General features: G+C 59.5%; 11 protein-coding genes across 14 annotated transcripts in view; 6 read left to right on the plus strand and 5 right to left on the minus strand.

Moving 5' to 3' along the window:
• Positions 1-3527: 3527 nt before the first annotated feature.
• Positions 3528-31419, minus strand: GATAD2A (GATA zinc finger domain containing 2A). Its single transcript, XM_050320879.1, is given in 13 exon segments — positions 3528-3797; positions 4461-4638; positions 5489-5778; positions 6431-6707; positions 7552-7719; positions 8335-8350; positions 8352-8464; positions 9865-9951; positions 11187-11318; positions 11745-11874; positions 15422-15693; positions 22540-22614; positions 31284-31419. Coding segments are annotated over 11 exon segments (1785 nt in total). The 5' UTR covers positions 15685-15693; positions 22540-22614; positions 31284-31419; the 3' UTR covers positions 3528-3666.
• Positions 31420-45449: 14030 nt separating this feature from the next.
• Positions 45450-60267, minus strand: MAU2 (MAU2 sister chromatid cohesion factor). The gene is made up of 19 exons (XM_050320871.1): positions 59851-60267; positions 59754-59771; positions 59236-59301; positions 58564-58659; positions 57490-57584; positions 56856-56883; positions 56020-56175; positions 55415-55561; positions 54673-54763; positions 54141-54244; positions 53661-53738; positions 52936-53001; positions 52736-52819; positions 52007-52056; positions 51727-51804; positions 51194-51305; positions 50560-50650; positions 49582-49709; positions 45450-48341 (listed from the first exon to the last, which is right to left on the minus strand). Exons 1-19 carry the CDS (start codon positions 60265-60267, stop codon positions 48267-48269), a joined length of 1980 nt encoding a protein of 659 aa, XP_050176828.1. The 3' UTR covers positions 45450-48266.
• A 573-nt stretch (positions 60268-60840) lies between these two features.
• SUGP1 (SURP and G-patch domain containing 1) lies at positions 60841-75675 on the plus strand. Of its 4 annotated transcripts, XM_050320875.1 has the most exons (14): positions 60841-60890; positions 61291-61462; positions 62201-62308; positions 63036-63256; positions 65280-65403; positions 66218-66321; positions 67093-67216; positions 67632-68134; positions 71217-71323; positions 71824-72001; positions 72168-72274; positions 73165-73310; positions 74327-74456; positions 75284-75675. In XM_050320875.1, the coding sequence occupies exons 1-14, from the start codon at positions 60866-60868 to the stop codon at positions 75308-75310; spliced, it is 2076 nt and encodes a 691-aa protein (XP_050176832.1). In that variant the 5' UTR covers positions 60841-60865; the 3' UTR covers positions 75311-75675. The 4 variants fall into 4 exon arrangements, with proteins under 4 accessions (XP_050176832.1, XP_050176829.1, XP_050176830.1 ...); XM_050320872.1 differs by lacking the exon at positions 60841-60890 and having other exon boundaries at positions 61321-61462; positions 62201-62304; positions 63034-63256; XM_050320873.1 differs by lacking the exon at positions 60841-60890 and having other exon boundaries at positions 61321-61462; positions 62201-62304; positions 63034-63256; positions 67105-67216.
• Positions 75676-77460: 1785 nt separating this feature from the next.
• Positions 77461-81770, plus strand: TM6SF2 (transmembrane 6 superfamily member 2). The gene is made up of 10 exons (XM_050320890.1): positions 77461-77587; positions 79101-79207; positions 79326-79423; positions 79615-79718; positions 79891-79973; positions 80110-80234; positions 80325-80426; positions 80513-80605; positions 80697-80816; positions 81167-81770. Exons 1-10 carry the CDS (start codon positions 77496-77498, stop codon positions 81371-81373), a joined length of 1131 nt encoding a protein of 376 aa, XP_050176847.1. The 5' UTR covers positions 77461-77495; the 3' UTR covers positions 81374-81770.
• A 433-nt stretch (positions 81771-82203) lies between these two features.
• Positions 82204-88012, plus strand: HAPLN4 (hyaluronan and proteoglycan link protein 4). The gene is made up of 5 exons (XM_050320886.1): positions 82204-82321; positions 83655-83772; positions 84316-84678; positions 85486-85788; positions 87034-88012. Exons 2-5 carry the CDS (start codon positions 83655-83657, stop codon positions 87384-87386), a joined length of 1137 nt encoding a protein of 378 aa, XP_050176843.1. The 5' UTR covers positions 82204-82321; the 3' UTR covers positions 87387-88012.
• Positions 88013-88678: 666 nt separating this feature from the next.
• NCAN (neurocan) lies at positions 88679-103066 on the minus strand. The gene is given in 17 exon segments (XM_050320913.1): positions 88679-89498; positions 89611-89793; positions 90312-90456; positions 90535-90617; positions 90712-90870; positions 91059-91172; positions 91848-91964; positions 92203-92415; positions 92418-93380; positions 93462-94042; positions 94084-94357; positions 94630-94923; positions 95292-95419; positions 95559-95733; positions 95995-96396; positions 97277-97356; positions 102990-103066. Coding segments are annotated over 16 exon segments (4149 nt in total). The 5' UTR covers positions 97350-97356; positions 102990-103066; the 3' UTR covers positions 88679-89253.
• Positions 103067-108706: 5640 nt separating this feature from the next.
• Positions 108707-110475, plus strand: NR2C2AP (nuclear receptor 2C2 associated protein). The gene is made up of 6 exons (XM_050320910.1): positions 108707-108725; positions 109161-109207; positions 109310-109400; positions 109499-109604; positions 109843-109910; positions 110166-110475. Exons 2-6 carry the CDS (start codon positions 109167-109169, stop codon positions 110280-110282), a joined length of 423 nt encoding a protein of 140 aa, XP_050176867.1. The 5' UTR covers positions 108707-108725; positions 109161-109166; the 3' UTR covers positions 110283-110475.
• Positions 110476-110536: 61 nt separating this feature from the next.
• RFXANK (regulatory factor X associated ankyrin containing protein) lies at positions 110537-114435 on the minus strand. The gene is made up of 9 exons (XM_050320912.1): positions 114349-114435; positions 113979-114047; positions 113225-113305; positions 112979-113044; positions 112640-112740; positions 112209-112334; positions 111710-111776; positions 111500-111580; positions 110537-111171 (listed from the first exon to the last, which is right to left on the minus strand). Exons 2-9 carry the CDS (start codon positions 114016-114018, stop codon positions 111113-111115), a joined length of 621 nt encoding a protein of 206 aa, XP_050176869.1. The 5' UTR covers positions 114019-114047; positions 114349-114435; the 3' UTR covers positions 110537-111112.
• An 825-nt stretch (positions 114436-115260) lies between these two features.
• Positions 115261-118882, plus strand: BORCS8 (BLOC-1 related complex subunit 8). Its single transcript, XM_050320911.1, has 5 exons — positions 115261-115326; positions 116468-116580; positions 117647-117711; positions 118015-118122; positions 118536-118882. Exons 1-5 carry the CDS (start codon positions 115290-115292, stop codon positions 118576-118578), a joined length of 366 nt encoding a protein of 121 aa, XP_050176868.1. The 5' UTR covers positions 115261-115289; the 3' UTR covers positions 118579-118882.
• A 36-nt stretch (positions 118883-118918) lies between these two features.
• TMEM221 (transmembrane protein 221) lies at positions 118919-122708 on the minus strand. Its single transcript, XM_050320897.1, is given in 3 exon segments — positions 118919-120027; positions 120639-120724; positions 122416-122708. Coding segments are annotated over 3 exon segments (780 nt in total). The 3' UTR covers positions 118919-119626.
• An 8028-nt stretch (positions 122709-130736) lies between these two features.
• Positions 130737-133923, plus strand: part of MEF2B (myocyte enhancer factor 2B) — a 3566-nt gene continuing 379 nt past the window's right edge. Inside the window, exons 1-7 of the mRNA XM_050321522.1 lie at positions 130737-130813; positions 130978-131181; positions 131272-131400; positions 131773-131938; positions 132929-133074; positions 133251-133362; positions 133507-133552. Coding sequence (XP_050177479.1) covers positions 130760-130813; positions 130978-131181; positions 131272-131400; positions 131773-131938; positions 132929-133074; positions 133251-133362; positions 133507-133552 — 857 coding nt within the window. The 5' untranslated portion in view covers positions 130737-130759. The remainder of the gene's footprint in view (positions 130814-130977; positions 131182-131271; positions 131401-131772; positions 131939-132928; positions 133075-133250; positions 133363-133506; positions 133553-133923) is intronic.

The raw sequence follows: 133923 nt of genomic DNA on the forward strand, positions 1-133923 counted from the left end.
AACTTGGATTTATGATTATCCAAGAGTTTTCCTCGCCATCACCTGCTGGAATGGCAGGTACAGGAATCCCTGGAACACAGAAATGAGTGAAGTCCCATTTTCCACGAGCTGGAAAGGCCGAGGATGGAAAGGAAAAGGTTCAACCCTTTGTGCCGAAATCGGAGAATAAATTAATATATATATATATATATATAAAAAGAATGAAATCCAAGAAAAACCACACGGCTCCCAAAATTCCAACACGGGTTTCCAATGAAAATCCGGGGCTTTATTTCACAAGTTGCTAAAATCTAAAGTACAACAGTCGTTTCCCATTATTCAGTCACTGGCTTTAGAAAATTCCCGTCGTCGCGACGTCGCCGAGAGAGGCTTTGTTTTTGTTTTTGTTTTTTTTTTTATGGCTTTGCGGGAATTCCTCGATCCCTCTCCCCAGGAGAGGTGGGAGCTGGAGCCCCCCCGGAACAGCTCATGCAGCGAAGCAGTGGAGGGGCGGGAAAACGGGATACGAGGCCGGATATTCCCCCTGGGGGGTGTTCCAGGCGCTCCAACAGGAGGTGATTCCCGGCACATCCAGGAGCCCTCAGGGATTCAGGAACCCCAAAGCCCTCAGGGAATTCAGGAACCCCAAAGCCCTCAGGGAATTCAGGAACCCCAAAGCCCTCAGGGAATTCAGGAATCCCAAAGCCCTCAGGGAATTCAGGAATCCCAAAGCCCTCAGGGATTCAGGAATCCCAAAGCCCTCAGGGAATTCAGGAACCCCAAAGCCCTCAGGGAATTCAGGAATCCCAAAGCCCTCAGGGATTCAGGAATCCAAGAGCCCTCAGGGAATCCAGGGATCCCAAAGGCAACAACAGCAGTAGGAATAAACCCAAGGTTTGTTCCTAAGTTTGTGTCTAAACCACCCCCCTTCCTCCACAATTCCCAGGGATTTCCCCTCCAGGGTGGACCCCTGATGGGAATATCCCATTTCACTGGGATTTTTTTTTGGCGTTTTTCCCCCATGTTTTGTGGGGTTTCTTCCGGCAGAAAAGGAGAACAGGAGGATGAGGAGGAGGTTTGGAAAAAAAAAAACTGTATTGAAGTGTTTGAACAACAATTCCAACCTGGCCGAGCCCAGGCCCACGACACCTGACTCCACACGGAGCTCTGGACACCAGGAAGGGGATTCACACATGGATGGATCCACTCCAGCCCTTCCCAGACTGATCCAGGAGCTGGGCACAAACTGGGATGCCATGGAATGAACCCCCCCTGTCACCAGGACCACCCGGAATCCCGACGGCCTCGTTCCACACTGGACTCCGGGGCTTCTCAGCCTCGTCCCACAGAGGATTTTTCCCCCTTCCCTTCAAAATCAAACCTCCCCCAACCCCTCCAAGAGCATTTTGGGGGTTTTATATTAATTTATACACAAAGAGATTCGGGATCTAACGCTCTCGAGCCCGGACATACAAACCTGGTTTTGCTTTTCGGTTCCAAACCTTAAAAACTGAAATATTCCTGATTCTTTTAAGGCTTCTTTTAATCCTCCAGATTGGGCTGAAATTCCCATTTCCGAGCACCCGAGCTGGTGGGATCCAAACCGGTTTTGACGCCGCTTTTGCAACATTTAATTTGATATTTTTATATTTTCATCCTTCTGCCCCTCTTTCACTCCCTGTTTGTTTTGGGTTTTTTTTACCCCAGAAGTTGTTCCCCATCACTGGAAATTAATTGGGAAGTTGCCCAGGTTTCCCCCTTCCAAAAAAGGCTTTGGGATTTTGAGGAGTTTTCCTTGTTTTTTTTTTTTTAACCAAACAAACTTTTCCAGGGGATTTAACAGTGATCAAAACATGAGGAGAAAACGCAGGAATTCTGTCAGAGGAGAAGGGGGGAAAAAGAAAATCCCCAAAAACCAACCAAAAAAACTCCACGCAGGGAAGGAACTGAGACTTTCCCGGAATATCAAGTGGAAAAGGCAAATGCACTCCAGTTCTCCCTCCACATTCCCAACCCAAACCAGCCTGGAACAACCAGAAACCTTCCGATTTCACCCCAATTCCCCCTCCATCACCTTTTAGTTCTTCAGATCCCCTCTGGAAAATTGGAATTCCGGGGTTTTATCCAGTGACAAATCCCAGTTTGGAAAACGAGGGGGGGTTTTCAAGGCTGCTCAAAGAGGTTGGGGGAAAAAAAATCCCTAAATCTTGATCTTCACCCGGCAGGGAAAAAGGGGCGGGGGGGAAAAAGGCTGGAATTCTGTCACTACGCCACGGGCAGATCCGAGGGGGACGACCCTAAGGAATTCTTGGCTTCAAGTTTTCGATCTCCCGGCGACTGCTACGAAAATAAACTCGGCTCCGACGGAACCCCCTCCCCCTATTTTTTTTTTTTTTTTTTAATATATAGATATATAGATTATATATATATAGAATTTCCCAAATAATTCTTATCAGCACTTCCTTCCAGCACTGATATGCAACAACAAGTCGTAAGGCATGGAATTCTGCCACTTCAATTCAACTGGAAAACCCGGGAGAAGCACAGAGGAGGAGGGTGAGGAACGAAAACCAACCGAAACCGGACCCGATGGGTTTTTGGGATCGACCAAAAAAACGGCCCTAAAGCTCCCCCCAAAGCGGGATGGGGATGGGTAGAGGAGCATGCTTGGGATGCCTGGAAGAACTCGGAAGGGGGATCGCAGAGCACCCCCCCAAAACGCGCTGGGAACGGCTGGAATTCCCGGTGGGAATCACCAGAGGGAGGATCTGCCGGCGCCTCCCACTCTCCCTGATTGCATGCAGCTCCTGGAATTCCTATTCCTTTGAGTAATATTCCTCCAAACAACAACAAGAGAAACAAAACAACCAAAAAAAAAAAAAAAAATTAAACCAAAACCCCTCCAAAAGGAAAATTATCCCAAACAGTTTCACTTCGGAGTCTCCGGGGATGTAGGAAAGGCCCAACTGCTCTTCGCTGAATTAGAAAGACCCAACAAAGGTTTTGTCTAGTCAGTAAATTAGGTTTTTAAACTACCAACGGTTCCAAAGTCTATTCCAAACAGAATCCAACAAAAGTGAGAGACTCCTGCGTGGTTCCCACCTACCAGACAAGTTTTGGTGGCAGCCAATCCCTCGGGAAAAGGACCGTACTCAACTGGAATCTCGGAGTCTGCGCTTATTTATCGTTAGCTCGTCGTCACCAGGGGGAGATTTTGGGAATATCAGGATGTGTAGACTCCCTTCCTGGCTGGAGGAGGGGCAGGGAGGAGAGGAGCAGCCACGAACTCGGCTCACTAAATGCAGGATGGGGCTGGGATTCCTCTCTCCTGGCCCCCAATTCCACGCTGGAGCGCGACCTGGCGCCGGCTTTGTCGCCGGGAACGAACCCAAAGGCAGAGAAGTCACTGAGTCCTTTGTGCTGGTGACGGAAAAAATCCAAACTAAATACAGAAAGCCGAAAAAAAAAAAAAAAATGAAGGAATCCTTCCCCTCCCTGCCAGCCTCCATCGGAACCCGGGACCCGCGGGGGTCGCTTCTCTCGGCAGGGACGGCGGCACTCGGTGGGATGAGGAGTGGTCTTCTTGCATCCTAGAAAGCCTGGGGCGTATCCAGCTGGGATTAAAGCAGATTCCACGGAACTGTGGTATAAAAAGGATGGCAGAAACAGGACAAGTCTTGCCGGGCATTATTTCCACGTGGCCGACTGTGGGATGGAGCGGGGCGGGATCATATCCAGCAGATACTCGCGCTGCCGGTCCACGGCCGAGGCCGATTTGTGCACGGCTAAGCTGGGACTGACGAAGGGCAAAGCCCCACCTGGGGATTAGGGGAGGAGAAGAGAGAACAGGAGTCATGGAATGACATGGACACAAGGCACAACCCCCACGCCGAATCCCCCTGGGAATGGGGCATCCCCAAGCATGGAGCATCCCCAGGCACGGAGCGTGAGGGTCCGACACCTACAGCCAGGTTGGAATTTATGATTCCCACCTGTTCCAAGAACAGCTTTAGAGAGCAATTCCAGATCCTGAATGGATACTGGAAATATTCCTAGGGGAATCTGAAATATTCCAATGGGGATGTGCTGGAGCCTGAGCTGGAACAAACCCATTTATTTACCGTGTGTTACCTCCAGCAAAGAGGAAACACCAGTGAAAATTAAAGCATTTAATTAAACCCCCAGAAACGGAGGACAGAACCCCTGGAGTGCTGGACGTGGACAGCGACTCAGGGATCAACAGCTGGACTTTCACATCTCTTCAGCTGAGCCTTAAACGTGGAAAATGGGAGGATTTGTTTGATTTCAATCCCTGGTGGCACCGTTTGAAGAGGACACAGCCCCCCTAAGGAGCAAGACCTCCCCCAAAGGAGCGAATGCTCAGCGTCTGCAGGAATCCCCCAGGGAAAACACCCTCTCCCTGATCCCTGGGAAGGCTGGGCAGGGATCAGGAGCAGGGGAGGCAGCAGGGGAGCCCTTACCCGTGCTCAGGGGGGTTTTCTTCCAGGCGGCCGCGCTGCCCTTGCCGCCCGAGCGCTCCACGTGTTTGCCGGGCCGGCCGCCCAGGGAGGCCGAGGGGCTCTGCAGTTTGGGGGACGGGCTGAAGCTGTGCAGGACCCCCCGTGAGGCTCCTGCCCCTCGGGACATCTGGCTGGAACTCTGCAACACAGGGGACAGGGAGGGTCAGGCCTGGCAGCCTTTTGGCCCCGGCTCTGGAATTCAGCTCCCGAGTTCTGGGTTATCCGGATTATCTCCAAGGCCCTTCCGACCCAAACCATCCCGGGACTCTGGGATTTGTTGCAGGATTTATGTTTTGTTAAGGGTCATTTTTCATGTAACTATTATATAATAAACACATTATTATCATGTTAATTATTAATAAAATATTACTAACAATATAACATATATTATCAATATAATAGATATAAATAGAATAGATTAATAATGTAGTATATATTACCAACATAATAATATTATCTATTAATAGTATATGATGTAATAATTATATAATAAACCTAATAAACACATATTATATATTATATTAATGATATAATAAGTATTAATTATATAATACCATATATAACATACATATAGAACATATAAGGGTATAATGCACCATATATACAAGAATAAAATACATTATATAAAATATCAGGTAATATAAAATAATAGTATAAACTCATAAGTATTTTATGTACATGCACATATTTTTATACTTTCATATGCTTCACATACCTATTATAAACTACATTTTTATATCCCACAGGAATATGTAATATATGAAGAGCAGTAAATACATACAGGTTGTGTTAGTGTTATTTGCATCCCCCCTGGATGATCCCAATGCTCCCATTCCCCTCCTGACCACCCCCAGGATGAGAGCCCTTCCCACCCAATCCACTGTGGGGGTCCCTATGATGAGTTCCCTCTAAACCCAGCCCGGGATGGATTTTGCAGGACACCTTTTCCCCCCTAAAGACTCCCGCGCCCCCCAGGGCGGGCTCCGAACCTGCTTGAGCGAGTGGTGCTGCACGAGGGGCTCGGCCTTGGGCTGCCCCGGGGGCGCCGTTTGCTGCAGGATGCGCTGCTCGATCTCCTGCTCCTGCTGCAGGGCCTTGACGAAGGCGGCCTTGAGGCGGTTCGTGTGCTCGGCCTTCAGGGCCTTCTTCTGGTTGGAGGTCATGCAGGTCTCGCACATGATGGTGCCGTTCTTCTCCTCCCGCCAGCGGCACGTGAAGTCCGTCTGGCACTGCGCGCACACGAAGGGCTCGCGCGACGCCGCGGCCACCAGCACCTTGCCTGGGGGACACAGCGGGGATGGCAGTCAACCCTGCACCCCCTGGGGACACAGCGGGGTGGCACGGGGATGGGAGGCAACCCTACACCCCTTGGGAACACTGAGACACGGGGATTGACACCCTACACCTCTTGGGGACACGGCAGCGTGGCACCAAGACATGGGGGTGACACTCCAACACAGCAGAGTGGCACTGAAAACTGGGAATCAACCCTGCATTCCTTGGGGACGCAGCAGGGTGGCACTGAAAACTGGGAATCAACCCTATATCCCCTGGAAACACTGAGACACAGGACTGACACCCCAACATGGCAGGGCTGGCACTGAAAAAAACGAGATATGGACTCTCCAGACCACAGGGAATAACCAGCAGTCACCAAAATCTGGCAAACCAACCCTCCAACACAAGCACAGCTCACTGAAAACCAGGAAATCAACCCTCCAAGCCCTCGGGGATGTAATCCTGAGCCCCAGCTGGAGATCTGGAGGGACAGTCACCACGGGAGGAGCCCCCCACATTCACCCAGAACATGACAACTCAATCCTGCATCCCCTGGAGCTCATCCCTGCCCGACCCCGAGCCCAAATCTGGGTGGGAACGCTCCTCTCCCGACTCCCCCCACCCCACAAGGAACACTTTGGCTGCTCCCTCACCTTGGGTTTCCAGCAAGTTCTGCACCACCTCCTCCAAGCCCACCAGGTAGATGAACTCGTTGTTGGCGGCGCTGGGCAGGAAGTTCATCTCCGGGGCGGGGGGTTTGGGAGGAGGGATCTCCAGCAGCGTCTTCTCCAGCTGCTTCCTCAGGGCCAGCTTGGCGGCCGCCTGCCTGCTGGCCGGGGACTCGCCGGAGCCGCCCAGGGCCGCGCCGGGGGCCGCGGGGTTGGCCTGCGCCGAGCTCACCGCAGAGCCCTTGATGGACGTGGGGGACGCCTGGGGGAGGAAAGGGGCACAGCTCAGTCCCCAGGCAGGGGTTTCCACGCTGGGAAGAGGGGCTGGGGGGTGATGGGAGCGGGACCGGGGCAAAACCCGGCCTTGGAAGGGTTTTTTTGGAGGTGGCTCCCAGTAATGGGGTCACTGGAACGGTGGAGCTGCGACCACTGTCCGTGGGGGTTCTAAAGGACAACCTCACACCAAAGCACCAAATGCAAACAAGGGCCCAAAAGTCACTTTTTTGGCTTTGTGTTTCTCTTTCCCACCCCCTGGAACAGGTGTTTTCATTGCCACGGTGAGGGAGATGCTCCAAGGGCTGCAGCACCTCGAAGCTTCCCAGGTAACACTCTGTGTTCCTCAGGAGAATGGTTTTTTGGTGTTTTTTTTCCTCTATTTTAGGTCAATTTAATCCTGTGTTTTGGTGCTGGAGCAGCTCTTCCCATTTGGAATGAGTCAGTGGGGTGATCCCAGGGTTGGAGACAGGGAGAGTTGGAGAAGAGAAGGCTCCAGGGAGACCTGAGAGCCCTTTCCAGGGCCAAAAGGGGCTCCAGGAGAGCTGGAGAGGGACTGGGGACAAGGGATGGAGGGACAGGACACAGGGAATGGTTTCCCGCTGCCAGAGGGCAGGGATAAATGGGATACTGGGAGGGAATTCCTCCCTGGGAGGGATGGGATGGGTTTCCCAGAGAACCTGTGGAGAAGTGTCCAAGGGCAGGCTGGAGCAGCCCGGGGCAGCGGGAGGTGCCCCTGCCCAGGGCAGGGAGCGGCACTGGACGGGATTTAAGGTCCTTCCAACCCCAACCATCCCAGGAATTCACCCCCGGAGCAGGAGGGGGACACTCACCTGCGGGATGTTGACGAGCAGGCTGGTGTTGGGGACGTTGGCCACGCGGATCAGGCCCTGCTGGATGATCCGCTGGCCCTGGATCTGCACGCTGGGCACCGACGCCCGCGGCGCCAGGAGCAGCGGGGGCGGCCCCGTGCTGGAGTGCTGCCGGATCGTGTGGATCTGCTGTGGGGCACGGGAAAGCGGGAATGAGGCCAGGCAAGGAGGGTGGAGGGAGCCTGGGAGGGCCATCCCTGTCACCACGGGGGGTTTTGCCCTTTCCCTCCCGAAATAAAACACGGGACGTGAGGAGGAGGAGGAGGAGCAGCTCGGACACGAGGCCAAAAAAAATCCCAAGTTTCCAAGTGAAACTCCTTCTACAACCTGGAGTTTTACACCTGTTTCACTTTAAGGGTGTTAGTTAGGGAAGTTGTTCTTCAGAATGTGGGTATTTTCCCTCCTTAATCCCAGAAAACATGGTAGGAGATGCTTGGACATGAGGCCACCACATTATGGCCAAAAAACCCCTGCATTTCCCAGCAAAACTCCTTCCACAACCTCATCATAGCCCAGAATTCCCAAGTTTCCCAGTCAAACTCCTTCCCCATGGTGGAGTTTCATTTCAAAGCCATTAATTAGGGAAGTTATTTCTCACAATGAGGGTTTTATTTCCCTTCCCTAATCCCGTCACTGCAGAGCAGCTGAACGAGAGGAGGAAAAGATGGGATGGGAAGCTGCTGGAAACAGGGGGAAAAAGAGTTCCCATGGATTGGGGAGCGAAGGATCGAGGCCAACACTCACCTGGGCCCCTCGGACCAGGGGGCATCACAATCTGCGTGTTCTGCTGAGTTCCCAGCTTGGAAGACGCCTGTTGCCCTCCCCTGACCAAGGGAGGAGGGATCACAGTGCCCGGTATCCGTGTGGAAGAGGTCTGGAAAACAGGGAACAGTCACTCCTGGGCCGGAGGGACGGGTGGAGCGTGGAGGCAATGGAAAAGCTGGAGGGCAGGAGGAGGTGGCCAGGCTGGATTTGGTGCACTGAGTGTCCAAAAAAAAACCCCAAAAAAACCAAAACAACCCCCCCCCAGCAATGGGAAAAAGAGCGTCGGGAAGGGAGGGGAAATGGGGAATACAGACCGCTGGATTCAGGGAGAAGGTGGAGGAAGTGAGTGGATTGGGAAGGAAAAAAAAGGCAGGAAAATGGGAAAGCTTTAGGAAAAAAAAAATCACAGAAAAAAGAAGGAATCAGCCTAAAGGAGTTTCTGGGAATGTGCTGCCCAAGGTTTGCAATGTTCAGAATTCCCTCCTGTTCCCCTCCTTCCCAACCTGAGCATCCTCTGGGAACAAAGAGCAGGGAATCTCCCACTTCCCTGAGCAGGTGGGAAGTTTTATCCATTTCCAACTGACTCCCAAATGTTCCCTCAGCCCCCTCCCACAGGAATTAGTCCTTTTTCCACTCAAGCAAAAGCATGGGGGGGCGGGGTGTTAATGCACCCAAACACCACAAATTAGGCAGGACAAGCTCAATTTGGGGATTTTTAGCTCCCAGGTCCCTGCTCTGTCCAAGTCTCCCTGGCTGAAGGTTTAACTCCTGGTCCAGTTCCTCTGGAAGTGCTGCCTGAATCCAAGGAAACAGCCTCAAGGAAGAGATTCCTCCAGCTGGCACACTGCTCTGGTTCGGGAATGTCTCCTCCCTGGAGAGCAAAGCCCCCCCCTTCCCTGGGGTCTGGAATTCCAGGGGATCTCCAGGTGAAGAGCTGCCTTTTCCCAGGGGAAAACACTCTGAGCTGAAGAAATTTGGGAATTTGGTTCCAACCAAACACCCAGGAACGTTTGAAATCCAGAAGCAAAACGAGTCACTGGCTTCCAGAGGACGATGAGGTCGACAGATGCCAAGTGACTCTGCCTTTTTCTCCCCTTCTCCAAGGGATTCCCAACATTTAACTGAGCCTGAACCAGGACCTTTCCAGCCCCTGGGTGCCATCCAGCCACAAAGCCAAGAGAGAATCCTGGGATTCCCTCAGCTCCTCCAGCTCATCCCCCATATTCAGCCTCTGGAGGCTGCCCCAAAAACATCTGGCTGCTGGAATTCCATGACACCCCTTCTCCCAGGAAAACGATCAGCAGAGTGGACTGGGATGATCAGCTGGAAAAACGAAGCTCACGGGAACTGTTTCCACCTCCCATCCCATCACAAAGCTCCGAGTGGGGCCGTGGGAGTTCCAAGAGGGAACTCCCCCTGGCTCCAGGGAATGAAGGGGCTGGGAATGTTTTCCCTGCCCCCTGTGCTCCGGGGGGCCCTCGTTCCTGGGAGCCTTCCCGCCCCACTGACCTGGAGGGAGGGTTTCCCAGCAGGAACACTCTGTGGTCCCCGCACCAAGGGCGGAGGGGTGACAGCACTCCCAGAGGAACCAGCGGGCTGGAAGAGGAAAAACCAGAGAGAAAGCAGAGGAATAAGGGTGGAAGCAGGAATTACAGCAGGGAATTGGGGGGGGAAAAGAGTTCCACCTCCTGGAGCCTCGGCAAGAGAATCCTCCAAGGCTCCCCCTCCCCCAGCCCTCCGAGCGTCTCCACATGCAGGCTGGGAGGGAAGCAGGGAAGGAGGGAGGAGGTCGGAGCAGGAAGAACCACAGGTTTATCATCCAGCCAGGGCAGCTCTGGCTCAGCTGTGCCAGCCCAGAGCCCACCTCAGCCTCCCCCCACCTGCTCCCACCGCGCTCCAGCACCGGGCAAAGCGGGGAAGAGCTCGGGAAGAAGCCTCTGGAAGTGAAGAAGTTTGGGATCTGCTCCCCCCTGCTCAGTTGGAACACCCAGAGCTCCTCGCTCTGATGCAGCTCCTCGGCTTTAGCTTTGATCCCACCTCCTGGAGCACTTGGAATTCCGGGAGAAGACGCCAACACCCCCCCTCAAAGCAGCGCCAGGAGCTGCCTCCCCACCCCCCTCCCACTCCCAAAATCCCCCCAAAATCCCAGCAGCCCTCGCTGCCACACGAAATGGGGTCGTTGCCATTGTTACAGGTATTTGGAATTTAGGCTCCAGAGCAGCGTGGGGGGTTCCCACCCCCTCACATCCCAAATCCCTCTGCTCTTCTCCTGCCACCTCCACCTCCAGCGGGGAGCAGCCCAGGGAAAAAAGCTCTGCCCCCAGAAAAACCCAGCCTTTCTTTCTGGGATGGTTTGTGCTGCAAACAGCTCCCCCTCCCCAAAACCCCCCGGGATGTGTGGGATGAGGAGTGGGAAGAGGAGGATGGGAAAAGGGAATCAGGGTGGGAAGGCTGAGCAAATCCTGCCTGGATTGCTCTGGGGGATGTGCAGCTCAGTGCAGATTCACCTGTGGAAGAGCTGGAACCCAGACCTGGAACCCAGACCCGGGATCTGCCACCGGCTCCCACAGCTCGGGGCTCAAACTCTGGAATTCCCTGTCACTTCCAGGGATCTCCTCTGAGCTATCCCAGCAATCTCTACAAGCCCCATCCCTCGGAGTGTCCAAGGCCAGGTTGGACAGGGCTTGGGAAGAGCTTTAAGGTCCCTTCCTCCCCAAACCATTCCCTGATGAAGGATCGGAGTGTTTATTTCATGTTCCACAGGGAATGCCCCCGTTATTTAAACCCCCTCCCCTCCATTTCCAGAGACGGGAGAAGCAGGAAAATCCCACCTTTTGAGCCGTGGTCTCCTTCTGGATTTGACTTTGCCGCAACTTTTTCAACAGGACAAGTTTTGCCTCTTCCAACCGAAGCTCCTCCTTGAGCTGCTTGATCATCCTCTCCCGCTCCTCGGGGCTGCTCTTCTGCAGGGAGGGGATGGAAAACAGGGAGGGGGGGAGAGGGAAAAGCTGGATAAGCACCCAAGTTACACCAGGAAATCCCAGCACTGTCGCTGCCAGCCATGTCTCAATGCGGGGAGAACTTGGAGGGGAAAAAAACAAAACCCAATATTTTAAATATTTGAGTATTTTAAAAAACGTTTTCAGCGGCAAAAGAAGCGAAAAAGGTTCGATGAGGTGCTGGATGGAAACCCGAGCGAGGCACATTAAAAAAGTCCATTTTGAGCTTTTAAAACAGGTAAAAAAAAATCGAGAGGCTGAGCCCGAACCAGAAGTCACCCAGACTTCAACCAACAGCTCCAAGACTTCCCTGCTCGCAATTCCACCCGGGAAACCCCACGTGCCACGGTCCCCTGGAGGAGCCTGGGGGCGTTCCCAGCCCGCACTCACCATCAGGGCCTCGGTGTTGGTCTCCTTGAGGGCGATTTTGGTCAGCCCGTTCATGCGGGGGCTGGAGGGCTCGTTGTCGGACAGCACGATGACGTCCGGGGAGGGGACCCTCTTCTCCCGCTTCACCTCGCTGTGGATGGGGGCACAAACACAGGGAAGGGCTGCAGGAAACCCTAACCCAAGCGTCGGTGATTCACGGCCATTCCCACCCGAGCCCCTGAATCCGAACGGGAAATCCCACACCAACCACCCCCACTTACCAACCCCTTTACCCAAATTTGAGCGCTTTTTGGCGTCATTTTCCCTCTGCTCCGACGCTGCTGAGTTATTTCCCTGCTTGGAAGGCAGGAATCCTGTGACAGCCTCAACACAGATGGACACATCCATCAAGGATCCATCAAATCCTGGCCGTGTCCCAGGGATTTAACTCCTTTATTTGGCTTTAACACTCCGGGTCTGAGGGACGGCTCCACCTTCCACCTGAATTCCTGACAACAAACCACCTGCTGGCCCCATTCCCTGCAATTATTGTGGGAGAACTGGTTGGATCACCTCTGGCACCAGGATTTGGGATTTCAAGCTAGGAATAGCATTCCAGAGCGAGGTCTGGAGCACAGGGATGGGGGGGGTGCTGGCAGGAGGGGTGTGGGAAGGGGACATCCAGGTTTCCTGTGCCACCCAGGGAATGACAGTGCTGGGCCCACAGCAGGAATTTTTAGGGGTGGGAAAGTGGGAAAAAAGAACTAAGGAATAAGTAGGGGAATGTCCTCTAGAGGGCACAGCGAGCCTGGGAACTCCAGGCATCCAAACTCCGAGGGGTTTTCAAATTTCAGTGGCTCAGGTGAAGCATTCCCAGCTTTTTCCCGGATCTGAACCGGCTCAGGCCGTTCTTAGCTGGGATGTAACTGGGCTGGGACAAGGCCTGACTGGCTGGAGAGCTGGGAGTGCGCTGGGAATGTGCTGGGAATGCACCAGGAAGAAGCAAAGCTGAGCCCTTTCCAATGACAGATGGAGCAGCTCTGGGACAAGGACTGAGCCCTCCCTGGGGGAGGAAGGACTGATTCCCACCTGGAAAGAGACTGAGCCCCCCCTGGAGCAGGAAGGACCGAATCCCCCCTGGAGCAGGACCCAGCCCCACCTGGAGCCAGGCACTGGCTGCTCCCCCTGCAACTTCCCCCTCAAATCCCCCACGGAAAGCAGGGACGCGTTAAGTCCCTTAAAAACTTGAGGAAGTGCCCGTGCAGGGGGATCCGAGCGGCGCTGGGGACGAAGCGGCCCTTTCCTGAAAACACTTCCCTTTCCTTCCCCGGCCCCACCCTCGAGCCTGGGACGGGATCCAGGCGGGAGGGTTTGGCCTGGCTGGAGGTGCCAGCTCGGGGACACCGCGGGGGGACCCGGGGAGGGCGGCGGGAGCGGCAGCCACGGCGGGGTCACGTGGGGACTGTGACGTGCCCTGGCCAAAACCATGGCAACCGCCCGGCCCGGCCCTGCCCGGCCTTCATTTTGTCATCTCCGGGATCAGGTGCCTGATCCGGAGAAAATGGAGCGGCCGCGGTCGGGGTCACCCGGGCGCCGGAGGAAAAGGAGCCTCCCGGCGGGAAGGAGCCGTCCCAGCCTTTCCAGGGATACCACGAGGGGGAGAAACTCAGCCCTGGAGGGACTAAAGGAGCTGTGAGGGGACAGAGGGGCAGTGGCTGCTCTGCTCCACCAGCAGCTGGAATATCTTGGGAAAACATCACGGAAACGAGGAGGAAGAGGAGAAGGGGATGCCTGGGATGCCATAAGGAGGAAAAACCTAGTCCTGAAAGAGCTGAACAAGCTGAGGGGACAGAGGGACACAATGTCTGTGACAGACACAGGTCTGGTCCATCAGCAACTGGAATATCTTGGGAAAGCATCATGGAAAGGAGGAGGAGGAGGAGAAGGAAGTGCCCTGGTGCTCAGTTCTGCCAGAGGTTGGTCCTCCCAGCCTCTCCATCCGTGTTTCCCCACCGGAGCCATCCCCAGGATCCCAGGCCAGAGGCCAACAATTTTTGTCTTGGATTAAATTTTTGTCTTGGATTAAACTTTTGTGTTGAAGGCGAATCAAGTTTTTTCCCTTCAAGACAGAGACTCATCCAATCTCTCCATCCGAAATCCACCTGGAGCTGGGCTCAGCTCTCCCAGCGGATTCACCTCCCGCCAGAAGTTGTTTCAAGGAACTTCCAAGGAAGGTGAAGTTTAAACTTCCCACTTGGAAAAAAGGAAGGGGGGGGGGGAAAGGGGACACTGAGGAATTCCTGGCTCCGGTGGAGGGTTCAGGGGATTCTCCCTGACGGGCTCCCAGCAGGAAGGAACATCCCAACATTCCCAGCCCGAAGCTGAATCTGCATCTACAAATATGCAACAGTTTTGCCTCAGTCCATCCAATCCCTTGTGTTGCCTCATCCAAAAATACTTGGCAGGGGAGGAAGACAAACACAAGGAAAGCAAAACCAAGGCACTGGGGAATTTTTTCCTCCCCCCCCCCACCCTGTCCTGGAGATGTTTTATCTCCAGGAATCAAAGGATTGCGACAGGGGGTGGGAAAAGGAGGAAAATGAACCAGAAAAGGAGCTTAAATCAACCTGGGTTTAAATAAAACATTAAATTCCCCCCCAGGAATCAGTTTTGCCACGATATCCTTCGGGACAGCACGAGGTTGGAGGCACAGACACGCTGGAAGGGGAGTGAAATCCCTAATTCCAGGGTTTCTAATGGAAAAGAGGAGCCCACTGGTCCCAGTGAATTCCAGTAACAGGAAGAGCTTGCCCAGCAAACACCAGCCCATCCCATGGGATTTACATGTTCCAGTTCCAGTCAAGTCCATTCACTTTTTAACTTTTAAATGTGATTTGACCAGATGAAACAAAACAAAACAAAAAAACCCCAAACCGACCTCAAATCCTTCAAAACACCCAAATTCCCCATCCAAACCTGGGAGGGGGAAAATCCAGGGCATAAACTGGGCCCAAACTGGGGATTTATTTATATATATATATATTTTTTTCCCCAATAAACCCCAAACCGACCCCGAAATCCATGGGAATAATTTAATTGGCCAAGCCTCAACTGGTTTGGATCAAGGCACTGCTGACAAACATCAGACAATTCCAGTATTCACTGGACCAATCCTGGGAAACAGGGATCCAGGAATCCACAGGCAGAGGATACAGTTACATCCTCTTGTGCTCCCAGATCAATTCCCAACACCCAAACCCCTCTTCCACACCGAATCTCCACCAGGAGCTCAAAGCAAACCCTCTCCAAGGCCAGGCTGGACAGGGTTTGGAGCGACCTGGGATAGTGGAAGGTGTCCCTGCCCATGGCAGGGGGTGGGATGGGATGAGTTTGAAGGTCCTTTCTACTCAAACCATTCCAGGATTCTCTTTAGGACCTGTGAGCTTATTTAAGCCCACATTCCTTTCCTCAGCTGCCAGAGGAAAGCCAGGAAGGAGCTGCTGGATCTCAGCAGAAGATCCAGAGCTGCACATCCACATCCTGGCTTAATTCTCTTCAGCTCCTTCCCGGGGCCACCGACCCCACTCCAGTGCCCGTGGCAGGGCGGGAGGGATGGGATGAGCTCCCAGCTCCCTGCCAACTGCAGCATCCCACGGCCTTCCCGGGCGTCCCAGGGCAGCGGGGAGGTGGGCACTCACCTTTTGGAGGTGCTCATGTCCACGGGCTCGTCCCCAGTCTGAACCTCCACCTTGATGGTCGCCTTCACCTCCCCGCCCTTCAACAGTCCCTGCACTTTGGCAGCCCCGGGCTCTGCCTTGATCTTCATGTCCCCCTCGGAGTTCAGGTCCGTCGCCAAGAGTCCCTTCTCCATTTTGAGTTTCTTACTGTCCACATCGTTGGGGGTCACGTCCCGCTCCAAGGCTCGTTTCTGACTCCGAGTCCTGCATGTTTCCTCTGTCATTGTGAGCTCCTGCCGGGATGGGGTGGAGGGGAAAGGGAGGCACAAAGGAGTTAACAACAAAAAAACCACAAAAAAACCACACAACCCCCAACCTGGACAAAACACCTCCATTTCAAAACAGGGGCAAAGTGCAGCAGTGGCTACGAAAGGAGCTGGGAGGGAGCAATAAAAAAGGGCTGCCAGGCCGTCGTATCTCCCGAGCCCACCGGGGTCGGCAGCGGCTCAGCCCCGGCATCGCCTCACGCTCCTCACCTCGGGCAGAGACAAACAGGGAAGCAAAAACAGGAACACACACACACACACACAGAGAGAGCAAACCCCCCTGAGCATTAATTGAAGCACCCAGGAGAAAACCTCCCTGGAATTAAGGCACGGGAGAACATCCAAACCCCTTCCCCCACTCCCAACGCCCCCCCAACGCCACGCCACGAGAGTTTGGCTCTGCCCCAAAAAAAAAAAAAAAAGGCAGGAGGAATGTATGTATTTGCCTGCCATGCAAATCAGTGCAATTACAAAATTCCCGATTAGGATCTTCCCTGGGATGGCTGCCCTGCCTTCCCCAGGACCTGAGCCCCGCTGGGAGTTTCGGGAATCAGAGCCCACGGATGGGGTGGGGGGGGGGATAAGGGACCACCACGGGGTTAGAGGAGCCCGGAGTTCTCACAACACTCAACTTGGGACTCTCTGCCCTGCTGGAGGGGGCCAGGCCGGGCTGGCAGGGGCAGGCTGGGCTCAGGGGAGCCGGGTTTAACCCCTAGGCTGCCGGGGCAGGGCAGCTTCGGCTCCCGGGGGGGGGGCACTTGGGTACCTGCGGCCACCCCGCCCCGGGCGCGGAGCTGAGTCAGGCTTTGATCCCATGACATCACCGGGCTCCACATGACCCTTCCCAGGATGCAGCCTGAGAGACAAAGCACTTTCCAGAAACCAGTCTGAGCCGGCAGCACGCTCAGCTCACCCCGGGCACCCTTCCTCCTCCTCCTCCTCCTCCTCCTCCTTCTCCTCCTCCTCTTCTTCTTCCTCCTGCAGCACCCACGAGGCTCGGGGACAGCGCTCACTGGGACGAGACAACCCCCCCTTCTGATCCTAATCTAATTAATGCCATTAATTTATTCATCTTCACTGTCCCTCCCCTCATTTAAAGACATCTTACCCCTCTCTTTTTTTAAAGAGATTTTGCCCCTCTCTTTTTTTAAAGATGTTTTGCCCTTCTTTTTTAAAAAAGGTTTTTTCCCCCTCTCTTTTAAAGAGATTTCCCCCCCCCCTTAAGAGATTCCCCCACCCCAATCTTTTTAAAAAGGTTTGTTGCCTCTCTTCTTTTAAAGAGATTTTTAACCTCTCTCCTCATTTTGGAGAGATTGGGATGAGACAACCCCCCCTTCCTTAATTTCTAACTAATTAATGCCATTAATTTATTTATTTTCACTGTCCTTCCCCTCTTTCAAAAAGATTTTCCCTCCTCTTTCAAACACGTTTTTTCTCTCTCTCTCTTAAAGAGATTTTCCCCTCTCTTTTAAAGAGATTTTTTCCCCCCTCTCTCCTCCTTTTAAAAGGGATTTCCAGGCTCTGCCCGGCACACAATAGTTCCCCAAAGTGTTGGAAATGTTTGGAGCAGCCCGAGATTAACATAATTAACATAATTACACAACATAATTAACCCCAGAGCCCCCCCACACTTTAACTGTGTGCCATGTCAGGGTGTGGAATTGCTGCTGGGAGGGGGTGAAGCCCCAGGAAGTGATCCCAGAAAGTTCCTCTGCACTGTCTGGGGTTAAATACATAAATATATCAATATATTTAATATTGTTTGCCAGGGGAGCTCCCCCAGGCTCGTCTGCAGCGACCACACTCGAGATTGTAAAGACAGAGAATGTCAAAGAATGTCCGAAAAAGGGGGGTTTTACAGCCAGGGGAGGTTAATTGGGGGTTTGGGATGTGATGGAACAGCCCCCAGCCCAGGCAGCAGGACAGGGATCCCAGGAGCATCCCCCTCCCACTGATTCCAACCCCCCTCCCACTGATTCCAGACCCCCTCTCACCCATTCCAAATTTTCCAAGACCCTTCCACCTCCTCCATACCCCGACTTTTCCAAACTCCCTCCCCTTTTCCCAGTCCCTCAGCCACCTCTTCCAAAACCCCTTCTCTTCCAACCTCCATCTACCTCTTCCAAAAAACCCCCTTCCACCTCTTCCACCAAGAGAAGGGAATGGGGGAAAAAATGAGATAAAATCACAAGGATTTCTTTAAAAAGGTTGTTCCTGGCAGGAAAAGAGATGGGAATCAGTGATGCCAGAGACTTTTTCTGGGAATCACCTGGATGGAAGAGCACAGAGCAGGTACAGCCCAGGCAGCCCCTACTTCCAGCTGGGAATAAATCATTTCTGTGATATAAATAACTAAATAAACAAGGATGTTCCCAAATATCCGGGCTGTTCCAAGGGTAAGCCATTCCCGAAATTCCCGCTTCTCCTTCTCCAGCAAAGGAATTGACAGGGGAACAGGGAGCGGCATCAGCTCGGCTCAGCTCCACCTTGTGTTTGAGGAGCACAAGGAAAGGAGGATCACACGGGAATGGTGGAGCTTTGGGGCTGGTTCTGCCTTTCATCCCAAGGAAGGGCACGGCTCGGGGTGGGGATCCCGGGATTTGAGCAGCAGTCGAAAGCAGTGCCATCAATCCACGGGACAGGCGAGGGGATCGCACCGAGATCCCACAAAACCCAGTGAAATCCCGGGATTTCAGGGCATGGCATCGGTCACCCTGTCCAGAATTCCCTCGGCAGCTCCACTGCCCTCTGAGCACAGGAAAAATCCCCCAAATCCCGAAATTCTCCACCTATTCACGCTCAGAACCAGCCCCGTGTCTGCCCAGGATGCTGCTTCCCGCTGGGAAGAGGATCCCAAAAATCTCATTTTCCACCTTCCAAACCTTCCCTCCCTCCAAAGCTGGGATGGGCCAGGCCAGGAACACGAACCTGGTGCAACTCAGGCAGCATTTTTCCAGCAGGGATGTGCAGGACATGGATTTATCCAGCGCATCCCACTGCCAAGGGATGCTGCAGGAACCACCTGCTCCTGCCTCCGCTGCTGCTGCAGGGAAAAGGCACAAAAGAGGGGGAAAACCCTCCCAGAATTCCAGGTAAACCCTGGAAACTAATGATTTTATGCTGCTTTTTCCAGGTGTGAGGTCCAGCTCATCTGGCTGCTCCAGGAACAGGATCCAGGTGGGATTTAAGCAGGATTTTGAGCCATTTTTTTGCCATGGTGGAGGCAAAATCCTGACTCAAATCATAATTAAAAACCCCAAAAGCCCACTTTGCTGGCTGGCTGTGACATCCACTCCCACCTTTTCCCACATCTCCCCTCATTCGCTTCCCAGTAATTCCCTCACAAACCCATCCAGCCACAGGAAAGCTGCTCTTTTTGGGAGTCAAAAACCCAAATACCAACAACCCCCTCCCTCAGCACCACCTGGAAAATCACAGAAGGGAAAGAAAAGAGGGGAAACCCCCCTAAAATTCCCAGTTCCAGAGGAGGGTCAGACACATTCCAGGCCTCCCAGTGAGTGTTTTCTACGGATCTGATCCCAACTCTGCTGCCACAAGTGGCTTTTTTTTTTTTTCCCTCCCCCCTAGAAACTCCAGGAGCACGAAGGCAGAAGGGAAACAACCTGGAAAAAGTCCTTAAAATTGATGTAGAAATGAATAAATTGCATCTCTGGGGGTGCCTGTGGATGGTCATGTGCATCCCTGTGTCCGTGGGGAACGACAATCCACGGAAAACACGACCCGGGGACAAACCTGCACGCAAAGTTCGCGACCTCGTCACGCAGATATTTGAAAAAAATAAACTTTAAGGCGCAGAACTAAGGACCAGTTCAGGTTCCTGGACGCTGGAGCGACGCGAGGGCAGCGGGACAACGCCACAGGTGGGAAAAGCGGGCTATCCCACACCGGGATCCACCTGGAGAACCACAAATCCCCGCTTTCCCGGGCGAGGGGAGCGGGGGCAGCGGGGCAGGAAGGGGCAGGGGGGGTCCCTGGGGCGGCTCAGGCGCTGGCTGGGGCTCAGGATCCCTGGAAAACAGGAGCCCTGGGAGCGCCGGGGCTCGGGCAGGCAGGGGATCCCCGCTCCCGGCGGGAATGCCGGCCCGGCCCGGCCCTCCAAGGGTTAAGTGCTGCCATTTCGGTGCCATTCCCGATATGTCCATTAAGGGTGTTACATAACAAAATGGCAGCGCTTAACCCTTCCCTGGCCGCGCTCCCTCTGCTTCCCAACTGTGTCCCGGGATCCCCCGCCCCCACCCCCACCTCGATCCCGCGGGAATTATCCCCTCCCCCTTCTCCCAAACCACCCCAGGGGAGCACTGAGGAGCTGCCAGAGGGCTGGGAAACCCTGGCCATGCCCAGGGCTCGGAGCCCACACAATCCCCTCCCGTGCCAGGGAAGTTGTCCGGAGTGATGCACCGGGATGGGCAGCGCTGGGAGAGGAGGAAGGAAAACCAGGGGGGGGAAATGTGGGATAGGACCAGCCTGGAGCAGCCATGGGGCCCCCCACGTGGTGCCCGACTCCGAGGGGAGCCCGGGAAGCACTTCCAGCCCCGGGGAGAGGGATCTGCTGCTCCCTTCCATCCTGCTCGGGAATTCCGGAGCGCTGGGAACTGACCCACGGGAAGCACTTCCAGCCCCCGGGGAGAGGGATCTGCTGCTCCCTTCCATCCTGCTCGGGAATTCCGGAGCGCTGGGAACTGACCCACGGGAAGCACTTCCCCCAGAATGAACACCTGGAGAAGGGGCTGAGCTCCAGCACCAGGGACACGGAGCTCCAGGTCGGGCCGGATTCCGGGAGCTGGAATCCCACTGCGCTTCCAGCTTCCCGTGGGATTCGTGCGGACTCACCTTGGAACTCCCTGCTCAGGGCTGGGTCTGGCTCCAGGCTGAGCTCTGTCTAAGGGCTCTGCACAAGGACAGGAGCATCCCAGGGTGCTACTAAAGACGGAGCTGGAAAAGCGGGAAGAGCCGCTGCCTGGAAAAACCATCACTTTGCTGGACTTTTGTAAAAACTCAAGGCCACTGAGGTGAAATCAGAGAAATCACGGGAGCAACTCACTGGTTTTGTAAGAATTCAGAGGAGTTTTCACCATCAAGGGGAAAATCCTGATAAAGCAACTAAAAGTGCATTAAAACACGAGGGTTTTTTTTTCCCCTCTGAAACACTTTTCCTGGCGTTGTTATTCCTCACTTTTGGAGTGCCCAGCCTCAAAACAATCCCTGCCAGAGCGACACCCACTCCAACCCAAGGATTCCGGAATGAGCCGCCGGGTTTGGGATGGAGCTGGTTCCTTGTCCCCCCCTGGGAATCCCTGGGAATCAGCAGAGGATAAAAATCCAAGTGGGTTTTGCTGAAGGACAAAGGGAGGAGCAGAATTTTCCCTCACCTTTCTGCCAGGTATGGATTCTCCAGGCGCATCGATCCCTGATTAATTAATCATTAATCACTAAAAAACTATTTATCCACTGTTTATCTGGGCCCCAAAAATAAAACCTTCCACTTAAAGGGCCCCCCAGCTCGACTGCAGCTTTTATTTACTGGGAGATTTCGATATTAAAACATTCAATTGAAATATTAAACAAGGGCCCCATGGGTTGCAATCAAATCCCCCCCCCCTCAATTAATGTCTGATGTTTATTAAAGGAGGGATCCGAGCTGGTTCATTGATTTTAATGCAGCAGAATTTGCATATTTAAATAGTCCCTCACAACCCCAAGCAGTTTTGCCAGCACCACACGCTGGGCACAGGCAATTCCTTGGGAATTCCTGGATTTTTTTTTTTTCCCCAAACTGGTTGCAGCACCCTCTCCCAAAACAAAGATTCCCATTCAATCCCATGTAAATTATTGGATTCACCCCCAAGAGCCGTCACAGAGGGAATTGGGATAAGCGGATGCAAAGGCAGCAAACGGAAAATCCAAATTACTGAGGAATTTTCTTATCCCCCCCCCATCAATATTCCGATTTTTCCAAGAAGAACTTGAAAATGGAGATTAACTGGAAGGTCTGTTGCTTTGGGGTTAAAGAGATGCTTGTGAGGGCTCTGCTTGCAGTCGCTCCAAGAGGGGTTGGACCTGAACTCTCCCTGAAGTTTCACGGATCTACTTTTAGTCTGAGGAGTCTCCCCTCGGTCCCTGCTCCAGATGAACAATCCAAGTGCCCTCAGCTGCTCCTCAGACCCTTCCCCACCCCATTTCCTTCCCCATCCCCATTTTTTTGAGGAAAAACCTCCCCGCCCAATGGATAAATCCCTAAATTCCTACTTAGAAAACGCTTCACTTGACACCACCAGGGACGGGGGAGCACCAGGATGGGACAGAGCTGGGCAGTTCCCTCCCTGAACCCCCTGAGCGCTGCCAGAGCTCCAAAATCCCTGCCCAAACTTCCCTCCCATTCCCAGTTTCTTTTCTGTGTGTGGGGGGGCTGCACAAAGGACCCACAGCAAGTCCCCAGGGAGGGATTTCCCCGCTTGTTTCTGCTTCTCCTCGTGCCCCAGACCGACGGCACCGAGCAGTGCTGCGACCGCCCAGCTCCAGGGGAGCGAAACTTCCCTGTCCCTCAGGAAAACCGGGACATTTCCCTCCTCTGGGGTGTGAGAAGAGAGTTTTGGTGAAGGCACAGAACCGACTTCGATCCTGGAGCTCCTCCCCAGCCCTCCCTTGGCCCGGGAGCTGCAGCTGCAGGACACAATTCCCCCCCATCCCAGCCCAGCTCCGCGCTGCCAGGACCGGAATTTCCGCCCGTGCCGGGTCCGACGCTCCCCATCCCGCGGCATTCCCTCCCCATCCCGCGGCATTCCCGGCTCCTACCTGGCAGGGAAGGTCATGGGTTCCCGCTGGGATCCTGCCGGGGCCGAGCGGCTGAAAGGGACGTGGCTGAGGATCCTGAGGGGGGAGAGAGAGAGGAGGGTCAGGACACCCCCTGGGACAGGCACCCCCTTCCCCCCAAAACACTCATCCCAAGCTCTGGAATCCCATGGGAAAGAGGAAAGAACCACATCCCAGGATTTAAGGGAAGGAACTGCGAGTCAGGCTCGGGTTTCTCGCTGTGTGTTCCTTCGGGCTTTGCTCCTTCCATCGACGCTCCCAGAGAAAAACCACCCACCTGATCCCTCTGGGCTGGCCCAAAGGCCTCCTGGAACCAACATTCCCATCCTTAAGGAGGAAAATGACTTCCAAAGACTGAATTTGTCCTGAGTTTACCTGGAGCTCACCCCTAAGTCTTCCAGCAGTTGCTGAGCCCCCTCCCCATTTCATTTCTGGGATAACAGCAGCACACACCCACGTGTCCGTGCAGGAAAACCCCTTGGAGATGCAATTCCAGGAGGAACCTCCATGCTTTTAACTTGTCCAAGGAGCCAACAGGCCCCAGACGAGCCCGAATCATTAACTGTACTAATTAATTACCACCAGGCAGCCAACGGGGCGGCGACTGCCCAGTGTCACCCACGTGCAGGGAACGGCACTGGAGGCGTGGGAATGTTGGGATGGGAGGTTTAGAGACACGCTGGATGTGCTGCCTAAGCTAAGCCAGAGGTTTGGCTTGGGTTTAGTCCAGAGAGGGGATCCCAGCAATCCATAAACATCTCCAAGGGGTGTCCAGAGGACGGTCCCGGACTCTTCCCAGTGGTAGGACAGGGAGTGATGGCCACGAACCAAAAACACACAAAGCCCCAGCTCAGCACGGGGAGGAACTTCTGCCCATGGAGGGTGTGGAGTCTCCCCCCCTGGAGACATCCCAGCCCCTCCTGGACGTGTCCCTGCCTGGCCAGGGGGGATCTCCAGAGGTGCCTCCCAACCCCATCCATCCCGGAATTCCGTGCCACCTCCCCCAGAATGTGGGTGAACTCAGCTGTCCCCTACTCCCGACCCTATCTGAGGCCTCGTCCCCATTCCCTGCAGCAGCTCCCAGGAAGCAGAAAAAAAAAAAAAAAGAAGGGGGTGGAAACAACTCCCTGGAGAAGTTCTTGTCCTGCACAGCCCAAAAATCATCCCAGGGCAACATTCCCTGTGTTTGTGTGGCCGTTCCAGCCCTGCTGGCCGGCACTTCCCCTGCCCAACAACAGTCCTTTCATGAGCCCGTCCCTGCCGAGTGTCCCATCCAGCCCTTCCCTCTTCCCTCGAGGAAAACACCCAGGGCCAGAATTCCCACTGGATGTGCCCCCTCTCCCAAAGTTCCAGAGGATATTTTCCTGCACCCCAGAGGCAGCTCCCAGTGCTCCTCTCCCTGGAGAGGGCTGGGAAGGGTCACCAGCACATCTTCCCTGTTTTCCTGGTTTAAGCAATCCCAGAGAGGATCCCAAAGGTTCCCCCCAAACTGTTACCAAAGTGTGGAGACGGAAAGGGAGCGAATGGATCCGGGTCAGCATTCCAGAGGGCAGGTCTGGCTAATTATAGCTCATCCTATTATCCAATGCTTTTCTAATTAGGAGCCCATTGAAAACCCTCGGTGGGAGCGACTCCAGCGGGGCTGGAAAAGCCAATGGACAGGGAGCAATTCCATGGGCTCCTCCTGCATCCTGGACAGGAATAGATGCTCCTCCTGGGACACAAAGGCACACCCCCTCCATCCATGGACTGGGTGGTGCCAAGAACCCTGGGAATTAATTGGGAATCCTGGAACTACAGCACTGACAGGGGAACTGGGAATCCTGCACTACAGCCACAGGAACTGGAAATCAGGAGCAGGGAGCTGCTGGGGGAAGGGGGGGAGGAGGGGGATAAAAATCCAAATTAAAATTAAAAAAGGGGGATTCTTCTGCCTGGCAGGGATTGTTTCATGGAGGGGACTGGGAAAGGCCCTGGTGGGAAGGGAGGATCCTGCAGGGATCCCAGCAGGCACCTCCAGCTCAGAGCCTGAGCTTCCCAAGGAGTTTTCCTGGGACGAGTCGGGGGGTCAGCAGGGATCGCTCCTCCCAGGCCATATTCCCGTATTCCCGAGGCTCCATCCGTGCAGGGCAGCACTCCCAGAGCGGAGCCATGGGACTAAAATAGTTTTCCTCCTCCAGGGATCCCGAGGAGGAGCCGTTTAACCCCTTGGGAGCCGCCGCTCCCGCTGACCCACATTCCAGGCCTGGAAGTTTCCACACGGAGCTCCTGGCTCCACGTCCCCTTCCAGCCCTGCCCAGGCCCCCCTCCCGCCTCTCCAAGGTGGGAATTGGGAATTTCACGGGCTCAGCTTGCAGCTAAAGCAACCAAGGGAAACACATCGGGATCCTGAGAGAAAGCAGCGCGAGGGATTCCTTTGGAAGCAGCCGCTCAGGGAAGCTGGGGATTGAACAGTTAATCCTTGGAAGCCACAGCAGCAGCTCTTCCACCAGAAAAGTGCCTGGGAAGCGGCGGGATGCAGGGAATTGGAGCTGCAGGAGCCCCTGAGTGCAGGTCCTGGGTGTCCAAGGACACCCCACATCCCCTCCCTGCGGGTCCTGTCCCGGCTCCTCCGACACCCGGGAATCCAAGCCCTCAGAATCCTCTCCCTGCCACTCATTCCAGAGCCTGGATGTCTCATTTACAAGGATTTGGGGGCTCTCGTTCTCATCAAGCAGCTTTTAAACCCACCAGAAATGAAATGTTCCAGGGATCCAACACCCCCCGGAGCAGGATCAGCTCAGACCCTACTCTGGCACTCCCAAGTTTCCCTTCTTTTCCTCTTTCCTTGAAATAATGCTGGAATTTCTACATCAGAACACCAGGGCCCTCGCTGTCACCAACATTCCTGACTCTCATCATCCAGAAAAATGATGATCCAGTGAAACTCAGCAGATTTATCCCCAAAAACAGGGGTTTAAAGCATCATATTTTCAGACTAAGCCAGGCTTGGGATCCTCCAAATTCTGCACAAACCTCCTCAGACAGCCCAGGAAAAGAGAATTTCTGCCCTTTTTGGGCATCTGAGTGACCTGGTGAGCAGAAAATTCCCACTTCCACTCCAGTATTATTCCTTGGCTTCGCTGCCACGAACAGCTCTGGACACAGAGTTAAAAACTTCCAGGGGCTGGGTTGGTCCAGGAGGAGAATTCCAAGCATCAAACTGAGGGTTTTTAAGCACTGAAATGCTCCAGAAGTCCCAGATTCCTCCCTGCACACCTCCAGGAAGAGCCACTGGCTGGAAGGAAGCCCTGCAGCAGCTACACCAGGGTGCAAACTCCGAGTGGGAAAGGACTTCCCTAGGGATTTACGGGTCCTGATCCATCCTGTGCCGCCCACTGGAGCTTCCCCCGATATCCCAAGTGCTGCTCTGGAATCTCCGTGTGCCCAAAGATGCCAAGGAATCTGCCCAGCCACCCCTCAGCCCGAGCCTCTCCCGGTGCCACCCTGGAGGGAGGAGGAAAAAAAAAAAGCTCCTTTCAGGAGCTCCTTAATCCCAGAGCTCCCCCTGATCGGAGCCGGTGGCAAATCCAACCGGTGACAAATTAAGAGTCTCTCCCACTGCCTCCCGAATTCCTGTGCCAGGGATAACACCCAGGGCAGGCCATCGACAGCAGTTATAATTAACACCCTCCAGATCAATGGGAATCCAGGGCTGGAGCGACCCTGTAGTTAAGCCAAGGCCTGGCTCCAGAGCAGAGGTTGATCCAGAAGATCAGGCAGCCCCCAAATCCCTGGATCACGACGTGTTTTGGCGACTCCTGAATGGAAACCCAACTTGCTTTTCGCTCCAAATACAACCCAGGCCTTCAAACGGGGCGCAGGTTCCCCGGAAGATCCGTGAGGAACGCGGTTGTTCCTCAAAAACTCCCCGGGACACAGCCCTGAGCAGCTCAGGGTCGGAAAACTGGGAATGTTGTGAATAAATGAGCCACAGGGGTTGGGATTCCGGGCAAAGCCAGGCTTGGAGCAGCCCCTGGGGCAGGGCAGTCGGGTTCGGGGCTGAGTTGGATTCCCAGACAGGATTCCAGCAAGGTGGGTGTTTTCCATTCCCAAAGGGAGAGAAGCACCAAGAGAGCCAAAAGCAGACCCAGAGGGTTGGGATGGGTTTGCAGCTACTCTGGATTTATGGCTATTGGTGCTGGGCCTCATCCAGGGCCAAGATCCGCTGGATTCCCGGGTGGGGAGGATGAGAAGCTCCCATCACCGAGATGTTCGTCATCCATGGAATCCTGGGATGGTTTGGGTGGGAAGGGACATCAAAGCCCACCCCCTGCCATGGGCAGGGACACCTCTCACCATCCCAGGTTGCTCCAGCCTGGCCTGGGACACTTCCAGGGATGGGGTAGCCACAGTTTCTCCGGGAATCCTGTGGAAGGGAGGTCACTGCTCATGGAGCACCCTCAGCTTTCCAAGAGCACAATCCACAGGTGGAATGAGCTTCTCTGGATGCTCTCCCCAGGATCCTCCCACCCCAGCACCATCCTATGGAACGTGAGGCCACTGGAGAGGTGTCATTTCAATATTTTCCAAGGAAATTCAGGGAATTTCGGGCCCCTGTTGTGGTTGGATCTCCATGGGCTGCTCAGAGTGTCCGGGGGGAGGCCAGGAGCGCCTGATTCCCTGGGGATTTCCTGAGATCCTATTAAATATGAATGGTTCCAGTTCACACCTCCCCTAATTCTCCCAAGCATTCCCAAGGCCGGGATCACGTGGCTGGAGCAGGGAAGGAGCCCACTGGGCACAGCTGAGGGATGGGCTGCTCCTCACACAGCACCAGGTAAATCAGCACGAGAGGGAAATCCCGTAATTCAACTTCTGCCTCATTGTAGCACCTGGAAAATCTTTGGAGGATAATCCAGCTGAGGGAGAAGCCACTGCTGACCATCCTCAGGGATATTTCCCCCCCAGAAACAGCCCCAAAAGGACTTGGCTGGACCCCAAAGCGACCCAGATGGGTTGGGACAGCACCAGGTTCAAGACTCACTGAGAACTCAATCGAGGCTCTGTTTTTCCTTTTTCCCCATTGAAAAAGGTGCAAAATCAGATTTTTATCCCCTCAACTCCAGCACAAAGATCCCACCATGAACTCCTGTTTACCTGGGGTATTTAACAGAGAAGGGGAAGAAGGGATCAGCTCCCTGTAAGGGCACTGTGGCCATCCCCATCTTCCAGCAAACGTGATGGAAAAACATCCTGGCTTTTTGAGGCGCCACCAAACCTTTGGAGAGTTTTGTTCCCCACTCTGTCTGAGCTCCGAGTTCCAACACCCACTGTTCAAGAATTAGGAACACAGAGACTGAAGGGAACGCGGGAAAGCCCAAAAAAAGGCTCCCAGGGAAGGCTCTGCACCGCTCCATCATCCCAGAACGCAGGAATGGGCACAACATCTGTAAATAAATAAAGTGCCAAACTCTCCCTTGGAGGCTTTAAGGGTAAAAAACCTAAACCAAGCAGCATAGTGGGACAGCTGGATGGAAGCACCTAAAAACCAGAATTCCAATTAAAAATGCAACCCAGAGGTTGTCCTGGAGCTTCAGAGGCACCTTCTCCATTTTGGCAGAACTGGAAAGAATTCCCGTGTGCCATTTCACACCCCCCCAAAAAAAAACCATCACCACATCACACTTCCCATCCCAGCCCTCTGTGATCCCTCCAACAGGAGCAGCTTTGCACAAACCCAACGTTTCAACCCCCTCCCCAGGCTAAAAATAGATCTCCCACATTTTCAGCCACCACAGTCCCCGGGAACACTTGGAGGGGGAAAAATAAACCCCTACAAGACACCAGACAGTTCATGGTTACTCAGATTATTAGTGGGAAAAGGCCCAAATTGGAAGCCCAGAAGGAGCAGGGCTTGTGAGTTTTTCACTGTCAGAGGGATAGAAAACCCCCACGCCACAATTCAGCTTCCCTTTGAATTTTGCAACAGGAGCTCTCAGCACAGGGATAACTCCAGCTCCCACCTGAGGTCCCTGAGAGGACCAAGGGCTGGATCTACGGACAGGTGTGGGAATAAGGGATCCAAACCCTTCCCCTGCCTTGCACAAACCTCACCAGCATCCCACACCACACCAGCCCTGTCTGAACTGGAACCAACTGGAGCCAGGGCGGGTCGGGCTCTGCTCCCAGGGAACAGGACAAGAGGGAACAGCCTCAAAGGGAGCTCCAGGTTGGACATCAGGAGGGATTTCCTCATGGAAAGGGTGGTCAGGCATTGGAAGGGGCTGCCCAGGGAGGTTTGGAGTCCCCACCCCTGGAGGTGTCCCGGGAAGGCCTGGATGTGGCACTCAGTGCTCTGGGCTGGGGGACAAGGTGGGGATGGGGCACAGGGGGGACTCCTCGATCCTGGAGGCCTTTCCCAACTCCAGCGATGCCAGGATGGCTGGAAGCTGCTCCACACATGACTGTCAGGGGGTAATTACTGCAGAGAGTGGCCTGGCAGCTGGATTGATTCCAGCACTAACACACTGACACTGCATCACCCACCAGCACTGTTGCATCATCGCCCACCGGTGCAACCCCACGGCTCCCCAGGGCTGCCAGGGCTGGGAGCAGATGCTCCTCTGAGCTCCCACCTGGGAGCAAAGGGAGTTACAGTCACCTGCCTGAGTCCTGCCGGGCCCTGAGCCACCACAGAGGTGCAGCTCCCCCTTCCTGGGACACCCAGAGAGGGGGTTGTTCCCTCCCAGCACAGAACTCGGGGCCTCCCTCACCCAGAGCATCCCACTGGGGATGGATCCGCTCCTTTTCCTGGGAGAGGCGAGGGGAGCACCAGCCTGTTGCTCCCCCCACAGACCACACATGAACTGGTGTGAACTGGTGTGAGAGCTGGGAGCTTCTACACCCCACCAGGCTGCCAAAAACCTGGGGGGGTCTGTGGCAGGAACACCTCGACAGAGCAGCTCCCAGCCCTGGCCGGGCGTGCTCTGGGGTGCCAGCTGAGATCCCAGCCCCAGCATCCCTCCAGGATCCCATTCCCATCCGGAGCCTGGCAATCCAGACCCACCCAAGGCGATGCCAGCGGGAGCACTGGAGCGAGTGGGACAGGAACCCTGCGGGTCACAACCTGTGAGGTGGCACTGAGGGAGGATGGGGACACCCTCAGCTGCCCCCACCCCACCCGTGGGCTTGGGGGGCCATTGGGGCACCAGGGCAGGATCACCCCACACCCCAGGGGAGCTGCTGGGACTCATCATCACCAGCCGGGCCACGCTCGCTCCCCACAAAAAAACCTCTTCCTCGCGCCACACACCCCTTTATCCCTTACTTCCCTCTCTGCCTGGGTCCCTCACCACCTCCACCAGCTCCTGCTCCTCCTCCCTGCCCTCCTCTCCTTCCGCTGGAGCCGCCGGGTCAATAGTTTGTCTGGGAGAGAGAGAAGGGAGAGAGCAGGGCTCCCTCCCGCTGATCCATGGCAGCTTCCAGCCTCCTGGCATGCCTTATTCCCAAAGGGCCCTCTGCTTTCACTTCCTGTGTGACTGCCTCTTCCACCAGCAGCTCCTCTACCTCTGCTTCCAGCTGCTCTCACAGGCAGGAGCGTGAAAACACCTGGAGAGGGGAGCCGGGATAGCCGGGAAGAGAGGGGGCTTGGAATTCGACAGTTAATCCATCACCTCTCGGGAACTCTGAGATTACTGGGAAAGCACAGAAACGAACAGGGGGAAAAAAAAAAAAAAAAGCGAAAAAAACAACACCACCCCCAAAAAAAAAAAAAGAGAAAGTAAAAACCGAAATAAAAATTAAAAAAAAAAAAAAAAAGCAGGTCGAGGGATGCGCACATCCCGGGCGCCGCGTGCGGGAAGGGGAGGTGGGAGGGGGGTGGTCCCGCGTCCTGCCCTATCCCGCAAATCCCATCCGGGGGTGCGGGACAGCGACTGTTGTCCCCGCGGTGCCCCCGGTCCGGAGGCACCGCGAGGCAGCGGGGACGAATCGCTGCCCCGCACCCCCGGGATTTGCGGGGGTCGCACCTTGAGCCGCAGGAAGGGGCGGGCGAGGACTCTTATTGTGACACGGGCCGCCAGCACAGCCCGGCCAGGGACACGGCGGGGGCTGCAGGACACGGGGGGCGTGGGGTGCGGGACACATGGAGGAAGATGGGGGGGGAGGTATGCGGGGGCAGCGGGATAAGGGGTTGGATTGCCCGCAGAGGATGGGGGGAATTTATTTTTCTTTTTTTTGGGAGAGGGGGTTAAGCCCCAGTTGCCCCCCCCCTCGATGCGGGCCCAGGGGGTTGCGGGTCACGCCTCGAGCCGGCGCCGGGCGGCGACGGAGGAGGAGGAGGAGGAAGAGGAAGCAGCACGGCGGAAAAGCCCGTAACAACTTTCCGAAACAAACGCCTCGCAGGCGCCGAACAAAAGCCGGTTGGGGACCCCCCGGCGAAGTTCGGGATTCCCACGGGGCAAGGGAGGAGGGTGCGGGGTGAGCACGGGGAGCCTCGGAACCACCCTTTTTTCCCCCCCTCAACGCACACACAAACCCTTCCACGCCGCCCCGGGAACGGCTCAGCCCCGGCGAGCGGCACTTCGCACTTTTCCCGGCTCCCCGCACCGCCGGAACTTCCCCGGGAGCGCTCCCGCATCCCGGAGCCCGCTGCCTTTCCCTCTATACCCCCCGCCCCGCACCCTCCTCCTCCTCCTCCTCCACCCTGTGCCGCCGCCGCTCCCTCCCGGAGACAATAAACCCACCGAGAAGTTTTAACGTGCCAACTCGCCCTCCGCCGCACCTCCCCCGCCGCTCCGGCCGCATCCGCCGCTCCCGCCGCCGCTGCTGCTGCTGCAGCTCCGCTCCGCGCCGTGCCCGCCTCGCCGGTGCGGGGATATCCCCCCGGTGATCCTTCCGCCCGTCCTTCCTTGCTTCCCCCCTCTCCCCGGCTCCGCCGCCGCTCCCCCCGCCCGGTGCCCAATAATGCGCTCCTCACACATGGAGTCGCGGCGTCACGGGCGGAGCATGCGCGGGGCAGGGCGGCGGGGGCGGCCCGTGCCGCGGCGGGGGCGGGGGCGGGCGGAGGACACCGGGAGAGCCCCGGGAGCGGGTGGCAGTGCCGGTGTGGCTGCCCAAGGGTGGCGGTGCCGGTGCCGGTCCCGCACGCCCTCCCTGTATCTCCCACCCCCCACACACACCACACACCCCCCCCGGGCGCGCGCGGGGGGCGCAGGTTTGTGCCGCGGGGCGCCATTGGCCGCGGGGGTCGCGCACGGATGTCACGAGGGCGCCGATTGGCTGCGGGGCGGCCGGCGGCGCGCGCCGTGGGGGCGCGCGGGCCCCGCCGGGGGCCACGTGGAGCGGCGGCGGAGCCGGGACCGGGAGCGGGGTCGGACCGGGAGGGGTTGGAGCCGTCCGAGGGGAGGGGGACACACCGGGGGAGGGTCGGACCGGGAGGGGTTGGATCTGTCCGAGGGGAGCGGGACACACCGGGGGAGTCGGGCGGGGAGGGGTTGGATCCGTCCGAGAGGAGCGGGACACACCGGGGGGATCGGGCGGGGAGGGGTTGGATCCATCCGAGAGGCAGGACACACCGGGGTCGGTCGGACCGGGAGGGGTTGGCACCGTCCGGCCCGCGGGCAGCGACCGACGGAGCGGGTTAACGGCGCCCGGGCCGCGGCCCTGCCGGTACCGGTATCGGGGAAGACCCCGCGGAGCCGCTCCAAGCGCGGCGGGCTCGGCACAGACTCGACCCAACCTTCCGGGGGAAGACGCTCCCCCCGCCCCAGCCAAGAGCGAACCAGCGGTTTCCCGGCGCGGCGGAGCGGCCTCAAAACCCCTTAAAACCCCTCTTAAAATCCCATTTAGAATCCTTCCCCCCCCAAAAGCAGGTGCCGACCCCCGGGACGGGAGGGATTCCCGGCCGCATTCCCGGCTCCCAACCGTGGGGAGGGAAGGGCGTTCTGGGAGCGGCGCTGCCTCTCCCCTCGTGCCCCTTCACAGGGAAGCTTTAGGAGGGTTTGCCCGATCTTAAGTCCAGAATATAAATTATTTTAGGCCGAGTCAACGGCAGAAGGAATTCTGAGCTGTATTACTACTACTACTGCTACTACTGTTATTATTATTGTTGCTGATCCCTTTATCACGTGCAGATCTCTGGAGTGGTTTTCCAAACTAACTCCCATTTTCCTCCTCACCCTCCCATTCCTTTGGTCTCTTGCTGTCACCAGCTGTAAACTGCCCAAGGGGGGGGATATAGAAATAACCTTTACAAGGTTCCAAAAGACCCCCAAGTTCGAGGATTTCTTTGCCAGAGCCCCTGTTTTCCCCAGTCTTGGAACGGGTTTAGGTTTGGGATGGGAGCTCTTGGCTCCCAAATCACCACCCTGATGACAAGAACTTCACTAAGCCTAGTGACACCCCCTCTCCCTCCCAGGGCACCTTTAATCTGAATATCCTCCTTTTTGGGGCTCTGCACCTTCCAAGTCACCCCCACTGTGCTACCCCTCTATAAAACAGGCAGGGTTCTGTTATTCACACCAGTGGATCTCAGTCTAAATTAAAGATATTTGAATTAAAACCCAGTTGTTGTGAATTTGAGGGGCTGCTTCTGTCAGCAGGCAGCAACCTTGTTGTGACTCGGGGGGGTGATGCAGAAAGTCACAAAATCCCAGGATCGCTGAGGCTGGAAAGGCCCTCTGAGGTCACAGAGTCCACCCCGTGCCCAGAGCACTGAGTGCCACCCCCAGGGGTTCCTTGGGCACCTCCAGGGATGGAAAAGCAACACCTGGGCCTGGATTAAAGCTGCTCAATTAAGCCCAGGGAAGAGGGAAGGCTGGAATTCTCCAGGGGAAGGTGGCATCCCTGGGGTGTGTCACCACGGTGACAGTTCCAGGAGGGCATTCCCTCGAGCCCTGTGGGTGGTTCCCTCCTCCCCACTGCCTTTGTTTGGATCAATCTTTGTATGGATCCAGCCCACAGAGTGCCCTCGGTGCTCACTTGGGCCTGGTTTTCCCCTCAGGAATGTGGCACAAGGCCAGGAAACCCCAAAAACGTTCATTCTGTGACCAGGGTTGATGTTCTGGAGCCCCCACTCTCCGGTAAAGCCAAACATCTCATCACCAGTTTTCCCGGAGCCACAAAGTCCAGCTATGAAGATGTTCTTCCAAACGCCAAGTCCATAAATAATATGGATCAAATCCATCTTTCCTGCACGTTTTAATCCCCTAAACACCCCCAACACAACGCCCAGCACGACATGGGTTCGGCGACAGCGGCGGCGGGAGCAGGATTTGGGATTGGGATGTGAGGAAAAAAAAAGGCCCTGAAAATTCAGGAAAAAATTGAAGGAGGAAGGAGAGAGGAGATGAAGCCTCCCCTTGATGCACATCCCAGCCTGGGTCAGGCAGGAGAGCAAGAAGCGAAGCTGGAGCCAGGTCTGGTGGCCTTGGTCACCCTCCTGCGGCCACAGGAGCCGGGGAAGCTGCCAGGGCTGGGGTGATGAACAGGACAAACGAGTTCCTGAGCCCCAGGGAGGGTTTGGCAGAGGCAGGGACGCAGCTCCCGGCTGGTTTGATGGTCCAGAGTGCCGAGGAAGGGGGAGCTGGGACACCTCCAGAAGCTGCTCCAGGGGCACTCCCAGAGCTCCCCTCGCTGCAGAGAACAGCAAAGCTCCTTCCCCAGGAGGGATTTCCCCATGGAAAGGGTGCTCAGGCACTGGCAGGGGCTGCCCAGGCAGGTTTGGAGTCCCCAGCCCTGGAGGTGGCCAAGGAAGGATGGAGGTGGCACTCAGTGCTCCAGGCTGGGGGACAAGGTGGGGATGGGGCACAGGGGGGATGGTCCTGGAGGGCTTTTCCAACCTCAGCAATCCTGGGATTCTGAGATCTTTCACACTGCTGGGGAGAAGCTTGGGATGAACCGACCACATCCTTCAACAGTTCAAGGAGAGAAGGGGAAACCCCTCGGAATAGCATTTTAAGATGGCTTGTGCCAGGGATGACAGGAATTCCACAGGCTCCACACCAAGGGATGCGGGACTGGGTTAAGTGCCAGAACCCCATGAGCTGAAAGTGAGGGGAAATGGCCCAAAAGAGAAATGAATCCTCCCGGGGGAGGGATGGAAGAGGAGGAGGTTCCAGGTGGAGCAGGGAGGCAGCAGGAGCTGCCCTGGGGGTGCCATCCCCTGGCCCTGCCTGCCCTCCTGGTGGCCGGGAGAGGATTTATTGGGAGCTTTGCCGCGGTTCCAGGAGCGCCTCATGGCCTATCGATCGTGCTGGAGGTGGGAGGGAGCAAAGTCCCCCCAGCAGGGCTGGTCCTGAGGGATCTGCCAGAGCCCATCTCAGCACCAGGGCTCAGATCCCTCCAGGCTCGTGATCCCGGCCCGGGACACACTTGTTGTGCTGGCAAACAGTGAGTCAGAGCCAGGGAGCCATTCCTGGAGGGAATGGCTGTAAACAAGCACCTCTGTCACGTGGTTCATCAGGACCTGACCCTGATTAAAGAGAGAATTAACCAGTTGGACAAACCCCCTCCCCCTCTGCCCCAGAGTTCGTGCACGGTTTGGTTCTGTGAGGTTGGACTGGCCCTGGGAGGGCTGAGCTCACAGCTCTGATCACACACACACAGCCCCTGCTCTCCCTGCTGACTGCCCAGATTCAGGGATGTTCCCAAGAATCCTTCCCCATCTGAAAAATACTTAAATTATCCTTAAATTATACTTCCTCCATCACGGGGCGTTTTGGTCTTTCCTGCCTCCAAATTATCAGGGACAAGGTGGGGAAAATATAAACATGAGCTCACCAACTGAGAGCTTTTTGCCACTTGTGGAAGAGAAGTGACCCAAAGCTCTGTTTGGGTTCACCCCGTTTTCTAGAAAAAGAGGAGCAGTTTGGGCTGAAAGGCTTCGTTTCTCAGCATTAAAGCAGACCCAGAAGTCTTACAGTGTTGGTGATGTCACAATTAAAACTCTGCTCTGTCCCCCTGGCACAGGGAGGGTGTCCCTGCTCAGGGATTCCAGGAATTGCACCAAAGATTTGGATTTGAGAGGCCAGATTGTGCTGCTGGGCCGAGCCCAAATTCTGGAATTTTTTTTTTTTTTTCCAGGTTTCCCAACTGAAAGGCTTTTCCTGCAGGATTTGTGTTTATCTCCAGAGGGCCCTGGGAGTGGCAGGAGGTCCTCACTGACTCGGGGTTGTCACTGCTAATTAGCCACCGTTATTAATCAGCTCTGACCAACCCCCAGTGGCCAGACTGGGCCCAGGAAGGCTCAGCTCAGGCCGGGTTTGCTCCCACAGATCCAAACCCCGGGGTCCAGGGGGAGCTGGGAATGCCTTCCACAGGGAAGGGGGTTCAGAGCTGCAGCCTGGGGGGCTCCACCCGGATGGCACAGCTGGGTGTGAGCCATTCCAGGGGTTCATCCCCCAGGGAGAGGAGTGTGGCACAGGCAGGGCTCTGCCCCCTGGTTTGACAGGCAAATCCTGGCTAAAGATCCTTAAGGACGAGGGAACCGAGGGATAAAGAGCCCAGGGAGCAGAACCTGCACTAATTACACGTCCTGCCTGTGGGAAACCTTCTTGCTCCAGCTGAGATGAGAACGGTGCAAGATCCTCCAAAACCCCTGCCAGGTCTTACTCTGGATTTCTGTAGATATTGAGGTGATTGTTCCCGCTGCTCCAACCCCCCCTGTGCCCAAACACCGAGGATGGTTGTCAGGTTGTCATTTGGAACTGAATTAGCTTTTTTTTCTTAACCAGAAAGCAAAGCCCTTCTTACCCCAGAGAGTGGGGCTGAGGTGGGGGATGGACAAAGGCACCAAGCAGGGGGTTAAATTTCAGCCTGTGCTTAATCTCAGCAGACTGATAATCTCCAGGACCAACATCAAGGTCCTGGAGGGAGGGAGGGAGCCTTGGGAGGGAGGGTTTCCAAAGGAATCAAATGCAGGAATCTCCAGGGGAGAAGAAACGAACTCGGCACAGTTCTGGTTTAAAAGGGACTCCAGCAAAAAGGCAGATATAAAGAGCAAAAAGCAGGAACTCGGAGCAAAACCCACAGGGAATGAAATAAGAACTCTCAGGATCCCTTCAAAACTGAGGGTTTTCCTCAGGGCTGTGGAAGGAATGAACACCCAGCTGTCCCTGGCTTTTCCAGGGATGGGGATCAGAAGTTGTGTTGCATCCCAGGCTGACCCCGTTCACCACATCACCTCCCCCAGGATAACTCAGGGGATTGGGATCTGTGCCCTGTCCAGGCCCAGCCAGGACCTGGACTGGGATCTGTGTCCTGTCCTGCCCCTCTCCAGCAGCTCCTTCAAACTTTTACAGGAGGGGAGAAGTTGGGCAGCTCCCCACGAGCCCACCAGGCAAGGCTGAATCCCTGAAGGCCACGGATTCCTCAGGGATGAATTCTCCAGGCCCTGGAATTCCCAAGGGCCTGGCTGGGCACTCGGAAGGTGCCAGCAGAGCTCTGAGGTTCCACTGAGGCACCGAAGGTTTGGGAAGGCACAGCCGGCTTTTCCTGATCCCAATGACCCCAGTTGTTGGTGGTGTTTTGGAAACCTGTTTTCCTGAGGATTATGAGACTCTCTGCCCTGTTTGCCAGAGGCCTTTATGAACACTGTTCCTTCTGGTAATCAGATGTTTACTACCAGCACATAAAAATTAAGGTCTTTTCCCTTAATCCCCTGCTAATTCCAACTCCGGGCCCCTGAAGTTGCCTCTCTTCCCCCAACACTCCATACTAGGTCATTCCATAACCTGCTTTCCTGCTCAAAAGCCAGGCTCAGAAATCAGATTCATTTCTAAATTTAGGATGGATGGGATCACTCATTGCTGGGGGTGAATTTTTTTTTTTTCTTCCCCCTCCCCAGCAGATTTCAAGGGACAAAAAGAATTCCTAAAGCAGCTGCTGCTCCTTGCTTGGAGCTCAGGGGAGTCCTGAGCTGTGCCAACGGGGAAACTTTGGGAAGCTCTTTTCCAACCTGAAATCCACCCTAGACAATGAATCCAAATATTCCTTCTGGGAAAAAAGTGGGGGGGAAGACCCTCCCAAGGGATGGAAGAATCCCAGGGATGCCACTCAAAGCTGAAGCACCTGTTGTGTTCCTGGGAAGAGGAGGAGGAGGCTGGTCCTTCATCCCTGCCCATGGAACTGAGGATCCCATGGATTTGTGAGGGATCACTGGAGTTGTTTAATAAGTGCAGGGAAAGGACAGCCCAGCCCTTATCATCCCTGGGGGTTTGACATCCTTGGCATTGTATCCCAAGAGGAAGGAAGTTCCTCACTTCCCCAGCTATTCCAGTCGTATAAACCCACTGCGGAGGGGAGGCCGCACTGGGATCCAAAGGGATCCCGCTCTGGGGACACTTTCCTAGAGATCCAAAGTATAAACCCTGGTCACTTATCAGTTATTAGGTGGGAAAAATGCTGAAATTCGACAGCTGGGATAAAATCTCCGTGCCTTTGGCCCTGATGCCAAGAGTGTTCCCTGAGGTGAAGCCTTCGGACCCGAGGGACCCGCTGACAGCACGTCCCTGTCCTCAGGGATTTGTGCTTCCCATGGATTCTCCCTCCCAACCAGCACTAACTCACTGTGCCAGTCCAGAGCCCCAGCTCGTTAAAAGCAGTAAAGAAGCTGATGAAGGAGATTCTGCACCAATTGCAAGTCCTGCCTGTGGAAGATGCTCTTTTTCCAGGGGTGTGATTTACGTGGAGATGGGGACAAGACGCTCCAAAACACTGCCAGGGCTTTGGGTTCCTCTAAATATTCAGGGATTCCCTCCCTGACTTCAGGTGAGAAGTCAAGGAGGGGCAGCCACGCAGGGCACCCTGTCCTGCCCTCCACGCTGAATTTTAAGCTTTCTTTTCTCCTCTCCTCTGGCTGAGGCAGCGGGACGGGTTTGGCCAAGATGGTTTTCTCTTCTTGGGTGAAAATGTTTGTTCCCCTGCTCTGGAGGGAACCTGTGCAGGAAACCAACCGAACAGGTAGGACTGCTGGGCTCTGCAGGCACCCCCAGCCCACCTGCACCTGAGCTGGGGCAGCTCCAACGCCCTCAGCTTTCCCACCAGGAGCACCAACCACCCTGGAAAGGCTCCTTCCACTCCAGTCCCTGCCCACCCTCACAGGGAGGAATTCCCAGAGCAGCTGTGGCTGCCCCTGGATCCCTGGAAGGGTCTGAGGCCAGGTTGGAGCTGCCTGGTCTATGGGAGGTGTCCCTGCTCATGGAATAGGATGAGCCTTGAGGTCCCTTCCAGCCCAAACCACCCTGGGGTTCTGGGAATAAACCTCCAGGCTCCCTGCTGAATTCCCAACGTGCCTCTGGCGAGCTGGGACAGCACACTTTGTTCTCCAGAGCCTGCTGGGGCTCCCCGGATCGAGGCTGGAAGGGTTGGGGTGGAAAGGGACGGATCCCCCTCGGCCCTTCCCGAGGTCACACCCAAAACTGCCAAACCCCCTGGATTTGGGGGATTTTGGGGAGCTTTAAGGAAGTTTAACCCTCCAGTTCTGCCTCTCCCAGTGGAACCAGGACCATTAACTCTGGATAGAACTAATCCACAGGCAGCTCCCAGAGGCAAAGCCAGGGTGCTTCTGGGTACCTTTTGAACCCTAATTTTGTTATCTGCAGTCCCCGGCTCGTTGCTTACAGACAAGTTCCGTCCTGCAGGACCCTCTGGAATCGCTCCTGGCAGCAGGAATGAAGGTGTTTCAAGGGAAGCCAAGTGGGAAAGAGGGAACAGCCTGGAGCACTTTGCCTGCTCTGGGTACTGCCCCTCAGTGCTCAGACAGTGGCATTTAGGCACCAGTGGCACAAAAAAAAAGGAAAAAAAGGGGGAATTTCAGCTCCATCTGTGTGAGAACATCAGCTGATTTTCCCTCTGGAAGATTCAGGCACTGTTTGGACAGGGCTGGACTCAGGCTCAGGGAAGATGTGCCATTAAACTCTTGGGAAAGCCTGGAGAAAGGAGTTTTCTGTACCACTGAGACGAGAAAAAAGCGCCAAATCTACAGCTTGAAAGACAACTGTCCACTAAAAATACAAGTTTTCTCTGGAAAAACTTTGTGCTTGGAAGAGCAACGAAAAATACTGAAGCATTTCACACATTTTCTTGGCATTTGCTGGTGCTTTGTACTCTGCGAGTTCAAATAAATACTTCTACCACTGATTTCTAAGGGTTTTTTTCAGAGTTTAAGTTCTTCCTCAAGTTGAAGCAAGAAGAAAAACTTTTTCTGAAGTCAGAGCAAAAAAAAAGAAAGAAGAGAAGCTTTTCTCTTCCCTCACACTTATTTTCCCGTCTGGAACTTGCTCCTAAGCGAAAATTTGTGCAGTCAAGTTTCTTCTCAGCACTCAAATTACCAATATTTTACCTCCAGCAACAGCCAGAGTTCACGCACAGCCTCCCTCAAACCTGACTTTCCACCGACCCCCAGCACGAAAACGGGGAGAAAAGCGGGAAAGACAGAGAGAAAGAGGCAGAAAATTAATAATTAATTGGATTTCTCTGAAGCCCTCTAGACACGGTGAGTGAAACCCAGCGGAGCTGGGGGTGAGCAGAAGGTGGCAGACCACAGACAGGATATAACTTTATTTTCAATAGAGCTTGTCTTACGTACAAACTAAACCCACCCCCCCCCTCCCACCCCAGAGAGAAAACTGCCAGGAAATGAGAAATAAGAACCCCCCCTAAAAAAAAGAACCTTGCTCGGGGGGCGAAGGGAAAATAGGGTTAAAATTGAGGGGGGGGAGAACGAGTCCCCCCCGCACCCGGAGCTGCCAGGGCTGGCACCACCCCACCCCCAGCTCAGGCCCGGCTTAGTCCAGCCCACTTCGACCCGGGTTTGTCCCTGCCCACGTGTCCGTCCTGCCTTCCCAGGACCACCCCGGCCAAGCCAGACCCCCCGGGATCTGGGACTGGGCAGCCCCTCCGTTTTCCCAGCTTTTCCAGCGGATCCCTGGTTTCTGGGGCAGCATCCCCCCCAATTCCCCCTCGGGTTATCCCACGGACCGCTGGGTTTTGGGGGTGGGACCCCCGAGTTTCTCTGCAGACCCTCCGGTTAACTGCGGCCCCTCAGGTTTTTTTCCAGCAGGTTGTCCCACAGAGCCCCGGATTTTGGGGCAGATCCCCCCGGTTTTGCTCGAGACACTCAGGTTTCCACTCAGTTTTTGGCGCAGCCCCCCCGGGTTTCCCCGCAGACAGTTTTGGGACAGACAGAACCCACACACCACCCCCCCCCGGTTTTCCTGCAGACCCTCAGGTTTCATTCAGACCCTCGAGTTTTGGGACAGACCCCTGGGCTTTGAGGAAGACCTCTGGATTTTGGCACAGCTCCTCGGGGTTTCCCTGCAGACCCTCGGGTCTTGGGACCCTCAGTTTTTGGGACAGAGCCCTGGATTTCGGGGAAGACCCCCAAGTTTTCCTACAGACCCTCAGGTTTTGGGGAAGACCCTCGGGTTTCCCTGTGGACCCTCAGATTTTCCAGTGGACCCTCAGGTCTTCCTGCAGACCCTCGGCTTTTTGGGACAGAGCCCTGGATTTCGGGGCAGACCCCCAAGTTTCCCAGCAGACCCTCAGGTTTCGGGGCAGACCCTCGGGTTTATCGCAAACCCTCGGGTTTCCCTGTGGACCCTCAGGTTTTCCAGCGGACCCTCGGGTCTCCCCGCGGACCCTCAGGATTTCCAGCATCTTTCCCTCATCTTTCGAGACAAGAGCCCTGGATGTTGGGGCAGACCCCCCCAAGTTTCCCTGCAGAGCCCGGGGTTTATCGCGAACCCCCAGGTCCTCCCTGCGGACCCTCACCCTTCGGGGCAGCCCCTTGGGGGTTCGCCGCAAAAAACCCTCAGGTTTTCCCGCGGACCCCCCCCGCCCCCAAGCCCCCTCAAGCTCCAGTTGCGGGACGAACCCCTGGGATTCACCGCAAAGCCAAACCCAAGCCCTTCCCATCCCTCCACAGCCGGCTGCCAAAAGTTTTCCTCCCGCTCCGCCGGCGCTGCCCGCTCCGGGCAGGGGACCCCGGCCGTGCCCCCAGGCGCGGTGGCCCCGGGCCGTGTCCCAGGTGGCCCCGGTGGTGGCCCGGCCCGTCCCCTCCCCGCTCCCCTCCCCCGCCCTCCCGAGGCTGTGGCACCAATAATCCGCCTTTGCTGACATGCTCTGGTAGCTGTGCCTATCAGGCAACTCCCAGGATGCACTCCCGCTCCTCCCTGGCACCCCCTCACCCCTGCCCACCCTCCCCTCCTACTTCCTAGCCCTTTTCTCTTTCATTTTTTTTAAATTTTTTTTTATGGGATTTTTTTTTTTTTTTTTACGCTCCCCCTCCCCTCCTCCGGTCCGTTCCACCCACCTTCCACCGAGCCCCCTCCCTGCCCCGCTCTGTCCCTGTCCCTCACCCCAATATCCCCCACACCCTTTACTCGTCCCTCAGGGTTTCCCCCTCGCCATGTCCCCCACTCCCCTCACAGCGGTGCCGCCCCCTCCTTGTGCCCCCCCGCTCTGCCCCTTCCCCTCAGCCGCTCGCCCCCGGGCTGAGAGGGTGTGTGCAGGTGTCCCCCTGTCCCCGCTCCCCAGGGGTGTCCGGGGAGTGGGGGCGCAGGTGTCACTCACTGTCCGGAGCCCCCTCGGAGCCGCCTCCTCCTCCTCCTCAGCGGGGCCCGGCCCGGACTGGGGCCGTGGGGAGGAGGCGGCTCCCTCAGGTGGCCACTGACAGGAGGGGGGCGGAGAGCTGCGCGCAGGGGACCCGCCCCCCCTCACCTCCGCCCCCCCGTTCCCCCCTTCTCTCACCCCCTCACCCTCCGACCCCCTCCCTTCCTCCCCCTCCCCTCCCTCATAACCCCCACACCGTGAACCCCGAACCCCCGTTGCCAGGCAGATTTGGGACACCCTCGCGCCCGGCCACGCCCCCCTGCCATTGGCCACGCCCCCCCGCCGGGCCTGGGGCGCTGCGCTGGGTTTTTTTTTTAATCTTTAAACTCGTGAGTGACCGGTAAACCGCCCAATCAGAACGGGGCTTGCCCGCGCCGCGGCCAATCAGCGCGCGGAGTCCGCACTCGCCCCGCCCCCGTAGTAAGAGAAAAAAAAGAGGCGTGGCCTCTTTTGATTGACGCGCTGTGAGCTCCGCCCCTCGCGGAGGGGAAAGAGGCGCGGCCTCTTTGATTGACGGGCGGTTTGCCCAATGAGCGCCGCGCCGCGGGCAGCTGCGGCCAATCGGAGCGCGGCCCGAGGGGAGGGGGCGTGCCCGGAGAGGCCGGGCCGGGAGCGGCTCCGCCCGCCGGGTCCCCCCGGGTTCGGGAGCGGCTCCTCCCGGGGCCGGGCCGGGAACGGCTCCTCCCGGGGCCGGCTGAGGTGATGGCGCTGCCCGCGGGGAGGGGCCGCGGCCGCCCTTATCCGCCCGCGCAGGCCGCGCTGGGGCCGCAGATAGGGGTGGGGGGGGGAAGGGGAGCGGCGGCGGCGGCGGGAGGAAGCGGCGCGGGGGTGGGATGGGATGGGACGGGATGGGACGGGATGGAGGCGGGGGGGATGCGGCGGGCTCGGGACTCGCAGCAGCTCCAGGGAGGGTCCGGGGGTGAGGAGGGGGCAGCTCCGGGTCCCGCCGGTGCCGGCGTCGCAGCTCCAGCCGGTGCCGGTGCCGGTCCCGCAGCAGCTCCGGGTGCCGGTGCCGGGGCAGGTCGCGGCTCGTCCCCCCGGTACCGGTTCGGTGACTCAGCCCCGATGTGGGTCAGGGTTCCCCGGCCCTTCCCCCGCCCCGGCCGCGCCTCCCCCGGGATGTTCCCGCAGGGATCTTTAACCCTTGGGCTGCGGGGACGGACCCGGCGGGAGCCGAACCCACCCGGCCGAGCCCGCGCGGAGCCGGGAACAAAGGAATTAATAAATGAATTTTCATCGGGAGACTCCCTGAACAGTTGGATTAATAAAAAAAAAAAAAAAAAAAGAGTGTGCTGAGCCGCTCCCCCCCCGCCCGGCTGTGCCACAGCCGTCGGGATTTGGTATCCAGCGTTTCCAGACACCTGGAAGGGAGGTTGTGCTTAGGAGGGAAAGAAATAAATCCTATAATCGTCAGCGAGCACAAGGAGAGAACGTTTCCCGTTTTGCCAAGGCAGGGGAGGCACCAAATCGAGACTTTTGGCAGAACGATCCTCAGTCCCTTGTGCAGCAGGTCTGGAGCTCCCCACACAGTAAAATCCAGGGAAAAATGGACTCTGGATGTGGCTCTGGATCTGTCGGGATCAAACTTTGCAGCCACTGGAGTTGAGGTGTTTCCCGCAGGCCCAGGAGCTGCCGAGATTCCAGAGGGAAGGATAAAGAGGGGAAGGTGCCAACAGCTCATCTTTGTTCCCCTGAGGAAGGGGGTGCAGATTCCCAGGGGGAGGAGGCAGAGTCAGTGCAGCCCAGTCTGATTCCCAGCAAAAAAGCAAGCTGCCCTTTGGGCTGGAATTTTCCTTTTTTGGAGCAAAACCTACTCGGCTTCTCGGATGGAGTTCCAGGGAGGAGCTCAGCAGCTCAGGTGATGCTTTGGGAAGGGACAGGCTGCAGTCGAGTCTTGTATCTTCAGTTCCTCCCACATTTTACTTTCAAAAAGAATTCAGCAGTTTTCTTCTGGTTTGGTTTTTTTTTAAAAAAAAAAACAACTTAAAAACCGACTTTAGAAAGCTGAAAACGTGAAAACACCTGCTTGAAAATTCAGGGATGAAAGTGAGGAAACCTCTCCCACGAAACCAGATCCATTGGTGAAGACCAAACACAGCCCCATCCACAGGTGCAGGGGGAAAAACAGTCGTGTCCTGGACCAAAACACTCACAATTCCTGGTGTCTGATGGATCCTCCAAGTCCTGTGTTATCCCAGGCACCTGCTGGCGTTCCAGCAATTCCAGAGCCGTTCCAGCCACGTCTTCCCAGCCCAGGGGAGCATCTCCAAGCAGGAAATCCGGGCTGTGGGCCCAGCAGCCGCCTCCCCCGGGCTGCACTGAAGGAACTGATTCTACAAAGCGGTAGCAAGAAGTAAAATTTCACTTTATTTAAAAACTCTTCTAATATAGAAAACGAGAGGGGGGGGCCAGGGAGCAGCAGGACGAGGCCTGGGCCCCTCTCCTGGTGGGAGCTGAGCTTTATTTACAGGCAGGAGCAGGGCTGGGAATCCTGTCCTGCTCCTCGGGGCCTACGAGCACCCAACGTGCACAGGGACAGGGCCTGGGGACACTCGGGGGACACTTAAATACACTGGGACACACGGGGGGGGCAGGGACAGGTGCCATTTCAGCCTCTTTTCTCCCCATTTTTCTGCACAGGCCAAAAATAAAAACCAACCAACAAAGCCCACCAGGATTCCCTTCAGCCCCCACCCCACCCCGTGGCAGGGACGGGGTTGGAGGGCTGGGGAGGTCCTGACATCCCTCAGGTCCTTTAGTTTGCCAGGGAATTTGGGAAAACTGGATAGAATTAGAGCAGGGGAGCTCAGGCAAGTCAGGCCCTCGTTTATCAGCCAATCTTTGCTCCTGATGGATTTTTTTCTTATTTTATTCTTCTTTTTACTGAATTTCTTCTGAGCTCCCCAGCCCCCAGACTGGTGCAGGTGCCCTGGGTGGCTGGGCCTTTGCTATTCCTGCTGTAGGGAACGGGATCCAAGAGGCAAACACATCTCCAGACTGCAGTCTCTATACACATATCAGGGTTTTTTTTTTTTACACTATCTACAACCAGGGATTAGCTGGGTTAAAGTTCTTGCTACTCCTTTAAAAATACCAGAGGGAAAACAAATTAAAAAACCCAAAACACCCCAAAACCTGTACATTTCTCTAAATTACATCTCTAGAAGAATAATTTTTGTGTGTGTGTGTGTTTTTTAGAAGCTCATAAAAGACTTCAGGGGTTGTTTGGAGAGAGAGAAAATTAAATGATTGGACAAGGAAGGTTAGAAATTTGTTCAAATCAAGTCAAACAGACCAAAGCACTTTGACAGAGTTATTTTTGTAAACTTCCTAGTTTGCTGTTCAACTTTACACACTGAAAACGAGCAGAACTTCAGCTGAGGGCTTTGCTCTCAGCCCTGGTACATACAAAAGGTACTGGAAAAGCAAAAAAAAAAAACAAACTATTAAATAATTTAATATACAAGTGTAGTTAAAAAGCTTCTGTACATGGTCACTGATGTACATTGGACTGGAGAGATAGAAAATCACCGGGTTATGTTCAAATTTACACAGGGTTGGGAATGCTGGGGTGGGAAGAGGGCTCTGGAGCTGAGTCCTGGCATGAAGGGGGGGTCTGTTGGGCTCAAAGCCGAGCCCAGAGCGATCCCAGGTGGATCCTCCTGGTGTTGCAGCACATGGATCCTGCTCCGAGCCCTGAGATCAGGATCAGCCTTCCCTCAAGTCCTTCCTTCCCTCTCCCCTTCTTCCCTCCTTCCTTCTGGATCACCCCCAAGGACCAGGAGAAGCCACAGTGGGAATTGCCCCTGGGAATTTCTGTCCCTCCTCCCCCATCTCCAGCTCTGGGGGGGTCCCTGAGCAGCACGAGGAGGTTGGGAAATGCACCTTCCCCAACAGGCACTGCTGGACGTGTCCCTGCCAGAGGCCTTCCCACAGCCCAGCCCAAACCACAGCTCTCTGCAGTCAGGGTTTTGTTGTTTTTTTAATCCTGCCTGACAGGAGCAGCTCTTTTCTCCTGGCCAGAATTCCAGGCCCTGGCTGCCCCATCCCTGGGAAGTGTTTGAGCCCAGCTTGGAGCAGCCTGGTCTAGTGGAAGGTGTCCCTGCCCATGGCAGGGGGTGGGAATGGGATGATCCTTCAGGTCCCTTCAGCCCAACCCCTTCCTGGGAATCTGCTTCTAAAACTAAAAGCCACTTACTGGGAGCTGAGACTGAAGTCAATCACAGAATATTCCGAGCTGGAAGGGACCCAGGTCCTGACAGGCAAGAGAGTGCCTGGAGGCCCTGCCTGGCACTGGATTTGCAAGCCCCTCTTTTCCAGTGGCTCCTCCTTCAGGAGCTCAGGGCACTGCCAGGGAAAAGAAGCATTTAGGGGCTTAAAAACTGAGTTGTTGCAACTCAGTGACTTCCAGAGAAATAAAAGGGAGATGCTGCTCTCCAGGCAAGGGAAAGCAGAGCAGTCCATGGGGCATTCCCAAGGTGGGATCGTTCCTGATCAGCCTCCAAGACCCTGGGTCACACATTTCTATCCTAATTTTTGAGTTTAAACAGCACTGAGGGGTTTCCTTGCAATGCCAGAGACAAGATTCCCTGCCTGCAGTGGCGTCAAGGCCGTGTTTTCCGCCTCTGGAGATTTAACAAGGCCCAAAAACACACCAGAGCCAAGGTCTGGGAACAGGATCTCCACGGGAGAGGATCCACAGAATCCTGTTCTGGTAGCTGGACAAAACCCTGTCCCCTGAATGTCCTTCAGAGGGAAAAGCTGAAGGGTTTGGATTGCAAAGAAACCACCTCTGTGAGCTGCTGAGAGGGAGGGGGTGGGAATGGAAAGGGAAAATGACCTCTGGGGGCTGAAATGATTTTAAGGCCCCTTCCAAACCCATCTGTGACCGAAGACAAGGCCTGAGGGGGTCAGTTCTCTCTCTGACACAATCACTGAAGGCCCTAAATGCTCCTCTGCCCTCGCCTTTTTGAGCTGGGAGATGAATATCCAGAGCTACCAACAGAGAAAAACACCTTTATTCAACCCCAGGAACCTCCCCAGGCACTGCTGGGTCCTGGCAAAACCTGGAATCAACTCCTGCCAGCTCTCTGCAGGCCCAGCCTGTGCCCTGCTCTGCAGAGGCACAGCAAGGGAGAACTCCCAGCTGGAGGGTCCAGAAAACTGAGCTAGAACGGGAAAACTAACCTGGAAACTGGGCAGTTTTGCCCAGGGCAAGGCTGTAGCTCTATCCTAAGCCTCTGGCTTATGTTGGGTCTGGGTTTAACCAGCTGGGTTAACCCTGTGTAAGTCCTTAAGGCACAGGTGCCTTCACTGCCAGGCTGCAGCAAAGATGCAAAAAAGGCTGGGCTTTTTGGCCCCCCCTGAAGGGATCAAACAGCAGGAGAGGAACGTTCCTGCTTCCATAAAACCCACCAAGCCACGGAGAGAGCTGTGGTTCTGGGTCAGGGAGAGGGAAGGGAGGCCCTCACAGGGACACAGTGGTGGCTCTTTTGTCCCACTCCGGGCCAATCCAGGACGTGGGACCTGCCCTGGGACATCCAAACCCTGTCCCCCCAAAGCCCCTCCTTCTCCAAACAGCACAGAAAACCAGGAGGATCCCCCTCAGGAACTGGGCTGGGCCCCACAATCCACCATGATTCCACCCCAGCATCCCCACGGAGGGCGCAGCGGGATCCACTCCAGGGAAGGGGGGGCGGATCCAACGGGAATCCCACCGAGTCCTCTTCGCTTCCTGGGAGCTCTTTAACCAGGAGGAGTTGGGACAAAGGTAAGGAACAAAAGTCCTCGGGGCTGAACCCTCAATCCTCAGCCAGAGGGGAGCAGATCAAAACCAGCAGCTCTGTGCACACACCTGGGTATTCCCAGCGGGAAGAGCAGCTCCAGCTGCCCTTCCCACCAAGGCTCCTCGTCCTTCTGCCACCTCTCTCCTAACAAGGCCTCGCTGCCAGAGGGAATCTGCTGCCTTTTTCGTGGGAGAAAAGGAGTTTGCATGGATTATTTTTTGTTTGTTTGTTTGTTTCCTCCTTTTTTTTTTGTTTTGTTTGTTTGTTTCTTGTTTTTTGTTTTGTTTTTGGCTTGGTTTGGTTAAGTTTTGTCCTGATAGTTACTGTGTTTCACAGGAGACTGGCCAGGCTGGTGGTGGGGCCGTTCTGGGCCTGGAACTGGACGGGGGGGGGTCCATCTGTCCACTGCAAGAGAACAGACACCATTCCAGGACACATTCCCAGGAAACCCTCCCCCCCTGGAGAAAAAGCAGGACTGGCCTCACAGACCCTCCCTGCCTCCAGGGGATCCCACAGTTCACCCCCACATCCCTTCAACTGGTGTTTTTTTTGGGATCCCCTCCGCACACCCCCAGCATTCCAGACCCAGGGGGAGCAATTCCTGCTCTTCCAGGGGCAAATCCGACCCCTAAACACGGGAAAGAACGAGCAGGGACCCACCTGGACGTGCCAGAGGCCTCCAGGGCAAGGCAAGGGGTGCTCATTCCGTGACTTATTTCCCTCTCACCTCAGCCAAAATCTTCCAAAATTATTTATTTCTTTATTACTCCTTTTCCCCCCTCCAGGTTTTTAATGCAGCAAGAGCCAGCAAGGGCATCTCTGTGCCTGGCTCAGGGTGGATGGATGGGGGCACCTGGCTCTGGGATCCCCCCCAAAACCTCTGCTCACAAACCCCAACCACGCCCCCAAAACTCTCAGGGATCCCCCTCTGTGAGCAAAGCCAGCAAACAGCACCTCCCTACTGGCCTTTCCCACCCCCCTTTTCCTCCCCAAAGATGCCCAGTTCCTCTCATCTCACATTCCCAGCTGGATGTTGTCTCAGTTATCCCAGAACAGAACCAGCTCTGGCTGAGCTGCAGCTCAGGGAACTGATTCTACATTTCTAAAATTTGTTAAAATGGTTCTGACAGGAAAAACAGTCCAGATAAATAAGATATTTACAGATAAATTGGAGGAAAATAAAAAAACCCCAAACAACCACTTGGGAATGCTGAAGTCCCAGTAAAAACTGCCCTTTGAGCTGTGTCCAGCAAAGCATTCCCAGGACAGGGCAGACTGGGTGGTCCAAACCCTCCAGTGACCCCTGGGAGTGGTTCAGTTCATCTCAAAACCAACAGCTGCCACCCAAAACAAGAGGCCACCCCACCAGTGGCCACTCCATCACATCAAATGGCCACAGAAGCCTTTAAAAAAAAAAAAATTAAGCAGAGGTGTGGCAAGAAAACACTTGTAAGGAGCAAAGCCCAAATCCACCAACCAACCTTTGCACAAAAATGAACTCCCTGGGTCACTTTGCCTGCTGTCAGTCCCACCACCCAACCCTCACAAAAAGGGGTTAATTTGTCCCTTTTCCAGAAGGGATCTGGCTGGGTTTGGGGAGCCCAGGGAGGAGGGTGCTGAGGGGAAGGCAGGGCTGGTGCCTCACCGTGATCAGGTTGTGCTCAGGGAGGCTGCAGGCCTCGATGTGGTCCTGCAGCAGCTGCTGGGAGAAGTTCTGGTGCATCTGAGCTGCCTCGTGAGCGTCCATGGCGTTCCCACAGGCCTTGTTGAGGTCTGGAAGGCACCAGGGAAAAAAAAACATCACTGATTTGCACCCCAATCCCAAGTGAGCAGCTCCCTTTATCCATAAAAAAAAAACCCTGATCCCTGTGTTGGATGGGGAATCATTTCAACACCGAGGTCACGGCATTCCAAGCCAAAAACCTCCCGAAGGAACCCCAACCCTTCCCTTTTCCAGCTGGATTTGCTGCTGTTTCAGTTCCCAGCTGTTCAAGGGGAACATCAAAGCAGCTCCACGAGGAGGAAGGAAACTCCTCACACCACTGAACCCCCACCCTGAGTAAGCCTGGGCTGGGATTTTTGGCTTTCCAGCCCCATCTAGTGGGGCCGGGATGGACCCACCGGTTCCACCACGAGCTGTTTGTGGGGAATCCTGGAATGGGCTGGGCTGGAAGGGATGTTAAAGCTCATCCCTGCCCTGGGCAGGGACACCTTCCACTGGATCAGGCTGCTCCAACCTCGGCTTGGGCACTTCCAGGGATGGGGCAGCCACAGCTGCTCTGGGAAACCCATCCCAAGGGACTCCCCACCCTCACTGCGAGGAATTCCTTCCCAATATCCCACCTAAATTTCAGTCTGAAGCCATTCCCTGTGTGCTGTCCCTCCATCCCTTGTCCCCAGTCCCTCTCCAGCTCTCCTGGAGCCCCTTCAGGCCCTGCAAGGGGCTCTCAGGTCTCCCTGGATCCTTCCCTTCTCCAGGTGAACCCCCCCAGCTCCCCCAGCCTGGCTCCAGAGCAGAGCCCTTGGAGGGCTCCCCTTCCATCTCTGGGCATTCCCACACATCCCCACCCTCCCTGCCAGTGCCCCTTTATTCCAGGAAAGCCCCTTTTTCCTCCCCCCTCACCTCTGAGCAGGGCTGAGGACCAGAGCTGCACAGACATGTCTGGGATCTTGCTGGCCAGCTGCATGGCCGGGACCACCATGTTGTTGCTTTCCTGGGCGGGAGAGAGCAGAGCAAACAAAATAAATGGCATTTTTGGGGTTTGTTTTTATCTTTCACCCCTTGCAAACACACAGGTGTCAAAATCTGGGGTGAAATATTTGGCTCCTTTTAACTCGTGCCACGTTCTCTCACTCACAGGTGGGAGTGCTGGATGGGACAACTTCCCCCCCCCCAAGACCTATCCTAGAGCTGGAATTCGCCCCATTCCTGGGAATTCCAGTGCAGCACAGCAGGAATATTCCTTGTGCTCTGGCACAACAGTGAGAACTGAGGACTGTATCCACAGTTCCTCCCTGAAAATCCACTGGAATGATGTCACTTGTCCCTTTTCAGCCCCCTTTTCCTCAGGCATTACAGAACAGACACTTCAAACACTGGATTGAAGTTACTGAACGTGCAAATCACAGACCCAAGGTAACTTTTTGTGGGACAGCAACATAAAAAAAAATCAGATTTGCTTCCCAGAAGGCCCTGACTTTCTCTGGGAAATGCCAAGTGCCACGTCCCCAGGCACATGGAGGGAGGGAGGCCTCACCCTGTGGTTGCCCAGCACGTAGAAGATGTGCCCCAGGAGCACCAGGGAACAGGCTGTCAGGCGGTTCAGGTCCTCTGCATTGGACATCTTCAGGGTCTCCCTCAGGAACCGCCTGGAAAACAGGGCAAAAGAGGGGCTTTGACAACGTTCCTTCCCTTCCAGCGGAGGAAAATCATCATTAGAAGCTGAATCAAGGTCTGAATTAACTGGAGTGGGGAATGAACGTGCTGCAGGTGACCTTAAACAAAGCACTGAACTCCCAAAGCTCAGCTGCCACTTGGAAAAAAAAAAAAAAAAAGGCTGTGAGAGAGCTCCCTCCTTTGGAAAACTGCACCAAGGAAACGAGATTCCAAAGGATTCCACAGGACAGAGACCCAAACCCAACAAGCTGCCTGCTGTTCCCCCCCCCGCTAAATAAAGCAGGAGGCTGGAGAAACCCACAGGGAGAAGAGGGAGAAAGTTCTGACCCCCCAAAAAATGTGGATTGATTCCTCCTTTCCCCCCTCCCCACATTCCAAGGGATCTGCACTCACTTTGCCTCGTTGTATCTTCCCTGGAAGAAGGAGAAGAGCCCTCGGATGTAAAAAGCTGCTGCTCGGAGACAGTGGGAGCTACGGATAAAAGCACAGGTTGGGATCTCAGCACAGGGCAGGGACTGGGGAATCACACACAGGTTGCTGGGAATTCCCCAAAAAAAAAAAAAAAAACCTCAATAAAAAAATCCCAGCTTCTCAAACTCATTGCTGTACTTAAGGTCAGGACTTCTGCCACAAATCCAGCCCTTCCCGGCCCCAGAGCTGCTGGAATTCTCACCTCACGGGGAAGTTATGGTCTGGATTTATCCTCTCCAACAGGCTGTAAAGCTGCAGAGAGGGAGAGGAAACAATCAGCACCTCTCACATGGCACAGCCTGACAGAAAGTGCTTTATTTTGTGGGTTTTTTTTAAAGTGTAATCAAACCCAAACAGTGCAAAATCGTCCCAAACACACCCAAATTCCCCTCCCTCCCTCCGGTGGGATCAGAGTGCAGACACTCCAACACCGTGAGTTTTCCTGCCCGTTTTGATCCCAAAAATCAGGTTTTAGATTAAATATCCTTTCTCAGGCTTCGTGGGATCTCCTGGACAACGATTTTATTCTCTGGGGAAGCTCGTGGCTGTTGTGTGCAGGGGGGAAATATGGGATTTTGGGGGGAAATTTGGGGACTGAAACGGCTTTGGGGTGAAGCAAAAGGAGCCCCAACAGCCACAGGCACCTGTTTGTGGCTGTTCAGTCACTCATGGAACCACCCAAACCCCGGGGAGGACGGAAAGTGAAGCCAAGAGGCTGGGCAGGTGAAGATGGGAGCACAGCCACGATTCCCACAGGAAGAATTCCAGGGATGATCCAGCACATTCTGATCCAGAACACTCTGATCCGGCTGATCCCTCTCTAACAACGCTCTGACCCCACAGACGCCCAGGGAAAAGCAGAATTCCAAGCCCAGGAGGGGTTTTTTCCCTGCAGGGAAGGGGGATTTGGGGCCAGGCAGGGCCCTTTTACCTCCTGGTGCCTGTTGCCCTCCCGGATGTAGACGCTGGCCAGGTTTGTCACAATGAACGCCCAGAGCTCCTGGTGTGTGGTGAGCTGAAAGGCACAGACCAACAGCAGCACAGTCACAGATTCCAGAGCCTCCCCCATCCCATAAAACCAACTCCAACAGCTCCCACTTCCACGGGGAAGGCTGGAAACAAAAATCTCACCCTCAGGGCTGTAGTGAATTGTGCTTCTGCATTGTCCATGCAGTTAACAGAGATGCAGTAGAGGCCCTGCAGGAGAAGAAATGCAAATTGTGATCGCTCCCAGCAAGGAAAGGCAGCCCTAAACCCACAGAAATCCTAGGATATTGGCAGGGAAAAGTAACCAACAAGCCTTGGTTTTGCCTGGCTCCAGGACAAACAAGGAATTCTTACAAAAAGCCCTTTAAAATAAGTTTGTTCACGTAAAAAAAGGCTCTATTTAGCTAAGAAAACCACCTTAAAGGTCATGTAATACCCAAAATTCCCTACACAGCAATTCCCACAACAAGCCCTCTCCAGCTGTTTTCCACCTCCTGCATTCACCTTGCTCACCACTCCTGATCCCAAATCCTTCCCTGTGAGGGTGGGGAGGGCCTGGCCCAGGTTTTCCAGAAAACCTGTGGATTCCCCACGCCTGGAAGTGCCCAAGGCCAGGCTGGAGCAACCCGGGACAGCGGGAGGTGCCCCTGCCATGGGATGGGATTTAAGGTCCTTCCAACCCAAACCATTCCAGGATTCTCCAACACTTATTTCCAGAGGGGTTTTAAGCCTCTGACAGGGGGAAGTCACACCAGGGGTGGGCCCCCCACAGCAAAGGATTCCTGTTCCTCCACTCCCTGCCTGTCCTGAGCCCCTGGGGATGAGCAGGGCGGGATCTGGGAGCTCCAGGGCTGATTCCAGGCACTCACCAGGAGCGTGTGGAGCTGGGCAGCGTGGTTGGAGAAGAGCCTGGGTGACTGCTGGCACAGCTGGCACACCTGGGAGATCTGGCACAGACACAAACAACCACGTGTCAGGACGCTGTCTCTCCACTTCATGCTCCACATCCATCTCCTCCCACCCCACTGTCTCAGTAGGTGCTTCCAGGATCCCAAACGACGCTCCTGGGTAAAAGCTGGGGGCTGGATGTGCCTCCAGCCCAGGGACAGGCACTGCCCCACACTCTTTTGGAATGCTTTGCTCCAGCAGCTCCACCCAGCCTGGAAACCAAGCCACACATCCCTCCTGGCAGGCTCCAAACCTGAGAGCCCCCACAAAAACTGGGATAAAGCACCCCAGGGAACAGGCTTGGAGACTGGTTCTGAATCTCCCTGCCTGGGATGATGTTTTAAAGGCTGTTCCTGCCCCCAACCCCATCCAGGGGTGCTGGAATCCCGGGCCATCCTCACCTCCTGCAGGGCCGTGGCTTTGTGCCCCGTGACCAGCCGGCACATGATGATGTGCTCCAACAAAATAACTTGGAATGAGGACAGGATAGGGCTGCAGTCCAGCACTGGAGAGGGGGGACAAGGACCACAGCAAGTGAAGTTACCTCAGGAATTCACAACCCCATTCACTGAGTTACCATAAAACCCCCCCAAGGACTCGATATTTTAATAGTAACAATATTAATATTATTATTAATAATAATAATAAACAAAGTACTAATTTTTGTATTCAAAGCAATCACCCAAAACAATAACAGTGGAAATAGTGGAAACAAAGAGTGGAAATAGTGGGAACAAACAGTGGGAACAGTGGAATAGTTGTTATCACAAGTAGTAGCATTTCTGTATTTAAAGCAACCACCCAGCCTTAAAACAGAACAAAAATCTTAGCCTGGTCTCTGACCAGAGAGCCAAACAAGGCTGTGCTTGGCTTAAACCAGCAACAAATACTGGAGTTGTGCAGCACCAGCTGAATTCCAAGCCCCCTCCTTACTTTTGAGCTTCTCCAGCTGCATGAGGGCTTTGTCCGTGTACTTCTGGGCCTTCTCCAGGTACCCTGCCTGCATGGAATGCATCACTGTCACCTGCAGGAGACACAGCACGGCTCACTCACCGCCCTCAGCCTGCCCAGCAGCCTGGGCACGGGCTGGCAGGGAATTCCCAGACAAGCTGGGGGTGTCCCAGTCCCTGGGAGTGTCCAAGGGCAGGCTGGAGCCGCCTGGGACAGCAGGGGGTGGGAATGGATGGGCTTTAAGGTCCTTCCGACCCAAACTGCTCCAGGGTTGCCTTTAAAATCCTCTGCACAAAGAGGGGAGGGCTCGGGGATCCCCACAAGGTCTGGGGGTCCCCACAAGGTCTGGGAGGTCCCCACAAGGTCTGGGAGCCCCCACAAGGTCTGGGAGCCCTCACAGCTCCTCAGCTCCCAGCTTTTCAGCTCGCTCCTGACAACATTCTGGCCTCGGATCACGTTCAAGAAGCGGAACTGGCCCTGGTCCCAGAGGCTCGGGGTCCAACTGTGGTAACACTGGTAAAAATCAGCCAAGGTGGCCCCTCTTTGCACCAATCAATCCACTTTTGAGGTGCATAATTAACAGGGTTCAGCTTTAGTTTTTGGGCTTCTCTCCCCTCTTTTCTCACGCTGATGACCCCAGGGGTGCCGTGGCAAAGCATGACCTGGCCCAGATCCGCGTTTCCACCGACTTAATTAGCAGTTAATCAGCAAGCAGGGCTCTCACCAGGTAGACCAGCACACACATGTGCTCCTTGGGCAGCCAGTGGAAGAGGTCAGCAGGGTTGCTGGGCAGGATCTCGTCATCGTGCAGCGTGGAGATGGTCTGGATGCACTGCTGGAGCTGCTTCAGGCAGGGCTTGACGCTCTTCACCTGGCAGGGACCACATTCCAGCTGCGCCATTCCAGGGGCTGGGAGGGCTGGGAAAGCCTCCCAGCCAACAAACAACCCCCCACACACACAGCCAGGGGATCAGTTCATGCCCAAAGCGTAACAGGGACTGTTTCAGGCCTGTTGCAGGATCGACAACACTGACAATTCCTGCTTGGAAATACGAGCAGAACGTTTCCCAAAGTTACAAAAAACCCCTTTATGTTATTTTTTGGTGGGTGGATGTTGCCCCCAGCAGCACCACCACATGGAAGCAAGAGAGGCCAAAGACATAAAAACATCCCTCGAGGAAGAAATTCAAGTCGTTTCTCCCCCTCATTTCACCTGTGACGAAAACCTCCAGAAATTCAGTTTCCTTCACACACAAAAAAAAACCACCAAAAAGGTGTTTTTGGAGGCAGTGCAGCCCTCCCCAGGGCTCCCTGGCAGCTCCCCCCTACCTGCCCGGCGTCCAGGTAGTGTGTGACCTGCAGCACCAGGAAGAACACGCGCAGGGATTCCTTCTGGATGGGGTTCCCCTGCCAGTTCTCCACGATCTGCCCGCACAGGGTCAGCAGAGGGTGAACCTCCTGCAGCTTCCGCTCCATCAGGAGCAGCTGAAATCCCGAAGGGGAGGGGGGGACAAAAAAAAACCCCAGTCATTACTTCTGTGTTAGACACTTGAAACACTCAGGGAGCCACAGCAGAGCCCACTGGGAGGAAATCCACTGGGATGGATTTCCCAGGGCAGCTGTGGCTGCCCCATCCCTGGAATTTTCCAAGGCCGGGTTGGATGGGGCTTGGAGCAACCTGGGATGGTGGAAGGTGGCACTGGGTGAGCTTTGAGGCCCTTCCAACCCAAACCACTCCAGGATTCTCGTTCCAGCCACACTGATTTATTCGCCTCATTGCAAGATTCTCACAGCCAGGCCCTCCCTCCCTCCAGTGACAGCTTCCAATTACCCTTTTGCAATTTCCAATTATCCCTTTTTACAACTTCCAATTATCCTTTTCCCCTCCAGAAAATCGTGTCACAATTGAGGAGGGAAAAAAAACCAAACCCAAACCCTCAAACCTATTCCCAGGGATCTCACACAAATCCTGCAGGCTCCAAGCTTATCCCAAATATATTTTAACGCTGTGCCTGCTCACATGGCAAACAAGAAAATATAAAGCATAAAAAAAAGCACATAAAACACCTTAAAAATCAGTTAATGGCCAGGCAAGGCTCGTTCATTTGCTCTGGAACTTACATTAAACAAGTGAAGAATTTATTTAAAAGGAACATCCAACTCACCATCCCCTTGCTGAGTAGGAACAGTGCTCTGAAATGAAACAAAATCACGTCATGCTCCAAAAGGGTTACTCAAATCACAATTATGCACCAAAAAAAAAAAGAGTTAAAAATAAGGATTTGCCTTTCTCCCCCTCGAAGAGCAGAAGGAAAAGAGAATTAAGGGACCTGCCACAGGAAACCCATCTAAAAGCTGCTTGGAATGGGTCAATCAGAGCTGCAGGAACCGAAATTCCAGCCTCAGGTTTGGATCCAGGCTTTGGACAGTTCCAGCTACAAGAGTTTCTGAGGTCAAACCAGGGAAAACTCAGTTTAAAAACCCTTCTACAGAGTCTAAAGAGGACGTGGTTGGGTTTAACAGCTTTAATGGTGTGCTGGAAGGTGTCCCTGGGAGCTTGGAACTGGATGATCTTTAAGGTCCTTCCGACCCAAACCACTCTGGGGTTGTGTGAGCAGGAAGAGGAACAAGCTGGGAACAACCCCCCAAAGCTGGAGGAATTTCTGGTGTGGGGTTCTGGGTGGGGTTCAGAAGCAAACCAACATAATACCTTTAAACCAGAACAGCTCTAAAATAAAAAGGGGAAGGAAAAGCCACAATATTTTCTCCGGGGAGGGAAGGGACGCCCTGGGATCTCACCTGGTGTACTCGGAGCCCACCACCCTGGCGTACTCCGCTCCCACCCCCAGCAGGTCACACGCGGACACCAAGTCCTTCTCCAGGGTGTGGAGTTGCTGAAATAACCAAAAAATAAAGGACACAAAAAGGTGGGTGTTTTCTCCATGGAACCAATTAACGAGTTCTCCAAGTGAAGACCACGGATTGTTCAGTTGGAGTGAACGGGAACGGAGCCTTTTCCAGCTGGAGGAGCAGAGCAGCCTCCACCCTGTGTGGTTTGAGCTCAGCAGGAAGGGGGGAAAGGAAAGCACAGGGCATTTAGGACAGGCTTAAAAGCTCCCACCCAACACTTTGGATCACCCAGGAAAACCAGCACTTTAGGAGCAGCTGAGGACTGGGACAAACACCAAACACTGCCAATTCCAGCTTTATTTGCACCAGTTCATCCCCAGAATTCCTAGGCCTGACCTGTGCAGCTGAAGCTCGTTTTATGCATATTTTATCTTTGCAGTTCTATATTATATATATTCTTACACTTGTTTTTATAATTTATACTTACATGAAAATAAAATACATATAAAATGAGCTTTATATTTATATAAACTACAAAACCATAGACTTCGTACTTTACAATTTATTTATAAATTTAACTTATAAATATACTTACATATATACATATATATATATATAAAATATACACTTCTGAGCATATTCCAGAAGAGGAAAAGTAACTCTTTCCCTGGACACCTTTCTCCTGCTCCTTTTCCCCTCCCACACCTACCAAAGAAGTAGAAAATACCCCAACAACACCTCACCCTGGCAAACCCCAATTCCAGCAGCACTTCAGGCAATTTCCTGCGAGCCACAGTTTGATTTTTTCCCCCACTCCACCTCTGGAACTGTGCATTCCCAGTTCCCACGGGACGATCCCTGCTGCTTCCCTCCCCCTCCTGCCTCCACCCAGCCCACTCAAACCACGGATTCCTCTTTCCCCTCCCTCTTCACACCCCCAACCCAGGGCTGAGGGGGGTGTGGAAAGGGCATCCCAAGGCTCTTCCCAGCCCTTTTCCCTTTGCAGGGACGGGGATCACTTACTGCCAGCTGGAAGAGCAGGCGGCAGTGCCAGTAGGGAGTCTGCTGGGAGATCTGGATGGCCTTGCGCAGCAGCGGCTTCGCCGTGTCCACGGAATTCTGCAACGCAAAGCCGGGACACCGCGAATTTGGGAATCCCACAACCCCACACCCTCACAGCGAGCCTGAAATCAGACCCACGGCCTGCTGGGTCGTGGAGATGGAGAATTTAAAGGCGTGGGAAGCAGGAAAAGCAAGAGGGGAGATGCTGGGAGAGGATTCCCGGTGGCTTCCCCGTCCCTGGGAGCGTCCCAGGCCAGGCTGGAGCCACCTGGGAGAGCGGGAGGTGTCCCCAGGGCAGGGGGTGGCACTGGGTGGGCTTTCCGTGGTTCTAAACCCCTGAGGAAAACCCTCTTATTGCCCACATCCCACCCCCAAAACCAGCCTTTGCAAAGGAACCCCTCGGCCAAGGAAAACTCCCTTGGGAAAAGCCACGCTGCGATTCCAGCAGGGGCTTCCAGGATAAACAAAAAAAAAAAGACAACAAAAAGCCTTGTTTTAGCTTTGTATTTTAGCTTAATATTTTGACTCAGTATTTTAACTTGGTATTCACACTACAACCCCATAAACCCCATAAAAACTGTACTATTAATGGGAATCAGCTGCTCCAGGGCCCGAAGGAGAGGCCCCACTCACCTCCTGGCAGTAGAGCTCCGACAGCAAACTGGCTGCCTCGAACTTCACGTCCTCAAACTGCGGGATCTGGCACCAGAGTTAAGGCACAGCGGGCACCGGGTGGGGAACAGCCCCAGCCTGGCCTCCAAGAGCCCTTAAACCCCTCGGGAGAGCTGGGATGGGATGGGCTTTAAATACCCCTTCCCAGCCAAACCATCCCGGGGTTCAACGCAGGAGGCCCCCAAGTGATGTAATACATTAAAAATAGGTTTAAAACAGATTAAAAGCACCAGTTAAACCCCCACCCCAGGCTCGTGGAGGCGTTTAGGGAGTTTCCATGGAGGTGTTTCGTGCTCAGCACCTGTAAAGGACAATTAATTCTTTCTTTGAAGACCTCAAGGCTCTTAGGGAGCAGAGAAGAGGCAAAAACTGGAAAAACAGAGAGAATTTTTCGGCTCTTCCCCCCGATCCATCCGCTCCCTGGATGTGCTCCCACCCAACACAGCGGACCAGGCAGGGATGTGCCAGGAAAAGGATACCTGCTGGGATATCAGCCACTGCAAGGGAACACAGGGGGTTAGTCCGCGACCAGCACCCACCGGGAGCCCCCTCCCTCGCCCCCTCCACCCCACTCACCGCCTTCTCCAGGTGCCCGCGGGCCTGGTCGCCGTTGCGGGTGTGGTGGTAGAGGACGGAGCCGAGCTGGAGGTGCGTGCGGGCCTCCATCCTGGCGGGGGGCTTGCGGGGCAGCACGGCCTGCAGGCAGTGCACGCAGAGCCGCACCTTGGGCGGGCTGGACGTGCGGAAATGCTCGGCCAGGCCCAGCAGCGCCAGGTACCACGACTCGCCCGCGGCCGCGCCGCCCCCTGCTCCCGACCCCGCCGCGGGCCCGGCCGCGCCGCCGCCGCCCCCGCCCGCGCCGCCGCCCCCGGCGCCACCCGCGGCTCCCGCGGCGTCCCCGGAGCCCGCCCCGCCGCCTCCCGCCGGCTGCGGCGGCTGCTGAGGCGGCGGCGGCTGCTGAGGGGCCGCCGCGCCCGCCGCCACCGCCGCCATCTTGGGGCCGCCGACAACACGGGCGGGGGCCGCGGGGCACGGCGGGAGTTGTGGTTCGCGCGCGGGGGCTCCTGGGAGTTGTAGTCCCCGCTGGCAGAGCGCGGGGTGAGGGCGGTCGGGCCTGTTCCGCTCCCCCCCCACCTTCCTTTAAAAGTTCTCTTTCCTTTAAAATTATGTTTTAAAACAGCTTTTAGGATGTCTCCAAAGTGTCTTTTTAAAATGTCTGTGTTCTATCATATATTAGAATATACATAATGCATATGTTATATGAAATATGATATATAGCATATAATATATATAAGATGGAGCGCATAATAGATAACGTTTCTCTCCCCACGCTTTCACTGTGGCGCCTCAATGCTGATGTAGCCAAACTGGAAATTCCCCACATTTTCCCCCAAAACGCCTCGTGCCGGCCGCAGCGCTCCGCGGGCGATTAATTAGCCAATTAACCGCCAGACTTAATTAACCGCCTCCCTCAGCGCAGCACCCTCCCTCCGGGCAGGGACTACAACTCCCAGCAGCCTTCGCGGCCGCGCGGCCCCCACCGGGCGCGGCGCTCCCGGCGCGCGGGGCAGGCTGGGAAGGGGACTCCAAAATGGACAACCACCGGGATGCTCCAGGTACGGCCCGGCCCGGCCCCGCCGTCCCCCCGGCCCCGCCGCTCCTTCCCTCCCCTCCCTCCCGCCTCCCTCCCGGCGCTCCGGGAGCCGCGCGGGGCTGCCTGTGCCCCACGGGTGGCTGTGTGCCCGTGGGGTGCCGTGGCTTCGCTCTCCACCCCCCCACTCCCCAGCTCCGTTGGTTTCCAGCTGGGAAGGCGAGGCGCTGGTTAATACTCCGTTAATATTCCGTTAATATTCCCCTCCGTTAATATTCCCCTCCGCTTTCCCTGCAGGGAAGGCGAGGCGGCGGTTTGGGATGGCCCCTCCTCTCCCCCGTTAGTGTTCTGCTCCCTTTTCCCACGGGGAAGGCGAGCCGGTGTTTTCCAGGACGATCCCCAATAATCCCCTCTGTTTCCCGCAGGCAAGGCCAGCCGGTGGTTCGGCTCTTCCCAGTCCAAGGCGGCCAAGACGAGCGTGAACATCCTGCAGCAGGAGGAGCTCATCGCCCAGAAAAAGCGGGAGATCGAGGCCCGGCTGGAGCAGCAGGCGAGGCAGAACTCCCTGAGCATCCCCCAGCTCCCGCTGCTCGGAGAGTACGTGGAGCCTCCGCAGTTCCAGGGCTCCAAACAAGGGGCGTTTTGGGAAGAGGGTGGGGAGGGAGAGGAGGAGCTCTGCGGGAATGTTGGAGTGAGGGGCTGAGCCAGGGGTGAGGATTGGGGTGATCCATGGGGGAATTTCAGGATTTCAGGCTTTAACAGAAGGGAAATGTTTCTTAGAAATTATATATATAATTTACAATTTTATATATAATCATTTATAGTCATTATGTTCTCTATATGACTTATTAACATATTTGGATATTTGTTAGTAACTTACATGTTGACTTATTCATTACACTAATTATGTGTGATTAATGTATTAATATATTTGTTATATTCAGCATAGAAATTATATATGTGATATATTAAGATTGATATATTTGTGATAGAAATGATGTGTTGACATGTTATAGGATTATATATATGGTTTATCAATGTATTGATATGATATATCCATGATAGGAATTATGTATAGATATATTTACCATAGGAATTATGGGTATGACATATTAATATTTTGATCTAATTATGACATATTTATGATAGAAGTTATATATGGATATATTTATGATCTGATATCCCTGGGGGCTGGGGAGCCTCCTGAGCTCCATCTCCCCCTTTTTATTCCTAATTCCTGGGGTTTTATCCCATTTTCTGCCCCCAAATCCCCAGTGTGGGAGGGGCTGGGCAGGCTCCTGAGCTCCATCTCCCCCTTCTTCTCTCCCCACCCAGCGATGACGGATCCGAAAGCGACGCCTCCGTGTCCAACAAGTTTGTGAACGATGGGAGCTTCCTGCAGCAGTTCCTCAAGCTCCAGAAGGAAAAGTCAAGTGCTGGTAGGTCCATCCCGAGCTCCAGGCTCTGGGGCAGTCCCTGCTCCTGCCTGAACCCCTGCTAGGAAGTTCTGAGGCGATGATTATCCCTGAAAATCCGGGTTAAAGGCTGGATTTGGGATGCCCCAGGAAGGTTTTCCCTCTTTCTTTCCATTTCCCCCCCCACCCTCCTCATGCTGTGAAGTCAAGCAGTTCTCTTCTGGCTCGAATCTCTCTTTGTGAACAATCATCAGCGTTGTTTTTTGGTTTTTTTTTTTTTTTTTTTTTTTGGCTTGTGTTTTAAACAAAATTCAGATTAAATTAATAATAACAAATTAAATCGCTTCGATTTCAGTGTTTTCAAATTAACTACGTTTATTTAAAAATTCCTTAAAATTTCCTAAATTTCTTTGGAGTCCCAGCTCCTTGGAGTCCCAGCTCCTTGGAGTCCCAGCTCCTTGGAGTCCCAGCTCCTTGGAGTCCCAGCTCCTTGGAGTCCAATTCCTCTTCAGTTCCTTTCCAGTTCCTTGGAGTCCACTTCCTTTCCAAGAATTTTGACTCAAAGAAATTTCCTTCCGATTTCCCTGGCTAAATTTATCCGCTAACAAATGTAATTCATTACCTCAATTAAACACAAAACCCCTCCTGCTTTTACTCTGCTTTCCCCCTCAGTGCCTCCCCCCACCCTGTAATTTCTCCGCCGATCCAAACCCCTCATCCCAGGAATTCTCCCTCTGCTTCCCCCCCTTGCAGAGCCCGCCCCCCAGCTCCGCTCCGGCCCCGAGCAGCGGGAGCAGCGGGAGCAGCGGGAAGCGGCTCCCCGGGAAGCGGCAGCTCCTGAGCCGGATGCTGCACCAGGCACGGAGCCTCCCCCAGCCCCGGCCCGGGCCTGCCCTGCCCCTGCCCCGCCCCAGCGTCTTCCAGGGCCCCGACGAGGAGGAGGACGAGGACTACGAGCAGTGGCTGGAGATCAAAGGTCAGTGATTCCCTGTGTTCCGGGGGTTTGGGATGCAGGAGCACCAATCCTGGGATAGGGGTTCAGTGTAGGGACAGGATTATGAGCAATGAAAGGAGATCAAAGGTCAGTGATTCCCTGTGCTCCAGCAGGTTTGGGATGCAGGAGCACTGATCCCAGGGTAGGGGTTGTGTGTAGGGATTTGTGCTCCAGACATCTGGGAGCACTAATCCCGGGATAGGGGGTCATGCAGGGACAGGATTATGAGCAGTGGCTGGAGCAGAAACTTCAGCAGAGACACCAAGGTCTGGTTGATGACATTCCTGATTTAGGGGAAATTTAGGCCACATTTATCTCAGACACGATTCTCAACAGCAACCCTATTTTTATGTATCTTAATTACAGCTTATTATTCTGCTTTTATTCTGTTTGCTGTTTGTTGGAGGATCTGGAGGATCTTTAAGGTCTCTCCCAACCCCAGACTGATATTTGAGGTATCACTGACCCAGCCTGAGCTCAGTATCTCTCTCCAGACTTAGACCAGGCTTAGAAAGATCTATTTTCTTTAATTTAATCAACCCAGGTGCTTGACCAGCCCATAACCTGTGAAAATAAGGTGCAGAGAATAAAAATGACCTGCCCTTAGTGGGCCTGGGGTGGTTTGTTAGTCATAAGAATTCTGAGTTTGGCCATTTCAGTGCTTTGGGCCAGGTGCTGATTTCTCCAGAAAAATCCTGATGTTGGTGTTTGAAATGGGATTTTAAGTGGCTTTAGGTGGTGAAAAAAAAGAGAAATCATCAGTTTGGGAGGTGTGGGGTGTTAATAAACATGAATGGCATGTCCTGTGGGGAGCTGGGACCAGGTAGGACCCAAATCCCTGCCTCTTTTACTGAGTTTTGGTAAAAAAGAAATCTCACCTCGGGGTCCTGAGTGCTTGAAGTGGGATAGAAACCCAAGGAACAGGATGGAAAACCAGGCACTTATCCACAGTTTGTCTGGATAACCCAGGCCAGGAAGCCCCAAGGCAGATTTGCCCCACAATGTGAATTTCTTGGGGGTGTGTTAATTAATCAAGCCTGAAACGAGCTTGGAGCTGCCCAATAAGTCACACCATCATTTATTCCGTGACACATCTCCAAACCCCTGTCCCTGCTGGGATTTGGAAAAGCAGAATCCAGGGAATTCTGAGCTTGGGCACAAAACGCTCCAGGAGGAGTGGGAGAAGTGGCTGTGGGGAGCAGAGGGGAGCCTGAATTTAGGGGTTGTGGGGCTGATCCCGTGGGTGACTCTGCTCTTCCCACTGCCCTTCCCAAAAAAAAAAAATCTCCTGGCCCGGACAAAGGCCTGTGTTAAGTTCCCACTGAACATCATCCCTGTCGGAGTTCCTGGGCTTTTCCCTTTGGCACAGAAGCCAAAATCCAGTTTTTTGGAGCAGGACATGGGCAGTGCCAGCAGGAAGAGCTGCTGCTCCAGCCACACAGTCTGTGTCCACGAGCTGGGGACAGGGAATGTCTGGGGAGCTGGAATCTGGAATCTCCAGTGAGTAACGTGGTGGTTCGAGCCGCCGACCCAAATTCCTGGTCCTGCCTGGTGTGTTTTGTATGGAATACAAACGGTCAGGAGAACAGTTACGCCACGACCAGAGGCAGTTTGGGTTCAGCTCCGCTGAGTTGGAGCTCCGGACTGGGATGGAGCTGTGGATCCCCCACCCCTGGGAGCGCCCAAGGCCAGGCTGGAGCGACCCCGGGCCGGTGGAAGGGCGTCCCTGCCCACGGCAGGGCGCGGGGGACGGACCAGCTTTCGGGGTCCCCTTCCAACCCGGCCCGGCCCGGGATCCACATCTCGGGCTTTTCCTTGTAGGAGCCACCCAGCCCGTTAACTCCTAAGGGAGTCAGAGAGCCCGCCGCTCGGTTGGGAGCCGTGATTTCCGCGCCTGCGCCCGCCCGGATGCGCCGTGCCCCGCTCCCCGTCCCCCCCCGCGGGGGCGGCGGCCGCGGGGCCCTGGTGTGTGAGTTGAGCCCCAGTACTGACAGCCTGCTTAAAGTTTTACCCCCAGAGGATGCGGAGACCCGGGAGGTGGTGGAAAAGCTGGCCAGGTTCGTGGCTGAAGGGGGCCCCGAGTTAGAGAAGGTCGCTATGGAGGACTACAAGGATAATCCGGCTTTTTCGTAAGTGCGGGAGGAGCGGTCCCAGCCCCGGCCTCGCCTCCTCCCGGCGGGGAAACGGCAGGGTTGGGGTGGGTTGTGTGTTCCCAGGGCGGTGGGGAGGCACTTCAAAGGTGGGTTTGAGGGTTTGTGGGCACGCAGAGCTCCAATCCAAGGGTTTGCGTCCAATTTTTGTGTCAAAACCGGGATGGAGGGCGGATTCCCCCTCCCTGGAAGTGCCCAAGGCCGGGTTGGAGCAGCCTGGGGTGGTGGAAGGTGTCCCTGCCCGTTGGAATTGGATGATCCTTCAGATGCTTTCCCACCCAAACCGTTCTGGGATGTTATTTCCAGAGGGTTTTAAGCCTCTGACGGGTGGAAATGACACTGGGAGGGAGTCCCCCTGCAATGGATGATCCATCCAACCCACACCACTCCAAGATTCCGTGGTGGATTTAAGCTCTGTCAGGAGTAACTGTTGAGTGGCTGAGGCAGAAAGTGCCCCCACGGTGGTGCTGAGGAGGGAGCAGAGCTCCTGTGCCACTCCCAGCCCGTGGGAATGCTGGATGTGATCCCAGGACTGGTGGGCAGAGGGTTCCCTCCCGCATCAGGACAGATTGTTCTTTATGTCCCTTCAAGTGACACAAATCTGGGTGCAGGTCCCTGGATCAGAGCTCTGCACGTCTGCAAATGCTAAATCCACGTTTTGAGGGCGTTCTGAGTAATTTTTCTGTTTTTCCTTTGTGATCTGAGCTGGTTTTTTTACCCCAGAGTACCAATATTTATGAATTGCTGATCCGTGGGGGTTTTTTGCCTGTTTTTTTTCTTTTCTTCCATCCAGGTTTTTGCACGATAAGAACAGCAGAGAATTCCTTTACTACAGAAAGAAAGTGGCAGAGATAAGGAAAGAGAATCAAAGTTCTCAGGCAGCCTCTTCCCACAAAGGTAATTCCCACTGGGAGCCGGGGAAGATGAACTGCACAAGGAGCCAATTTTTGGGCCCACAAAAAATATGGTCGTTTCCCTCTGCCTTCCCCTCAAGCAGCCTCCAGGTGTGAAGGGGCAGCTTGGGATTGTGGGGAATGTGGAGTTGGCCCCTTTTCCAAAGGTTTTTCCCTGCTGCTCCTGGGCCCTTCTAGGGGGGAAAATTCTGAGCCAGGGATAATCCTGGGGGGTGTAACCCTGTGGAAAAGTGCCTGGCATAGGGGGGAAAGAAATGCAAAATCTTTAACTAGGTGTAATTCTGAGAATGTAAACCTGTGGAAAAGTGCCTGGCACAGGGAAAACTGCAATCCAGGAGTAATTCTGAGGGGTGCAACCCTGTGGAAAAGTGCAAAATTGTTATCTAGGGATAATCCTGAGGGGTGTAACCCTGCAGAAAAATGCCTGGCACAGGGAAAAATGCAATCCAGGGGTAATCCTGAGGGGTGTAACCCCGTGGAAAAGTGCCTGGCACAGGGTTCAAATGCCACCCCAGCAGGGAGGGCCGAGTGCCCCCCTGGAAGCCCGAAACCGGGCTGGGTGTGTCCCTGCCCTGGCACTGTGTGCTGTGTGCTCTGAACTGTTCCTGTCTGTGCTCTGAACTGCTCCTGTGCTGCCATTTCCTCCCGTTTAAACTCCACTTTTGCCCTTATTCTGCTCTTGGGGTCCTTAGACCAGGTAGGCTTTGACTGTTGCTTGTTGGGTTGGGCCCCAGTACTCAGGGCCCGCTTAAAGTCTCGCCCCCAGACGACGAAGGGACGAGGGAGTCGGCGGAAAAGCTGGCCAGGTTTGTGGCGGCCGGGGGGCCCGAGGTGGAGGCCATTGCCCTGCAGAACAACAGAGAGAACCCCGCTTTCAGGTACACCAAAATCCACTTTTCCTTTTTTTTTCCCCTCCCTGCTTTAAAAGGGGTGGGGAATGGCGGGGGCAGAGCCAGCTTTTCCGAGCAGGTGAATTTTTAGGGAGAGGGCTTTGCCTTCCTGCAAAAGGTGGGGGGGGGGGTCTGATATTTTTCCAGAACTCCCGGTTTGTTTGGCGTCAAAAACCAGGGAACCACGCATGGGGAGTGTGGGATCAGGGGGTGGAAAAGCCCTGCGCTGGCTGTGGGTGCACACGGGGCGGTGCTGGAGAGCTGGGAATGCCGTGGGAGGGCTCTGGGCACTGCAGGAGTGGGAAGGGGGAGCCCTGAGCACAGTGTGTGGCTGCCACGGCTTAAACTCTTGTTTCTTTGGGTTTTATTGGTGGGTTTATGTTTTTTGGGGTTTTTTTTTTAGGTTTTTGTACGAGCCAAACAGCAAAGGCTACAAGTATTACAGGCAGAAGCTGGAGGAGTTCCGGAAGGCCAAGGCCAGCCCTGGCTGTGCCCCTTTCCCTGGAGAGCCCAGCCTGAAAAGGAAAACCAGCCCTGAGGCCTCCCCCTCCCCGCTGTGCTTCCCCTCCCTGCCTTTGCCCCTTCCCTCCCCGCTGCCTCTGCCCCTTCCCGTGCCCGTTCCCGCCCCTCTGCCCCTTCCCGTGCCCATCCCCTCGCCCCTGCCCGTCCCCTCCCCTCTGCCCGTGCCCCTGGCAGTGCCCCCAGCCCTCCCTGTGCCCCCCTCCTCCCCCTCACCATCCTCCTCCTCCACCACCCCCCCTGACCAGACGACCCCCACCACCCCCACGGCCGCTCCGGGCACCACCAAAAAGAAGCGGAAGAGCCGGTGGGGGCCGGAGGAGGACAAGGTGGAGCTGCCCCTCCCACAGCTGGTGCAGCAGCTGGACTCTCCCTCCCCTCTCTCAGGTCAGTGGGGGGCTGGGAAGTGGCCCTAAATTTTTACCCTGCCCCAGCTCTGTGAGCACGAAATGCTCTTTCCCGAGAGCTGGAATGTTATCCCTGGAGCTCTGGGGGGGTGGCTGAGCTGCACCCGTGCCTGGGCAGAGCTGTGGTTGGGTGCTTGGGGAGGGCACAAAACCAGAGTCACTGGGGGACAGCAGGTGAACACAGACACTTCAAAAGGCGCCTCTGCCCAATTAGCCTGGAGTGGGAAGGGAGATGGGAGAAGAAAGGGAAACTGAGAGGATTAATAACCCACAAAAAGAGCAAGGAGGAGCTTTTCAAAGAGCAGCAGCAGAACTGATGGAGTGGGACAAGGGATGGCAAGAGCTCTAATTTTCGGCTGATTTGAGGCTCATTTCTCCAGCAAGTCCCTGGCTCCGCTCCTGGGGCTGGAATTACTGCTCAGCATTTTAATCCTGGCATTAGGCTGGGTGGGCTCTGGTGCCCAGGAAGGGTTCTGCCCCTTACCCAGCACCTCCAAAGCAGAGGGGAGAGGAGTTCCTGGTGCTTCTGCCCCCTGCTCACTGGCCCTGCACAGAAATCCTGTGGGGATTTTCCCCCCCACCATGGGGGAGTCGCTGGCCTTGGGTTGCTGCTCCTTGCAGGGCAAAAATCTTCCCTGATCGTTGCATTTCCAGTAACTTTGCCTTGCAGACAATGGTGAAGCTGAGCAGGGGCTCTCCAAGCCCAGCAGTCCCAGTGCTGCAGTGGGGGGAGCTGCAGGGGTATCCACGTGCTCATTCCAGCGTGCTGGAACTCCCCTGGCTCCTTCAGCCCCCCCTGACTGGGCAGGGACACGCTCCTGGTGCTGCTGCTGCTCCCTTTGCTCAGGGCTTTGTGTCAGGCAGAAGAAAAGGACAAGCAACCACTTTGCCAGGCAGAACAAATCAGCCCTTAATGCTCTGCAGGGGGAAGGATTAATTTCTGTTATCAGTTCAACTGGACTAATCCCTTTTGGAATTAACAGCCTCACCCTGACAGGTTAAGGCAGTTGCAAATTTCTGGTCCTGTGGAAGGGGAGAGTTGCTCTGGTACCTAAATGTGTGTGTCTTAGTCCTTGATCCTCAGCAATTGTTTTGGGTTTGGGGGAGGATTCTTTTCCTGTCCTCCCTGGGTGATAGATCAGGATGGTGGAGAGAGGAGAAAGTGTGGCCCTTTTTTTGGAGAGAGGCAAGACTCCTCTCGAATATATTGACACCAAAACACTTCCCTGGCTCCCTGCAGGGGCTGATGGATCCGAAAAGCTGAGCCAGAGGTGTGTGATTAGTGAACTCTGGGGGTTAATGACAAATTACAGGCTGTCACTGCCACCTCGTGAAAACCTGAGCTTGGGTCTGATTAGCCTGAATTAAAGATCTTCAGGCTGGGAAGGAGGAGAGCACTCGTGTGCTGCGGTTTCTCCTGTAAGGAGCTGCTCTTCAGGCATCTAGGAGAGGGACAGAGCTTCAGGTGCTGCTCTGCCAACGCTGCAGACACACTGCACCATTAACCCTGTGGGCAAAGCCGATGTCACTCCAGGGAGGGGGGGAAAAAAAGAAAAAGGTATTTTTCCCAACCCTGCTGAATGTGAGGCTGAGCAGCAGCTCCTTGCCTTCTGCACTGTGTTTGCCTGGTGCCAGAAAGTGTGTGTGTGTGGGGGGAAGTTAGAAATCTTACCTATTTCTGTGCAAATTCCTCGGTGTTATCTGTGAACACTTTTCCATCTGCAGATGGAGCTCGGGGTGGAGCCTTTGCCTTTTCTCCCAACTTTGCCCTGTTGTGGTCCTTTGGGCCAGGGCCGCAAAAAAAGCACCTCCCAGGGCTGAATTCCTGCAGTGCCTTTGAGCATCGAGCCTGCAAAGCCCCAGAGCAGTCAGACAGCCCGGGGAGGGGGTGGTTTAGGGAGGGGAAGGAGCAGTGGGATCCCATTCCTGGGAAGGAGGATGCTCGGCCTCACCTTTAAGGTGGCTGCTTTAAGGTTTGCTGGGAAGGCGCTGCCTGGGGAGCCTCTGGAGCTCTCAGCCGGGTGTTCCTGCAGTTCAGAGGGAAGGCACGAGCTGCTGTGACCTCTGTGAAGGGCAGAGCTTTCCTTGGAGCATTCAGGGAAAGCTTTTCCCATGCCCTGAGCCGGGAGGTGATGCCGGAGCACCCTCAAGCATCAGCCCCGGCGTGTCCATCAAACCCATTCCCAGCTCCCCCCCTGCTCCCCCCAGACAGGAACCAGGCTGGCCCTCAGCAAGAAATAGGTTTATTCTCCCGTTTGCTCCCGTTTCTTGGGAGCTGACAGTGCACTTTCCTGGCGTCACACTCCTGGAAAACCTCTTGCAGTGTTTTACATAACGGAGGGTGAGTGTGCAGGGCCTGGAACTGGGGGGAGTGGAGGGAAAGAGCTGGGGGGTGTCCTGGAGTTAAGGAAACCACCAGGAGATCTGGGGGGATCAGAGTGCTCAGATCGAGTGCCCTGAGCGGGAATTTGGAAGGAGGGGGACACTAAACCCTCCACCCCCCCACCCCAGGGGCCTCATTACCGAGATGGGGTGTGGTGAACAATGATCGTCCGGTAATTGGGCTTCGTAATTAATAGATCATGAATGATGAATGAAGCAGCACTTAACTGCAGGCTGGCCCTGCACTCACACGCATCCACGGGGGCTTGGCAGTCATTAGGAAGCAATCCTTCCCCTTGTACTGATAAATGCAGAGCGTTTTGGGGCTTCTTTCCAGCTCTTCAGTGTCTGAGAGGTGCTTTAGGGAGGAGCTGCCAGCCCTGCTGGAAATACATGAACCAAGTTTGCAAGGCAATCTCTCTCCTGGAAATCTCTTTTGTGTTTTGTTGTGGGGTTTTTTTTGAGCCCCACGGATGTTTTTATTCCTTTCCTTCACGCTTTATAAAAATCCTATAAACAACCTGGACTTGTCCAAGGTTGCCTGGTCTGGTGAGAGGTGTCCCTGCCCTGCCCAGGGTTGGGGGGTGGCACTGGATGATCCTTCGGGTCCCTCCCAGCTGGGATTTGCCTTCACTGGGCTCTCAGGTTTTTAACGGCCTCTTAACACGTGTTTTTCACAGTCCAGGACCTGAAGGGCCTTGGCTACGAGAAGGGGAAGCCCGTGGGCCTGGTGGGTGTGACCGAGCTCTCCGAGGCCCAGAAGAAGCAGCTGAAGGAGCAGCAGGAGGTGAAGCCCTGAAATGGTTCCCAAAATTGATAGTGGGGTGGGGGGGGAAAGGAGCAAAGAAACCTTTGCAGCAAATAAATCTCTCGGATTTGTGCTGGATGCCTGAGATCCACGGGATGCTGCAGTCAGCAGGAACAGCCCAGGCCTTTGGGGAATAAGGATGGAAGCAGCCAATTGCTGCCCTACCAGCCTAAACCCAAAATCCATAAAGGTCTGTGGTGTCACAGCTGCAGCTGGGTCGGGGCTGCTCAGCAGTGGGGTTGGAGGGGGTGGAGTTGAGGAGATTCCTGCAGGATTTGGGGGGGATGGGAGCAGAACTGGCTGCTGGAGGGTGGTGGGGATGCTCAGGGGGCTCTGTCGGAGGAACCAGCAGGGAGGGCTCGTGTCTGAGGGGAGATGGAGCAGCAGCTCTGCCCCAGGGGGTGTGGAACTGACCCAGGGGGGTCTGGGGGAGCAGCTGGGGCAGGGCAGGGCTCTGAGCACGCCTGGTGCCCCCTCAGATGCAGCAGATGTACGACATGATCATGAAGCACAAACGGGCCATGCAGGAGATGCAGATGATGTGGGAAAAGGCCATCCAGCAGCACCAGCACGGCTATGACAGTGATGAGGAGGTGGACAGCGAGCTGGGCACCTGGGAGCACCAGCTGAGGCGCATGGAGATGGATAAGACACGAGGTGTGTGGGGCAGGGCCTCCCAGGGGCATCTCCCACGGCGGGAGCGGGACCGGCGGGGTCGCTTTTCCCTGAGTGGGGACAACAGATGTCCATCCCAGTGCTTCTCAGCCCCCCTGAAATCCCAGGGAACACTCTCTCATCCCTGTTTCCTCTCATCTTTTGGCAGAGTGGGCCGAGCAGCTGACCCAGATGGGCAGAGGGAAACATTTCATCGGGGACTTCCTCCCGCCCGACGAGCTGGAGAAGTTCATGGAGACCTTCAAGGCGCTGAAGGTGACACAGCAGAGACTTCCTGGGGTGGTGGCAGCGCTTCCAAGGCCAGGTTGGAGAAGGGAAGGCTCCAGGGAGACCTTGGAGCCCCTTCCAGTGCCTGAAGGGGCTCGGGGAGAGCTGGAAGGGGACCTGGGACAAGGGCCTGGAGTGCCCCAGAGGGCAACACTGGATGGGACAGTGGGAAGAAATCCTTCCCTGTGAGGGTGGGGAGGCCCTGGAGTGGATTTCCCAGAGGATTCCCCATCCCTGGGAGTGTCCAAGGCCAGGCTGGAGCACCCCTGGTCCAGTGGAAGGTGTCCCTGCCCGCGGCAGGAGGTGGGACTGGGTCGGCTTTGAGGTCCCTTCCGACCCGAACCATTCCATGACCCGATGGGTTTTTTTGGGGGGTTGCTGGAATTCCCCACCAAGCCCTCAGACCGCCCACCCGCAGTCCCTGTTTGGGATAAGCGGCTGCTGATGCCAAGCTAAGGGAAATTAGAATTTTTATCCCGATGATTGCAGCAAAGTGAAAGCACAAAGCCCACAAAGAGCTTATGCAAAGCGCTCCAGTACCTGCCAATTCTTCCTAAACCCCAGAACTGCTTGATGCTGGCACATCCCTCCCCGTTCCCCTGCATCCAGCGTGGGGCCCTGATGTTCCCTGGAGATTTCTGGCTTAAGTAGGAACTGGATCTGCAACTCCCTCCGCCGAGCAGCTTAAAATGCAGGAGCTGAACGTTCCTGGTCCCCCGGCAGCTCCCCCTGCTCCGTGCAGGGCCTGCTTTCCTCCTCTGTGCTGCTGCAGGGCTGGAATCCCAAGGAACCCCCCAGAAAACCAGCCTGACTTGGGGTGCCTGGAGCTGCTTTTCCCCCTCCCCAGCTACAACAGCCTCCCTTCTGTGTGTCCGCAGGAGGGGCGGGAGCCGGATTACTCGGAGTACAAGGAGTTCAAGCTGACCGTGGAGAACATTGGCTACCAGATGCTGATGAAGATGGGCTGGAAGGAAGGAGAGGGGCTGGGATCAGAGGGGCAGGGCATTAAGAACCCTGTCAGCAAGTAAGCACAGCTCCCCTCCCTGTGGATTCCCTCGGGGCGGGGGGGCTGCAGGCAGTGTGGCTTCAGTGAGGCATCACCTGAGCAGCACGTGGAGTTCTGGGGCACGGGAGGATATTCCTGGTTCCTTTTGGGCTCTTTTACTCACCCCCAAAACCTGGCTTTGCTGCTGTGCCTCGTGGCTGAGCCACAGACGCTGCCCAGGCTGCACAGTGAGGTGCCTCCCCCAGCTTGTAAAGATGATATAATTACCTTTTAGGAAGGTATAACACCTGTCTGCACCTCCCCTCTCTCCCTCTGGGATTCTTTAAAGCCATAAACTTCTTGGGAGTATTAAAGAACAGGGGCAAACCCAGCCAGAGCTGTGGGTGAAGGGTGTCCCAGCCCAGATCAGAGCCTTGTGGGATCCTGTCAGGCCTCGATGTGGCTCTTTGTGCCCAGGAATGTCGTGATTTGATCACACTTGGCGCGTCACAAAGCTCTGGGAGCGGTAGCCAGAAATAAACGTGCGTCTCTTTTCGGGTGGAATCATCTGTCACTGGCATATGTTGGGCTTCAAAACTGAGCATTGGGGATGGGGAACGCTCCTTGAGCTGGTTCTTAGGGGTAGGCCCTGCTAGGAATAAGCTCCCTGTGCAGGAGGAAGTGTCTGTGCAAAGCTCTGGGCCGTGTGGTTATTGGTTCAGAGGGGTAAAAGGTGGGAAGAGATTCCCAGAAGGAAGGCAGGATGTGGCCATGGACCATCCATGAGCTGACAGACGCAGTTAGAGGTGGGAAGGGATCGATCCTGCTGGAGTGAGGGGGCAGGAGGCAGGCGTGTGGTGTCACCATCCCTGCCCCTCCAGGGAGGGAGGTGTTCCTGCTCTTGCTGTGAAACCAATCCCTGTGTGCATCCCCGCTTGGTGGGACCACAACAGACCTCACTGATCTGGGGAGGAGGGGGATCCAGGAAGGTGGAAACCCCCTGAGCTCTCTCTCTCTCTCTCACCTGCTTGCCCTCCTTCCCTCTCCCCAAACAGGGGCACCACGGCTGTGGATGGGGCTGGCTTTGGGATCGACCGCCCCGCTGAGCTCACCAAGGAGGACGACGAGTACGAGGCGTTCCGCAAGAGGATGATGCTGGCGTATCGGTTCCGCCCCAACCCGCTGGTGAGGGGGCACCCAGGATAGATCCAGGGGGCAGGGAGAGACCAGGAACGGGGCTGGGATGGATCCAAGGGGCAGGGAGAGCCCCAAAAACAGGACAGGAACAGGGACAGATCCACTCTTGGGGGAGAGTCCAGGGAACAGGGAAAGGACAGGGACAGATCCACTGGTGAGGGAGGGTCCCAAAACCAGGGCAGGGACAAATCCGTGGGTAAAAGTGTCCCAAAAGCAGGGCAGACACAGGCACAGATCCATGGGGGAGTGTCCCAAACACAGGGCTGGCACAGGGATAAATCCACCGAGTCTCCCATGCAGATCCTGGAAGGGTGGGAGTGTCTGGACCTGTGGGGGTTCCTCTGTGGTGCCCCTGCTGGGTGCAGTTATCAACCCAGAACATCCCTGGGTGCACAGTTTCCCTTCCCACATGGATTTGTGGATGGTTTTATCTGCTGCATCCCAGTCAAAACACTCTGCCTGTCCAGGACTCCATGGTTTTTAGTCTGGATTATTCATTATTTCCCTGGTGGCAAAAAGGCTTTTAAGTTTGGATTCACCAAACCCCCTAAATCCAGGGCTGTGAACTCCAAAATTCCTGCTTTTTTCACCCCAAACCCCTCCAGATGCCCCAGGCTTGCCGGTTTTTCCCCCTTGCAGCCCAAAATGCCTGTTTTCACCTCAAATCTGAGCCCAACAGGCCTCAAAAGCTGCGATCTGGGGGCAAATCCCATCTTGCAGGGCAGGAGTGACACATCTCAGTGGCTTCCTGAGCTCGGCTGTTGGGTGGAAAACCCCGAGTTGTGACAGTTTCTCCTCCTCCTCCTTCCCCACAGAACAACCCACGGCGACCCTATTACTGAGGAGGGGCTGGGGCAGGACCTCCTGGGGGGCAGCTGTGCCCTCCTGGCTGTGGATCCGACGGAGCTGCTCCATCAATCCCGTCTTTCCCGCTGTTTCCCAACTGCCCCGAGGCCTCAGCGCCCGCCTCTGTCCCAGAGGGAAGGCCTGGAGGCCCCCCCAGGTGCCACCACAGGGACAGGGATGGGTTGGGGGGTTTGGGGAGGGAACATGGAAGGGGCAGCACCAAAGATCCCCCCCTCCCCACCATGGAGCAGTTTGGGGGGGACTCCCATCCATGGAATCCATCCAAGGAATGTTGGTTGGGGGTTTTTTTTTGTGTGGGATACCGACTGGTCTCGAAGCTTGTGCTGCTCTGGGGATGTTTTTTTTTGGGGGTGGGGTGTGGGGGGGTGTTTTTTTCCTTGATTTTTATGTCGAAGTTTCAAATCCAAGGGACTGTCTCCCACCTGGGCTGGGGGGGCTGCGCTGTCAGGGCGTTGTTCCCTCAGAACCAGCTGGTGCCAGGGGTCTGCCCTGCAGCTGACATTGCAATCCAGTGCCTCTGTTCTCCCCCTGCAGGGGGGGAGTGGATCGTGGATCCAGGGGTTTTGAGGGGGTGCAGGGGGAGCTCCCTCAGCCCCAGGGTGGGGGGTCCCAGCCCCTTGTTTCCTGAGCACTACGTTCACCCCTGGCACAACCAGAGACTTGCCAACACACCCCTCCCCGTGCTTTTTTTTGGGGGGGGGAGGGAAGAGGAACCAAACCCTCAACCACAGTTTGTCAGAGGCCATTTGGGTTTTGTTGTCATTTAAAAAACAAAACAAACACAAACCACCAAACCTCCGAAATATGAATTTTCTTCATTTAAGTCTGTAAATAAAATAAAACTTGTTTGTTCCTTGGTTTTAATCGGAGGGTTTTCAGCTTGGGGGGGTCTTCTTAGGCGGGGAGGTTGCTCTGGAGCTCTTTCTTCCAGGGATTTCAGGGGAAAAATAAGTTGAGGTGTGTTGATGTGGTTTCTTTTCTGGACACTTTTGGGGGGTGATTCTGTTTGAATCCCATGGATGTTCTCTCAGCCAAAGCAGGTTGATCCCTTTATCTCCCCAGCCTCGGCCCTCCTGAGCCCCCTCTCTCCATCCCTACAGGGAGGGATCAGTGTTTGGGAAGAGCTGAAGGTCATTGCACCAAAACGCCTCACACTGCCCTTTTTTCGTTATAATTCCGGGGCGTTTTGCTGTTTCTGTGCCTTTTTTTGTGCGTTAACTGGGTGGTTTCTTCAGCCCAAGCCCCCGAGTCTGAAGCCCCTCTGCCCCCGGGCGCGTTCCCAGCTGGATCCTTCTCTGTCCTTCCCCTCTCCGCGCCGTTCCAGCTCCTCCCCAGAGGCACCGGGAACGAGCCCGGGGCAAAGTGCGGGTCCAGCCGCGGGACTCTGGGGACGAGGGCGCAGCAGTGACCTGGTGACACACGGGTGACAGTTTTATGGGGGGGAGGGGGAAGGTTGAGTGGCCGCCTCGGGGCGGGGTTGATAAACCCTCCCGTGGGTTTTCACTCCGTTCCCAGCTCGGGGCTGCTGTGCCGGGTCTCCCCCGGGGCTGCTGGGGGGTAAATGGTGGTGTGCGAGCTGGGGAGGAGGTCGGGGGAGCGGAGACCTCGCGGCTGCAGCTCCCGCTCCCACTTTGCAGGCGGGGATCAAGCGCTGCCTTTTCATCTGCTCCATCCTCCCGCAGGGCTGAGGAGCCGCGTCCTCTCGGCTCTTTTAAGATCTCCAGGATGAATTGAACAAGAAAAAAAAAAAGAAAAACCATTAAAAAAACTCCCGAACCTGCAGTTGTGAAGTTTTCAAAGCCCCTCAGAGTGGTTTTCTCCTTCCCCGCAGCCCTTGGAGCTGTTTCTCGAGGCAGCCCTGGAGTGCAGAGACGCGCCTGGGGGTGTTCCCCTCCTCAGGACCCCCTGGCCATCCCCCCAAAATCCCTGTCATTCCCACGGCACCCCCATCCTGAGTCCCCCTGTCCCAAAGCCCTGTCCTTCCTGTGGGACCCCCTGGCCTTCTCTGACCCCCTGTCCTTCTCCAGCCCCGCTGTCCCCCCCTCCGCGGTCCCCGCTGTCCCCTCGGGGGCGGCTCTGGCTCTTTAAGGGCGCTGCCCGCTGTCGGTCCCCGCCGTCGGGGCGAAGTCCGCGGGCTCGGTTGCGGCGGCGGGGCCGGGGATGCAGCTCCCGGCGGGGCCGGGCGCCCTGGCCGCCCCCCTGCTCTCCATCCCCGTGGCCTTCGGCGTCACCGGCGCCACCGCCCTGGCGGAGTGAGTGGGGACCCCCCCACAGGGACCCCCGGGGTCGGGGGTTGGGGTCCTGCCCGGGGAGGGGTGGCGGGACCAGTCCGGGAGCGGGGGGAGAGTCCAGGCTGTGCCAAGACACGTCCAAGGCTGGTGGGACCCATCCCACTGGGACGGGGGGCCCGTCCCAGGGTCCCACCCGGACCTGGAGAGCGGGGAGCATGTCCTGGGCAGGGGGCTGGGCCTGCCCGGGATCGGGGGGTCCATCCCACGGCCAGGGGTTCAATCCCGGGGGGAGTCTCCCGGCGTGTTTCGAGGCTGCCTCGCTGCCTTTCCAATCCCGCTCGGGGTGGTCGGGCACAGCCGGGGCTGTTTGGGGAGCAGAAAGCGGCTCCGAGCCCCCCAAATCCCCTGGAATTAGGGTGATCCCGGCTCTGGAGGGCCCTCCACACCCCACTCTCCTCCCAGACTGTCTCCCCTGCCGCCTCGGGCGCTGACGTGTCCCGGCGTGGCCGATGTCACCCCCCCGCACCCTCCTGGTCACCGCCACTGTCACAACAGCCGATAACGGCCCTGCTTTCGGTTTTCCTGCCTTGTGACACCCCATGATCCCGGCCCGGCATCCAGGGGCTTTGGGACCGGCTCCCTGGGGATCCAGGAGCCCCACCCCTCCTCACCCCCTTTATTCCTTTTCCATGCAAACCCTGACTGGTTTATTTTCCCCTTATTTCCAGTCCCACCGCCCCCCAGGACCCTCCAGCTCAGGGCTCTCCCCTTGTGTTCCTTCACCCCTTTCCTTCCTTCCCTTTCCACCAGGCCCCTTCACCCTCCTTTTCCCACTCCTTTTATATATTTATTTCCACAGCTGATTTCTGCTCTTGCTTCACCAGCAGCAAGAGCTTTCAACCCAAACTCTTCACTCCCAGAGCTCTCCCCATGTTCATTCCCAATCTTTTCCGTCTCCTCCCATTCCTGCTGCAGCCCAGATCTCTGGGATCCATCCCCGGGCATCCTGCAGCTGGAGGGAGCCCCGAGCCCTGCTGCTCCACGGCGTTTGAACTCTGAATTAATCGTTTGGTGGGAGTAATTAGTTGTGTAGTAATTAATTACACAGTGGCAATAATGTGCCGGGGTGGTGACACTTCGGTGATTTGATTGGTTTGTGTTTTTTTTTTTCTGAAAGCATCTGGGCTGGTTTGGGTGTTTCAGGAAGGTTTGGGTGTCGGTTTTGTTTTTTTGGGGGGGACACACTCAGCCCTGCTCAGCCACTGTCCCAATTCCAGGCCCTGAGAGGGCAATTCCAGTGCTCGGGATGGTTTTCCCTACAATTTCTTCACTCTCTCAGGACACTTTTTTCAGTCTCTCTCTGAACCTCCCGGGGTTATTTCAGACTTTTCTGCTCTCAGAGGACGGGCAGCACCTGGGACCCCTGACCCTAAAAATCAGGGGGGTGAGGAGTGTTTCAGGTGACAGGGGGGAGATGGGGCTTCACCCCCCAGGCTGTGCCTGCTGCTGGACCCCCTCCCACACTGCTCCACAGCAACCCCCCGCTGCTGGTGCTGACGGTGCTGCTGGTGCTCATCGGCCTCTGCTCCATCATCCTCTTGGTCAGCGGCCTGAGCCACTTCCAGGACCCCCTTTTCTGTGGTGAGTCCCCCCCAGGCTGTGGGGGTTGGTGCTGTGTTGGGGCAGGGGACGGGGATTTGGGACTGGGGATGTGGAGGGAGCTGTGGGACCCTGGCAGAGCTGCCCGGCTCTCCCCCAGTGTTCGTGGTGCTCTCCTTCGTCTCCGCCATCGACCTCATCATCGCCCTGGAGGAGGATGGGTTCGTTTCTGGCTTCATGGAGGTCTATGTCAGAGAGGTACCAGCCCAGCCCACCCCACCCTGGCCCCCTGCAACCCCTACCCGTGCAGGGGTGGATGGAACTCTCCCTGCCAAAGCTGCTCCTGCCACACCCAGAGCAGCCCCAGCTCCCCTGGGGTACCCTGGGGAGGGGGTGGGGAGGCAGCTGCCCCCTCCCTGCATGACCCAGTCCCTCCCCACCCCGGGCAGGGCGAGCCCTACCTGCGCACGGCCCACGGGATCATGATCTGTTACTGGGATGGCATCGTCCACTACGGGCTCTACCTCACCATGATCGCGGCCATCGGCCACAGGTGAGCGGGGACCCAGGGGCCAGGGGAGCTGGGGGGGGCTTGGAGCATCCCAAACTCCACAGGGAGGGAGCCCCGAGCCTGGCAGAGGTGCCTGAGGAGCTCACAGGGTTTGGGGGACCCCAAATTCCATGAGGAGCCAGCTCCGAGGCGCCTGCTCCCGGTGTCTCTGCAGGAAGAACTACAGGAGCCTGGGGCTCTTTTGGCTGGGCTCGCTGATGATGAGCATCGTGGTGTTCCTGCTCGGGAACATGATTGGTATGAGGAGGGGAGGAGGGGGCTCTGCTCCGTGTCCAGCCCCCGCTACCCCCCCTGGGCTGTCCCCACCACCCGTGCCCATCGGGGTTGCTGCTCCCCGTGGGCAATCCATCCATGCCCTGCTCTCCTCCCCCAGGGAAATACAGCTCCGAGCTCAGCCCTTCCTTCCTGCTCAACCTGCCCTACGTCCTCCTCCTGCTCTGGGCAGGGGTGAGGCTGTTCCAGCAGCCCAGGGAGCTGCTGTGCCTCAGCCCCGAGAAGGTGAGCTGGGGCTGCCCCTGGAGCCCGGTGCCCCTGCCAGGGCTGGGCTGGAGGGTGCAGGGCCAAACCTGGGGCATTTCCCTCTCCCAGGTGGCAGAGGAGCAAGGCAAACCCCTGTACCGGCGGCCCCAGGACGTGGCCCTGGTCGTGGTGCTGCTGCTCATGGCCTCCTTCACCTTCTTCAGGGGGATGGTGAGTGCTGGGCCCCTGCATGGGGGGTCTTGGGGAAGGTGCATCTGCCCCCCACCCACCTCCCCTCCTCTCTCCAACCCCCCCAGGTGGTTCTGGACTGTCCTGCTGACTCGTGCTTCGAGTACATCTACCAGCACGAGCCGTACCTGCGCGACCCCGTCGCCTACCCCAAAGTGCAGGTGAGCAGTATGGGGGTCCTGCTGGCCCCAGCTGGGTCCTGGTCACCCCTGCCACCAGGGACGGGGTGACCTTCTCTCTGTCCCTCCCCAGATGCTGATCTACATGTTCTACGCCCTGCCCTTCTTCCTCCTCTGCATCTACGGGCTGGTGCTGCCTGGCTGCTCCTGGCTGCCCGACTGGAGCCTGGTGTTTGCTGGGGCCGTGGCACAGGTGAGGCTGTCCCAGCGCCCACGGGGGGCAATGCTGGGACCCCCAGGGCTGGGTTTGGGTCCCAACTAGGGGACAGCAAGCCCAGGGCAGGAGGTGGTTGGGGCTGAGCTTGGGGGCGCAGCTCCCACACCTGCATGTGGAGCAGCAGCTCTTGCTGCTGCCTGGTAATTACTTTGGCCCCGGTGGATTTTACTGGGACCGGGGATTCGTGGGCCAGAAATAGGCTGGGGCAGGGCTATAATAGGATGTGCCACCCATGCTGCTGCCACGCACCCTTTGGGGCCGGGTGGGCTGCACAAGATACCCCCCCACACACACACCCAGTGCCACCCCCTTCCCTCTGTCCCCAGGCTCAGTTCTCCCACCTGGGCTCGTCGCTGCACGCCCGGACCCCCTTCCCCTACCAGACCCCCGACGACGTCCTGTGGAGCTTCCTCCTCACCAACATCCTCTACGCGCTGGGCCCGCAGCTCCTGGTGCTCCGCTGCCTGCGCTGCCCCGCCTTTTTCCTGCCTCCCGCTCCTGCCGCCCTGCTCCGGGCAAAGAAACACCAGTGACGGGGTCCTGCCCGCCCCGGGGGGCTGCTGTGCCCACCCTGGGGGCTGCTGTGCCCACCCTGAGGGCTGCTGTGCCCACCCTGGGGCTGCTGCCCAACGACCCCGGTCCTGCTCCAAGAGCCACAGAGCGGTGGGTCCCGGCTGCCAGAGGTGCCCCCAGGGGTGCTCTGGTGGTCCCCCCGGTGTCCCAAAAGGCCATGGGGGTCCTCAGGATGCTCTGAGGGGAGGTGGGTGCAGCCACAGCCCTGCCCTCACCCAGGGGGGTCTCAGTGGTGGGGGTGTCCCCTCCCGGCGGGTCCCGGGGGGCCGTGGGTGCCCCTGGAAGGACTCGGGGTGGGGGCAGTGCCAGGGGAACACTGTTTACAAAATAAAGGAGCGAAGGTTCGTTCCGGAGCTGTTCGTGTCCCTGCTGTGCCCAGGGATGTCCCTCCCTGCCAGCCGTGGGAGCACAGGGATGGAACCCCCACACACCCAGGCATCCCCAGGGATGAGGAGTCTCCAGGCTGCTCCCCTGCGGCCCTTTGGGGTGGGGCTGGGGGGTCCCTGTGGGTGCCCACGGGTGGGCGTGGTGGGCACACGGCTGTGTGTGCGGCGGGGGTGTTGTACAAGGGTTTGTGAGGGTGGGGAGGGGGCGCACGGGTGGGGGCGGGCACACGCTCTGCCCTTGCTCTGCCCGGGGCAGGGGTGGATTTCCCCGACAAAACTCCTCGTGCCCAAAGTGTTCCCAGGGGTCCCAGCAGCACCAGGGGTCCCAGGGGCGGGGGTGGCGGGCGGGCCGGTGACCTTGGCGAGCCGCCGGCCCTGCGCAGCGCCAGGAGAGCCAGGGCAGGGCCGGGCCGAGCTCCGGTGCCGCCCCTGCGCGGAGCCGCACCGGCGGTACCGGCGGCACCGGCAGAACCGTCGCGCTGCTGCGGGCGGGCCCCTCCCGCCGCCGGCACCGGGGACACGGTGAGTGCGGGGCTGCGGCGGCTCCGCTCGCTGCGGGGCGCCGGGACGGGACCCCCCCGGTGCCGGTACCGGGCGGGACGCGGCGGGCGGGGGTCGCTGCGGCCGGGCCGGCGGCGCCGGGCCAGTTTCCCCTCCCTCCCTCGCTGCGCTGCCCGGGCACCGGAGTCCCGCAGCCCCGGGGCCGCCGCCGCAGTGTCCCGCACTGCAACACCGCACCGGGCCCGCGGCCGCGGGCGGGCACAGCCGGGGCCACCGCATCCCCCCGCCCCGAGCGGGCACCGCGACCCCCCGGAGGGGCTGCGCACCTCCCCCTGCCCCCGCACCTGGCACCGGGACCCCCGGGAGGGGTTGCCCTGCTCTCACTGCCCCCCGGACGGGGCACCGGAGCCCCCGAGGGTCCGCCTCGTTCTTTCTGCCCCCGGAGCGAACCCCGGAATCCTCGTGGGGCACTTTCCCGCTCCCCCTGCCCCCCAGACCAGGCACCGGGACCCCCGGCGGGGAGGGAGGCGGTCCTCTCCCTGTGCCTCCAGACAGAGCGGAGAGACCCCGGGGGGGCTGTTCCGCTTCACCTGCTCCCGGAGCGGGCATCAGGACCCCCGGGGGCTGCCCCGCTCCCTCTTCCCCGGACTCGGCGCCGGGACCCCCGGGAGGGGCTGTCCCTCTGCCCCTGCCCCCCGACCGGGCACCGGCACTGCCGGGGGGCTGCCCTGCTCCCCCCGCCCCACATCCAGCCCCTGGCGCCCCTTCCCCACCCTCCCCTGCGCTTGGGAGGGGCTCATTCCCGCCGTGAGGGGGGACACAGAGCCGGGCTGGGGTCTGGGGCACCCCCAGAACTCGGGGCTCGGGATCGCAGCCCCCAGGGATCAGGAGGCTCCGGCGCACGTTCCCCCCTGCTGTCCCCCGGGAAAGAGGGGTGCAACCGGGGGTCTCGGGGGGCTCCGGCCGCCGCCGCCGCTCCCGCCGCATCAGTTCAGTTTCCAGATGTGCCGGCGCTGCCATAAATAACTCAGGAGAACCGGCCCGGCGCGCCTGCCATCAAATATTCATCGCGGCTGTAACTGAGCGGGGGAAGCCGAGTTCAGCGCCGGGGGCACGGGGGTCCCTGGGGCCGGGGGGGGCGGCGCGGGGAGGCAATGAAAGACCCAGCGCTGCCAGTGCCCCCCCAGTGCTTGGGGTGGGTGAGGAGGTGGCAGTGGGTGACGGCACCCCATAGGGGAGGGGTTGGGGACCAGCGTCGCTGCTGGGGGGATGCCGAGGCTGGGGGTCGGGCAGAGTGAGGGTTCCCCCCTGCCAGGGGGGCTGGAGGGTGCTGAGGGCTCTGCTGTCCCCCCAGATGCGTCCCCAAAGCCCCTGGGCCGCTGGCCCGGCAGCTCTGCTGCTCCTCGCGGGAATCCTCGGCTCGGAGGCGCTGCCGAGCCCCCGGGGCAGGAAGAAGGTGGTTCATGTCATGGGTGAGTGGGGAGGGGCGTCGTGGGATGGGATGGGATGGGATGGGATGGGATGGGATGGGATGGGATGGGATGGGATGGGATGGAATGGGATGGGATGGGATGGGGTGGGGGTGGAGGTGGTGAATGGGATGGGATGGGATGGGATGGGATGGGATGGGATGGGGTGAGGTGGGGTGGGGTGGGGATGGGATGGGATGGGATGGGATGGGGTGGGATGGGATGGGGTGGGGTGGGATGGGATGGGATGGGATGGGGTGAGGTGGGGTGGGGTGGGGTGGGGATGGGATGGGATGGGATGGGATGGGATGGGATGGGATGGGATGGGATGGGATGGGAATGGGATGGGATGGAGAATGGGATGGGATGGGATGGGATGGGATGGGGATGGGATGGGATGGGATGGGATGGGATGGGATGGGATGGGACTGGGGTGGGGTGGGATGGGGTGGGATGGGGTGGGATGGGTTAGGGTTAGGGTGGTGACAGGGACAGGTCCAGCCCTGAGCCGAGTGTCCCTTGCCCTGAGCTGGCTGTCCCTTGCAGAGGGTGACAGCGGCACCGTGGTGGTGCAGACGGCGCCGGGGAAGGTGGTGACGCACCGGGGCGGCACCATCATCCTGCCCTGCCGCTACCACTACGACGTGTCCGCCCACGACCCGGCTGAGATCCGCCTCAAGTGGACCAAAGTGACGGAGCCCATGGCGTTCGTGGACGTGTTCGTGGCGCTGGGCAAGGCCCGGCGGGCGTTCGGGCCCTACCGCGGGCGCACGGCCCTGCAGGAGGACGGCGCGGGCGACGCCTCCCTCATCATCCGCAACGTCACCCTGCAGGACTACGGGCGCTACGAGTGCGAGGTCACCAACGAGCTCGAGGACGACACCGGCGTGGTCAAGCTGGACCTCGAAGGTACCGCTGGGGAGTGGGGGGTGGGAGAAGGGCAGGAGGATGCTCTGGAATGCAGGAGGAGAAATTATCCGGGTTATCCAGATTATACCCCCCCTGCCCTGGTGTGCCCTGTGGGGATGGTTGGGGTGTGGTTCCCAGTGCCCTGTGCCCTGTGGGATGGTTGGGATATGGTTCCCTGTGCCCCGTGGGATGGTTGGGATGTGGTTCCCAGTGCCCTGTGCCCCGTGGGATGGTTGGGATGTGGTTCCCTGTGCCCTGTGCCCCGTGGGATGGTTGGGATGTGGTTCCCAGTGCCCCATGGGATGGTTGGGATGTGGTTCCCTGTGCCCTGTTCTCCCCCCAGGCCCAGCTCTTGTTCCCAGCGTGTGCCGTGGTTTTATTGCCGCCGTGATTGGCTTTTACTGTTGCTCCAGGTTTATGGGGTGGCAGCTCATAAACCCCGTGGATGGACGGTGGCACGGGCTCGTAAAGCACCCAGGGACAGGGATGAGGGGCTGGTTTAGCTCCGAGCCCACTGGGACATCGGGAAAGGGGGAAAACCTTCTTTTTGGGGGCTGCTTCGGGGGTACCACAGCCTGGCTGGACCCCATGTGGGCACTGCTGGTGTCCCTGTTTTCCTGGAGCCTGGGGGTGGAACGGGGATCCCTAAAGTCACAGCGTGGAGGGTTTGGGGGCTCTCAAACCCCCCGCCAGGGCACAGACAGGGGCAGCTCATTGTGGCCGACCCTGTTTGTTGGGTGCAGCTGCAGATTCAGGCAGAGGAGAGAACCCTCCACCCCCCAAAAAAAAAAAATCCCTCCTCTGCAGGCGTCATCTTCCCGTACCACCCTCGCCTGGGCCGCTACACCCTGAACTTCCACGAGGCGCAGCAGGCGTGCCTGGAGCAGGACGGGATCCTGGCGTCCCACGACCAGCTGCACCAGGCCTGGCTGGAGGGCATGGACTGGTGCAACGCGGGCTGGCTGGAGGACGGCTCGGTGCAGTACCCCATCTCCCGGCCGCGGGAGGAGTGCGGCCGCAAGGACACGCCCGTGGGCGTCCGCAACTACGGCTACCGGCACAAGGAGAGCGAGCACTACGACGCCTTCTGCTTCACCTCCAACCTCAACGGTACCGGCGAGGGGGCACCGAGCCCCGGGCGGGTTTTTGGGGGGAGCGCTGGGATGGGGGGGGGTTTTGGGGGTGGTTCCCATGGCGACCCGACAGGATGCTCCGCCCTGGGAGAGAGGATGCGTCCCTTCCCCGGGTTCATTGGCCCATCAGGAGGGGGAGATCAGCAGTGGGACCCCCCAGCAGGGACTCACCTCCATCCTGGTTTGTTCTGGGGTCTGGAACACCCAGTTTTAGCAAAACCCTCTCTTTTTTTTAGAAAAATACCTCTCTTTCAAAGCAAAACCTCTCTTTTATAGGAAACCCTCTCTTTTTTTGAAAAAACCCCTCTTTTATAGCAAACCTGTCTTTTTTAGCAAAAACCTCTCTTGTTTTTAACACACACCTTTTTTTTTTATTTTTCTTTTTTTTTAGCAAAAACCTCCCTTTTTTTTTTTTTTTGGGGGGGGGGAACACAAAAACCCTCTCTTTTTTTAGCAAACCCATCTCTGCCAGGCAGGAGGAGCAGGGCACAGAGGTAATTGCAGCAGCAGCAGCCCTGGGTGATGGATGAGGCCGGGACCACGCGAGACAGATGGGAGCCAGGAGGGCTCCTGGGCTCTGTAAATTCCTCCTGCCTGGCAGGGGGGGCTGAGGGGGGGTCCTGCTGATGTTTATTTAATGGTGGCAGGTGGGATAAATAGCGGGTGACACTGGCACAGGGAGCTGGCATTACCCACACAGCCCCTAAATCTGCCCATGCTGAGGGTCCCCAGGGCCCACCCAACCCCTCACCTCCTCCTGCCCCCCAAAATGTGCCCACAGGGGTCCACAGGGCTTGTATCATGTTTCTTCTTCAGCCCCCCCTCAAAAAAATGTGTTGGGGGGAGTCCTTCCTCCAGCCCCCTAAAAATGTGTTGGGGGGAACCCCCAGGGCTTGCAGCACTCACCTCCTCCAGTCCTCCAGATGTCTTGCAGGGGCCAACCAGGCTGGTACCACCCACCCTCCACCTCCAGCACCCCCCTAAAAATGCAGTGGGAGGGATCCATAGGGTTTGTACCCCTTGTCTCACCTGGACCCCCCCAAAAAATGCTCTGGGAGAACCCACAGGGTTTGCATCACTCTCCACCCCCAAAAATGCACTGAAGGGGGCTCCACGGGACTTGTCCCCTCTCCCCACCCTACCAACCCCAGCGGCACAACGGGCAGGGGATGCTCCAGCACTGACCACCCCCTCCCCACCCTCACTTTGCCCCTCTGCCCAGGCAAGGTTTACTTCCTGAAGACGTTCCGCAAGCTGAGCTACTCGGAGGCGGTGCAGGCGTGCAAGAACAACGGCGCGGCCGTGGCCAAGGTGGGGCAGCTCTACGCCGCCTGGAAGATCCAGCTGCTGGACCGCTGCGAGGCGGGCTGGCTGGAGGACGGCAGCATCCGCTACCCCATCGTCAACCCCCGCGCCCGCTGCGGCGGCCGCGAGCCCGGCGTGCGCAACCTGGGCTTCCCCGACAAGAAGTACAAGCTCTTCGGCGTCTACTGCTTCAAAGAGGCCGGCGGGGATGCCCCCCTGGAGAAGGCGAAGGCGAAGGAGGCGGGCGGGGGGCACCCCAACCGCGTGTGAGGGTGGCTGTGGGTGGGAGCACCCCTCCGGTTCGGCCGGTGAATGAGCCCCCCCTCGCTGCGTGCTGGGCTCCCCGGGGGTCTCAGCGGAGCTGCGGGCAGCCCCTGCCCCGGGCCGGAGAGGCGGCGGGGCGCGGTGGCGCTCGGGGATGCGGAGGCAGCAGGGAGGGGAAGGACTTTGGGAGCCCACACCCGGGGCTGGCTCCCCGCTCCTCGCAGCTCTTGCTTCTCCACCTGCCCATTGCATGTGCTAAAGGGCCCGTCCAGCCCTCCATCCCCACCCCAGGGGTCCCCACCCTGCGCCCTCCCGGGGTCGAGCAGCACCGACACCCCCAACCCCCACCCCCGGCAAGGTGCTGTGGGCCACCAGTGTCACGGCACTGTCAGGTCTCTGCAGGGGGACTGACCTGCCACGGGCTCCCCAAAATGCTGCCTCGGCGCTGGGCAAGGACTGGGGGGCACTGGGCAGCCTGGGGGGGCACCTGCAGCCCCTCCAGCCCCCGCCTGCAGCTCCTTCGCTTGGCTTCCTGCGGGTGAGGTGGGAGGGGCTGGGTGGGACCCCCCCCGAGGCTTTGGGCAGCCCTGGACGTAGATGAAATAAAAGCTTCGGCTGCTTTTGAGAGCTGAGCGGGGCTCTGGTGTGTTCTTCGCTGGTGCCACCCCTGAGGGGCGTCTCAGGAGCGAGGGGACCCCAGCGCTGCTCGGCCTTGCTTTCCCTCCCTGCTCCCAGCATGTTCAGAGCATCCCAACAGCGTCCTGCTTGGATTTGTTGGGACCAGATCCAAGGGAGCGGCACCAGCAGAGCCGCACTGGGGCGTCCCTGTGGCTGGGCAGCACCCAGGAGCCACCATGGGGGAGGCAGGACGTGGATGGGGACCCCAGGGTCCCCAAGAGGGGTTGGGGGCTCCCTGCCCACCCTCCCTGGCCCAGCTGAGCACGGCCCATCCATCACCTTCACCGGCTGATGGAAACAAAGAGCTGCTGGGATGGGACACTCCTGGCAGGGGACAGTGGGTGTCGGGGGCCACCGGAGTGGGTAACGAGGGTAGGGTGCAGGGAGCAACCCCAGTAAATCCATCAGCAGCATCTCCCCAGCTCGAGGGGGACCTGTGGCCACGCTGGGGACACATGTGGCAGCCACCACGGGGGCGATGCATGGGGAGCACCAGGAGCAGAGGGGCTGGCTTTGCTGCAGGTTAACTCCATGTGGCGAAAGGAGGCAGCACAAAGGACGTGGGGGGACCTTCCCGGGGGTCCCCACAGCCCCCAAGGAAAGGGCAGGGTCGGGGTAGCTCAACTGTTAAAAAAATTTATTAAAATGTCCAGCAGTACAGAAAGGTAGAGTCAGAAATGGGGAGGGGGGAGGTGGGGAGGGGGCTCAGGACACGGCAGTCACGTCGCAAACAGCAGAGATCAGAAAGCGCCGTACACACACACACGCAACTCCAACGGGGACCCCAAACAACGGAAACGGGGCAAAAAGAAACCAACCGGCCCCAAACCGGCCCTGGGGGCACCTGGTGGCACTGGTGGCACTGGTGGGCTCACCCCACACCAGCCACAGGGATGCCCCACGGGCAGGGCCGGGGGGCCGGGGCAGGAGAAAGGGGGGGCTGCTAAAAAACCAGAGCCACCCGCCTCGATGGCCAGGGTGGGATGGGGGGGCTGCCTGATTAACCCCGCTTTGGGGACGGGGCCAGAGCCCAGCCAGGGGTGGGGGGTCCCTGTGCGGGGCTGGGGCCTCGACCCCGGGCCGGGGGGCTGAGCGTGGGGCATGCAGGGAGGGCTGGGGACGCACACGCAGCCGCCCCCTCCGGGTCCTATTCCCTACGGGGCCGGGCATCCTAAGGAGCTAAAGCCAAAGGGGGTTATAAAAGAGAGGGTTGGGGGTGGAAGGGGTTTGGGAGGGGGGCGGGAAACGTCACCACATCCCGCGGGGGACCCTTGTGCTCGGCGGCCCCCCCGGCTCTAGAAGTAGTGCCCCTCCTCCATCCAGTCCAGCCGGAGGTGCTTGCGGTGTTTTCGCCGCTCCTTGCGGGGTTTGTGGTGGTGGTGCTGGTGGTGGGGGTGGCTGTGCCGGTGCCGGTGGTGCCGCCGCGCTCGGTGCGACCGCCTGGCTAACGGGGGGCAAGGGGAGGATGGGGGGACACACCCGGGAGGGGGTCAGGAACGGGCACCCGTCCCCGCCCACCCCTGCCCACCTGCCCCATCCCGTCCCCACTAACGTTTTGTGCAGAGGATTTTGGGCCGGTCCCACTTGCCGGTGCTGTGGCACTTGATGGTGGGCACGTGGCGCTGGGTGAAGCCCTCCTGGCACTGGTAGCGCACGCTGGAGTGGATGTTGTACTTCTCCTTCCTCTTCCCCACTGGGAAGGCGTTGGGCACCTCTGGGGGGGGCCCACACAGCACTGGGGGACACACACAGAGCACTGTCACCCCCCTGTTACTGGGGAGGGGATGAGGGGACACCCTGCCACCAGTGGGGATGGTTTTATGAGAGGCTCCTCCATCAGGGTTGCACTGGGGTGTCCCCAGGATTCAATTTGTTAATTAACAGCCTTATTGGGCCGTCATTAACGCGCAGGGTGGGGAGGAGCACCCAGGGAGCAGCTGGAGGTTAATAAAACTCCCGGGATAAGGAACGGGAAATTAACGGGTTTAATGGCGCCAAATTAAACAGATTCAAGTGTTGAGGGAGGAATTGATCAGGACTAGGAGAGGAAACACGGAGATTTAGGGGAACTGCTGGAGTCTGTCCAGGTGAAGGGCTGGGAGAGCTTTGCTGAGGGTGAGGAGGTTCCTGGAGAGAGACCGTGGGATGGGGACAGGGATGCTGGGAACTGTGGGACGGGGACACCAGGGCCTGTGGGACGGGGACAGGGACGCCGGGGGCTGCGGGCTGTGGGTGCTGCGGGGCCGGCAGTACCTGTGCCTTTCTTGCAGATGTAGGGCAGGTTGTAGTTGCAGGGCACGTCGTTCCACTTGCCGATCTCGTGGGACACCAGCACCACGCAGTCCTCGCCCCCCGCGAAGAAGTTGTCGGGTTGGTTCTCCCGCCAGTTCTCGTATTGCTGTGGGACACCAGTGAGGGTGAGACCCCACCCTGTGCCCCACCCCCCGAGCCCCCCTCGCTCCCCCAGGGCTCTCACCAAGCCCGTGTTGTCGGTCCACTGGAAGTCCTGCTCCACGATCCTGTCATTGAGCCCGATCCAGGTGTTCTCGTGCCCAAAACCTGTGGAGAGGGGCACGCAGGGTTCTCAGGGGAAGAGGGGAAGGAGGGGTCCCCAGGGGGGTGGGACGGGGGTGTGACCCCTCCCCACACCCACCATTGATGAAGCCGTGCTCCTCCTGCGAGTGGATGCTGGTGAGGTGGCCGGCGCGGCGCCGGCAGTCCCGCTCCGCGTCCTCCCAGGAGCGCCGGCGGGAGAAGTAGCGGTAGCAGTGACCCTGGAACTTGTGCCAGTTGTGGTCGCAGCCCTCCGTGTCTGCGGGGACACGGGGACAAGTGGGGACAGGGCAGGGGGGCCAGCCCCGCGGGGAGGGATGCAGGGAGCAGCTCCCTTCCGGCATCCCCAGGGTGACACGGGCTGGGCAGTGTCCCCATGGGGGTCTCCCCCACCCCGTGGTGACCCACCCGGGGGGGTGTGTGGGGACAGGGGGGGCTGCTCCTCACCTTTCTCGCAGCGGCTGCCGCCGTAGCTGGGCAGGCAGAGGCACACGAAGGAGTTCACCTCGTCGATGCAGGTGCCGCCGTTCTGGCAGGGGCTGGACAGGCAGTCGTCGATGTCTGTGGGGACACCGGGGGGGTTTGTGGGCATGGAGAGACCCCCCTGGTATCCCCCCACTGCCCACCCCGCCCACTGCCCCCGCCAGTGCCAGCAGTGACCGAGGATGGGGGATTGGGCAGGACTTGGAGCCGCAGCTCCATTCCTGTGGCTGCTGCTCCGTGCTGTGCCAGGACAGAGATTGGGATGTTCCTGTGAGGGGCAGGGCTCGGGATGCTCCCATTCTGGGGCAGATTTGGGATGTTCCTGGGATGCTCCCATTCTGGGGCAGATTTGGGATGTTCCTGTGCCGGGGCACATTTGGGATGCTCCTGTGTGGAGCAGGTTGGGATGCTCCTGTGTGGGACAGATTTGGGATGTTACTGTGTGGGGCAGGTTAGGATGCTCCTGTGTGGGACAGGTTTGGGATGCTCCTGTGTGGAGCAGGTTTGGGATGCTCTTGTGTGGGGCAGGTTGGGATGTTCCTGTGTGGGGTAGGTTGGGATGCTCCTGTGTGGGGCAGGTTGGGATGCTCCTGTGTGGAGCAGGTTTGGGATGCTCTTGTGTGGGGCAGGTTGGGATGTTCCTGTGTGGGGCAGGTTGGGATGTTCCTGTGTGGGGTAGGTTGGGATGCTCCTGTGTGGGGCAGGTTGGGATGCTCCCGTGCTGGGGCAGGCTCGGGGTGCCCCGGCTCTCACCGATCTCGCAGTTCTCCCCGGTGAACCCGGGGGCGCAGCTGCAGCCGCAGACGGTGCCGTTGGCGCGGCAGGTCCCGCCGTGCAGGCAGGGGTTGTTCTCGCAGGGGTCCGATGGGGCTGCTGGGGGGTTGGAGCAGGAGCCCTGAGCCCTGGCTGGGGGACAGAGCGGCCCCACTCCATCCCTGCTCCCATCCCACCCCCTCCCCAAGTTTGAGTGAATTGGTTTGGGTAAAAGGAGAGGAAACCCCCCAAAAACCCTCCCGGTGGGTAAGCACAAATCTCCCGCCCCCCAGCCCGTTTGTCCCTGTGCCCACCAGCCCCAGGGCACAAGGGGACACCCTGCCACTGTGCTCACCGTGCCGGGTGGCGTTGCCGGGGCCCACCCAGGTCAGCAGCTCCCGCTCCTCCAGCCCCTCACTGCTTCCACTGTCGGCTTCCAGCAGAGGGGACCCCCCCAGGTCCCCCGGCTCCGCTGCCAAGGAGGGCTCAAAGAGCAGCCCCACGCCGGGGGACTCGGGTGTCCCGGTCACCCCCGGGTGGGGGGCAATGGGTGATGACCAGGGTTCAAGGGTGGTTGAGCTGAGGGGCGTGGGGGCTCTTCTCTCCTCGCCTCCCCCGAGGAATCCTCCTGGCTGGGGGATGTTGGAGCATCCTCGGGGCTGGGGGGGACGGTGGAGCCAGGGGGCTGCCGAGGGCCTGGGGGGGGCAGGAGGAGCTGCTCCCCTGCCCCCAGCTCCGGCCCAGAGTGGCTGGTGGGATGAGAGGCCGCGGGGGCAAAGGACGTGGACCCCTCCTCGGCCGCCGCCTCCATCACTGCCGCCTCCACCAGCTGCTCAGGGCTGGCCCACGGGGTCAGCGCGGTGGCCACAGGGGGAGGCGATGGCGAGGGGGTGTCCCAGCCCAGGGGGGACGTGGCCACTTCACTGCCGGGCTCGGCTGTGCCTTTCCCGACACCCCCGTGTCCCTCCGGCCACTCCTGGCTGGGCTCAGCCGGCCCCTGGGGGGCTGTGGGGCTCAGCCCCCCCTGGGTATGGGGAGCAGCCCCCTGGGTGGGGCCGGGGGTGGCCGGGTGACCCGTGGAGGGGCCATCTGGCTGCAGGAAGGTCACGGCTTTCCTCTGCCTCTCCAGCGAGGCATCACCCGGGGCCCCGCTGCCGTCACCGTGGGGCTGCAGGGCTGGCTCGGGACCCTCGGCCACCAGCGGGGCTGGGGGCAGCGGGGGCCATGGTGGGACAGAGCCAGCGTCCTCCTGGGACACGGTGTCCCCAGAGAAGTCCTCGGTGGCCTCTGGGGGTGGCTGGGGGGAGTCCCCACGGGCGCTGGGGACGTGGGGCTGGGCCCCGTCCGTGGGGATGTCCTGGTGGCCCAGAGCATCGTGGGGAGTCACAGAGACAGGCAGGGGTGGGGATGGCACGGGGGGTGTCCCCTCGGGCCCTCCAGGGCTGCGGGGGCTCCACAATTCCTGCAGGGAATCCCTCGGGGCCGGTGCCTGCGGTGAGGGTGACACCGGGGCGGTGGCCGGTGCCACCAGCTCTGCAAGAGATGGCCCAGCCGTGGGGTCCCCAGCACAGCCCCTGCTGGGACCCCCCCCAGCTGTCTCTGGGTGTCACTTACCAGGGACAATCTCCTCCTCCAGCGCGTTGGGGGACGTGTCGGGGCCCTCCCGCCGGAGGCTCTCGGTGCCCGCACGGGGGATGTTCCACGGCTCCACCGTGTTGGCCGCAGCTTCCTTCACCTCCAGGGCCAGGAGGTGGGTGGCCTGGGTGGCCATCCCCGCTGTGTCCCCAGCCACTGTGGGGTCCACAGCCACTGAGGGGTCCCCAGCTGCCACTGTGGGGTCACGGCTCTGCCGCTGGAGCTGGAAGTAGCGCCCATTCAGCCCGGCGTGGCTCTTCCTCAGGCTGTGGGAGCTGGTGGGTGGGGGGCTGGGGGTCTCTGCTGCCGTGCTGGGGTCTGTCCCCAGCCCAGCTGGTGCCAGTGATGATCCGGTGCTGTGCTCCCAGGCTGGGCTTTGGGAGTCTGGCAGGAGGGTGACCGGGGGCTCTTCAGGGTCTTCTTGCACTGGCAGCGCCGGGCTGGCACCGGCCGGATCCTGCCAGGAGCTCTCCAGGGCCTGATCCACCACGTTGAGAGCCTCCTCCTCGTGGGGCCACGCCAGCGAGGGGGCTGTGGTGGGTGGCAGGGGTGTCCCACCGTCCATCCCCAGCCCAGGAGCCGCCGGTGCCGGTGCCAGGGCGGCCCCGGGAGGTCCCCGCGCTGTGCCGTGGCCGCGGGGCTGCTGCTTGCCGGCCACAGCTGCTCATCCTCCACCTCCTCCTCCTCCTCCTCCTCCTCCTCCTGGCCCGGCCCTGCGAGCCCTGGCTGTGGTAGGAGCTCGTAGTGGTCGCTGGGGGTGTCCCTGGTGTCCCCCGAGGTGCCCAGGTCCTCGCTGTGCTCCACCAGCACGTTGTCGCTGCCCGGCGGGTCGGGCGTGGGGGGCACCGGCTCCTCCATGTCCCTCTGCCCCGCAGCTGCGGGGACACCACGAGCGTCAGAGGGGCAGGACAGGCATCTGGGTCACGGGTGGGATCCCACAGCCCCCCTCAAGTGCCCATGCCAGGCACTGCTTCCCCCAGCCAGGGTGACAGCCGGAGCTGGGTCCCCCTCCAGCACCGCTCTCTTCATCTATCTTGTTAATTCCCCAGTTAAATATTCATCCTCAGCAATTTTCCTGGCCACGCCCACTGATTCCCAAGGGCATGCCGGGGCTGGTGGGGGGTCAGTGGTACCATGACCTCCTTACCTTTGTAGCAGTAGGCGTCGAATCTGGAGGCGGCGGGGGGGAACCCAGTGCGGTTGGGGAACTGGTAGAGGGTCCTGACCCCCGGGGTCTCCCCCCCACACTTCCTGCGGGGCACCCTGATGGGGTAGCGGACGCTGCCGTCAGCCAGCCAGCCCGGGTCACACTGGTCCAGCCCCTCCCTCCACGCCAGGTACAGCTGCCCCGTGGTGGCCAGCGAGGCCCCCCGGCTCCGGCAGTGCCGCCGAGCCCCCTGCCACGTGAACCTCCCCGGCACCGTGGCGTAGAACACCGTCCCTGCAGGGGAGAGAGAGACACCTTGGGGACACGGGGACAGGAAGCTGTGATGGTCCCCAGGGCCCCGAGTCCAGCGACAGCCTTGTCACTTGAGTGCTGTGGTCATGCCATGCCAAGGATGGCACGGAGCGCTGGCACCGCCCCAGCACCCGGCCCTGCAGCCAGACCCCAGCAGGAGAGCGGTGGATGGAGATGCCCGTGCTCCCAGTCATGCCAGGGCCTTGCAGGGACATCCCTGGGCATCCAGTCATGCTCCTGGCCATGCCATGGCCGTGCAGGGACATCCCTGGGCATCCAGCCGTGCTCCTGGCCATGCCGTGGCCGTGCAGGGACACCCCCGGGCCCCCATCCCCGCGCTCATCCCTTGCCTCTCAGCTCCCGGGCGTAGCAGTACACATCGTACAGCTCCTCGGGCTCCCTCCGCCCGTAGCTCCGCACTCCGGGGAGGCTGTTGCGGTCTCCGTAGCAACCGGGCCGGGACAGTGTGATGGGATACCTGTGGAGAGGGACAGTGATGGGACACCTGCCCGGAGGGGCTGTGTGATGGGATACCCGCCAGAGAGAGGCAGTGTGAGCTCTCAGCTCCGTGCGGGGAGGGCCCCGGCAGCGCCTCCTCCTCCCGTGCCCACACCCACCGCACGCTCTGGTCGCCCAGCCAGCCCGCGTCGCAGTTGTCGTAGCCGTCCTCGAAGGCGGCCTGGAGGTGCTGGGGGGAGGCGATGACGGCCGAGTTGTCCCGGCAGGCGCGGCGGGCGGCGGGGAAGCTCAGGGCGTAGCGCTGGCCCGCGGGGCGGTAGTGGAACACGACGCCTGGCAGGGCACAGGAGGGGGGACGTGGCACTTGGGGGGCGGGCACGGGGTGCGCAGGGTGCGGTGGGGCATGGAGATCACCCGGGGTGCGGGGCTTTTATGGGGCGCGTGGGGTGCACGGGGTACACAACCCCCACGGGGTGCCACAGCTCGCCCACCTGGCACGGGACACACGGGGTGCACATCCCACACAGCGCCCACCCCACCCCGCCGTGCGCCCACCCTCCCCAGCCCTGCCGGCCGTGCCGGGGCCCGGCTCACCCGTCACCTCCAGCGGCAGCAGGTCCTGCTCGTCCTCGATGCCGGCCACCACCTCGCAGCGGTACAGCCCCCCGTCGCTGGCGTGGGCCCCGCGCAGCTCCAGCGTGGCGTTGGAGCGGTCACGGGGGTAGCCGGGCAGGGACACGCGGCCCTCGTAGGCTTTCACCACCTTCACGGCGTTGTCCTTGGCCACCAGGATGGGCGCGTCCTCCCTCTGGCCGCTGGCCGAGCGCACCTTGCTCCATTTGACGCGGGGCGGGTCGGGGGGCTCGTTGGGCCCCAGCGAGGCGGAGGGGTGGAGCAGGAAGAGGCAGGGCAGGGTCACGGGCTCCCCCAGCCCCACACGCACCGCCTGGTGCTGCACCCTGCTGATGTGGATCACCTTCCCATCGTCCTGGGAGCCTGCGGGGAGAGGCGCCCGGATACCGAGAGGGTGGGCGGCGGGGACTGCAGCAGGGCTCTTGTGCACAGCGGGCAGGGCTGGGTGTGGGGGGCACCCCTGAGCCCCCCAGGGTGGAGCTCCAAGGGGCATCAAGTGCAGCCACCCCTTCTAGTGGCCAGAGAGAGGCTTTGCCCGTTCAATCTGCCCCTCGGGGCTGAAGCCTCAGGGATTTGGTCCCCAACCACCCCTGGATCCCCTCCCTCCCTGCTGAGATAAGACATGACAGGACCATGACCTCCTCTTCATCCTCCTCCTCCTCCTCCTCCTCGTCCCGCACTAATCCTGCCCCAGCCTGTGCCGCCTCCCAGCTCTGCCGCCACAAATCCCCCACATCTCAGGCCCCCCATGGCCCAGCTCCCCCTGCCCACAGTGGGGTCAGGGGATGTCCCCCGCAGAGCCCGGCCAGCTGGGGACCGGGATGGCCACTAATCCCCCCCGGGAACCTTCCTCCCCCGGCTCCCCACCCTGCACCGCACCCCACACCCTCGGCCCACCGGGAGACACGCACGGGCAGCGTTCCAGGGTGGGGGATCCCAAATCCCCCCTCGTGCTGCGATGTCCCCGCCGTGGGGGACATGGGGGGGGACACAGGCTGTCATGGCCAGAGCCACAGCAAATCCCTGGGGGGCTCAGAGGGGGGGTTGCCAGTGGGATTAAGGATTTAAGGTCTCGCCTGTGGGGATCCCAGCCTGGGGAAGGGGGGCTGTGGGTCATCCACGGGCGCCTGGAGGGTTTCTCCCTCACTAATCCCGGGTTCTCCCCGGGTCAGGGTTTGCTCTGGCTGTCAGTTCATCATCTCCTGCCGTTTCCCCCAGCGGTTCCTCAGCCCTGGGCACTTACCCAGCACGGCGATGGGGAGCAGGGAGAGCCCGAGCAGGACCCAGCAGCCGGCATCCCCCATCCCATGGACCATCCTTGACCTGCAATGACAGCAGGGGGGTGGGTGGGGGAGGCTCGGTGGGTGATGCCATCGGGCCTTAAATCGCCGTGTGAGGAGCAGGATTAGCCCCTCTCAGCAGGACGCCGTAAACCCCGGGAGAGTTCGATTTCACTCCTGGAATGAGGTCGGGATGAGGGACGGGGTGCCCCCATCGCCAGCTGGGGGGTCCCACCCGTGGTGACATCCCCGTGGCACCCACTGCCATCACCCGGCTCAAGCCACCGTCACCCATCACGGCTGCAACCACCACCAGGTGCCCACAACTATGACACCCACCACAACCATCACCCATCACAGGCAAGACCATCACCAGGTGCCCAACACCCCCCTCACCCCCACCACCACCACCACCACCACCATCCCCTGGTGCCCTCCACGTCACAGCCACGCTCAGGCTTTGTGTGGGCACCCAACCAGCCAAGAAGAGGCAGGAGGGACACAACCAGCCCCCCCCAAATCCTAAATGGGACCATGCTGGAGCTGGGCATCACTCAGCCATGAGCCTGAACCACACCCTGGTTCCCCCATGGGGTCTGCTGGTCCCCCCCGAGCTCCAACATCGACCCCTGCCCAGTCTCACACAGCAATTTGGGGAGCACTCGGCCTTCAGGAGGGGGACACCAGGAGCCCCCCATCCCTCCCCCAGCTGCCCAGAACCGAGGCTCTGCCTCATCCCACCGGTTCCCCCATCCCTGATGCTCCATTTTCCAGCCCTTGATTTCTCGTTCTGTCCCTTCTGTGCTTTTATGGGACAGAAATAGAAAGAAAGAGTGAAATGATGAGAAAAAAGGAGACCCCCCACCCCGTGTTCGGGGCTGGCAAAAAAGGGCCTTTTTGGGGATGCAAAACCGGGTTTTATCTTATTTCCTCCTCCTGCTGAAGAAGAAAGTGTTGGCAGCCCCTTCCCTCCCCCAGCAGCTCCACGGGGCGTTCTGCCCCCAGAGCCAACTGCTGGGAAAAGAGGAGGAGGAGGAGGTGACCTGACCCCAGCCATGGAGGGGAATTCCCGGGGTGCCGAGCTGGGAGTGGGCTGTGCCTTTGCCCAGCAGCATCTCCTGGGAGCTGAACCTTCCCAGGGCATCCCCGAGGCTCGGAGATGCTCCAGGAGGGAAATCCCCCCATCTCTCAGCAGCACCGAACTTTTCCCAGTTTTCCCACTATAGGGGGAAAAAAAAAAATTAATTGCTTGGCAAGGCCTGGCTCGGGAGGTTCCAGCTCATCCCATTGAAATGCTAATCCTGACTTTCTGGGATGTCCAGGAGCCCTCCCAGATCAAACCTTCATCTGTCCTTGGCCCAGGCACCGCCCGGGACCTGCTGGGCGAAGGTGAGTGATGGAAAGTGTGGGAAGGGAACACCCAGGACACTCAGCTGCAGGGAAAAAAGGGTGCCCCGGGCTGTGCTCACACGCCTTTTGGGCCTTCAAACCACCCTTTTAGGCCTTTTCAAGACTTTTTTGGCCTTTTCACCCGTTTTCTTTTCCCCATCCCTTGATGCTCCCCCCTCTGCAGCTTCCAAGCAACTTCTCCCACCGAAAGGCAAACAAGGCAATTTCCCACGTGGGACAACAGCGGCCGAACCTCGCTCCCTGCCACCTCCCCACAGCATCCCTGAGACCTTCCTTGTCTCCACCCCCCTCCTCCCTGGCCCGTGGAGCTCCCAGCGGAGCATCCCTCATTCCCAGGGATCCTTGGGGGCCACCAGCTCTGTCCCTGCGCCCAGTGCCACACGGGGATGGTGGGATGGAGCAGGGGGAGACCCCTCAGAGCTGCGTTACCACAAGGAGTATAAATCCTCCTTTGGGCTCTGCTGTTTACTCAGAGCGGGGTCCTCGCTGAGCAAACACCCGGCGTTTATCTGAGCGTTAAACACCCAAGTTGCTCTCTGGGTTTCCACTCGCCACCCGGGATGGAGGGGTGGGTGGGACGGTCCCTGAGCCCACCGGGGACACCCCAGGCTGGCTGGATGTGGGGAGTGGGTGCCGCTGGGTGGCTCAGGGCTGGGGGTGGGGTCACAGGGCTGTGTGGCTCCAGCTGCACCAGTGCCTTCCCCGGCATCAGCAGTTCTGCGGGATCTGCTTTCGCAGCAGGGAAGGTGCCATGGCGGGAAGGGCCGGCCCTGCCCGCAGCACCCGCTGCCTCCTTGGGGGGGGGTCCCAGGCACCCCCCATGCCAGGGGACAGGACACACAGCTCCTGTCACTGCCTTGGGGCCACCCGACTGGCACCCCTGCCCCTCAGCACAGTCCCTGTGTCCCCGCCACTGTCCGTCCCCTGGACCCCAGGCCGAGCCTGGCAGAACGTGCTGAGCCAGCAAAAAGTTTATCCCAAGGTCAGGACAAGTGACACCGATGGGTTCCATCCCTGCCAGTGCCGAAGCCACCACACGCGGTGTCCCCGCATGGGGACATCCCCCCATATCCCCCCCCCCCCCCAGTGTCCTCAGCCCCTCCCAGCCCCAGCGCCTCGTTAATTATTGAGACCATCTCCATCCCACCTCCCCTTGCTCCACTAACCCACAGCCCTGCTCCAGCAGTGCCAGGGAGGCTGCCCAGGGGTGGCACGGCCACATCCCGACCCCGTGGTGCCACCGGGATCAGCCCTGGCTGGCTCCAGGATGCCCAGCACGGGCAGCAGCGGCTCAGCAGCACCAGCCCCTGTGCCAGAGCCAGGAGCAGCATCAGCCCCATCACGCTGGGGTGGGATCCAGCTGGGATCCCCCAGGGAAGGAGCCGTGGGCTTGGTCGTGTGGTCACCACCGCGCCATCCCCGGCAGCGACAGCGAGGGGACAGGGTGACAGGGTGAGGAGGGTGGCACGGGGGTGGCCGGGCGGGGAGGGTGGCGGTGCCACCACGAGCACCGGGGGCTGAATTTCGCGGTGTGGAGGGGTCTCTCTCTGCAGTCGGGGCGATGTCACTGTGACGTCCCCCATGCCACGTGGCCGGGCCCACCCGGGGACAAGGAGCGTGTCCCTGTCCCTCAGCGTCCCAGCCCAACCGGGGGAAAAAGGCAGACGAGAGAAATTCAAAATAACGCCGGTGCAAACCGCCCCCCCCCCCACGAGTGAACATTTTCACATCTGTCACTAGCTGTCACCTCATGAATAATTCATATTTCTCATGAATATGCAAAGCCGGGGCTGGTGATTAGCTTGAGCTGAAACAGAGCTTAATTCCACACAGGTCGTTGGGCGCCGGGACCACCCGGACAGTTTCGGGGGTCACCTCTCACCCCAACCTGCCCCGAGCCATGGGCTGGGCTGGGGGTGGCTGTGGAACCTGGGGCCTCCACAGAGCAGAGGAGACATTTGGGACAGTGATGGGGACAGAGGCTTGGGACAGGTGGGAGGGGAGACCATGCACTGCCCACCCACCCAGGTGGCCTGGCTGCAGCTGGACATGGGTGCCCCCCCACCCTGGGGAAACCCCAGCCCTAGGGGTGCCCCCGACTTCCCCCTGGCCAGGACACAGACCCTGTGACCTCTGCTGTCCCCGCGGGTCACTCCAGTGCCCAGTGCCACCAGCGCAGCACTTCAGTGCCCACCCACCCGGCGTGTGCCCCCCACCGCAAACACCCCACGGGACTGACCCTGCACCCCGCCCCAACCCTGCCGGGGCCACCAGCCCCCCACGGCACCCACCTCCCTCCCAGGGGTGCCTCTGCCGCCCCAGCAGGGAGGGGGTGTCGGCCGAGGGCCCCCCCGGCGCTGCGTGGCCGTGGCAGGAGCCCGGTGGCGGGGCCGGCTTCGCGTCCCCTCCTCTCTGCCCACAACAAAGGAATTCTGCAAACCTCGCTGCCGTCACATCTCACAGGCAACGTGATGCTTCCCGCTCCCCCCCAGCCTGCCAGAATAAATTAGCACCTCGGCAAACTGTGATCCCGTCCAATATGGGCCCTTTGCTGGGTGCGATTTTTATTAGGCAGACAGTCTGCAGCCTTTATTTTAGAATTTGCTCCTCTTTTTGTTTTTTGGGTGTTTTTTGTCGTGGTTTTTTTTTTTTTCGTTTGGTTCATTTTTTTCCTTTTCTTTTATTCTTTTTGCCCCATCTCCCTTGTCTCTCCCCAGGAGGCCGAAAGCTCCGCGGGAGCCGCGAAGCCAGAGCTGCATCCCCGGGGAGGGTTTGGCCACCCCCCGAGTGGCTCTGAACGCGGCACCGGCGCCTGGCACCAAGAAACGGGCAGGAGACCCCCGGGCCGGTGGGCCTGGCACAGAGCCAGGCCTCTGGCACCGTCTTCCCCCCAACCGCTGGTGTTCTGCTTTGCCGAGCCCCTCACCAGGATCCACTCCTGCCTCCGTCCATCCCGACCTCTCCACGCGGGTGTGGGACACGCGGGTGGGGCTCATCCTGCCCGCGGTGCTCAGCGCCCGGCACTCTGCCAGCCCTGCCGGCGCCCTGGCAGCCCGGGGGCACCCCGGGACAGGGAACTTCCCGGCTCCCGACCTGCCAGGGAGCCACCGGCAGCACCGGCAGGGGTGGCCGAGGCACACCCGGCTCTGGCACCGCAGAGAGGTGACACCCCGGGGACACCCACCCGCCAGCACCCACTGCTGTCCTGCCACCCCTCACCCCCTGACCCTGCCCGTGTCTCACTGCCAGCCCCTGGGGGGCTCAGGGCATGGTGTCCCCCAGCCTGTCCCCGAGCTGGAGTCCCCCAGCCCCTCTCAGCCCCAGTCCCGGTGTCCCCAGCCCCCGAGAGCCCTGGGCCCCGCAGTGTCCCCCTGTCCTGCTGTGCCCACAACCCCAGTGGCCACGCCCCCACTTGTCCACCTGTCCCGGTGCCCCCAACCCCACTCCTGATCCCTCCAGTGTCTCCTCCAGCCCCACCGTTCCCAACCCCCGCACCCCTGACAGCCCCCCACGCCCTCAGTGTCCCCAGCCCTCAGTGACAGCATCTCCCCCACCCCAGGGCCACCATCCCTCATCCCTGTCCCCCCGGGTATCCACAGTGTCCCCCCGCACCGAGCCCTGAGTGTCCCCCAGCTCCCGCATTCCCGCGGCATACCCAGCCTGGATTCATCCCGCTCCTGCCACAGCGGTGCCGGTGTCACCGTCCCCATCCATCCCCGGCACAGGGACCCGCGTGCTCTCCTCCCCCTCACACCCCCGCATCCCCACCGCGCCCCAGCCCCGATCCGTCCCTCTCCTGCCGTTGTGGTGCCGCTGACAATGCCGGTGTCACCGTCCCCATCCCCGTGCCCGCAGCGCTGCCAGTGCCGGTGTCCCCATCCCCGGCGCCGGGCCCCGCATCCCTGCAGCCCCCGCATCCCCACGGCGGCCCCAGCCCGGATCCAGCCCGGATCCAGCCCGGATCCATCCCTCTCCTGCTGTAGCGGTGCCGGTGTCACCATCCCCACATCCCCACATCCCCATCCCCGCGTCCCCGCCATCCCCCGCATCCCCACCGTGCCCGCAGCCCGCAGCCCTCCCGCTCCTGCCGTAGCGGTGCCGGTACCGGTGTCGGTGTCACCGTGCCCATCTCCGGGCCCCGCGTCCCCCGCCCCCGCCCGCATCCGTCCCGCTGCCGCCGCGGCGGTGCCGGTGCCGGTGTCCCCATCGCCGCCGCCGTCCCCGCAGCGGGGGCGGTGCCGGTGGCGGTGCCGGTCCCGCACGTACCTGCTCCGCGCTCAGGGCGCGCCGGGACTCATCGCCGCCGGTGGAGCCGAACACCCCGCCGGCAACCGGGGCTTAAAGCGGGGCTCGGGAGGGGGCAGCGGGCCAGGCTCCCCGGAGGCCGAGCCGGGCCGGGCCGGGCCAATCGCGGCTGGCGGCGGGCGCGGCCCCCGCCGGTGCCGCCGGTGCCGCCCGCCCGCACCTGCCCCGCAGCGGCCCCGAACCCGCGCCCGCTCCGCGCCCGCCGCGCTGCCCCGGCGCAGGGCGAGGGGCGGCCGCGCATGCGCCGCCCCCAAAAAACCCGGCTCCCCCACCCCAAAAAGGGCCGCCCCTCCCCATGGAACAGGGCCAAACCCCCCTCCTCACCAGCCGTGGGCACCGCACCCGCGGGGGAGCAGGGGTGGATGGGGGATGTCTGTAATGAGGGGGGGTCTCTAAGAGGGGAGGGGGATGTTTGTAATGGGGGGGTCTCCGAGATGGGAAGGAGGGTCCTTGTGATGGGGGTGGTGTCCTAAGAGAAAGGGGGGGCGTCCCTGTAATAGGGGTGGAGTCCCTAAGAGGGGAGAGCCTGTCCTTGTAAAGGAGTGGGGGTCCCTAAGAGGGTATAAGGGGGTCCCTAAGATGGGGGGGATTCTCTATAATAGGGGTGGGGTCCCTAAGATGGGAGGGGGTGTCCCTATAATGGAAGCATGGATCCCTAAGAGAGGAGGGGGGAACCCAGAAGGATTTTGGGGTATCTCCCAAGAGGGGAGCCTCTCCCAGCCCCTCTGTGCCCCAAAATCCTTCCCAAGCCACACAGGCTGCATCCAGCTGCGTCTTCCAGTCCCTCTTCACCCCAAAATCCCTTTTAAGCCACAGAGGTGCATCCAGCAGCATCTTCCAGCCCCTCAGCACCCCCCTATGGCCCCCTCCGGGGTGTGCAGAGAGAGTGGAAGGTGCTGAGGATGGATAAAGGCGTGAAAAACCCCAAAACCCCCAAAATGGGTGAGACACTCCAAAGATCTGCGCTACCAGAAACGACCCCCAAAATGGGGGAAGAAAACCATCACTATTGGGGAAGGTTGGCTTTTTTGGGGGGGGGGGGGGTGCAGGGGGAGGGGTCACCTTCCCGCCGGTGACTGAAGAATGCCACCCTGTCTCCCACGACTTGGCACCAAATAATGTAATCCCCCCTCCCTCCTTATTTTGCCCCCACAGGAGGGGATGGATCCTTGGAAACCCGAGAGCAAAGTTCTCATTTCCGACTCCATTGTGCCCGCACTTTTCGTGGCGTTTCCTGCCTTTTGTGAGCCCCCCCTGCTCCGGCACAATCCCGGCGTTGCCGGCACACAGAGCTCCTCTGTTCCCCTCCTTTATGTGGCTGCAGCTGGCGGCCCCATGGAGGTGCCCGAGCCTGGGGGACGATGGGGGTTGATGTCCCCAGGAGGGGATTGCCAAGGAGAACAGGGGAGAGGGTCCCGGGGGGTTTGCCTGAACGCTGCTGTCCTGGCTTTTTCCCTGTCCCAGTGGATCCAGCCACCCCACAGGGCTCTGATCCTGCTCCCCAGCTTTGGAAAGGGCACCTGTGGGGCCACCCCTCGGTGACAAACCCCAGGGATGCAGCAGCTCCCACCTGACCCTGACCCAGGAAGGGTCATGGGGAGAGCAGAGCCAGAGCCTCTTGGGGCCTCCTCAAACCTCCCCAGGGAAGGAGGGAACAGAGGGACCCCTGGAGCACCCCCTGGGCACCTCCCCGGGGACACAGAGCCAGGCTGGGCCCGGCAGGGGCAGAGTGGTGGCTCTACCTCTGGCCATCTGCGTGGCAGAGGGAGGTGCTGGCAGGGAGTTACCGGAGCTCTGCTCTCGAGTGGAGATAAATGTCACAGCAGCCACCAGCCAGCGCAGCCCAGGCGTGGGGATTTCATGGACACCTCTCCCCCCGCTCCAGCAGCTGCTCCACGCCTGGGAATGCAGCCCGGGACCAGCTCCTGCACTGGAGGGGTTTGGAGGCCCAGTGTGCCCCTGGCTGGTGTCTCCAGATGGGAGGGCACTTCTTGGGGTCTCGTGGCTCCCCTGAGCCCAGCTGGGAGCCCCAACATCCCCCTGTGGCCAAACCTTCCCCTGGTGGGAGAGCCAGCTCTGCTAGCACTGAGGGGTGTCCCCACATCCCCAATCCCTGCCTGGGCTGGTGTCCCTCCCACACCCCCAGCCCCACATCCAGAGGCATCATCCCGAGAGCACCGAGCTGCTCCCACGAGGCATCACCTGCCATCCCCAGGTCCCTGCTGTGCCCCACATCCCCAGCCCTGCTGGGGACAGGCCGGGTGGCCCTGGGGCAGCCCTGGTGGGGTGACCCCATCCCTCTGTCCCACCCTCCCAGCCCCAGCCCCGGCGCCTGTGCAGGCAGGGACCGAGCGCCTCTTGCAGCCCCAACGCCGGGTTTGTGGTGAAATCCTGCAGCAGTGTTGCCGTGACGACCCTCCTGCAGTTTCCATCCAGAGATGTTTTCCTTTGTTGTGACAGGGACACGGGGAGCGGCCGCCGGGGTGTGATGACGACGGTGGGGGGCTCCCGCTGCGAGGGGCAGGGACCACCAGAGCCCACGGGGGGACCCAGCGGGGCTCCAGCGCCACAGCAGGACTGGGGGGGGTCCCCATGGCTCCAGCACTGCCCTGACTTGGCCCCAATCGCCCAGGGGACAGCGGAGGGGCCCAGAGACTGGGTGACACGAGTGTGAGAGGTCTCAGCTGGGTTTGCTCCCACCAAGAGCTGCAGCAGAGGGGAGACGTGGCCAACGCGCAGGGCGGGGGCACTGCAGGGTCCTGGCAGGGGTGGAGGGGTTGGCTCCATGCAAGTGGGTGCTCCACACCCTCGTGCCCCCAGGACAGAGCCGGTTTGGGGTGGGGGGGTGGCCCGGGAGCCTCCCGAGCTGCCCATTTTGGGAGCCAGGGTGGCGGCGCCGTGACCGGGGTGCTGAGCGGCACCACCGCTGCCATCCCGGGGGTGCTGAGCACCGGGGACCCTCCCTGCAGCCCCCACAGCCAGAGAGTGTCTGCCTGCTCCCCATCCATGGGTGGGGGGGCCCACAGTGGGGGGACCCCCCCGTCCCGCCGCCCCGAGGAGCCGCTTGTTATTCCACTCAGGTCCGAGGGCAGCTAATGAAGCCCGTTCCAGGAGAGCTGCCACATTCATCAGGATTGCAGCTCATTAACGAGGCCTCTGCCACCGCAGCTGGGGCCAGCGCTCGGGGCACTGGCACGGGGACAGGCAGCGGGTGGACGGACAGATGGACAGGCAGGGCCGGCCGGCAGCTGGGGCCTGGCCTGGCTGGGGTGCTGCTCTGGAGTTGGGCAGGACATCTCAGCCGTGGATCTGCTCCAGAGAGGGGACAGGGTGAATCCCAGCACCGTGGATCCACTTCCACGCTGCCCCCATCCCGCGGTCCTGGCTTGTTTTGGCTTTAGGCCAGGCCTGATCCATGGCATGAGCTGGGCACGACACCCCAGGGCCGGGCTGGGGGCTGTAGAACCCCCTGCCACGGGGATGCAGGGATTCCGCCCTGCCCAGGCCCAACTTCCCTCCGAACCCACCAGCAGGATGCATTGATTTTATTTTCTGTTTCCATGGCAACTGCCTCCTTCCCTTCCCCCTTCCGGCAGCCGGACCCGCTCCTCACCCTCCGGCAGCACCCACCCCGCACCCGGGGCGTGGGCTGGGACCCCTCCTGGGCATCCCTGGGGCAACAGGGCCACCAGCCCACCCCTGTGCCCTCCACAGTGCCAGCGTGGGGTTTGGGGGCAGTGGGGCTGACGTGGGACGGGAGGGACCCCAGGACAGCCCCTCCCTGCCCCCAGCAATAATCAGCGGCAGGGCTGGCAGCACGCCGTGCTGGCTCATTAGCCAGGGCAGTAATTGTGTCCCCCGGTGTGGGGACACCGAGCAGCATCTCCCGGTGGCAGAGCCAAGCTCATTAAGGGCACGTCCCACCCTCACAGCTGCTCACACCCATGTGCCACATCTCCTGCACCCCCGGTGTGGGGACACCGGCACTGCAACAGCCCAGCCAGGAGGCCCTGCCTTCACCCCTCGGGGCTAAAGGTCACCTTGTGCCTTAAAACCAGTGTTATAGGAACGTAATTATGGTCACATCCCGCATCCACCCCATTCCAGAGGCTCCCACCCATCCCTGCCCTGGCTCCTTCCCAGCACTGAGGTGCCACCACATTGTCACTGAGCATCCATCACAAACCACATCGGGCTGTGCCAAATCCTCCTGTCCCCCCTCCCCAGGACCTCCCGACCCCCCTGCTCAGGGGGGTTCTGTGCACGATAAAGGCCCGTCCTGGAGAACAGGCAGAGCCCTGTGCCTGCCCCTGAATTCCGCCCGCGCCGCTTCCCCCGGCAATCTCCTGGGTCTTCGCGGAAGTGGAATTCAATCGGCACAAGCAATTAATTAACGGCGAAGGGGCACAAGACCCGCTTCTTCTTCGGAAGCGGCTCCCGGGGCTGCTCAGCAAACCCCACACGCCGGCACCCGCCGCACAAAGGGCACCGGCACCCGCTTCCTGCGCCCGCTGGGAGCGGGGGGTCTGGATCAGTGCCGGCGCTTGCGCTGCCACCAGCCCGTCCAGGAGCTCCTGGATAACTGGCCAAGGCCCCCCCGGCGGGCGGCGGAGGGCCGGGCTGGCCGGCAGCCGGCAGCCAGCGGTGATGCCAGGCCGGCACAGCCCGCGGGCACGGGGCACGTTCCTCGACAGCCAGCACGGGGCCGAGGCTGCAATCCTGTGGGATGCGCTGCCTCCCGCTCCCCCGTGGGCCTGCAGGGGTCAGGGGGCACTGGGCTGAGAGGGGGGGCTGCTGGGGGGGCAGCAAAGGGGGGGACGGTGGCACAGACGGCAGAGCTGTCTGTCCCCCGGCGCACAATTAGCCCGGGGGCAAATGAGGCTCCTGCGGTTTTTGACCCAATTTCTCCGGCGAAACTCGGCGGGGGAAGGAGGGGAGGAGGGAGGAGGGAGACGGAGCCCGGCACGCGTGTGCTGGTGTGTGTCACACGTGGGAGTGGGCACGCTCGGGCACACACGTGTGTGCTGGTTGACGTGTGTGTGCACGCTCAGGCACACACGTGTGTGCTCCCTGACACGTGTGTGCTCCCTGACACGTGTGTGCTCCCTGACACGTGTGTGCTCCCTGACACGTGTGCTGGCTGACATGGATGTGCTCCCTGCAGGGATACAGGGATGAGCAGGATTGCTGGGCCGTGTAAGGATTCTGGGATCTGCAGGGGTGTGCAGGGATTCAGGGATTCAGGGATGCAGGGATGTGCAGGTATGCAGGGATGCAGGGATGTGCAGGGATATGCAGGGATTCAGGGATGGGCAGGTATTCAGGGATGCAGGGATGTGCAGGGATGCAGGATTCAGGGATGCGGGATCCAGGAATCCCTCCCACCCCGCACTCTCTCCCTCCCCCTCGGTCTCTCCGCTGCCGGTCCCACCTACAGCGCTACCCTGGAGGGTCCCCGCGCCCCCCGCCGTACCGGGGGCAGGGGGGGTACCCCCGATCCCAAGGACACGCGGGGGCCGGGATGGACGAGGCTTTGGCAGAGGGGGCGAACACGAGGGGGTCCCGGGGCGCTGCACATCCCCCTCCCCGCGGGGTGCGGGGCGTCCCCGCAGCGGGGCGAGCGGTGCGGGGCGGGGCGGGGGGAGGTACCGGACACCGGGAGCGGGGAAGCGGCTCCGCCTCTTCCTGCGGCGGGCGGTGAGTGCAGGGACGGCCCGGCGGGATTGGGGTGGGCGTGGGGGCGGCACCAGGGGTCCCCATTGCTGGGCGGGTGTCCCCGATGCTGTCCCAGGGTCCCCATCGCTGTCCGAGGGTCCCCGTTGCTGCCTCGGGGGTCGCCAGTGCGATCCAAGAGTCTCCATTCCTGCCGAGGTGTCCCCAGTGCTGCTTTGGGTGTCCCCAGTGCTGCTCAGGGGTCCCCAGTACAATCCAAGGGTCTCTGTTCCTGCCCAGGGGTCCCCAGCGCTGCCAGAGTGCCTCCAGTGGTACCTGGGGGTCCGCAATACTATCCAAGGGTCCCCAGTCGTGCCCAGGGGTCCCCAACGCTGCCAGAGCGTTCCCAGTGCTGCTCAGGGTTCCCCAATCCTACCCAAGGGTCCCCATCTCCCCCTGCCCACCGGGGTCTCTCCCCAGGCCGCGATGCCGCTGGAGCCCCTGGTCTGTGCCCACACCACGGCGCGGTGAGTGCTGCTCCCTCCCGCCTGTCCCCCGCTGTCCCCCGGCCCCAGGAGGGTCTCACGTCCCCTGCCCTGCTGTCCCCCCCCACGCCGTGTCCCCTGCAGGGTGAGCTCGGTGCTGAACCGGGACGCGAAGCAGTTCGGGAAGCAGCACATGTTCGACGCCAGCGAGGAGACCTGCTGGAACTCGGACCAGGTTTGGGGGCACGGGGACAGGTGGGGAGCCACAGGGGTGGCTCGGGAGCCCTGCTGTGCCCCCCCTCTGTGACATCCCCGTGTCATTCCTGCCCCCAGGGCACGTGCCAGTGGGTCACCCTGGACTTCCCCCGCCCCGTCAAGGTCTCGCAGCTCCACGTCCAGTTCCAGGGGGGATTCTCCAGCCGGCTGTGCACGCTGGAGGGTGAGGTTTGGGGGTGTTTGGGGTGGGGGGGGTCCCTCTGCCTTGGTTCACCCACACCTGGGTCCTCCAGGTGTGGGGGGGGCCCAGAGGGATTTGTTGGCCATTCCCAAGGCCCAGGAGGGGCTGAGGCCCTGGGCTGGAGCAGCTCCAGCATAGTGGACAGCGAGGAGCTGGGGGGTCTCGGGGTGCTGGGAGGATTTTGGCACAGCCACTGAACCTCTCCCCTCACCCTCCCCAGGCTGCAGGGCAGGTGAAGAGCTGGTGAAAATATCCGAGCTGTACCCCCAGGACAGCCATGCCATGCAAATATCCTTTGCCAGGAGCGGGCTGGGCCCAACCCCTCAGTGTGGGGGGCTCCAGAGCCCCCCGAGGCTGTTGAGGGGCAGGAGGGTGGGGGCACAGCTGGGCTTTAAACTCCTGGGAACCTGCTGGGACTTTGCCACTGTCAGAGCTGCTCAGCAGAGCTGGAGCACCGGGGCGTGAACCCACTGGGAGCAGGTCTCCCACTGCCTGTTTTATTCCTGTTTTTATTCCTGTTTTGTTCCTTCATGGGCCCTGCAGAGATTCCAGGTGGAGGAGACGGTGCTGGACAAGCTGAAGATCACCTTTGAGAACAGCACGGACTTCTTTGGGAGGATCGTGGTGTATCACCTGGGGGTGCTGGGGGAGAGGCTGTAGGATACTGGGGGTGGGAGGGGGTGGCTGCCCCCACCCCTGGGGGGCTCTTAAAACCTGCCCCAGCTGCCCCCCCGAGGCGCTGAGAGGAACCCCCATCCCTCGGGGTGGCAGTGACAGAGGGGACACTGCGAAGGGATCCCCCCTTGGAGGGACTCAGGGGTGTAACCAGATGAATAAAAGGGTGTCCCTGCTCCCTCCTGGCTGCTCCTTGGGAAGTGGCCCCCCAGGACTGAGCCCCTGGGGGGGTTTGGCTTGAGCAGGAGGGAGGAGAGTGTCCCCTCAGGCCGTCTGTCACCTTTGCTGGCTCCCCTGATCTCCTCGGCGCGGCTGCTGCCCGGGCTGGCAGCGTGCCAGGGCTGTGCCACATTCCCACATTCCTGGATGCTTCCTGCAGGATTTTCCTCCTTCCTCTGCCCTACTTCCCTGGCTGGGTGCAGGGGAGGCTCAGCAGGTTTATAGGGGAGGATACCGGGGTGTTGGGGCAGAGGGAGAAGAGAACTGCTGGCCCAGTTGCCCTCGTGCTTCCCCAGTAACTGGGATTGGGCACAGGAGCTGTGACAGGCCAAGGCAATGCACAGGGCTCCACAGGGCTGCTTTAGGGTTTAATTCCGAAAATGTCACCCTGGAATTCATGGAGCAGCTGAGCCTGGACGGGGCAGAGGCGCTGCTGCCCTGAGGAATGAGCGTCCCTGGGCGGGAGGCACCGGGGCTGAGCCACCCCTGGGAGAGCTGCGGGGATTCCCGGATTCCTCCACGTGCTCCTCGCCTGCAGCCTCGTGCCGTGGCCCTTTTCCTGGTCCCAGAGCAGAACTGGGGCTGCCAGCCCCGTGTCACTCCAGCCCCTTGTTCTGGAACAGCTTCAGGATGTGGTTCTCGATGACCTGTTGGACTGAGGGAGGGAGAGAGGTGGGACCCGGGGAAGCCAAGAACTGTGAGGAGCCACTGCTGCTGTGGGGAGGAGCTGGTCAGCGTTTTGCTCCTGTTTTCTGATGGAAAACCCCCTTCTCCAGGGGCCTGTCCCCCCATCCCCCAGTCCCAGCCCTATCCCCAGGGTTGGGGAGCAAAGCCTGAGGGTCCAGTTTCCCTGGATCGATGTCCAATTTCCCTGGATCGATGTCTCTGCCTGGCAGGGCTGTGGGGGAGGTCAAAGCCAGCCCCAGGCAGCGCTGGGAATTGCCTGGAGGTTTTCCAGGGAGGGAAGGGGTGGGGACACCTGCCTTTCTTGTGGCCCAGGGCCACGGCCAGGTCCATGGGGGTGTAGCCAGAATCCGCCTCCTCCGTCAGGTCAGCGCCGTGAGCTGCAAGTGGAGACCAGGGCAGGGGAGGGTGAGGGGACCCCAAAAGCTGCCCCTGCCCCCCCCAAGGGGTGTGTCCCTCTCTTCCCGAGGCAGGGGAGCAGCAATTCCAGGGGCAGGCGTTCCCCTTACCCAGCAGGGCCTCCACACACTTGACGTGGTTCCCGCGCACGGCGTAGAGCAGGGGGGTGCCACCGTTCTGGGGACAGGGGGGACAGGGGCAGTCACTGCCGGGCTCCCACAGCTCCTGCTCCTCCCAGACAGGGGGGTCTGACCTGCTGGGATCCCCCTTCCACCCCCTACCAGCTCCAGGCTGGAATTCACAGGGATCCTCCTTCTACCCCCTCCCCAGAGCCGCTCCCTGCAGGTTTTATTCTTCCCCCTGCGACACAATAATTTTGAAACTGTGTCACTTGAAAACCACCCCAACCCTCTGCTCATGGGTGGTTCCTTGGGGGTGCTGCCACCCCCCAGCCAGGGGAAAAAAAAAAAAATTAAAACCATTATCCCGATTTAATTTCTGGGAACAACCACACGAGCAAGGCTGGGAGTGCTGGGAGCCCGGGAAGCACCAGCCTGGAGCGATGGGAGCTTTGTGGAGGCCTGTCCTGGTGGCCCTGGTGGCACTCACCCAGTCGTAGATGTTGATGTCCACGTTCCTCTCCAGCAGCAGGGTGACAATGTCCGTGTATCCCCCCATGCTGGCCAGGGACAGGGCACTCTCCCTCTCCTTGGCCAGAGCGTGGGGATCAGCTCCCTGGGAATAAGGCAGGGGTTGGTCCTGAGAGGTGGCAGAGCCCTGGGACACCCCCCCGGGGGGCTCAGCCCCGGAGCCAGGTCCCCACAGTGGGCAGGGTTCACACCTTCCCAGCCAGCCAGAAATCCCTCCTGGCCAAAATCCTTACTGGGCATGTTTTAATCACCCCCAAGCATCTCCTGGGAGGCCTTAAAAGCCCTTCTCCAGTGTCTTGATGGATCCTGTTACTCATCAGCAGCAGGAACAGCATCCCTGGCCTGTCTGGATCCCTGTACATTTACTGGGGTTCTGTACTGAGGCCTCACCCACTCCAGCAGGTGCCGGACCGTCTCGATCTCCCCGAAGGCGGCGGCCCAGATGAGGGGGGTGAAACCTCTCTCGTCGGGTTTGTTCACCAAGTTCTCACCTGCACAAACACAAAGGAGGGGGGGGACACAGGTGGGAAGGGGAAAGCCCCCTCTGCTCCCTCAGCCCTCCCAGTAAACCCAGCAACACCACCCCAGCTGGCGGGTTAAAGGTTGGAGTGGGGGATCCTCGAGGTCTTTTCCAACCTCAGTGATCCTGTGGCTGGGTGAGAACTGAGCTGGGGGTGTGGGGGAGTCACCAGCTGGGACCTGGCAGGGCTGGGAGAGGGAGCCACGTACCTTTCCGAAGGTGCTCCTTCAGCTGGATGAGCTCCCCCTGGGCAGCAAGTTGGTGGATGGACAGTGCTGGGGGAGAGAAGGGATTCAAAATCCTTCCCCAGCTGCAGGTGGGTCCCTGGCCCCAGAAATCCCTCCCCCCTGCCATTCAGCGGTGTGAAGAGCAGGACACAGAGGGTCCCCCCATGTCCTGCTGTCCCTCTGTCCCCTCCACACCCCCTCTGTCACCCCCTGCCTGGTGGCACTCACTGTCCAGCGTGGCTGGGAGGGCTGAGACCTCGTTGCCTCGTTGCCTGTTGGTCAGAGTGTTGGAGTGTTTCAGGGGGAAACCTGTTCCAGGGAGAGGAGAGAGGGTTCATTCTCTATTTATTTATCCTCTACTCATTTAGGTCTTGTTCTCTATTTATTTATCCTCTACTCATTTAGGTCTTGTTCTCTATTTATTTATCCTCCATGAATTTAAGTTTTATTCTCTATTTTTTTTTTAATTCTCTACTCATTCAGGTCTTATTCTCTATTTATTTATTCTTATACAGGCACCAAGAGCTGAGCAGGGAGATAAACTAGACAGGATCCACCCGTGGGGGGAAGCAGGGACCTGAAATTAAGGGCATAAATGCACAGGTTCACTCAGGTCCGTCCTCCTCTTTCCTGCCCTTGAGAGGCTCCACGTGGAAACCTCAGCGTGTTTTCAACCGGCGATTCCGTAGTTCTTGATCGGGAAAGCCCCTGGAAGGGCTTCCCGGCTCCGGTGGAGCTGCAGCGACCTCTCACTGCTGGCGCGAGGCAGCGCCCAGGGCTGGAGCTGGAGCTGGGATTGGCTTTGGGAGGGACTGGCAGCAGCCAGGGACTGCTCTCCAGCGGATTTGGTGGGCTGGGAGAAGCCAGGGACTGTTCTCCATAGATTTGGTGGGCTGGGAGAAGCCAGGGACTGTTCTCCATAGATTTGGTGGGCTGGGAGAAGCCAGGGAGCTCCGTTTCCCTCTGGCTCTGCAACACTCACCGTCCAGGGCCGGCAGCTCGGCGCTGCTCTGGGCATCCATCGAGGGGGTCCTGGGGGGCTCAGCTCCACCTGCCAAAACAGGGAGGCTCTCAGGGACCCCTGGGGGCTCCACACCCTCCGTGTCTGAGCCCGGGGGGGGCTCCAGGACAGCTGGGAGTGGGACAGGATTGTTGGGGTATCCCACGGAGGGACAAGGTTGTTGGGGTGCTCTGTGCAGGGGGTCAGGGGTTGGACTGATGATCCTGATGCATCCCTTCCCACTCAGGGTATTCCACGATCCCCTGAATCCCGATTTACAGTGGGGGCAGGATCTCGGATCCACGCATCCCCCCACCCTGTCTCCCACCCCTCCCGTCGCCCCCAGACTCACCATCCCCTCCGTCCCCCGCATCCCTGCTGTCCTCCAGCTCCTCCTCCTCCTCTTCCTCCTCCTCATTCTCACCCCCTTCCCCCCCAATTCTCGCCCTTTTCCTTGGCGTCCCCGTGGCTCAGTGGGGGTGTCTTGGGGGGGGTCTCCACGACCCCCACCAGCCGCTCCTTCACCTTCCGCGGGGGGGGTGCGGGAAAGACCTGCAAGAAAGTGTTGGGAAGAAGGGGGAAAAGCGGGGGAAAGCAGGGGATTTGTGGGACACACCTCCCCCCCCCCAGCACCAAGTCCTTACGACCCCAAACCCGCAGCCCAATTTGGGGGTCCCCCACCTTGTCCGCTCCCCGCCAAATCCCAGCGCCCACCGGAGCTCAGGGAAGGGGATCCCCCTTTCCGTTCCCGATACTTCTCTCCATCCCCTCACCGCGGTCTCCGCTCCCGGGAAAGGCTCCGGGATGCGGAATTTGGGGGGTTCTGGGGGGGTCCCGTCCCGGCTCCACCCGCCCGCTGACGATGGGGGAGGGAACACGACCTTAAAGCGACAGGAACGGCGGGGACAGGGGTGGCAGAGGGGCGGCAGGACCCCCCCCCCACCACCCCATGGCCTTGGCGACACGTGGGGGACACGACCCCCGCCACCCCCATTTATCCCTCGTCCCGCTCCGGGACAGCGGATCCAGCCCCCAGACCACGGGAATGGGAATATCCAAACACCCACAGGGACACGGGGGGGCTGTGAGGGGACACGGTGCGGGGGTCGCAGCCCCGGGAAGGGAGGGGATGGCGGGGATTTGGGGACACACATCCCTGGGGGCGCCCGATTTTGGGAGAGGAGGGACAAACCCCACACACAGCCCAGGGGCCGAGCGGAACGGAGTTTGCCCAGCCTTGTTCCCACCCGGCGCTGTTTGCGCGGCCGGGGCGGGGCCGGGGCGGAAGCGGCGATGGAGGAGCCCGAGATGCAGCTGAAGGTGAAGAAAGGTGGGAACGGGTCTGGGGTGTCCCCGGGAGGGGTTGGGGGTCTCCAGGAGGGGTTGGGGAGGTCTCCGAGAGGGGTTGAGGGGTCTCCAGGTGGCGTTGAGGGGTCTCCAGGTGAGACTGGGGGAGTCTCCAGGTGGGATTGGGGGATGTCCAGGTGGGGTTGGGATGTCTCCAGTAGGGATTGGGGTTTGGATGTCTTCAGGAGGGATTTGGATGTCTCCGGGAGGGACTGGGGGGTCTCCAGGTGGGATTGGGGGGGTCTCCAGGAGGGATCGGGATGTCTCCAGGAGGGATTGGGAGGTCTCCGGGTGGGGTTGGGAGGTCTCAGATGGGGTTGGGGGGTCTCCAGGTGAGATTGGGGGGGGTCTCCAGGAGGGGTTGGGATGTCTCCAGGTGGGATTGGGATGTCTCCAGGGGGGATCGGGATGTCTCCAAGAGGGGTTGGGGTTTGGATGTCTTCAGGAGGAGTTTTGGATATCTCCAGGAGGGGTTGGGATGTCTCCAGGAGGGGCTGGGATGTCTCCAGGAGGGGTTGGGATGTCTCCAGGTGGGATCGGGGTGTCTCCAGGAGGGATTGGGGTTTGGATGTCTTCCGGAGGGGTTGGGATGTCTCCTAGGAGGGGTTGGGATGTCTCCAGGAGGGGTTGGGATGTCTCCAGTAGGGATTGGGATGTCTCCAGGTGGGATCGGGATGTCTCCAGGAGGGATTGGGGTTTGGATGTCTTCAGGAGGGATTTGGATGTCTCCAGGAGGGGTTGGGATGTCTCCAGGTGGGATTGGGGGGATCTCCAGGTGGGGTTGGGGGGATCTCCAGGTGGGATTGGGATGTCTCCAGGGGGGATCGGGATGTCTCCAGGAGGGATTGGGGTTTGGATGTCTTTAGGAGGAGTTTTGGATATCTCCAGGAGGGGCTGGGATGTCTCCAGGTGGGATCGGGATGTCTCCAGGAGGGATTGGGATGTCTCCATAGAGCACACTCCACCCCTCGGAGATGCTTATGGATCTCTGGGGTCCCCTCTCTGCCGCTTTAACGTGAAACCCCCGGAGTTAACGTTAAAAAAGTGTCAGGACCGGGCTCAGGGGGCCCTTCCCGAGGCTCCCCCGAGCTCTTGACCTCCCCTACTCCCACATTTCCCATCAGTCACGGACAAGTTCACGGAGAGCCTGTACGTGCTGGCCAACGAGCCCTCGGTGGCCCTGTTCCGCCTGCAGGAGCACGTCCGCAGGTCCCTCCCGGAGCTGGCCCAGCACAAGGTCAGTCCCTTCCCAAAATCCTGCCCTCTGCCCTCTGGGAAGCCGTTCCCCCCCCCTGTCCTGGCGCTCCAGAGTTCTCCTGGAGCCCCTTTTTGGGCCCTGAGGTCTCCCTGGTGGAGCTCCTCTGCTCCTTGGGCACTTCCAGGGATCCAGGGGCAGCCACAGCTCCTCTGGGAGTTCCATCCCAGCCCCTCTCTGCCCTCCCAGGGAGGAATTCCTTCCCAATATCCCATCCAACCCTCCCTCTGGCAGTGGGAAGCCATCCCCCCATTATCCCATCATTCCATCCCTTTTCCAAAATCCCTCTCCATGTTCTTTGTCGGCTCCTCCAGGCCCTGGAAGGCCCCAGTCAGGTCACCCCAAAGCTTCTCTTCTCCAGGCTGGACAATCCCAGCTCTCCCACCGAGCTGCTCCATCCCTGAATCATCCAAATCCCTCCCTATTTTGCTGGGAGAACAGGATGGAGGGAGGGAATAAGGGCTCTGGAGGAGGAGGAGGAGGAGGGGGTGAGGCACATTCCGAGGGGATTGGCTTGGAATCTCATCCCTCAGCTGCTTCCCCTTTTCAGCAGGACGGTCCCAGTTTTCAGGGAATGTGCCCTGGACAGAGGGGGAATGGAGGGAGTTGTTTCCATCCCTGTCCAGGATGGGGTTGCAGGAGAATCCCTGGCTCTGGAGCAGCTCTGGGATTGGCACAGAAGGACCTTCCCCTGCAGAGAGCCCCTGGCATGCCCTTGGCATGCCAGGGGCTCTCTGCAGGGGAAGGTCCTTCTGGCTTGTTCCTTTTGTATCCCGAGCTCTGCGCTCCAAATTCCAGCCTTTGAGCAGCGTGGAAGGGTTTGGGATCATGTCCAGGCTCCTTCCTGACCTCCTCCTGGCCAAAACCACCGGGAAACACCGGGAATTTCGCCGGAATATCCGAATTAACCATTCCAGAAAAACACCCCCCATAAATCCTGAGCCCGGCTCCGAGTGGGAAGCAGCCCCTTTTTGGGAGGGGCTAACAGGGCTGTGGGCAGGGCCTTTCCTGACCCCTTCCTGACCCCTTCCCCGCTCCCTTTTTCCAGTCGGACATGCAGAGCTGGGAGGAGCAGAGCCAGGGAGCCATTTACACCGTGGAATACGCCTGCAGGTACCTCTGCTCGCCCCTGCAGCTCTGGGAGGGTGTGGGGGGGACACACACAACCAAAAGCAGGAGCCACCTGATGGATCCACCCAGGAATTTTGGGGGCTCTGAGCTCCTCCCAACCCCCCAGCCCTGAATCCGCCCATGGGAGGAGCGGGGGGTGAAGGTACCAAAATCTGAGCTTCCCTCTCAGCAATCCTCTCTCCCTGGGGGAGTAGAAAGGGGAGGGGGATGGAGTGGCCTCAGACCCTCAGGAATGCCAACCCCCCCCTCCTCGTGCCTCCAATCCCCCCCTTTTTTTGCCCCCAGTGCCATCAAGAACATGACTGACAGCACCGTGTACTTCAAGAGCATCGACAGCCTGCTCAGACACGCCATAGCCATGAAGGAGCAGCTCAACACCGCCCAGGGAAAAAGGTATCCGTGGAAAATGCCATCCCAGGGACCTATGGGGACCTAAAAACCCCAGGGCCAGCGCTCCCAGGCAGTTGTGACCTCAGTGGTGCGGCTGCACCCTGCTTTTCCTGGGAAGCGTTTTGCCAGACTGGGAAAAGAACTGATTTCCCCCCCCCAAGAGGTGGCTCTGACACCCCCAGGGGCTGCTGTGGGAACAGGTGTCCTTGTCCCAGCTGCTGCCCTGCCAAACACCAGGAGGATTTTATTGGAGAAAACCCGCTGATTTTTCACATTTCCTGGCAGCTGGTGGCACTCCTGCCTGCTGGGCGTGACTCTCTCGAGCAACAGGAGAGTTTTATTGGAGAGCAGCCCCGATTTTTCACCTCTCAGGGCAGGTGGTGCCTTGCTAAACGTGACTCTTCCTCTTTTTCCAGCACTGTTGCCCCCCAGGCCAAGAATCCTCCAGCCAGCTCCTGATTTCCTCAAGACCAACCATCCTGTGCTGCCTTTCCCAGCCCAGCTCTGCTCTCCAGCCCTGGGAAGGAACGAGGAACCAGCTGCCCAAGCTGTGGGGGCTGCACAGGTAGAGAGGCCCCCCACCCTGTTCCCAGTGGGAAAATCCTGCCTTAGGCTGGTGCTTTGGAGGTCCTTTTTCCACAGCACCTGCCCAAGGGAAAGGGCCTTGCTTGGGTTCGTCCTTTCCAGTCCTTTCTCTACCTCTTGGCCACGGAAATATCTCAGAAAAAAACCAACCAAACAAACAAAACAAACCCCAAAACTAGGCCTTGCTTTCATGTATTTTGGAAGGTTGGTTGTGGAGGGATGGAATGTGGGCACACTCCTCTGTGTGTGTACGTGCCAGGGAGTTTGGTTTTAATGAGAACAATAATAAAAAGAAGGAAAAAAACAAAAACACACAAACCAAACACACACACACACAAAAAACAACCAGGAAGAAAGTTCTGTGCCACCCCAGACCCCACTCTGTGCCATCCAAGCCCACCCTGTGCATGCTGAGTGATGCCTAAAATCTACTTAATGTGTATTTAAGTGGGGACTCCTCTGGTTCCACCTCACTCGCTCCTCCATCGCCTCCCTCGGGTTTCCAGGGAAAAGCAAGCCCTGCTCAGCTGGTGTAGGGATGAGGATGGGGATGGAGGAGGAAGGGAAGGAGGCAGGGGAAGGGCAGGGAGGTACAACCAGCCTGACAAACCAACTGGAGAAGGAAGGAAGGGTCGGTCTCCTCACGGACAAGCTCCACTTGCTGCTTGTCCCCCTCATGTTCCACAGCTGGAAAACCGAAGTGGGGGGGTCCTGTCTGGGTCCCTGGCGTGGCAGGAGGGGCTTTTGGCTCTGAGCAGAAAGCAGTGGGGTTTTACTCCCAGCAAAAGCAGCAAAAAGGCACAAAGGCGGGAGGGGGGAGAAGCAGCTCCGTGAGACGCCCCCCGTGCCAGCCCCGAACTGGGGGCGCGAATCCCCGGCCCTGGCGCCCCGGGACGGGGCCTGGAGAAGGTGCCACTCGCCCTCACAGCAGCGTGGAGTCCTTGCCCGAGGCTTTTGTGGCCATCACGTGTCCCATCTCCTGCGTGGTGACGTTCCAGGCCTTCCCCTGCGCCTGCAGCGGCCCCGACTCCACCGACAGCGTCCTGTGCGCGGGGGGCTACTCCGAGCCCTCCCTGCCCGACCAGCTCGGGTTGCTACCGGTGGCCTTGGTGAGGTCACTGCCCGAGGAGTGGCCCTGCTGGGCCAGGTCGTACCCGTAGGGGCTGTGGGAGGTCCCAGGGGGGCTGTGCCGGGACACTCGGAGGGCCCCGAGCAGGGTGTGGCTCACGGCGAGGAGCAGCGTGAGGATCCCGGAGAACAGGATGCAGGCAGCGGGAATTCCAGCCCTCTGGTCCAGCACCAGCAGCATGTGGAGGCCGAGAGCTGGAAGGAAAGAAGGGAGGGCACGTGAGGAGCCGGCGGGGGGGGAATAAAGGGATGGTTCTGCGGAATCGCTGAGGTTGGAAAAGTCCACCCTGGGCCTGATAAACCCATCCTGGGTCACCCAGCCCAGAGCACTGAGGGCCACATCCAGTCCTTCCTGGGACACCTCCAGGGGTGGGGACTCCAAACCTCCCTGGGCAGCCCCTTCCACTGCCTGAGCACCCTTTCCATGGGGAAATTCCTCGTGATGTCCAACCTGGACCTCCCCTGGCACAGCCTGAGGCCATTCCCTCTTGTCCTGTTGTTCCCTTGGAGCAGAGCCCGACCCCCTCTTGGCTCCCCCTCCTGTCAGGGACTTGCAGAGCCAGAAGGTCCCCCCTGAGCCTCCTTTTCTCCAGGCTGAGCCCCCCCGGCTCCTCCTCATCTGACTGACCCTCCAGCCCCTTTCCCATCTCCATTCACTGCTCTGGACACGCTCCAGCCCCTGGTGAGCTCTGGGGAAGTTCCCTCTCCGGGAATGAACTGGCAAAGCCCTCTGCAAACCCAAGCAGAAAGCAGGCCCAGGGTGCAGGGGCTGGGAGGGCACGGGGTGGGGGGAGAAGAGCCCTTGCCTGTGAGGTAGAAGGCGATCCCACAGCAGAAGAGGCCGATGGTGGCGTGACGGACCCACTGGTTGTCCTGGAGGAACCTGTCAGCCCTAGCAAAACAGGGCACAGAGACACTGAGACACCGAGGAGACACCAGGGAAACATCAGAGAAAAACCACGGCCCTGGTGTGAGCACAGAAGAAATGCTGGTGGCTCAAACCCCTGCTGAGAAAAGGAAACCCTGGTTTTGCACAGAGAAAGAAGGTTCAGGGCCAGGTCGCAGCCCGAGGATGTGCTGAGCTGCACATTCTTCTCGATTTGGAAATCACTTGGAATTTTAAACTTCCTGCCTGGCTCCCGTGCTTCCAAGATCTGATGGGGATGAGTTCGGGAGAGACAAATGCTTGGGGGGTGGGAGGGGGGGGAGCTTTTTGCAGGTGATTTGCCCCTTTTCAGCAGAACCTGGAAGAACAAATGAGGAATAAAAGCGAGGTGGGTCTGCAAGCTCTGCAAGTGTAAATGGGCTGGTAATGTTAAAACCTGTCTGTGGATGGTGCTGTGCTGTCACCCCCAGCGGTGGCCCAGAGAGCCTAGGGCCAAATTTTGGGTGCCCCCGGGCATCCTGGCCCAGGATGTGTGACCCCCACCTGCTCCTCCCCGTTATCGGGGAAGTTACATCACCTGGAATTAAACAGTCCAGAATGAACCTGCTCCCGGGCCAGGCACTTGCTACACCCCAGATTAAAGGGCACGTTTACAGCCCTGGGGTTCCTGGGCAGAGACAAGACCCCAACACGTTGGCCTGGGTTTGCACAGGAGCGTTGCCAGGGAGATTGAAACACCCGTACCGATGCAGTCAGGGATGAATTTGCTCCCAGGCCACACAATTGCTAATCACAGCTGCACCCCAAAATAAAGGGCACGTTTACAGCCCTGGGGCTCATGGCCAGGGACAACCCCGTGCTCCTGGCAAGGACTTTGGAGGGGAATTTTGGGATATCCCAGTGCCAGGGGCATCGTTTGCTCCCCACAACCGCCACTGTGCAGGGCAGTGGTTTGGGGACCCCCCCAGAAAAGGCCGGATTTTGGGATCCGGAGGGGTTGGCAGAGCCAGTGCTGGGTGGGGACAGACACCCTGTGACAATCCCGGGGCAGCAGTGCCACCCTGCACCCCTCACCCCCTCAGTCCCTCTGCACCCCTCCAGCCCCCTCCCTCCTCTCCACACCCCCTGCTTCCCCCCAGCTTCCCACTGCCCGGCATCCCTCTGAGCATCCCTGTGGCTCCCGAGCCACCCGGTGCCCCCAAACCCTCCCATCCTTCCATCCCCTGATGCCCCCAAACCCTCCCATCCTTCCATCCCCTGATGCCCCCAAACCCTCCCATCCTTCCATCCCCTGATGCCCCCAAACCCTACCATCATTCCATCTCCTGATGCCTCCAAACCCTCCCATCATTCCAACCCCTGATGCCCCCAAACCCTCCCATCCTTCCATCTCCTGATGCCCCCAAACCCTCCCATCCTTCCATCCCCTGATGCCCCCAAACCCTCCCATCCTTCCATCCCTGATGCCCCCAAACCCTCCCATCCTTCCATCCCCTGATGCCCCCAAACCCTCCCATCTTTCCATCCCCTGATACCTCCAAACCCTCCCATCCTTCCATCCCCTGATGCCTCCAAACCCTCCCATCCTTCCATCCCCTGATGCCCCCAAACCATCCCATCCTTCCAGCCTCCGGTGCCCCCGGAACCCTCCCGTCATTCCGCCCCGCGGTGCCCCCCGGCGCCCTCGCGGCCCTCACCGGTCGTGCCCGGGCTGCCCCCGGCACAGCTCTGTGCTGAGGTAGCCGTGCAGGAGGCAGAGCAGGAGGCAGCTCAGGTTGAGCACCAGGCAGAGCGAGGCCAGCGCGGCCGCCGCCGCCTCCATCGGGGGCACCGCCCAGGTCGGCAGAGCCCCCCGAGCGCTGCCCGAGAACTGGAGCCGCAGCAGGAGGTTGGAGGAGAGCAGGGCCATGACGGCGGACAGGGCACCGAACAGCAGCAGCACCGTCAGGGCTCGCTGCCGGTAAACCCCGGGCATGGCGGGGCCGGCCATCGGGGGGGCTCCGGGGGGGGCTCTCCCGAACTCCTCGGGGCTCCCACCGCCGGATCGCGGGCACCGGGAGCAGGAGAGGGAACGGATAACGGGCACCGGGAAGCGGCACCGAGCCGGGATGCCCGCGGCCGCCTTCCAGCCACGCCCGTGGACGCCGGGGCGGGCCGGTCCTGCCCCCGGGCCGGTCCTGCCCCGGGCCGGTCCTGCCCCCGGGCCCTCCCCTCGCCGAGCGGCCCCCTCGGCCCCCCCGGGCCGGCTCCACCCGGCACCCGCTCCCGGTGGGGCCCACGGAGCTTTCTCGGGGCGAGAGGGACTTGAGAAGGGGATGGACGGGGGTCCGAGGAGCCCGACTGGGTTCGGGGGAACGGACAGACGGACCCCGAGTAGAGCATCGTGCCGCTCCCCCTCGCTCTCCGCAGTCCCAGCCCCGACTGTCCTGCTCCTGGGAAATCCCCGGGATTGACCCTCACCGGCATAACCCCGGCCCCAGAGAGGGCAGAACAAGGGTGAGGGTGGTGGGAAGGGGACACCGCGGTCCCCTCATCCCGCGTCCCCCCAGGAGAGGCACCTTTGGCCTCCACCTGCGGGGGGGAAAGAATCCCCTCGGTGTCCGGAGGGAGCACCCAAAACGTTCTCAGTCCCGGAAGGCTGGGAAAGGACCCCCGGGGCTCTGCGCTGCCGTCAGCCCCCGGCCCTTGGGGCCCCCACGAGTTTCCCATGTCTTATAAATATCCTGGGAAGCAGAATCGCCTTCTCCTCTGGGATCTGCCCCGCCAGCGGGGCCCCCTGGGAATCGTGGAGCATTAAAAGGGGATTAATTCAGGAAAATTCACTCCACAGGTCACCTGTTACCTCGGGAAAGACCCCAAGTCTGGAGAGTGCTGGGGAAGCTGAGGTAGAGCTTCCCCTCTCAAACCCACCCTCCTGGCACGGGAATTTCCCCTGTGTGTGGCACGAGGGGACACCAGGGGACATCGGGGTCTGGCCTTCCCAGGCACATCCCGGGCACCCTGCCAGGGCCAGGCCAGGGGACCGGCTGTGACACAGACCCCTCCATCCTGGTGGCAGCAGTGCCTGGGCCCGTGCCCGGGCCTGGCTGTGGGATCTGCACGGGGTGACCTTTCCGTCTGGCGCGGGGGCAGTGCCGGCCCAGCCTTCCCGTCCCGCGTGGGTGGTTCCCCTGGCACCCCCCGCTCCCGGAGCCCACTCGGGCTATTTTGGAAGCTACTGTGTTGCCCTTGGCAGCAGCTCGGGTTTGGCTCCCGTCTCCTTTCCAGCCCCGCTCGTAATTTTGCCGGGAGGGGGGATGTCAGTCCCCGGGAGCGTGTCCTGAAAGCCCCCAAACCGGTGGCAGCATCCCTGTCCCTTCGCCCATGGCTGGGAGAGTGACGGGGCTCAGCCGTGTCCCACACCGGGGTGCAGAGCACTGCAGGTCTCATCCCAGGACATCCAGCAGCTTGGCTCCCCAAAACCCCAGGATTTTGGGGCAGGAAGAGCCTCAAGAGGGAGCTCAAAGCTTGCAAGTATTTCGAGGGGTGTTCTGGGCAGCCCCTTTGCCCAAAGGGGGGGTTCAGATGCCACGGCTGGAAGTGACTCTTACCCTGCCCAGACTCCTGGGAAGCCCGAGATGAGGGGAGGACGATGGGGCAGGGATGTCCCACCTCCCCTTCAGGAACAATTAAGATTGTGAGCAGGGCTGATTGCCAGCCTGCTAATTGCACTCTATAAATCACGAGCTTTAAAAGCAGCTCTGAGAAAGATGTCACGTCCTTCTCCCCAGCGCATCCAGAGAGTCCCCCATCTCTCCAGCCTCCCTTCCCCAAACCCCCCCAGGGGCTGGGAGGTGGCACTGGATCCCCAGTACAGCCAGGGTGGAAGGACAGGTCCCTGCTGGGGGCCTGCCATGGGAGCTGCTGTCCCTCAGAACTCCCTTCCCACCTGCTGGCGCTCCGCTGGCACCACGGGAGCTTGGGAGTTGCATCAGTTCCCCCTGGCTGCTGTAAACACGGGTGTTCCCTGTGGGAATCCCGTGCCAAGCGGCTCCTGGACGGCTCTTCACCTCCCCAGGGGGCTGCAGGTAGCAGGACCCCCGGCACAGCACCCACCCCGTGGTGCTCAGCACCCACTCCATGGCACTCAGCACCCACCCGGGAGCTGCCCAGCAGATTACGGGTTCGGGGAGGGGGCAGAGCAGAGCGGGGTGGTCACGGTCACCCCTCTGGCTGCACCGTGGCTTTGTCCCCGCCAAGGCAGAGGCCTCACAAGGACAGGGCACGAGTGGGGGCGTGGATTGGGCGGTGCCTTCTCCGGGGCTGATTCTGAGGCCGGGTTTGGGCCCAGCCTCAGGGCCAGGGCACAGCAGCGTCCCCCGAGCTCGGGTTCTGCTCCATCCAGGGGAAAGCAGCTTCTCAGCCTGGCCCCTCCATGCCCTACAGACTCCCAGACTCCACCGTCCCCTTCCAGCAGCCCCAGGCTGCCCATGTGTCTGTCACATGGGGCTGTCCGTGTGTCTGTCCCAGTGTGACGCAGCAGCATCTCCCTCCCTTGGCTCTGCAGAGTCACCTCAGGGCGTCCCCACGGGCTTCGAGCCACGGGGTCCACAGCCCCCCACATCCTCTGGAGCTCAGCGAGCTCCGGTGCCCAGCAGGTTCCTGGACACCCCTTCGAGGGCACAGCATCCCCTGGGACCCCCCAAATTTCACTCCATCCCAGCCCCCTACACTCCCACAAACTCACCCACACCTTTCCCTGCAAACCCCCCTAAACCCAGACCCCCAAGCCCCCCTCATTGTCACCCCCATCCCAGTCCACCCCAAACCCACCACCCACCCTCACAGGCCCCGCCCCTTTCCCCGTCGGGGGCGTGGTTATGCAAACCAAGCCGCGGCGTTCCGCCAATGGCGAGTGAGCCCGGCTCCGCTATGCAAATATTCCGGCTGGGTGGGCGGGGTTATGCAAATATCGCCGGCGCTGCTCGGGCGGGCAGCGCGCGCTGCGGGGACACGGGACCGGGACCGGGATCGGGATCGGGATCGGGATCGGGATCGGGATCGGCACCGGGACCCGCACCGGGACCCGCACTGGAGGGGCCGCCCCGGCTCCGCTGCAGCGCCGGGAACCCCCGTCCGGAACTGCCGAGGAGGACGAGCCGCTGTCCCGGTGCGTGTCCCCCGGCGGGGAGGGAAGGAGGGAGGGTCCCGCACGCCCGCGGGGGGTCCCGCACGCCCCGGGGCTCCGGTGTGGCCGGTCCCGAGGATCTGGGGGACGCAACGGCAGCCGCGCACCCCCCTGGCTCCGTCACGCAGCTCCTGCGGGGCTCCCCGCACTGCCCCCGCATCCCCCCGGCCGCGCCGTCGAGGTGCACGGGCAGGGGGAGCGGGACCGGCCCGGGGAGGGGCCGGTGCGGCCGGAGCGGCGCCCGGCGGGCTGGTCTGGGCACGGTGGAGCCCCGGCCCCCGCCCCGCCGTCTAGGGATGGCGGGCTATAAAAAGCCTGTGGTTTGCGCCGCGCTCGGGGCGGTTATTTTTACTCGTGTCTGTGCAGGGAGGAACGCCCGGGTTTAACCCAAAAGTGCAGCCTGGATGGCAGCCGCCCTGCCCCGGCCCCGCCACTGCCTCCCGGGCACACCGGGGCCTTTGGGCGCTGGGGCTGAGCCCGCCGTGCAGAGGGGAAACTGAGGCACGGCCCCGCGGCGCTGGTGGTTCGACGTTCAGGGAGTGTGACAGTGACAGTGGTGACACTCCGGTGCGGGGCCAGGGCCTGGTGACACCTAGGGGGTCACTGCTCTGCCTGTTCCCAGCACACGTTGGTTCCTTCCCGCTCCCAGGTGGGGATAGGACACGGCCACGGCTCCTGCCAGCACGTGGCATCTCCAGCGTGTCCGGTTCTCCCTCTGTCACCCGGGGAGGGCGAGGTGGATCCTCTGCAGGATCCTCCTGCCTGGCACAGCTGATTGCCAGCACGTCCCCGACCCCATCCCTGGGGCTTTACTCCTTTCATGAGAAAAAGTTTCCGAGGGCTGTTGGCTCTGGGGTTTCGCAGGGAAGGAATTGGCGTGGCAGCTGTGGATGAGCGGGAAGGCAGGGCCAGGACCACGGGCTGTGACCCCACGGCACCCCCACGTCCCACTTGGGAAGGGAGTGTGGGCCACCTGGTGAGCCCAATCCTGGCCCCTTTCCATGTCCCTGGCTACCAGCTGGATGTGGCACGTGCAGGGAGACCTGTGGATCTCAGGAAGGAAGGGACATCTGGGAGGGAGGTGCAGGCTTAGGGTGTCAAACGTTCCCGCTCATCTCCAAGCCAGGAGCGCTGATGAAAAGGAAAGTAGGTCTGGGAAACTTTGGAAAACTGGGTGTTGTGAGGGGACAGGGATCCTGCTGACTCCTGGGAGAAGCATCCTGGCAGTGAGGGAGCTGTGGGGGTGCCTGGAAGGATTTTGGGACTGGTGTGTTTAAGACCCTTGAATTTCCCTCCTCTTCACCAGAATTCCAGCAGGATTACGAGGAGCAAACCAGGTTTGGGAGCCATGGGGATGAGCTCAGGCCAGCCAGGAGCAACTTTGCTGCCCCCAGCAAAGCCTCCAGCAGCAAATATCCCCACATGAATTCCCCAGCTGCAGCGTGGGGTGGCCCAATCCCATGGGAACAGCGTGTTCCCTCCCTTGGAAGCGGGAAACACCGAGCCAAAAAGGTGCTGGGGGTCTGCGTGTCCGCCTGTCTCTCCGAGGGCAAGAGCTGCCTCGTTTTTTGGGGGGTGTTTCGATCCTTCCTCCTTCCACACAGTCATTTTGGAACCGAAAAGCCTCCGCCCATCGCGCTCCGCCGGCAGCACCGGCCCGTGGCCACGCCGGGCACTGGTGGCACTTTCGGTCTGTGTCACCCCCGAGGGGACAGAGCCGAGGCTGGAGGGTCCCTCCAAGCCCAGCCCACGCCTGGATTCGGCTCCGGAGGGTCACCTGGCCGTGGCTCCGTGCTGTGGCAGGGGCGGATAAATTAATTCTAATCGATTGATTAGAACTCACTGGGGCAAGGTGGGTACAAGGGTCAGTGGAGGTGCTGGTGGTCCCCAATTTCCCCCGGGCCCCCATCCCCACCAACCTCTCCTCTCCCCTGCTTCCCAGCCAGCTCCTCCTGCCTTCCCTCTCCCCCCCCAGCGCTGCCAGCCCCGCTCTGGTTTGTACTGGTCGCTTGTCTAAACAACCTATAAAAAGCAGAAGGGCCCGACAGGCACAAACCTCGCCCTGCTCGGGCCTTTCCCTGCGCCGGGGTCGGGGTGATGGTCACACCAACCCTGCCATTCCCTGGGGATCTGCGAGATCCGGGCTGGGAGCGGGGCAGCAGGGGCCAAGGGTGGACGTGTCCCCCTGGTCCCAGCACTGTGTGTCCATCCCTGTCCTCTGCTCCTTCAACCCCCTCGCCCTCCCGGTCCCGGCACTGCAGCATCATCATCATCCCTGCCCTCCTCTGGGATTTTGCTGCTCCTGGCTCGGATTTTCCCCTCCCAGCCAAACCCAGCTGCTTCTCCCTGTAAAAGATGGGATGGAAACTCTTTCTCCTGCTTCAGTCATCAGTTTTTCTCCAACAAGACACTTTTAGGGAGCTGCACAATGCTGACAGCAATTGATAACCACTCTGTCTCCACCCACTTTCTATCCCTGCCCAGTCACCCCCAGCTTTCAGGTTTGTGACTAAATCCCCATGATTTGGTGCAAACAACATTTTCCCCACACTTTCTGTGTCCCATGGGAGGATGAATCACGGGGGAGCTCAGAGATCCTGACCTGGGGTCATGTGGGGAGCGCTTGGACCCCAGAGCGGTTCTGCACCCAAGCCCCTCCCCTAATAACCCACCCGCTTCGATTTTGGGATGAATCTGGTGGATTTAACACTTCTGGGGTCATCCAGGGATGCAAAGGTGTCAGAGGCAGTGCTGGGAACTCCCATTATCGTGCCGAGCATCCCACACCACACACGGAAAAACACTCCGCTCTCCGGGGGCTCGCTCGGTCTCAGAGCACTAATTAGGAGCTGGGATGGGGAGTTTACACCCTCAGGCGCGATGCAAATGACCCCTAAAGGTGTAGAGGACCCGGGGTGTTAATTATAAACCTCGTGCCAGCCCAGGGGTCGGGGTGCCGCCCCTCTGTGGGTGCTGGCACGGCGGGCTGAGGGGCTGTGGAACCCAGCCCGGTGCGTGCGAGCCAGCAGAGCCCGGGCTAAAGATAAGCTGGCGTGGGAGGGAGCGGAGTCTGACGGGATGCCAGGCAGCACCAGAGCCTCTGCCTGGCACGGGGAGCACGGAGTGGCTCCTCTCTGGAAGGTTTTGAGGGCTCCAGCGCTCCAGGTCTTGTCGGGATGACGCTGCCAGTCCCCATCACGGCGACGCCACGAGGAGCCTCTGCGGGACGTGGGACCCCCTGGGATCCCCACGGCATCACCCCATGGGTGCTGGTGTCATCCAGGACCCCCACAGCCTCAAACAGGCCAGACCCAAACCCCCCTTGGGGAACAGCCCCTCTTTCCACACCCCAAACTGAGCGGCGGGGGGCGGGCAGCAAGAGCTGACCCCTCTGGATGGCCCCGGGATTCACTGGGAGTGCCCTTTGGTGTCGTGCCACAGGTGCCGGGGCCGGGAGAGCAGGAGCTGCCCTGGGAGTTGGGAAAACCTCTGCCATTCCCGCGGGGAATCGCCGGCTCTTTCCGGCGGGGCCGGGGTGGTCCGGGCACCCCCGTCGTGCCCCGGTGCCGTGCGTGGGCCCCGGGACACAGGGTGGCAGCGGGGCCGTGGGAACGGCAGCGCCATTTCCTTCCATAAATTAAAATTAGTTTTGATCGGCTAAATTTAGCGGGCTGAGCAAGATGGTAAATGGCAACGTGCTCGAGAGGGGGAAGCGGGGCGAGCCCGGGGGGCATCGGGGCAGTGAAGGGCTGGCTGGACCCCAACTGCCCCCCCTGGGGAAGAGGGGGGGGCTACCGGCCCAGCTCAGGGGGTCTCGGGGTGCTGGGTGTGCCCAGCACTGAGTTCCCAGCCCTGTTGGCTTCCCAGCTTGGCTCTTGCCCTGTGGTCGTGGCCTGGGGACAGCAGGGACAGCGCTGGGCCAGCTCTGCCCCCAAAGTGGGGTGGGGGTCCCATTAGGAGCGCCTTGACCCCACCTGTGGCTCTGCCCCGGAGGCACTGGGGCATCCCAGAGGGGTTCTGGGGTGACTGGGGCTGGGGGATGGCAGAGGAGCAAGAGCAGGGGCCATGTGGCAGTTGGGGGGGGGGCACAGCGGGGTCACAACCCTGTGCCAGGCTCTGAGGTGTGCAGGCACCCCCCCAGCCAGGGGGCATGTGGGGTCCCCAGACCCCTCGCCCTTCCCAGGGCTGGCTCACGTGGCCACCAGAGGTGGGTGGTTTCGCTTTGCTGTCTCCTCTGTACAGCCACTTCCTGGCCTGTGAATGGTGGAGGTCAAATTTAGCCTCTTAGTCTGAGTTAAAAAAAAAAAAAGAGAAATTTAAAAAAAAAAAAAACAACTGGAGCCCAAAACCAGCCCCTTTGGTTCGAGGGACCCTCCCCACTGCCCGCCTGGCCGCCCATAAATCCGCCCTCCCCATCCCACGGACCCGCCGTCAGCAGCATCAGGGGCAGCACCAGAGCAGCCCCCCGGCCTCGGGGAGGAGCAGAGGGATGAGAAGCCTCATCCTGAGCTCCCAGTGAAGGATTTGGCGTCCCAGCACTGTGGTTTTCCAGCCGACACCCACAGGTGCTGAGGGCCCGGGGTGATGGGGCTGGGGTGGCTGCGCAGGGCTGAGGGGATTTTTCCTCCTCTACCCCATCAGAATTCCCCAATTTTTTTTTTTTCCGCTCTTCACTTCGCTGCCATCTTTGCAGAAGACCAAAAAAAAAACCCAACAAAACTTCCTCCGAAAACCTTTTTTTTTTTTTTTTTTTTTCAGCAAAACCTCATTTTTGGCGGTGCTGGGGCGGATGCTCGCTCGGGACGGCCCCGGGCTGGAGGGGCTCAGGGGCTTCTCGCTCTCTTCCAGCCCCGAATCCGGCATAGGAGGCAGAAATGGGCCGTAAAAAAATACAGATCAGCCGAATTTTGGATCAGCGGAACCGGCAGGTAGGGACGGCTCAGCGGGACGGGACTCTGCGAGGGGGGCGAAGCCTCTGTGCTCCCACCACCCCCAGGGGTGTCGACCCTGCAGAGGGACCCCGGCAGGAGGGCTGGGGGCTGTGTCCGGGGGTCTCCAGCACGATGTTTGTGTCCCTTTCCCCCCCCCCCAGGTGACGTTCACCAAGCGCAAGTTCGGGCTGATGAAGAAGGCGTACGAGCTGAGCGTGCTGTGCGACTGCGAGATCGCCCTCATCATCTTCAACAGCACCAACCGGCTCTTCCAGTACGCCAGCACCGACATGGACAAGGTGCTGCTCAAGTACACGGAGTACAGCGAGCCCCACGAGAGCCGCACCAACTCCGACATCCTCGAGGTAGCGGCCCCAGAGGGGGAGGAGGAGGAGGAGGAGGAGGAGGGCTGGGCAGGCTGCAGGACCCCCCCTGATGGTCCTGCTGCCCCCCAGACGCTGAAGCGCAAGGGGCTGGGGCTGGAGAGCCACGAGCTGGAGCTGGACGAGGGTCCCGAGCCGGGGGACAAGGGGAGGAGGCCGAGCGAGGGCGTCAACCTGTCGGTGGCGCGGCCCAGGTTCTACGTGAGTCGCTGGTGGCGGGTGGAGTGGGGGGCGTGAGGGACCCCCAGAGACCCCCTCCCCTCCCCTGTCCGTGGTCTCAGCCCTGCAGAGCCCTGAGTGTCCCCAAGAGTCCCCATCCCCTCCCTGCTCTTGACCTCCCCTTTGGCCTGAGAGTCCCAGGGGTCCCCAAGGTCCCCATCCCCTCCCTTGACCTCTCTTTTGCCTTGCAGGGCCCTGAGGGTCCCAGAGAGCCCCCATCCCCTCCCTTGAACTCTCTGTTGCCTTGCAGGGCTCTGAGGGTCCCCTCCTTTGACCTCTGCCTCTCTCTGCACAGCCCCAAGGGTCCCCAAGGGTCCCTGTCCCCTCCCTGCCCTTGACCTGTGTGTGCCCCAGCAGAGCCCGGTGCCACTGCCCGAGGTCACCTACGGCAGCTCCCCCCCAGCCACGGACACGTCCCTGGGCAGTGCCAGCAGCTCCCCCCAGAGCCAGGGACGCTCCCCTGCCTTCAAACCGGCAACCCCGAAGCCACCGGGACGGTCACCGGGGCCACTGCCCCCAGGTAGGCTGGGACACCACGGGGAGCTGGGTGAGGGGGAGAAGGTCCCTGCCACGGGTGCCCCATCCCTGCTGTGGGCACCCCATCCCCTCCACGGGCCTCTGTTCCCTCCGTGGGCACCCCATCCCCTCCACGGGCACCCCATCCCTGCCATGGATATCCCAACCCCACCGTGGGCACCCCATCATTTCCATGGGCACCTTGTCCCCGCCATGGACATCCCAACCCTGCCACGGTCACCCCATGCCCACCATGAGCACCCCATACCCACCCTGAGCGCCCCAACCCCGCTGACCCCGCAGGGGTTTTCCCAGCCAGGCCCCGCATGCAAAGCTCCTCTGACGGCGTCTCCTGGGGGTTTACCGGGCGTGGGCAGGGAGAGCTGCAGCAGCTCCAGCTGTGGAAACACCGGCCCTGGCCCCCCCTCCAGCTGCTTCCTGCCTCCTCCCAGCACCCGGCACCCAGCTGGCCCCTCACCCTGCACCCACAGCCCCCCTCCCGCTCGGCACAGCACGAGGGGCTCATCCTGCCCAACAGGGACCTGGCGGCCTCCAGGCCCACGTGGCAGAAAAAGCTGATGGAAAAAAAGATGCTGGGCCTTGACTGGTGGAAACCACCCCCCTCTCCCCACGGGGTGGGTGGGAGGTAGGAAGGGATGTGGGTGTGCAGCGTCCCGCTGAGTGTCCTTGGGGTGCTGGATGTCCCCCCATGGGAGGTCCTGAGTGTTCTGTGGGGGTCTGGGCTGTGGGAGCTCCCCGTGGCAGGGTCCGGAGAGGGGGCTGGCACCTGCTGGCACTGCCTCCACGTGTCATCTCTTGCCACAGCCCAGCTGTGCCCGTGGCCCTGGAGGATGTGGTTGCTGTCCTGGCACACACGGCTGCCCACGGCAACAAGGGCACCAGGGCCGCCACCCTCACACCCATGGGGATCCCCCCCTGTCCCCACACCCCTTGGAGCCACCCCCTGCATCCTCCTGTCCCTCTGTCCCTGCAGGTCTCGGCTACCCCCTGTTCCCTGCGGGCAGCCTGAACCGAGCCCTGGCCACCAAGACCCCCCCGCCGCTGTTCCTGGGGGCCGAGGGCCGGCGGGGGGAAGCCCAGGGCAGCCTGGCGAGCGCCCGGGGTGGTGGCAGCACTGCGGTGAGTCCGGCTGTCCCTCTGAACACAGCGGTGTCCCCTCCCCAAACCCAGCTCCTCCCACCCCCCCTTGCCCAGCCCAGCAGTGGGGCTGTGCTGGGGGGTGCAGGAAGGGCCCGGGGTGGGGGGAGATGCTCTGGCGGCTCAAAGCCTGACAGGGTGACCCCGCTGTCCCACAGCGGCCGCTGTACCCGGCCCTGCAGACCCTGAGCCCCGTCCTCACCCCGGGCAGCTCCAGCATCCCGAGCCACGGCCTCGCCGGCTTCCCCTTCCTCAGCCCCGCCCAGGCAGGTGAGTCCTGGTCCCTCAGCCCTGGGACGGCATCCACACTCTCCCCCACCCCACCACCCCCTCCCCCAGATCCTGCTCACTCCTGACCTCCTGCCCAGCAGATTTTGGGGCTGGAGAGGTCCCGCCGCCCCCGGGTTCCTGCAGCCCGGCCCCCGGCATGGCAGCACCCACGGGACGTGGCGGCACTGGGGTAAGGAGAGGGGCACTGGGGAGTGGGGGACAGAGGCGTGGGGTGTCTGCTCGTGGGTGCCACCTCCCAGCCACGGGTGTTGCCAGCACCCTCCATGCTGGTGGTACCTGTCCAGCTTCAACCCAAAACTGGACTGGGTAGGGTCATCCCAGAAGCCCCCCCAGCTCGCCACTGTTGGCAGAGCCCATTTCCAACTGGATTTCCCCATGGAGCTCATCCCCATGTGCACCTCCTGGTCACACACCAGGCTCCCAGCAGCGGGGTGGGCACCTGCACAGTGCCCAGCTGGGCCAGAGCCAGGGCATGACATGAGTTTTGGGGGGTCTCAGTCCCCCTAGGGATGAAAAGCAGGGGTGAACTCAGCCCCTCTC

The sequence above is a fragment of the Myiozetetes cayanensis genome, unplaced genomic scaffold (assembly GCF_022539395.1).
Source record: "Myiozetetes cayanensis isolate MyiCay16 unplaced genomic scaffold, myiCay2020 scf26, whole genome shotgun sequence".
Taxonomy (NCBI): Eukaryota; Metazoa; Chordata; class Aves; order Passeriformes; family Tyrannidae; genus Myiozetetes; species Myiozetetes cayanensis.

Coding starts and splice junctions, on each gene's coding strand:
- MAU2 (XM_050320871.1), bottom strand. CDS start 60,267: ATGGCGGCGGTGGCGGCGGGCGCGGCGGCCCCTCAGCAGCCGCCGCCG. Junction 56,884..57,489: donor GTGGGCTCCGAGTACACCAG/GTGAGATCCCAG, acceptor GTTTCATTTCAG/AGCACTGTTCCTACTCAGCA. Junction 48,342..49,581: donor CTGAGCACAACCTGATCACG/GTGAGGCACCAG, acceptor GTTCTCTTGCAG/TGGACAGATGGACCCCCCCC.
- SUGP1 (XM_050320875.1), top strand. CDS start 60,866: ATGGACAACCACCGGGATGCTCCAG. Junction 73,311..74,326: donor ATTAAGAACCCTGTCAGCAA/GTAAGCACAGCT, acceptor CTCCCCAAACAG/GGGCACCACGGCTGTGGATG. Junction 74,457..75,283: donor GGTTCCGCCCCAACCCGCTG/GTGAGGGGGCAC, acceptor CCTTCCCCACAG/AACAACCCACGGCGACCCTA.
- TM6SF2 (XM_050320890.1), top strand. CDS start 77,496: ATGCAGCTCCCGGCGGGGCCGGGCGCCCTGGCCGCCCCCCTGCTCTCC. Junction 79,424..79,614: donor TGGAGGTCTATGTCAGAGAG/GTACCAGCCCAG, acceptor CACCCCGGGCAG/GGCGAGCCCTACCTGCGCAC. Junction 80,606..80,696: donor TCGCCTACCCCAAAGTGCAG/GTGAGCAGTATG, acceptor GTCCCTCCCCAG/ATGCTGATCTACATGTTCTA.
- HAPLN4 (XM_050320886.1), top strand. CDS start 83,655: ATGCGTCCCCAAAGCCCCTGGGCCGCTGGCCCGGCAGCTCTGCTGCTC. Junction 83,773..84,315: donor GAAGGTGGTTCATGTCATGG/GTGAGTGGGGAG, acceptor TGTCCCTTGCAG/AGGGTGACAGCGGCACCGTG. Junction 84,679..85,485: donor GGTCAAGCTGGACCTCGAAG/GTACCGCTGGGG, acceptor CCTCCTCTGCAG/GCGTCATCTTCCCGTACCAC.
- NR2C2AP (XM_050320910.1), top strand. CDS start 109,167: ATGCCGCTGGAGCCCCTGGTCTGTGCCCACACCACGGCGCG. Junction 109,401..109,498: donor CCTGCTGGAACTCGGACCAG/GTTTGGGGGCAC, acceptor TCCTGCCCCCAG/GGCACGTGCCAGTGGGTCAC. Junction 109,605..109,842: donor CCGGCTGTGCACGCTGGAGG/GTGAGGTTTGGG, acceptor CACCCTCCCCAG/GCTGCAGGGCAGGTGAAGAG.
- RFXANK (XM_050320912.1), bottom strand. CDS start 114,018: ATGGATGCCCAGAGCAGCGCCGAGCTGCCGGCCCTGGACG. Junction 113,045..113,224: donor CCTCCCAGCCACGCTGGACA/GTGAGTGCCACC, acceptor TCTCTCCCCCAG/CACTGTCCATCCACCAACTT. Junction 112,335..112,639: donor TCCGGCACCTGCTGGAGTGG/GTGAGGCCTCAG, acceptor CCTTATTCCCAG/GGAGCTGATCCCCACGCTCT.
- BORCS8 (XM_050320911.1), top strand. CDS start 115,290: ATGGAGGAGCCCGAGATGCAGCTGAAGGTGAAGAAAG. Junction 116,581..117,646: donor CGGAGCTGGCCCAGCACAAG/GTCAGTCCCTTC, acceptor CCCTTTTTCCAG/TCGGACATGCAGAGCTGGGA. Junction 118,123..118,535: donor AACACCGCCCAGGGAAAAAG/GTATCCGTGGAA, acceptor CTCTTTTTCCAG/CACTGTTGCCCCCCAGGCCA.